At 41.5% G+C, this 128,631-nt stretch overlaps 4 protein-coding genes across 7 annotated transcripts; all 4 read left to right on the plus strand.

Annotated features, from left to right (window-relative positions):
- Positions 1-2,698: 2,698 nt before the first annotated feature.
- si:dkeyp-117b11.1 (SH2 domain-containing protein 6) lies at positions 2,699-17,906 on the plus strand. The gene is made up of 18 exons (XM_036526266.1): positions 2,699-2,709; positions 4,419-4,453; positions 5,006-5,043; positions 7,084-7,177; positions 7,301-7,380; positions 7,622-7,679; positions 9,666-9,785; positions 10,318-10,346; positions 12,816-12,891; positions 13,224-13,332; positions 13,422-13,491; positions 13,760-13,790; positions 14,068-14,173; positions 14,871-14,908; positions 15,839-15,867; positions 16,013-16,096; positions 16,603-16,761; positions 17,659-17,906. Exons 1-18 carry the CDS (start codon positions 2,699-2,701, stop codon positions 17,773-17,775), a joined length of 1,284 nt encoding a protein of 427 aa, XP_036382159.1. The 3' UTR covers positions 17,776-17,906.
- A 4,022-nt stretch (positions 17,907-21,928) lies between these two features.
- On the plus strand, positions 21,929-69,311 carry cltcl1 (clathrin, heavy chain-like 1). 4 transcript variants are annotated; one of them, XM_036528118.1, is made up of 34 exons: positions 21,929-22,163; positions 30,650-30,857; positions 34,068-34,070; positions 36,889-37,157; positions 37,793-37,954; positions 38,464-38,577; positions 44,958-45,131; positions 45,478-45,675; positions 45,946-46,146; positions 46,606-46,758; positions 47,009-47,131; positions 48,366-48,503; positions 49,929-50,093; positions 50,396-50,576; positions 51,224-51,387; positions 52,024-52,149; positions 53,735-53,877; positions 54,512-54,746; positions 55,251-55,373; positions 56,364-56,509; positions 56,810-56,993; positions 58,185-58,377; positions 58,766-58,923; positions 60,208-60,372; positions 60,582-60,689; positions 60,917-61,084; positions 61,569-61,718; positions 62,015-62,146; positions 62,365-62,475; positions 62,794-62,964; positions 63,368-63,589; positions 64,942-64,968; positions 67,026-67,101; positions 67,676-69,311. In XM_036528118.1, exons 1-34 carry the CDS (start codon positions 22,122-22,124, stop codon positions 67,789-67,791), a joined length of 5,049 nt encoding a protein of 1,682 aa, XP_036384011.1. In that variant the 5' UTR covers positions 21,929-22,121; the 3' UTR covers positions 67,792-69,311. The 4 variants fall into 4 exon arrangements, with proteins under 4 accessions (XP_036384011.1, XP_036384013.1, XP_036384012.1 ...); XM_036528120.1 differs by lacking the exon at positions 64,942-64,968; XM_036528119.1 differs by lacking the exon at positions 34,068-34,070.
- Positions 69,312-70,944: 1,633 nt separating this feature from the next.
- si:dkey-178e17.1 (tricarboxylate transport protein B, mitochondrial) lies at positions 70,945-95,890 on the plus strand. Its single transcript, XM_036527599.1, has 9 exons — positions 70,945-71,269; positions 84,352-84,459; positions 86,014-86,113; positions 91,325-91,463; positions 91,783-91,867; positions 93,321-93,425; positions 94,051-94,166; positions 94,482-94,555; positions 94,938-95,890. The coding sequence occupies exons 1-9, from the start codon at positions 71,158-71,160 to the stop codon at positions 95,050-95,052; spliced, it is 954 nt and encodes a 317-aa protein (XP_036383492.1). The 5' UTR covers positions 70,945-71,157; the 3' UTR covers positions 95,053-95,890.
- A 5,075-nt stretch (positions 95,891-100,965) lies between these two features.
- Positions 100,966-126,407, plus strand: si:dkey-178e17.3 (somatomedin-B and thrombospondin type-1 domain-containing protein). The gene is made up of 5 exons (XM_036527710.1): positions 100,966-101,610; positions 117,878-118,060; positions 118,773-118,863; positions 124,531-124,689; positions 125,967-126,407. The coding sequence occupies exons 1-5, from the start codon at positions 101,361-101,363 to the stop codon at positions 126,070-126,072; spliced, it is 789 nt and encodes a 262-aa protein (XP_036383603.1). The 5' UTR covers positions 100,966-101,360; the 3' UTR covers positions 126,073-126,407.
- The last annotated feature ends 2,224 nt before the right edge of the window (positions 126,408-128,631 follow it).

Consider the following 128,631-nt stretch of genomic DNA (forward strand, 5'->3'; position numbering starts at 1 on the left):
ATGGACCATGTGAGCTCGTTTGCATTCATTTCCCTGTGGTCTCTGGGTAAAGTGGCTGAGGTCAGCTTCCTGCTCTGTCTGTCTGTGACGCCATTGCGTGCTCTTAATCTATTGTCCCTGAAACAACAAGCTCATTGTCATGACGCTGTCCCTTCTGCTCAGCCCCTCGTCTTTTTTTCTGCTCTCCTTACAAGCTGCGGCGAACAGTTCTTTCATTCCTTTCACCAGTATCATTAATATTGCTTTCATTTGTCAAACTTACAGACACGGGCAGTACAGTTTAATGGTTTTGTTCCAGCCTGGTAAAGGTTATAATCAAAACAGTCTTATCAGTTTGACGCTTAAGTAGCAGGAGGAAGAAGGGTGCACTCAAGAGTAGTTGGTATTATGGACTCACACTAGTGACATTGTTTAAGCTAACAAATGTATGTAAGTTTTGCATAATTCCCTTAATGGTTTCCCAAATATAATTCAGAAATCACCAGGGAATTATTTTACCATCGATGCTGTCCTCCTAACACTAAAGAATATAGGAGCAACCACTGATGCACCTTACAGAAAATATGTAAAAATATTTCCATAAAATATTATTTTTACATACCATTGTGTAAAACTGCAGCACAAAATAGGCCTAATTCACCAATTAGTGTGTTTGTGTTGACAGACCTTGAGAGGTCAATGGCATTTTCAGCATGTATTTTTTAGTGTTGCATGTTTTGAATGAAGCTCATGCAGGCTAGAAGCTGCCATTAAATCACCAGCATAGAGTCTTAAACAAGTCTAAAGCAGTGTAGCTCTAGAAATATTTTAAGCTTACCATTTTAAGAAAAAAGCACCAAAGCGGCCATACACTCCTGTCGCACATGATCTGAAAAGTGAGAGTCACATTCTTTGACTACCTTTCCATTATTTTATAATATGGACCCTTACCATACCGTGCCATTTCCACTTACTGTACTGCAGATGAATCCAGTTGTGAGTCTTACTTAATATCTAAACCCAATGCTAGCACCTTTTAAAAAACCTTTTATCATAACAGAAGCCTTTTGGATTACACCGCAAAGCAATACCGTGTCTAAAATCACCAATCTAACTAAAAATATTACTCATTTTGAGATGAATAAATATTATTAATTATGAATCACTTAATTAAGAACCAGATTAACATGCATTGTGTCAATATATAAAGATTTTTTTTGTTACCACTGACCAATTTATGCAGAACAAGAAGCAATGTTTTCCATGCTGTAACTACAGTTTACTGATGACTGTAGATATCCAACTATGGAGGAGGTAAATCTTGCCGCTTGTATACTCAAGTGCAATTCAATGTTGAGTGTACTCATGTCTTTGAATAGTTGTGCATGACTGCAAGGCATCTGTGATGAGCGTACTCATGTCTTTGAATAGTTGTGCATCACGGCCAAGGATTTTTGATCATCTTTCTTACAAGACACCTACCGTTGTTTTAGTAATAATGTTCCTTTTTTTCTAATTTCAGAATTAAACTTGCTTTTTTATGTTTAAAAAAATTATGTGCAGTGTTAGGTCATCCTATTTTGTATTGGTGATTGTTAAATGGCTAATCCAGCTACAAATTGTTTTCCAGATTTTAAGAGTAGTGGGGATATTATGCGGATTACCCTTTCAAACTTTAATATCTACAGTAGGCCTGTTTGTTACAACCCGCATCTTTTCGCATAATTTAACCCATTGTTTCAATATGAGCAAACCATATTTGGCAGTGACGGAAGTCACAACCCAAGAGAGTTTCGGTTAGCACAACCATTACATAATAAATTTCAAGTTCCAAAAACATTTGAGATATAAAAATTAAGTTTCATTGAAAAACCATAATGATTGCAACTTTTTACATTTGTAAACAAAGGTACATTACTAAAAACGAAATGGTAACTATCAGAACCGAAACTCTGTGTCTTCCCGTCATTGCAAAAAATTATCCACCCTACTGGAGTAATCTTCTTGAAACCTTCTGATGAAGCATGAATAAACATAATCTTTATTGATTAAACTTTAAACAATAATATAAACCTACTACTGTAAACAATTTTATACGTGAGAACGACCGCTCAGGTTTTTGTCAGAGGAGGTAAATTCGCTCGGACAGGCAACACAATAAACCCCTTTAACTGTCATGCCGCTCTCTGTCGAACTACTATGCAAATTCTTAGTAGGGAACGACAAGTGAATGGGCACCTGTAGCCTACTCTCAATCCAACTGCGTTCCATCCTCGTCGTGTGCAAATGACGGCTACCATTGAAACCAGCAGCAAAGGAGTTTCCTGATGTATTGAGTGGAATCGCATTTCCATCGGGATCATGGTAACGTAGCTACATTTTACGTTTTTTTTCCAGTGTTGACTTGGCAGTGGATTACAGCGATAGGCTACTCAACAAATTTATAGAGCGCTTTGGTTGTAAATCTGTTATTATTTAAATACCTTTATGCAATAATCACCAACTAATGTTAAAGCTGATGTCTTGACCGCTGCTTCAATTCTGCATATAGACTCTGTCATTTTGATAGAAAGAAGTATGTTATGCAGTTTTACTTATTTTCCCGGCAGCCCTAATATTACTATGATTATTATGACGATGGTTATTATTATTACCGACATATTGCTGTGGACTCTGAGTCCTTTATGCCTTTGGACAAATATAAGTAAATATAGCCGTGATGTGGCTGAGGTAGGCTAAAGGTGACTTGGCTTTTTTCATCAATGGAATTCACGCTGTCAACGTAAACTACGTTTTTGTAGAATGACGAGATACGGAGAGCTATGGTATACCTGAGCGTAAAAGATGCATTAATATCTTACTACAATCACACCGAAAGTGATTTTTTTGTTTCAAAGCTGTAGCTGATCGTAATGTAACGGTAACATAATATTTTTATGGTTTGCATGGCATACTGGGGCTACCATTTATTTTTATGATTTCTTTTTACGTTCTTTACATAGGGATTTTTCAGCAAGGCAGCAAGGTCTGGACACCTGCAAACATCCCCGTTAGCATCAGATAAAGCTGGACATTTTAACATAGCTATTTCCTTTTCCTTTAGCAACTGGTAGCCCCGCCCCAGAAAAACACTTTCATTATTCCATTTTATCACATTACATTTTTATTGGTCTTCCATTTGTGACCGATCAGACTCTATTCCAACACGTGTTGGAATTTCCTACCAAAGCGAGAGTAAGCGGCTGCAAAACAAATTTATCTGACATGTTAGCCAAATAAAGGTTTTGGACTATTTCTGAAAGGTAAACATTTTTACATGCCTGTACAACGTATCTGCCCAGACTCACAGACCCTCACAATCTCAATTAAGACAGAAAAATTGAAATTGCGGTGTGTACGTGAGGCACCGGACCATCATATTTTACCTACTTTCAATGGTTTGAATTCCAGTGATCTAACAATTCTTTGCAAGAAAGTTGTAGTTTAAAGTCAGAGTAAACAAAGTAGGTCATACCTACACAAAAACAACTTTCATCTGGAGGCAAATTTAACTTGGAATCATTTTGGTACTTCTGTGCTTCCAAATGCAAATTTTAGTTTTGTAGTTGTATCTTATACAAGGGCTTATAGAACACCGTTCAATCCTTCACAAAGTTAGGCTTCAGTGAAGGCCAAGAAATACATACACTCATTAACAGAATGAGCTGCTTTGATGTGCAAGCATTAACAGAATGAATCAAATCGCACAGTCTGTGGTGCTCCCCCAGCCACCCCTCCCCCAGCTTGTTTCCTGGATCTTTAATGATTTACATGAACCCTGAGCTCATCTGGTTACCTTGCAAACTTCCTCCTTTGCAGTTTACCTGCATTTCGACTGCAGGCAACTTATAAACATCCCTCAGACGAAATGAAAAGTTCTGGCAATGTTTGTGCAAAAGTGGCCTACAGAACTCGGGTATTGCAGGCAAATTACAGACAGCGGTTTCTTAGGATTTGTCTGCCATCTTAGCAATAAATGGGAGGCCAAAACATTAGATCCTTTAGTTCATTCAATTAACTAGACACAGAAAAACTGCCAACATACATACTCCTGCCAGTGTACTATCTGTGCATTGTATGGGTATGGCTGAAAAATACTTTAGGATTGTAGTGTTTGTGGTGGTGTCTAGCTTTCACAATATTTCCCTCTATTTCTTTTCAGAGTTTCTTTGGAAAGTTAAAGAACCTGTAAGTGTCTATTATCCTATTGCTCAGCTTTATATTCCTCACTCTCAGTTAAAGTCTAAAGTGATAAATGCAAGCAAATATCCTTTCAGCAAGTAAGCATTGTTGCATAATTAAATAAATAAAATAATCGATGAAGGAGAACAGCTGACAATATCCTCTTGTGAAAGGGTTCATGTTGTGCATTTCACCCTTGTCCCTTTGTGTCCATTTAGGCATAGTGGTCCTCCTGCTCCTCCCAAAAGGATAGGTAAGCCCTGAGGAATTTTGAAACATAAAAGGGTAGATAAAGGGAGACACATCAGGCCATGAGCCACTTAAAAAAACCTGTGAGAATGGGCTTAAGACCTGAAATGAATTATCATGTAATAGTGTATTTTGTAATGTATGGCAAAGAACTGGATGAAGTGTGCCTTACATGCCTGGGAAAGCCCTGTGATGTTTGTGAAGGCACAGCCTGAGATTGCTTTCCGAATATGGATATAGGTGTTTCTTTACACTGCTTGTCCTCTTCAGTGAAACATTGGACCCCATCGGTGCATAGTAGCACAATGAGAATACCCTGACCCATATGTAATAGGTTTCAGTTATTAGCACAAATGTTTCTGGACTTTTAAGTAAAGATGTACATATACTTGAACACACAAAAGAATCCCTCTTTGTTATTTCTAGTAGTATATATGTGTCCAATGACAACGGCAATGATTTGTGTCAACTGGAGCTGTCTTGTTACTGTAGACTGAAACCATCTGCTTCATTGTTGCGGCCGTGCATTGATTCTCCCCTGCTACTTGTCTTTCAGATAACAGTCCTGCTTACGGTTGGCCGGAGGATGAGTTTGTAAGTGCACCCAAAACCTCCAAACACCACACCCTGTGTTACGTTTAGAACTGCAATCAAACACAGATGAATAGTGCAATATTGATATTTTGGCTGACATTGTGTGACAGGGATGTGAGGATGTAGACTGACATTAAGGCAGAGCACAAAACTTACTTAATTTACAAAACTCTCAAACTCTGGCAGGTAAAAAGTTCTTTATGCTAATTTTGGTAGTACTGGTAATATCAGAACACTCAACAGGACAGAATTATGAGAAAAGTCAAGATTAACTGAATTTGTGGATGAGGCTCCCACACATAGATAGTACTTTAGCGGCAATATTATGTAGACATGCTTATGCAAACTGTCAAAGCAGCTGTTTTGCTTTGTGTTTAATGTTTTTTTTTGCAACTATTGATAAAAAATATATCAGTAATCATATGGTCATGGACAGGGTGCACTGACAACATGGGAAGATTGGTAATAACATGTCTCTTATGTCAAAACGTGACACAGGCTGATAACAGGAACAAGCTGTAGTTCCTTAGCAAAGTGGATTTGGAGATCATGTCCACATAATAGCAAATGATCTGGAAATCCATCTGCAGTAAGTAGCAGGTTGTAGTATTTTGTGGTCTGAACAAACCAGAATAATGACAGACAACCAGACTAATGATCCGGACAAAACTGGTTGCATAATGCTATCTTGGCCGCTAGTTAGCTAGATATGCAGTCTGAGACACTTTCTGAATGCTCTGGAATGTTGTATCAGTTCACTCTATCTGCTAGGCATTTGTAACATTTTAAATTTAAAGCGGATTTATACCGTCTTATTACAATCCTCAGTGTACATAAGACTGAAATATATTCGTTATAGACAAATTAGCACAGCTCTGTGGCAGGGTCGACTGCTTTGCAAGAGTAGTGGGCCATGTAGCCGTACGCTATATATATATATATATATATATATATATATGTATATATGAACACTATACTGAGGATCAGAACGGGATAACAGTTAGGCTCAAATTGGCTGGGAATGGAAGAAGCAGAGAGAGGCCTGAGTCTGCCTCTAGTCTGTCTCTCTTAACGTAGGCATACCAGTTTTGAACCAGATATAGATCTGGATCATCATTAAAACTGAGCAAAGATTTCAAAAACCTCAAAATTAGCATGAAGAACTGTGAAATATTAACATTAACACATTAATATGAAAACTGTTATGGAAAATAGAAAATAATAAACTCATATGAATGGTGATTTTTCTGGCTGTGGCTCATTCCTGTCTGTTTTGTGCCTGTGTTTCATTAGTTAAACAATTATTTAACTAATAAATATAAATTAAATAAATATAAATATACATTATTTATTTAATTATTGATTGATGGTCACTACCTGTAGGCCAACAGACAGAATAACTAAACTGAATCAAATAATTTTAAAAATCAAATGTTTTGTCACGAAAATGTCTTTTGAAGTTGAGGAAGTTTACCATATGGAAAGTGAAGGGATGTGCTTTAGAAACTGACACAGTCATCCCCGTACTGGCTCTTGGTCATGCTCGTGACAGTTTTCGCAATCTCTCTCCTCAGGTTGCTCTCGTTTGGTTCACACGCAGGTGAATTTAGCTATTGAGTTTACACTTCCCTTTATCATAGTGAAATGCACTCACAGTGCCACTTCCCTGTCAGTGACAGAGGAGCTCTGTGCCTGCTGAAACAGAACTTTCTCACAGGACTGCTGGAATTTGTGGGGATGTTACTGCTTTGCAAGGCCACAAGGACACATTTAGTGCAACTGTTCTGTCTGTGATTACAGACTCTCATGTGTCAGTTTAATGTTTGCCAACTGTAAGCATTCGACAGTTCAACCTTGTGAATGTTTGTGTGCGTGTGTGTGCTTGTGTACGTGTGTATGGCACATGTGTGTTTGTGTGTGTTTGTGGTCATATACGTGTATATGGCACATGTGTGTTTATGTGTTTCTGTGTGTGTGTGTGTGTGTGTGTGTGTGTGTGTGTGTGTGTGTGCATGCATATGTGTGTGATGTGCCTGGCAGGATGAGGAGGATGGGGACACCTATGAGGCCCCTCCCTGTGAGCCACCGCCCATGAAAGTCCCCCCCAGACAAGTGGAGGAGAATGTGTACTTGGGTGAGGAGAGTACCCCTGCTCCCATCACATGTCAATAAATAGCAATAATTACCAGGCACCCATCTTATATATTACATTTCCATAACACTGCCGTGACATTTAAATGATGTTTTTGTGCTGCAGAGAGAAGTCCGGCCCCTGATCCCAGCAGGCAGGCTCCCCCGCCACGGCCGGCTAAAATGACACCCATAGGCAAAGTTCAGGTAAACTGTGTGTCTGCGTGTCTGTCCAGTTCTGTAGGTATGTCCAAAATCTCCGGTTCTGTACGTATGTCTAAAAGCTATACTAGACATTAACTGGACTATAACAGGTGTGACTGTTTTACAGTGTATGTGCAAGTGACTTGTATTTCCATGTGTGTGTCTGTGTGCATATACAAAGGACTACACTATTACGCAGAGTATTATACGGGGTCACAGACTCAAAATTGTCTCTTTCCTACAGAAGCAAGAGAGACATCAGGACTCAGAGGAAACCTACATTGACCCCAATGCAAAAAAGCGTAAGACACCATTTGTCGTCTATCCCCTTCCCACCAAGTCATTGGGAATACATGGTCACAGTACAATCGTTCCCTTTAGCAGTGCCTAAGAGTTCTTCTCAGAGCTGTAGACCTTCGTTAACTGAGAAGGGTACCTGAAATTTTATTTGTTAACAGTTTATTAGTCAGTACTGTAATGTAAAGAGGTCTGTCACCTCAGTTCTAATGATTTATAAGACATATTCCTTCTCCGTGGTTTATTATGCTGTAGCAAAGGTATGCTATATCCAATAAAAACCTGAAAACAGTGGATCCCCGGTACGGAGAAACCTTAAATCTGAGCAGAGTCACAGTGAACTACTTTTCAATATTATTCAATCTAGTTCCTGGTATTTGAAACAATAGTGAGATTGTGATCACTTTTTGGCTCTGGTTTTAGATTTCTAAGTGTCGAGATAAGGTGGAGCTAGTCCAGAATAATATACCTTGGGGAATTTGGGGGAACAAGAGCGGAACCACCTGCTGTAGAGGAGCCTGGTGATGGGACAGTGAGACTTCACAAACCTCATAATAGTTTCAGCTACACTGACTTGTTTGGACCATCAAAAAGACTGTGCTCTTCACAGCAATACAATATGATTGGTTAAAATCAGAGAGTTTCTGATAACACACTATATCCCCACCCATCCTGAAGCCTCACTCTTCACCCACTGTCAATCCAGGGTCAGGATGTTTTATTCCATAAACTGTTTGTCATATATAGTAACAGTGTGAAAGACTGGTGATTGAAAGGATGCCTATAGCAGGTGCTGGCATGAAGATAAACTAGAACCAATCTCTAGTGACATTATGAGAACTGGAGAGTACATACAGTGATGTTTGAAAGTTTGTGAACCCTACAGGGGATGGTTATTATTTTAATATATGATAAAAAACATTTTTTAAACCTCAATTCTTCATGAACGTATACCAAATAAAAGGCACTCACAAAGGAATATGATATATTTCCATTGATTATTTAACAAAACTGGTTTCTTTAACAAAATCTCAGCTATCTTTGTGTGCAAAAACATGTGAACCCCTTCAATCAATAACTTGTGGCACCTCCTTTAGCAGCAATGACTCAAAGTAGAAGTCTCCTATAGCCATTGATAGCCATATTGATAACCATATCTGGCATTGTCTTTGAGGGATTCTTGGCCACTCCTCCTTACAGAACTTCTAGGTAGAGTCACTGTTGTGTTAAATGCTCTCCATTTGTATATTATTTGTCTCATAACGGACTGGTAGAGCCCAGGTGTTCCATATGATTTTATAACCTTCCCCAGACTCATGCACACTCACTCCTCTTTTCCTGAGGTAATTACAGATTTTTTATTTCAGTTACGAAATGACTGACACTGATTAAATAAGGATGTCATGGTAAAAATGTAAATTTCTGTAATTACACATAGAGTTCACAAACTTTCAAGGATCACTGTACTTCTGTCAAACCTCCTTCTGTGATTTATGCATAGTGATTCAGAACAAAGTTTATGCAAGCCTCTTCTGTACTGCAGACAATAGGATGTTGTCGCAGATTGTCCATAAATCCTCTGTCTTTTCACCAATAAATGCTAGGACATTCTTACACCAGAAGGTGTCCCAAACATGGGTTATTTACAATAACCCAGCACTTCCTGACATCCAGTGAGATTGCCTGTTTGTAAGTACCACATATGCAATACACATTAGCCCTGAAATCAAAGAATTTCTTCCTTACCCAAAGCCACATCCATCTCTTAACTTTTTATTGTCACCGTCAAACCCACAGGTTGACACACAAGGGTGATCACAGTACCCTTGCACCACCTACTGGTGGTGGAGGCACCTAAGGACAGTGTGAATAAGCTGAATCGCACCACAAGAGGATGCCACAGTTATTTCTGTATGGATGAAAGGGTAGGGATGAAATGAAAGTAGCAGTAATTTGCTACTCTCCTGTGCCTTTCTTGTACCTCTGTTCAGCCCCTCAGATCAACCGGGAAGAGAAACCAGGGAAGAAGTTGGCTGTCAAGAAGACACCTCCTTCAAGACCCGCCCCTGCCCCTGTCCCCCCTCCTGCTGCTGCCTCCCACCTTGAAGAGGGTAGGAATCAAGGTCATGGGCCATAGTTAATACAATAGATAATAGACAATAATAGATAATAGACCATAGCCAATAGATAATTCCTACTCCGTACCACTACATTCTGGCTAATAAATGGAAGTTACATTGCTGAGCATGTGCAGTAAATTGCATTTTTTACAGGAAAGGCTTAATTAAATATAACATTGACTCTCTGTTGTCTTTTTACAATTTTCCCTCTTGCTACTCCACTCCTCAGCCTCACGCTCATCATAATTCTTGTTTTTGTGTCTTAATGATGACATTTTCATGACTGTTGTAAATGCAGGTTGCCAAAAACCAGATTGTTGTGTAGGCCTTTCTTCATTTCAGTTAAAATACAAATTATTCTTGCTATTGAAAATAAACTGTACTTTTATGGAGTGGTAGTGTACCATACTGGACAGGTTTGCATAGCTTTGGTGAATATTCTGCAGTGTCAATGGATAACAAGTAAAATTTGTCATGCTAGCCTGTGTAAGTCTGTTAAGCAAACAAATCACATGCTTTTCAGATGTGTACCTGAACCCAAATGAAGGACAGGTGAGTACAGCAAAAAATGGAAAATCTGATTAATAGCTTCTTTACTTCTTTCACACAGTGTTGCAGGGGCAAACATTCATTGTGAATCTTCTCTGCTGGTTAAATTAAATGTAGTATTTCTTAACAAAAAGCAAAATCAACATGTGCTATCACAGGTTTTGCATTTAAATATTTTACTTTTTAATATTCCTGTGAAATCTGATACCCTGGAAATAGTTGGCCAACACAAGTTCCCCACAGCAGTATAATGACTTTGGAGTTCATTTTTAGATTTGTATATTAATCAGAGGTGAACATGAATGGAATCAGAGATGAATCAGAGGTGTCCCAAATGGAATATTTGTTCTGCACCATTCACATTAATGTAGGAAAAAATGATGACAAATACACGTGATGGCAACATCACGTAATGTACAATGTGCAGTATATGAAGAAATCATTAATAATGCACATGAAATTCTGGACTCAGACTCCAAATCATGTCTGTGTGGTTTTTGTGCTGCAGGGAGACCAGGCCCGGCCCAAACCAATTTGGCGCCCTAGGCGAAAATTTAGGTGGCGCCCCCCTTGCATCGGAGTAAATTCGACTGCTGGTGTACATACTCACAAGAAACTGAATAGCTTTGTCTTTGACATTCTTTTATTTGCGATTGCAAAATCAAAACACTTGGAACAAATTAGAAAGAAATACAATAGAAATATGAAATGAATTTTTGAAATACAATATGAATAGCTTAAATAAAGTATAAGATTTAAATAGCCACAAAATAAAAAAAGTGTAAACCAGTGGGATAAAATAAATTATAAATACAATATAAATAAGGCACTGCACACAATAAGATGTTAAAAAAAAACCCAGTATTGCCAAAAAAAAAAAAATTACAAGAATATCAATAAAAGGGGAGAAAGGAGGCTCTTATAAAGACATCTACTGGTGCTTTTTGGTACTGCATCAAAACTATACAACCACCTACTCAACCTCATATCACCTGCTGCTACAGCTTAACTCTCCTGCTCTTTCTTACAGCAAAGTCATCTATAACATCATCGTATGATAGCTTACTTGAGACCACATGATTTATACTAATGATGGCAAGTCCACTTAGACGTTCCTGCATCATTGTAGCTCTCAAATAGGTTTTTATCAGTTTAAGCTTTGAGAAGCTTCTTTCTGCAATAGCCACTGTGACAGGAAGAGTGGCAAAGATTCTCAGAGCAACCCACATGTTGGGGTAAATTTCTGCCAGCTTCTTCTCATGCAGGAAGGTCAAGAGTTCCATGTTTGTCACATTCTTTGATGGCAATGGTGGAAAATTCTGCATTTCCTTTGCAAGTTCTGTGCCATCAATGTCCGGCTGGCTGATACTGTAGATGACCCAAGATTTGCAGGGGTGGGACTGAGAAACAACTCAACTTCAGATGCTCAACAGCGCATCTGAAGAGAGAAGAGGAATATATTACACCAATCTAATAATAAATATGATATGATACATAATATGATTTTAAGAATAAACTGAAATATGACAAATTAAAAATCTAACGGATATGTGCATGATGACTACGCTGTACATGTTTAATACTTTTCTGATATGCAAATGATATAAGATTCAATTTTTGTCATTACAAGGAAATGCTGATTAGCAGAATGCAAAGAAGTAGTAAACTGCACTATAATATAGAATGTAGGAATGCTAAGGTATGCTATAACAGGAATGATGTGCACTGTGCAGGCTTAAAACTATAGGAAAAGGAATAACACGTTAGCTTTTTGATTAAGGCTAATATTGCAAGCTAAGAAAATGTGAGCTAACCAGTTTTCAATAAAAATGTAAACAAGTTTTATTTTAATTTTAACTCTTGCTGACCCTATAATATTTACATATTTGGAAGCTGGGTGGGAGTGCCATTTTTCATAACAGCTTTGGTCCTTCGTAACATGCCATTAGCCTAACTGAAGTTAAAACAGTTCACGCTAGCTATTTATTGATTAGCAAACCATGTTTGGTTAACAACGTGTCGTTGTTCTCCTACGTACAAATAATGTCATGACATCACCTTTATTGTAACATTACCTCTGTCTTTCTCTCTTTTTTCCTCCTCTTCTTTTCTTTTTTTCCTCCCCTGGGCACCAGACAGTTTGGGACGTTTTGACATATTGTTGTTGTCCTGTCGTCGTTGTCTTGTTGTCAAGCTTGCTTTTGGGGTCACGTCAATGCGTGCCCCCTCCCCCCTCCGCCAGCAGGTAGAGTCTAATTAGTCCGGGGGGAAGGGGGAGCATCTCAGGAAAGTAAAGTGTGATCATCATTTTTATTTTTATTTTTATTCATATTTAATAGGGTTTGCTATGCAGTTAGATATTTTTGGCTCATTATCTTCCTATTAAGATATATAATACCAACTAGTTTTAAGAAGAGTAATTTTTTTTTTCTCCCCCGTTTTTGGCGCCCCCTGGATGGTCGGCGCCCTTAGCATTTGCCTATACTGCCTATGCCGCGGGCCGCCCCTGAGGGAGACAATGATGACCTCTATTTGGAGCCTAATGCAGGTCAGTCTTTTAGATGCAGTTGCCGGTCCTCCATAGAGACCAATTGCATAGTTCACTTATTTGTATTGCATGGGAGTCAAGAGCATACAGGGGACGTGGATCTGCATCCTTTCATGTTCTTTTAAAGAAAGCACAGATGTAGTTAAATGTGGTCCTGCATGAATGTAAAAGCAGAGCAATTATACTGTATCTTAAAACTCATGTTGCATGCTGTTGTACAGACTTCTCTCTACGTGTACATGAGTGAATTGCCCAGGCTTTGTTCGGCAATGCCAATTGACAGGAGCTACCTTGAGAGAGCTACTGTAATAAAGTTTTTCGGTGTCCTCAAGCCTGCCCTCCCCCTCCTCGGGTTGCCGGGAGAATGCCTCCACCTCCCAAGGTCATGTCTCGCGAAGCCCTGCCTCCCAAGACTGGGCCACGCAAAGCCCCGCCCCCAATGTAAGTCATTTCCATACCCATCACATGTGACGTATCAGGTCAGCATTCAGACAGTGTTTCTGTAACATCTCTCTCTCCCTGCTCCCTAGGAAGAAGCCCCCAGTGCCTGGAGCCCAGCCTATAAGTCCTCCCACCACCATGCCCCCACAGCTTCTACCTGTATTTTCAACATTCAATTATTTCCCTGTTCATTTAGCTAAAATCATTTTATTACCTGTTTTATATTGCTTGACATTTATTACAACAAAACCCTAATGTGAAAAGTAGAACGTATATTATGTGTTGGCACCAGTAGTTTAATATTAATAGAGTGACCTTTTTGAAATACATTTTTTGTGAGGGATTGTGTCTGCCTGTGTTTGTGTGTGTGTTTGTGTTTGTCATTTTGAAGTCATTTCAAACAGTCAAACAGTCTCTGTTTTTACAGAGCGCATACTTGCCAGGTGATAGTAAAACCGGTAAGTCTATCAAATTTCTACTTCTTTCTTTCTGCCATATTTGCTCACAGTAAAAACAGCCCAGATCCTAACCTTGCCCATCTGTCTCACTGTCTTTCACAGTTATAAGCCACAATCAAATTCCAGTTGTCTGACACTAAATGTTAATTAAGAGTGACAGTATTGGTTCCAGCAAACGGCATCTGTGTGAATTTTTTTTTGAAGTGTGAAACTTTGGTCCCTACCAGTTTGGGTTCATTTCAGTATTTTTCCCTATTTTTGTCCCACCTCTTCCTAGCTCCACCTCCTGAAGTCAGACGTCCCCCCTTTCCAGCAAAGCTACCCCCACCCACTCCTGGCATGAAACCCCCCCTTCCATCATCACTAAAAGAGTCTAAACCCAGGTGAGAGGGAATAATTCTGTGTCTCCAGGTGTTCCTAAAACATTCTGGGGACTGTTCTTCAAATATGAATGTAATTTGAAGTTGACGACTTCAATATTTTACTGATGAAAAGTTTGATAATAAAACATGACATCTCTAGGACCCTAATTTTGTGAATCTTGAAAACAAGAACAGATGCTTAATTTGAATGTTGTTGTTCTATTGAAACAAGTACATTAATACTTCATGAATGAGACCATTTACAGTTCTTGTTTAATATGGTTTTGTGTTAACTACATACATTTTGTTATCTACGGGGGTAGCAATACAGGCATATGCCATCATTATTTTACACTGAGAATACATGTTTAGAACATTTGATGACAGCTAGATACTTACTGATTCATTGATTCAACTATCATACACTTAATTTATACCATTAATAAAATGCTTTCATGCTTAAGGCAGCCGACATTTCTAGGGACATGTGGAATATAAGCTGTTTGTTTACTGGAAAAGAAATGTGTACACTGTAGCATATATAGTCACAGTGAGTATGTAAGAGTATGAAATTTGACCTTTGAAATTCCATACCTAGTAACCATCAAGGGTCAACACTCTGGGAAGTAGACACAGCTACAGCATTGTATTTCAACATGTCGATTTTTGCACTTGAAGGTGTCTGTGCGTTTTTGTGAATTTTTTGTCTTTGTTGTAGCCCACCTCCTCCTCCACAAGTGGACAGCACTGTAGGAGGTAAGGGCATGCTGGGAAATGTGGCTCCAGAACTCACAGAAGGAATCACCAGAGCAGTGTGCTATGAATTTGAACACATTTAATGATTGCTTTTTTATCGCTAAGCATTTACTCTGTGATGGCCCTTTCTCTGCAGCTGTTCCTTGTTCCTTGCTTATTTTACACCCATCCAAACAGTTAGGCAATAGGAATGAAGTACTATACAAGGGCACAATATACAGTACATGTCTAAATCAAAGGATGTTTCCTGGTCGCAATTGTGTCTTTTGTCTTTTTTTTGCAAGTGTTTTAGTATATTTAAAATGCACGCTGAATTGAAGCTTGAAAAAAGAATCGTTCAGCTGGAGGAGATATTCCACAGGTGACTAACTAAAAATGGCCACGTGACTCAACTGGTGAAAGCACTTCATGTTTCAAGTGAAAGCTGAGTCCTATGGTCTGGGATCAACCCCAGCTGTGTCATTAGCGGTCCATGACCAGGAACCCATAGTGGCACAATGAATCAACTTTGTTCTGCAGGACATATAGGGGTGGGGGTTTGGCTAGGGGTTTATTCATCTCACTGCTAATTAGCAACCCCCGCTGGTTAGTCAGGGTGTCTGTGGACTGCCTGTATAAAGACACGCATACAGTGTCGTCCTCTTACTCATGTCTGCACTAGCTTGGCATGGGGCTGCAGTGTGTGAAAAAGTGGTGCTTGGCATCATGTGTTTCAGAGGAGAGCTCGCATTTGTCTGTGCCTTCTCGTATAGTCAAGCAGCGGGTTGCAGCAGTGGGTGGCTTCATGACACAATTTGGTCACTACAAATTTGAAGAAATATTGGGTAAACGTATTGGGCATTCCGAATTTAACAAAAGAATTGAGTAAATGAAATGAAATAGTGAATACTGACAGAAGACTGTCCACCAACCAAATGTCTCCTTTTTCAGGTCCAAAATCCACTCAGTCAGGAACAGAGGTAAGTGTCTTTTGATTGACAAAGTGAACCCCTTCTCTAAGAACTCTAAGTGTTGTGATTATGACTTTGAGTGTTGTGATTATAACTTTGAGTGACTTTTGAGTGTGTAAGTGATGCTGCTGGTCTCATGGCTGTTGATCCACAGGAGTCCCGGCTGCAGGATAAAGAGTGGTTTGCTGGGAACTGTGACCGCAGGTCAGCAGAGGCAGTGCTGTACAAGGTCAACAAGGTGAGATGCTGCTTCATTCAGGACCTTCGCTTGATGGATCAAATAACCTGTTATTTTAGGTATAAATTCAACAACGATTTTACAACATACTTGCAGGGCATACATACAGGGCAAATCGGCAGCAAGGTTTCCATACCTTACTGAATGGTCATGTGCTTTTTAAAAACACTCTAGCCAATAGGGTAAAAGTTTTTAATATGTTCTGGAGAATGAATGCCTTGGGTGTTTGGATAAGGTTGCTGTTTTGGATTTAGGGATGCATTTACTCTTTGATCAATAGTCTTTGACATTGGTTCAGTCTTGGAGTTAAACAAGGATCACATCATTCCGCCTCCAGAAATCACTGAAACTGAAGAAAAATCATAAAAGAGTGAAAAAGGTAATATTTGCTGAAGTTCAGTCCCCCAAGGAAAAGCCAAGATGCCACAGCATTAGGTTGAATTCCTTCCTTTCGAAGTAATTAACCTGCTGGGCACCCCTGGGGTACATGCTGGTATTCTGTACAGGACGGGGCCTTCCTGGTTCGACGCAGCTCGGCCCAGAATGCACGGCAGCCCTACACCCTGGTAGTGCTGTACAGGCAGAAGGTCTACAACATCCCAGTGCGCTTCCTGGAAGACACAGGGGGATACGCCCTGGGCAAGGAGGGAAAGAGGAATGAGGAGGTGAGAGAGCAAGAAAGAAAGGTGGGGGGGGAGGTGTGGTAGAGGGGGAGATGGGGGCAAAGGTAGAAAAAGACATGATAAAGGGAGAGGAAGGTTGATGAGTGACAGAATGACAGAGTAGGATGGAGGGAGGGAGGGACAGAGAAGGTGGGAGAGGACAGACATTGTGAAAGGGGGCTTACTTCAGAAGAGAGAGGTGGGTGGGGGCTTTGCAAAGAAAGAATAGGAAGCAAGAAAGAGAGAAGGAGAAACAGATCAATTCCAGCAGACTGCTTCTTAATAGTCAGTGGTACAGATGGCCCACACAGTTGGCCAGCACTAGCTGTCCTGGCTACCCACAACAAGAGGTAGCGTGGGTGGCAGTGGTGATAATCTTCTGCAAAGCTGATACACAATATTGCATGAGTAAGGAGTGATTTGGTTCAAACAGCCAAGGTTAGAGAACAGTTAGGTATGGATTGGACATTTGACTTTGAAATAATTTGCATGCAATTCCAGAATTGTGTGTTAAATAAGTAAATTTTGAAATTAGGAGTTTTTATGCAGCAGATCTGCTTTGTTCATTGACCTAGATGAATTTATTAAATTATTTCATGACTGATGTAATTAACTGCCATCCTTTTTATAGTACTACATTGAATTATTACTCCTGGTATTTGAGATCCCTGTGCTCTGTGATGAAATGGTACCTAAAAAGTTCTACTCAACTCAGTCCTACTGATCCTGTATTCAGTTATGAGTGTGCAGTTAAGTGATAAATCACAGAGTGCACAACTGATCACAACTGCACAGCACTGATCAGAAATCAGTTTTGCTGAGGAGTTTGCAATGCAGTGGTTTGTATATTCCTGCCTAACGCATGTCTTGTTTCCCCATCCTGCTATCTGTGTGCTTCAGTTCTTCAGCAGCCTCCAGGAGATAATCTCTCATCACAAGAATAATCCTATCCTCCTGATTGACAGCAAGAGCCAGGCGAAGCACACCACGTATCTCACTCACCCTGCCCGCCCCTGACACCCCAACACAACTGTTACACACAGCGACCCCGATGCCTCCAGTGTGTTTAGACCTACCTTTATGAGTCGATGTACACAACAGCTGTTCCTCAGTCATGGTGGTTGTATATTTACAATGCCCCTAACACCTTCAGCACAGAGACTTAAGATTTACAACACGTTGAATATTTTTACATGTTCTTACCGTTTAGACTAAGCAGCCAAAATTCTAATGCTTCATTCTCATTGGGTACATTCACTGGTTGTTCAAAATGGATATTCAAAATGATAGTTTGCACTTTTTTCACCTGCACTGAATTTCTGTAGGTATACCTGACCTTTTCGGCAACATCAGAGGTCAGCAGCCCCTCTCTCTGCTCCTGCGTGGCAGCTGTTACTGCAGTGTGACACACAAGTGTTTGCACATTCATATTATTTACAGCCGGCCATGTGAAAACCACCTTGGAAACTAAGGAAACATGATTACTGAGGGACATGAAGTGATTGTGCTTCTGTTCTTCTAGATCATTTTGCATACACTTCTGATGGGTACTTTGTCTTTGTTAATTACAGCTGCCATATCCAAATTCTACATGATCCTAGCAATAATAGTTGGCAGCGATGAAATTACAGGTAATTAGCGCTGTAGCATAGTTAGTCATTGAGGTGCACTTCAGTGTAGGGATTGCCATGGAATTCGCAAACTCGGCAATTTGTCTCTGTCCAACTGAAATAGTAAAAGATAAGTCCATGGCCTACAGGATTGCTTGACAGTGGAGGCAAATGTGAACCAAGTGGAAAAAGGGTAGTAATGCATGATACCAGAGCGTATGCTGAGAGAAACCAGTCCCGGCTGAAGTAAGAACAGGAAGTAACGTAGAAACACAGCTGAGGCATAACTGTAAACTACAATTTCTGTCAGCTGTTTCTGAATTTATATTTTAATATTATTATTTTAAATAATACAATGTATATATGACTGTATGTTTTATGGGTTATTAAAGTTTTGGATATTTACTACACAGCTATATATTATACTGTGACTAAGCAGTACATGTGCCACCTGTCTAGCTGCTATGATAGTTGCAAACAATAAAATACTGAAATACTTGAAATACTGCTAGCGACTAATGATCATTTGTTTTGTGGTGAGGCAGGATTCTGAGAAAGTGTCAGGATCCAGGAGTGTAAGTGCTTGGCATCTTATGTCCAGCAAAATGAACTGCATCAATATAGGCAATGATAACAAAGTGCAAATGTGTGATAACGAAGTGCAAAAGTGTGAAAGCAGCAAGAGCACACAACCATAGATGCAAATCATGCACCACGCGATTGTAATGGATTGTAATGGCTTTCCATTCAGATGTACATATAACAGCCGTTGATGTTGATGTTGATGATGTAGAAGGAAAATGTTCATGTATTTTACTGCTCTAGGTAAATGTCAAACGTGTGAAGAGAAGGTTAAGTATTTTCCCTGTTTGCTGGAACCACAACACAACACTGATTCATTCCTCCCCTAAGAACAGACCACTAGATCACATTCCATGTTTTCCTTTTCAGGGGTGTGCAATGGTGCTAAAATTAAGTACCATAAAGGCCAAGGCAGAAAAGCTATGCAGAAGTTTAGGCAAAATAAAGGATACCTCTGAATGCAAGCCATATCTCCACCCCCTCTCCATATATATAAGTGAAAAATTCAGACCGGGTGTTACCTATTAAATATGAAAGACATTCAAATCTTCATTATCGAGGACTAGACAGAATAATACACAAGCCAAAAAATAAATAAATAAAAAAAAATAATCCACAGTATTACACTTCATTTGTGCTGTTTCTTTGTTTCTCTTATTTTACTTGATTTATTATTGCTACAGTGACTATGCCTGATGAAGAGCAACTTTTGGCTACACTTCCACATGTGGAAACTGGTGTCAAGTTTAATATATTCAGTTCAATACCACCACTCACAATAATGCTGTTTTTTATGCTCAGAAGTCAACTCCTCATGAACCATCGGCTAATTAACACAAAATTTGATATGCACAATCCTTCTACTAAGCTCTATCTAAGTTCTAAGGAGAACTTCCTACGTGAAAAAGTATAGTTGTTACAAGCCAATCAAATGGTGACATTTGAAAATAAATATGTCTTACATTTTGTGTGCACTCATTTGTCAAACTGATGTCCTTGAACAGGGCACATGGCCACAGCTAACCAACTGCATTGTAGCTATTGCTGTATGGACCCTGGTATTGCCGCTTACAGCTTTATTTATGATTATGTACTGCAAAGTAACAAATAACATGAATATCTGGTAAGAAAAAATAAACATGTTTAAGGTATAGACTGTCAATGGCTGGAATAAATAGACCCCCTTAAATCGGGCTGAGCCTCTTTATCATGCAACACTGCAGTCAATAGGCTGTGCGGGTGATCGCATGAGTCATCACATCACACAGCGAGGCTGCATTCCCAGTTGAAAGAACTTTGTCGACGATGCCACAAACTGCCGGGATTCTGTTTTGATTTGACACTAGAGGGCGCTAAATTATCAAACTGCCTTAAAGCTTTCGAAGCAACCACAGCTTTTTTTAAACAAAAAAGCAAGTTTGTAATAGGGTTTAGTTAGCTATTCTTACATCAGTATTTTGCGGCACCAGCCGCGCAGAGCAATAAACTTTGGGCTGTAATATCCACACCCCCAATTTCACCATCTATATGGAAAGGGCCACTGTCTTGCATGTTACCTAAAACACAAACATGTCCACAACAAACAATATGAGCAGCATTTCAGAACTGTTATGGTGGAGACAGGTTTTCCATATTTTCTGTGTTGTTATACATTAAGCTTCATGTTCCCCACTTTAAGTCACAAATAACTTCACTGAACCATTCTAAATTCTTGTTACCATGTCTTTGCGGCCATATGCTAAATTAATTCATTGTTAATTGCGTTTTTAATTGCGCAGAGGGCAAATTCTTGTGATTTAAAAGAATGCAATAAATTCGACGTACTGCGCATTTGTGTTTTGTATGAAAAATTTAGTTAGCCTATTTACACACAGTTTACATGTAAATGATAATTGCTGCCCATTCTGAGTACATGTAAAAGCAGGCTTATACGGTATGAAGAGGACACCTGTTCCTTCACCACGCCCCTTCAAATAATGATGTATTATTTATTCGAAATAAAATCATGGAACAAATACATGTTGGCCCCCATCACACCCATGACTTGTTATATTCAGATTCTCTTGCGTCTCCTTCAACAATTTGCAATTTGCAGACCCGTATTGTTGTTGAACCTACAGTAACAATGTCAACAACGTTTTGACATCATTTCTACCCTTTGACAAGGTTGTTAAACATTCAAATATAATGCATGCCAATACGCTTACCTCAGTGTTTCCAGCAAGTAACACCCGAAGGCCAAATAGAGGAATAGGGTAAAGCTTTGAAATTATTCTGTACTTACGATTAGACAACGGACCAACAAGGGCAAGGGCGTTATATGTAAGCCCACTGATAATAAAATGTTAATGTTGTAATTTATACTAAAGCAGTTTAAACTTCTCAGTGAATTTTGATTATTTATTAACATTAGCCTTCGAGAACTCGGTTGTTAGGGATAGTTATATAGCCAAAGGTATGCTCAGAAATAGCATTAATACAGTGAAAGCTGGGGTACGCTGGTTTAAAAAACAAACTTTGCAAGTGAGCCACATGAAAACAAGTGGCTCTTAACCACTAACCGTTGGTTGGAAATCACCGCTTTACTGATTCCATTTTTGGCGAAAACAAATGAAGTAGGTTAGCCAGTGTTCAACTGATGGTGGGATGGCAAAGCCACATTCCAGTCGTCTCCGCACTGAGTTAACACATATCGGAAGAGGAGGGGGTATATCACGTGCCCAGTTTTCGGTGTTGAAAAAAGGGGGAAGGGTTGCGGAAGGGTACACTGAGGACATCCAAAATACATATATTTTTCAGCCTTTATTATGAACCATTTTGGTTTGTCGCTGGAATTGGTAGGAAACAGTTTAATCTTTTCTTACAACACAAAGCTGTCGTAACAGTCCGACCACACGGGTAAAGCTCTGGGCTTGATGCTCAGCATCTTAACACCGTGGACTACTTTGTTTCGCGGAAGCTTAACATGCTGTGCAGAGTTGCTCTAAGGGTGGGACTGAATGAGCCGAGTGAATCAGATTGATACAGACAGAAGCAGGATAGATTTATAAATTTGTACAATATTTTAAGTAGAGGGCTTTTTGTACTTATACGACTAGAGAATATTCTTTATTCCTCGTGTCCCCCCTCCCCTTTTCCTTTTTTTTCTTCTTCTAAGAGACCGCAAGAAGAATGGCTCAGATACTACCAATACGATTTCAAGAACATCTGCAGGTAAGGCAAAAACAATTAGCCAGCTAAAACATTAGGAATATTTCGCATAGAGCAATGCACGTCCAGAACTGCTTAAACGACCATCACGTCATATTAAATGAAGATTTAAATCCCCATGCTGGGGGCTCGCAGTAGCCATGGGCCTAGCCTCTGTTGTGGTGATGATGACTTGTAAAATTTGAACAGTTATTAGCTAATGGTGTACTGCGGACCTGAAGACCGCCTGTGTTAAAGTTAGCTACGGTGATCGAGAAAAATGTTATATTGTGTCTCAAATAATACGCGCCCGTTTGATGTAATGTTATTAGCTAGATAACCTTTCATAAGTGAACAGCGAAGACGTTAAGCGGCTAGCCTGCGAGCTACATAGTTGCATTGATGCATGCATGATACTTTGTATATTACTTTGTGATAATAGCTATTAGCTAGCTAGCTAGCCGGGTGGTGTGACGGTGTTGCCTTTCTTGCTAATTTAGGGATTTCTCCCTTTCATTTGTGGTGATAATCAGTTATTTTGAGCGATTTTTTTACGCAAAAAGACGCATAAATCTGGATGGTGTATTTGACGTGTTTATTAAGTTTATGGAAACATAGTCCTGCCACTTTTATTTTGTCATAATTGGTGTTGGTAATAAATTTCAACCAATCTCAACGAACCCTTCTAACGTTAGTTATTTCAGCTGTGCTTGGTGTGGTTGTACAGTATTAGATCTTTCCCGAAATCTACTGGCTAATTCTAAGAACAGTCGTTCATATTAACGGCAATAATCGGAATTTCCTCATTCTTTATCCCTAAACTAATTATTTTCAAAAGCGATAGATTTTTCCTTCTCAGAGCTGAGGTGGACATTGGCGAGTGCAGTAGTATTGCACATTTTTGGGTGAACAATTTAAAAAAAGGTTAGCTAACGGCAAGGGACAACCTAACGCTGGAACATTGTACAGATATTAATACTTTTAGAAAACTAATATTACACATAATCACACCGGTTTATGGGTTAATCCAGTCTAACCATAAAGCAGAAGGCCAGTCTTGCCTACAGAGTTGCTGAGCTTTTAAATCAGTATTTATATGGTTAATTGTATTTTTTACTAAGTAAATGTTATGACAAAAAACAATGTGACTGTAACTTATTAATTGTGTTAGGTGTTGCTGTGGCTGCCCTAAACTAGACTCGGTATCTGTTGTGCCTCACACTCTCATTGGACTCTCCCAAAGCAAAGACATTAACTGAATTTAACTTCTAGATAGCAAAAAGGGAGGGCTAAGGACATCTACCAACGCAAGTGCAGTGAGTTGTTGCCTGTTTTTGTTGGGCTTCTTATTGCACTAGGGCCCCAAGTTACTGTAGAATTCATCACAGTGGCAAATGCGCTTATCTGCCTGCAGATGTATGTGAACAGCTCAGGCCAGCAGATGTTTGTGCAAATGTTCTCACTGAAGCGCTTCTGTATGGAAAGACAAGAAAATATGCTATGACAGAGTCATACAGACTTAAAAATATTAGTGAGCATTGGTGGCCTTTCTGTTTTGAACTTTGACTTAACCCATATTATCATTGGCTCTATGAAAAAAGCAATCCCATTTTACAATACTTTTCCTGCATTTTTGTATGGATTGGATGATGGTGTTGTTGAAACTACTTGGAGGAGCAAATTATTTAGACATGGTTGTAAACCAGGCAAGGCTGTTATGACAGATTTGCCCATTTCATTTTGTATTGAGAAATTTCACAGTCCTGACTTCCTGTGCCTTCTCTCACTGATTTTTTTCCCCAGTTTTAAGGGTCAGAGGAACTTTTTTTTTGACAAAGTCTCAAGCTTGAGTCAATTGAGGCCTTTCTCTCTCTAAGCGGTCGGTTACTGTAGTAACGGAAGAGTTGTGGAATGGCCTGAGACGTCTTTTCACTGAGGAGGAGTAAGGCATTCTCATGTCTCCAGCTATCCCCTGCCAAGGGATGGGCAATGCTTCCTGAATGCTTGAAATTCAGGCAGCGGAACTTGTGTATACTACTGCCACTTGTACAGCGACGATTATAGAATTCTGATTTCGTAACGATTGGGCAAAAGCAGAACTGCCCTCAACTCTCTGGCTTTTTATTTGTCATGATGGCCGATTCAGCACATTTTAGTGTTACCAATCTCTGTTAGCTCTCTGGGGAAAAAAAACAACACCAACAACTTGTTTACTTTATGAAATCATCATGTTATTCTGTCAGACTGAATCCAAGAGAACAGAAGCCGATATCCACCTCTGCAGAATGAAAAAGAGTGATGGCCAAATTACAGTGCACTACCCCTGCACTCTTGAACTGCTGCGCTTTTGCCAATTTAGTTTAGTTTATCTGCACATTCTTTAACGTAATTATCAAAACAACCCCTTTTGTAGCCCTAAGTATACACTTGTTACTTGGAGCAGAGGGGTTGTATTTGATTTTCCTGCCTCTGGATTTAAGTTACACCTGTCTGCAAATGGGCATTTTGAAAGGAATTAAAAAGGAAAAGGGGTGAGTTGTCAGGAATCGAGGAGAGGGGAGGTTGTCCCTGTTGACACAGTATGCTCATTACCAGTTTATTACAGGCATCAATCATGTTCACAAAGATGTGTTTTGTCAGTATTGCCGAGCTTAATTCACTTGTAAGGCTTGCGTTAGATTTGGACTGTAGCCACTATGACTGTTGTCTGTATATAGAAAGATGTGATCAGCTTTCTTTTTTGGAAGTTTGATGACATAATGTGTGGGGAGCGTTCTCCCTATGGCTGTGATACTGTACCACAGAGCAAAGGCTGACTATCTGAAATCATAGAGATTTGCAAAACATCAGAGCATGAAGTAAATACACTTACTGTCACTTTCCCTCAGAAAGTTGCCAGTTGTACTAGTTTGTGTGTAAGGCCTTAGAAGATGTACAGTTGTACAAGTGATGTACAAAATAAGTCATTTGTAGTTTGCTGAAATGAGCAAAACTCTTGCATAAAAATTGAAAAGTGCATATCCCTGGCTTAAATTTACTACTTGAAGCGAAGGTCAGTGTGTATTATGATTAGGATTAATCCAAGCTGATCTTTCAGAGATAAGTGGAAAATTCTAAACAGTGTTTCTAAGGGACAGAACGTTCCCTTAATGAGACCTACACCTTTCTTGACAGATTGATTTGCTTTCTTTTTTATATACTCCAGATTAATTTGGGATACACTTTATTTCAAATTTGTCATTTGATTTATTGAGAGGTAAATTACTTGATAGCTAAGCAATTATTGCTCATTGAAAAGTATGAATTCCAAATAAGGGCTTGTAGCGCGTATCATGCCTCTTTTTGAGGCAAGTTACTTAAAGATTTGTTCTATGGTAATGGAAGAAAAGCACATTATACACATGGCTGTTTATTGTTAGGTTTTAGTAAAAAAAAGTTAATTCCACAATTACTTTAAATGCACTCTATGTCAAGATTTATTTTCACAATATAGTGAAACATTACTTGAGTGGATGATATTGTAGATGCCAGATGTTGACTGGTCAACTTGTTACCCAAGTTGAAAAATGTAACTACTTTAACATTTACTTAGCGATTAGCAGTTGAATTGCAACAAAACACTCCTGCCTGTTTGTACACGTTTATAGACACTTGTGGACGGTAGATTGTGGCAAAAGGTATTGGATTTGCTGAGCTCACTGTGTGGTTACACTGACAGCCAGACAAGTGCAAGAGACCTGTGATCCTGGGATTCGGTCTCATTTTTGTGGCTTTGTCCCAGCCGCAGAAAGCGTAGCCCAGCATTATGGGAGAGCCGTAGGAAAAGGAGCATGACACGCGGCTTCACTCTGCAGCTCTGCAGCTTTGCTCTTCAGCTGTAAAGGTTTCAGCTGGGAAAGCTGCCGGTAACCAAAACGCTGTCCTGTCCTGCACTTTTTTTTTCCCAGTGAGCAGGCAGAATTGCAGCATTTGGCGCTGCCGATAGGTCAGCAGCCTTTCTGCAGGTGAACTGTACGTTGCCCCAAATATCCTAAACATGAACCTTTTGGCAGAGCCTGAAGCGGAGCATTGTCCAGCCTCTGGCTTTTAGCTGGCCGTGGCGAAAAATTCAGAGAATTTGCAAACTAAGGATTTCAGGCCTCAAGTTGTTTTTGCTCTTTTCTTTTGCAGGGTTGTTACTGCTTTTCATTACCAGCCAGTACATTTCGATCTCCATATTGTGGCAATTTCAGCATTCCCTGCAGTAAATTTGTTTTCAGCATTGTGTGTGTTCCTGTACGTCTGAATAATGTTTAAATCTGTTTAGTGTAATGCTCTTCATTCTCTGTTGAGACTAAGTATTGCTAATCTCTGCATTGCTTTCACTGTACATAGTTGATGGTGACACAGTTAATTGAGTAAATGGATTACCAGACATAATCCGGCCCACAAGTAAACCGGCATCAACCAATGACATTTGTTATTTATGGTCACATGATTCTCTGGGCGCATGAATGTAGATCCTGCCTATCATTGTAAATCATTAATCATCTTTATTGATTTATTGTTTCAAATCTGTCAGGTGTCATTGATTAGAGTTTTGTGTAGTTATGATGATTACAATGATGCAGTTATATATGATAGCTCATCATTTTTGGTAGGTATTATTATTACTGGAGGAGTTTTTTGAACCTGTACTGAATTAAAAAAAATAAGTTATTGTTTTCACATCTGTAGGGTTTATATTTTGCAAGAATAGTTGTTGGCAGTACTTTTCTGAAGTGAAAACAGGGCTGCTATCACTTGACAGGTTGTAGATGTTGACCTGAACATGATGCTGTCAGAGCCATGATTAAAGATAATACTCTTGATCCACTGGATACTCATTGATGGCTTGTTGTATCCATATTTCAGTGTCTGCCTCCTTTTTGTATTTAAGTCTTTGCCAACCTCTGATGGACCGAAACAGAATCTTTTGGACAGATTCAAACCTGATTCTTAATCTGCCATGGCACTGCTCCGGTTCTGAGATGTCAGCTGACCCTGGCCTGTCCGCATGTCTGTTTGGGCCGCCACGTTGTACAAGTACGCTGGACAGGACCTTTGAGCAAGCTGCAGATTGTTTTTCCGTGCTGAGCACAACACACAACACGCAACACGCAACACTTCGCAGCTGAATAAGAAATCTCTCAGGCGGGCACGATGTCACCGAGCCGTTTGTCAGAGGAAATGGTAGCAGCAGCCCGTGCATCTGCCGACCGCAGCCGGGAGGCCGCTGTCATCTCGGGAGACGCGAGCCGAGCCAGGCCCACTTAACCCACCAAATCTCATTAGGGGAGGAGAGAAAGTCCAATTGAATTCATCAAGATTACAAGCCAAACAAAGCGCGCCTTGTACAGTGCCGCAACAACAGACGGCGCGACCCTTGCGCAACACAGGCCTGGCTCATAGACCGTCTTCTCCCGCTGAGTGTCGTTTAGCTGTTTCATTGAGATGAAACCAGAGGCACTTCCCCTGGAATGGCTGGGGGCCGGGAAGGGTAGGGGTTGAGGGGGGGAATGTTTCATCATTACAATTTAGTGTTTTACTTCAGCCTGGGCAAACGCATTGTCAGCTGTGTATTTGTTGATGTTGGCATGCGTGTCCTATTCGGGGAGGCTCCCAATGTTGGAGCCCCTCTGTACAGCAGGGTTCATTGTACTGAATGTGAAGGTATGAGAAGAAATTGCCACCCACAGTTCAAGCCTGTGTTTCTCAGATCCCGTATGCAGGCGGTAATCTGTACTTCTTATGCATCGAATTAATAAACATGCAAGTTACTTTAAGACATGATGGCACACAGAATGGGTGGCTTGATTTCTTTTACTCAGACTGTATTGTCATTATTGCCTAATGGTGCATGAGGGAGCTGCATTAGGGCGTAATGGAAGCTGTAATTTGATTTTCGCGACCGTTTTACCGATTTGCTTGGGGACATTATTTTACCGAGGGCCACTTTCCAGAATGTGTCGTACAAAATCATCCGCTTCAGCTTGTCAGCCTTACTTACCGTCATAGCCGTGCGGTCATTTGAAAAGGTCATTAGTTACAAGCCGGATCAAAAAAGGACGGCAGGAATATTGGTATCTCAGCCTCCGCTACAGCTGATCTCTCATGACTCAGCCAGCCTCCATTCTGGGCGCTCCAGGCCTCCCGGTAATGAGGTTTGCGGGAAGAGTGGTCATCGCTCACCTGGTAATGGATTAAACAGGAAATGGAAGGCGCCACTGCCCTCTCCTCGGGTAGCTTAACCTCATCACACGGTGAGCGGCTTTCCGAGTGCCAGACGGGCAAATCAAAATGCCCCCGGGGACAAAGCGTCGTGAGCGGTAAACCCGAGGGGTATGTGTCTCCCCTTTCCCTCATCTTTCCCCCTACAATGGGACCGTTTGGGGGAGGGGTAAAGACTGAGGCGTTACGAGGGTCTGCCACTTCACCCAGGTACACAGAGGGTTTACCTCAGATTGTGCCAGTACCAATTTATAAGACTGAGGCGTTACGAGGGTCTGCCACTTCACCCAGGTACACAGAGGGTTTACCTCAGATTGTGCCAGTACCAATTTATAAGACTGAGGCGTTACGAGGGTCTGCCACTTCACCCAGGTACACAGAGGGTTTACCTCAGATTGTGCCAGTACCAATTTATAAGACTTTACGCTTTCTGGGATATAAACCTTGGATAACGGCACTTTGTAACAGAAATGTCTGTGTGTCTTTTTCCCTGAAGTCTGCACGCTTGGGGTGAAGCTTTAAACCTTCATTGTAAACAGGTTTGCGGTGCGTGTAAAGAGGGCCAAGGCAGGAATGCTGGAGTGGTGTGGTCACTTCCTGTGACTCAGCACCCAACACACACACACACACACACACACACACACACACACCCAACAGCTGCATTCCAGGAACTGTGCGCTGGTGGCACTATATCGAGCTTCCACTCTGCGAGAGAACAGCGGGCAGAGATGATGCAACACGTGCGTTCCTCATATCCCTTACGGGCTGGTGCGCTTATCAGGAAAAAATGGCTGCATTTATGCAGAAGAGTTGCCTCTCGGCACAGGGCCGTGTTCCGAGGGCGAGCTCAGTAATGCCAAATAATGCGCGGTTCAGCCGCTGAGACATTAGGCTGCAGGGGGAGTGATTCCAGGTTGCGGCCGGCATTATCGGACGCTGCTCGCATTTTATGTGGCACTAAAGTCCAGATTTCCCACTAAACTCAGCCTGATGGATCAGATACCACAATTCGGCTTGTTTGTGTGTGCTCAACAACGACGGAAATATGCTTATAGGGAAAATCCTTCCAGGTTGAAATTAGGAAAACTGTAAACTGTATAGGATGTAATTGCTTAATGTTTTTGTTAATTATTTTTTTTACATGAAATTTGTTCTTTTATGAAAAGCTTTCCCGGGTGGGAGGGATAAAATGAAGGCTTGCTAAGTGATTTTTGAGGTTTGCCTCATAGGTAGTGTGTTTCTTTTGATTTTTTTTGTGTTCACACTCTGATGCTGTTGTTGTTCCTATGGTGTGTGAGAGCACTGCTTTCTTTTTATATAAATGAAACTGAGCACTCTAGGGAAAATCTCTGTTGATCCTTTGAACACAAAATGTCCTGGGAATATCAAACAGACAGACTGTTCTTTTAATAGATGGCTAATCCTGTTGTGGTTTAGTTTTCTCTCTCAAAATAAATAAATGTTGTGTTTTTCCTGCAAATTCATGGGAGACTTTTGGCATGTCTACTCTGTTCAGGTAGAATCCTCAGCATACTTAAACACACAGGGATATTTTTAAATTACTTTTATTCACCTTTTTGCATAGTTTAAATGGTGGGCATTTAAAAAAATGCCGTGTCTGACTGCAGGGATTGTTGGCTCTTTGTAGGAATCTGTGAGTATCCCCTTTCTTTCCTGTGATTTTGATCTCCACATTAGTTCAAAGCATCCTTGGCTTCCCAGAATTTTCTAGATTGTGGCTCTACCTCTCCAGACTTGGAGAGAGAAATGCTTACTGTACTGTCAGTAAGCTGGATGTTGCAGTAAAACCCCCCTGCTTCAGAACGTTACATATGTCAGCATTTAGAAACAGGGAATGAATGGCTGAGCATGGGACTTTTTCCAAAGCCATTTTAGCAATGTGTACCCAGCAGCATCCAGGTCTCAGTCCTTGTAGTCTGACCTTAAAGAGGACAGTGGACCTCGCAAAAAAAAAAAAAAACCCTTTCCAACATTCCAGAGACACCACAGCAGATGTGCAGACTGCGCTTTGGGATTTTAACACTCTGCACGACGTGCAAACGGCCCATATTATCGGCAGCATTGCACAACAGTCCCGGGGTGCATCTGAATTCTTTCTAATTACCGTAAAAGCCCATTGTGTAATTCACAACTGTCAATGAGTCCCCCCCCCCACCCGTTGTGAGACAGCAGAAATGGAATTGAAGCGACTCTTCCAAAGTATTTTTTTCACATCGCTCTCTGTGTCATGTCAATCTCAGCTGCAGAACCTGGGGGTGAACCCGGCCAACATCGGCTTCAGCTACCTGACCATGGAGTCGGACAAGTTCATCTGCATCCGGGAGAAAGTGGGCGACCAGAACCAGGTGGTGATCATCGACATGAACGACCCCAACAACCCCATCCGCCGGCCAATCTCTGCCGACAGCGCCATCATGAACCCCGCTAGCAAGGTGATCGCCCTGAAAGGTGCGTCTCTGCCTCCCCTCGTCCCACTCCCCTGTTCTCGCCCCTCCTCCCTCCCCCTCTCCCTCACCTCACAGTGTCAGATTGGTCACCCTGTAGAATGTCACATATATGCAGGACTGCTCTGTAAGCCTCTCCAGCTGTGCAAGATATGGCGGGGGCATGCAAACATGCTGGTGAAATAAGCATCTCATTGGTTTTATTTCCCTAAAATGCATAAAATGATTGTGATTTTTAGATGTGCATTATATAAATTAACACTGACCCCTGACAATAAAATGTTGCAATTCCAAGACCCATTTTCCAGAGTAAGGCTGGACCCTCATGAGTAATCAGCCATTCAGCGCAAGAGTGCTGACTAATCACCACCCATCAGGAAAAAAAAAAAAATCACGCCAGTAAAACTCTCCCTCACTGCTAGTGGAATGACAGCTGTGACATCAGCCAGCACAAGAGAGAATTATTTTCACTGACCATCAGGTCTTTTCAAACCCCTTTCAGACAGTCTGACAAATTGTGATCCTTAAGGATACTTGAAGTTTTATGTGGTTTACTCCAAAAGTAGATTGTTTAGATCACAATAAAACATTCATTTTATATGACCAAAACCTCTTTAAATGGTTGCTTTGTGCTGTGAGTGGTGCCCTACAGCATCCAAGGACCAAAAGGTAATGGTAAAAAATACTTACTCCACCATGATTGGAAGTGTTGTCAAGGGGGTTGTGCTGTGGTGGTTTCACAAATAGAAATTATTTGGCTGTTATTAGGTGTGGTGTCTCTTCTACCTCTAAATGTAGCCATGCGGTAAAAAATATGAATGAGTGAAATGAAATTCCAAAACCAAACTAATGATGAATTCAAAACGAAATGGTGTGTAGTAAGTAGATGGCTAGCCAGATTGGAACAACAAACAGTTCAGAATAACTAATAGTAAATAAACCTTTCTTCAGTGTACACTGCTTAGACATCTTCCACGATGAGATATGCTTTCCTCTCTCTATGGACAATTCAAATTACTATGGCAGCTGGTGTGTTTGTGACTAAAGTTGTTATAGTATGAAATGTTTGCACTTAGCACTTAGTAGTTTTCCTCACACAATATTTTTTACACACCAGCTTGCTCATTAACTGTAGAGGAAATCATATGTTCAGTTTCGTGCTCTGTCTTTGTTTTGGCATTGCGAATCAATGGCTTGCAGTGAGTCCAGGACCTTTGCACAATACTGTTGTCTTTTATTATAAAGCAATAAGACCCTTATGCTCTTACTTTAATATGCCTGGGAGTAAGAAAACTGTGGATGTGTGTTTTAGTTTGTCAGCTAATCGGCAAGAATTCAAACATTGTAATCCCTTGTTATTCAGAAGGTGTATGTTTTTGAAATTTCTAGAATGTGCGTGTAATGCTGAAATACTACTAAATGCTTTTTACTGGACTGCCCTTAAATAGCAACACAATATTGACGATATATCCACATAAAGTGCTGCCCATGATCCTGACTGCTGCCTGTTCACTGAAATTATGGAGAAACGCAGGGTGAGCTGCGTGCTACTTAATGCAATGTACTGCGGACAGGAATTGGGAGTGCTGCCCAGCGCAAATGCATAAAATTGCAAATCCTGAAAACCACAAACAACAAGGGATTACTGAACTGATATGAGTAAATGATTCTGGTTGTCATGGCAGAATATTAGAATAATCAACTGTTATAAGGATTGGCAGCTCTTGTCCTGGAGGAATACAGGGCCTTATGTTTCTCCTCATCTCCATGGTAATCCTCGTTATTGGGGCAGGAAGTCAACTCATGGTGCACCAGGTGTATGCATATTGCTCATTGGAAAGTAGCCCATAAATCTGCAGTGTTTTGATCCTTCAAGACTGCCCATCCCAGCTCTGCGTTTAGTCTAAACCTTTGTCTCAAAGTTTGACCCTGGCATTTGTAATTAGCTGTTGTGTCAAAGCTTTGATTTAATTGGACCCCCTGGCCTGTGCCTCTAGCTGAAGCAAGGAAATTTAGATGAAGCAGCAGATTGATTTTCCTCAAAACGCCAAACCCGCAGAGCCCCTGTCCTCGCTGACCTCCCTTCCTCTCCTGCTGGTCCCCTCTCTGAGCTGCCCCCACCGCTCAGTCAGAGGCCACAGCAGCTGTCCCTCCTCAAACGTGTTCCCGTTCGGGGAACCTTGTCGCAACGCAAAACGTTTTAATCATGTAATGTCTGCACGGCGCTCACAGTTCCAGATGCACCTCAGGTCTGCCGTTGCCTGTGTTGAACCTTGCTTTGGTTGCCGTTTTGAATACAGCTCATCCCAGAGGGAGACCGCTACAGCTTCTTCACAAATCTTCACAGCCTAAAGCGAAACAGCACTTTTTAAATGTATACAAAGTATGTTTTCAGTTAATCAATGAAGTTTTAATCATCGTAATTTATCACCATTGCTTTCATGGTCTTTTAACAAGTTTAGCTTGCTTTAGTCTCAGTGATTAAGCGTATCATTTGAAAAGACCCATGCAGTCTGCTGTTGTGGAGTACTGAAATGGAGCTGTAGCATACAGCTTTTTAAGATTGTGGTACATTTTAATTTGCCATGCCTAAGATTTGTTGAATTTTGGTTTATTTAATATTTTTTGACTAATACAACTCTTCATTTTATGCTGAAAGTTTTCCTCGTTGTAATAAAAACTGAACAGGTGCTGTCAAGGTTCTGAGAATGCAATCCCTTTGTGGTCATGTATGTAACAGCGGGTGTTGCTCTTCACCAGTGAGGGAGTAAGGCATACTACTTTTTCTAGGGCCTGCTTTGGTCACAGTCAAAAAAAATGTATGCAATTCATGTTAAATTTAGGAATGTTGCAGTGATATAATTACTAATATTAAGCAAAGTACTAGGCTTGAAGTTATGATGAAAAATAAAGGCAGTTCTAATTGAATCATTCCAAACCAAATGCATATTGTCAGTGGTGGGTCGCACAGTGGCTGATCACTGCACAAATGTGCTAGGTGGATTGCGCTATATGATAGAAGAGCCCAGTGAACAACAGGCATGCCCCCAGCTGCGGTGGCAGGCTATACATTGAGAGACAAAATGGCCTCTCCACTCCTCTCCCTTCACTCTGTCCCAGTGTACCTCACTTACGATGATGCTGATTTACAACCTCTGTTTTTGCTCCTCTCTCTGACTCTTGACTTCTCTCCCTGCCTTCTTGTCTTTAAAAGACGGTGAGTTCCACTATGTCCCATGGGTTTTGTTTCAATGTTGTGTACATGGTGGTGTCCTCTCATAAAAGCAGGTCTCCTTTAAGATGGAAGTATTTGGCCTTAATGATCAGAAATCAGAGAAATTTCGTGTTAAGCGATTTATGCGTTTCAACATGTATTTAGAAGAAACTGTGGGAACGCACTGCGTTTTGACAGCCACAAAATAAGGCTTGAATCTGGAGAATTGTTCATTTTCACATAAAATTAGGTGACGTTGCACAAAATCTGTAAATTGGTGTAGCAACTCGTTTCCTCTGGAAGGGCATGTGTTGGAAGGGTATCAAGTTAGTCTCTGAACTGATGCTTTAAAATTTTAAAATTTAATTTTGTAAAGTCTGAAAAACTGCTGACTTCAGTTCAGTAACTTTGGTCCATGTCTTTCAATAGAAACATCTCATTTGGTCTTAAACTAGAGGGTTGGTTATGTAAACCAATCCTTTCCATGAGAGCAGCTTAGATCCTGTGTTGTGCTTAAAGTCAGTGTTGTTGGTAACAACTGCAGAGTCAGACAAAACCACAGCACCTGACTGAAGTCTTGACTATATGACTGTCTCAGTCAGTTCAGAGCCTTATTAACTTAATGCCATACCAATATACAGCATTTGCATTACATACTTTTATGAGAACCCTGCGTGTGTTAGCATGATATGTTGTTTGCTGATAATGGCTGTGTGTGGAATGCACATCAGATAATCATGACTGCCAGAATATGAGAAGTGTGTGTAGAAGGCCATCTGCCGACATCCCTAGGCCTGACGCTGGCATACAAGGTATGCCACCCATCCCAACGACCCGTTTATATTCATCTCGGTGTTCCTGGAAATATAAATGTGATCCCTGGCATCCCAAGCCACTACACCTGATATTTAAGTGTCAGTTTTGATTGGTGTGCATTTGTTGCAGATATGGACAGATATGGGCTTTATTTTTTTATTGGTTTTCAAACAGCGTCCTACACACTGCAATGCTGCAGCAATATGTGTGACTGTTGTGGGCCCTTTATGTCACACCAAATAAAGATTGGTTCAGTCTATTCAGGTAAATTAAGTAGGAATAATACACTGTGTAACCCTTTAAACACTTGTTATAGAAGAGCTGTGTATGGGTTAATCAGCCAACTACAGCAGTGGCTTGAGTGGGGAAATAAATCACAGTTGCACTGCATTCTTCAAAGAATAGTGTCCCTTCACTGTGAACAGAGCATTGTGAATGGTTTCATGGTGCTTCATCCCAAATATTTCAAAAGACGGTAGTAATGCATTATAATGGCATTGTTGGCACCTTAAGTGAATTCATTCGACTGCTTGACATGCTTTCAAAATCTATCCCACATTCCTTTCCTTTAGAATTATATGCAGTGATGATGTATCATTTTGGTGCGGGGGATGGTAAATTTTAAGGGCTTGATTGAGACATTAAATCTAAGCCTTATCTGAAGGCTCCAAAGCCCCCAATATTTGTGTGCCTGCTCACTCTACAAGTATGTACTTGTCTTCATTTAAATGTTCACGCGGCAGTTATTTTCTTAATGTTAGTGGAAGAACTACGTTTGACCGCACACTCTGAACTGGGCATCACAGTAGCCGCCAGTGGCACGGTGGAGCTAGCGTCAGGCCACCCGTGTGTCTGTGGTTCTGTAGCCGCGACTGTTTCTCACTCAGCAGTTCAGGACTGAGGTGCGATTCGGCGCCCGTCACCGCGCATCTTCACGTGTGGGTCACCTCATCGAGTCGGTGTGTGTCTGTTCTCCGCCTTTGTTGTCATTGTTGATCTCTTCGCCGCAGCATGCTTCATACGTCGGCGTTTCGTGCAAATGGAAGCGACGCGCCGCTCGGCCCGCGTCTCCCTCCCCATCACGGCCCGACTCGGCCCGGCATCGCATTTTGCACGAACGCTTCAACCATGACGTGGTCACTCTTCACAGGAGTTTGAATGTCACTTCCCCAGTGCGCATTGGTGTGCTGTTCTGAATAGCAGCGGGCTGCTAGTGGCAGTTCTGTTCGTGAAATGTGTAACACCGCACAGCAGAAATACCAAAAACGCTACGTTGAGTGCGGCGATGACGATCATTCATAAGTACCTTCAAAGTATTCAGGTCTCCCTTGACTTTAGCCTAATCTGTGTTAGCAGCTTTACAATAATGGTGCTTTGAAGTAATGCACAAGAAACACGCTGACCTCAGGGACTGAAATTCAAAGCCTCAAAGCACCGTTGGAGCACGCCCTTACTGGCGCCCTCTGTTCAGACCACTGGGGTCTCAGAACTGGGAACAGATCGGGCGTCTGATTAGTTATTTCAGGGGGATAGAAATCTCAGACAGATTTTTATCAAAGCCAACATTCCCATTTTGTTCACTTAGCTCCATTGCAGCCGTCCTCTCATGTATTCCCCATAGTCTTTGCAGTTTTCTTTTGCCACTGGCTCATGCAAATGTGGTAAACCTGGAACAAATAGCTTCTCAAAAGAGGCTAGAAAGTGTAAAGCTTAATAAAAATCAGTCTCCCCTTGGGGCCAAGTGTTAGAAAACAGTCATCAAGAAGCACCATTATTTCACTGAAACATTTTATTTCCATGAATAATTTATTATATTAAGACTGTGTGAGAAATGGAAATTGTAGATGTGCTTCTGTAAAGATTTCCCGCAGATAAGCGATAAGTATTATAGTAGTTTAATGGCTGAGTCAGGAATTGGTAGAAGGGTGAGGTGTAGTAGTGAAGAAAACGAGTTTGGAAGCACTTGTTTGAACCTAAGCCGTACGCCCCCCCCCCCCCCCCCCAGCTGCCAAGACCCTGCAGATCTTCAACATTGAGATGAAGAGCAAGATGAAGGCTCACACCATGACGGAGGAGGTGATGTTCTGGAAGTGGATCTCAGTCAACACAGTGGCGCTGGTGACGGAGACGGCGGTCTACCACTGGAGCATGGAGGGCGACTCGCAGCCGCTGAAGATGTTTGACCGCCACGCCAGCCTGGCCGGCTGCCAGATCATCAACTACAGGACGGACGAGCAGCAGAAATGGCTCCTCCTCATAGGCATCTCTGCTCAGGTAACTGACCTCACACAGGTGACTTGCACAAGGGTAACTGTCCATAGGCCTAACTGCCTGCATGCTTAGCTGACCATATGACTGACTGACCACACAGGTGACTGACAGCGCGGTTAACTACCCCTGCATTAATATTGACTGTAAAAGCTTGTAGACAAGTGAGACAGCCAATTATTATTACTTTGCAGCCTGGCACAGTTTCTTGTCCCTGTGGGCTAATCAAGTTACCATTAATGTCAGGCTTTGGTTATCTTGTCAGATAACTTCATATCACTTCAGGTCATTGATGCATTTTATTAAATTGAGAGCCTTTCCATTTATTGTTTACTTAAGATGCACTGAATCTCTAAAAACTGAGCAAACAAACACTACCTTTGAACAGGTGGCATTCCACTCTTCAACTGACAGTGATTGCACAGTAAATTAAGTACATTAGGTAACCACATAGCCTCAGGTTATGGAGCAGCGTTATGAAATTTTCACCAAATCGGAGAGAGCCTCTGCCAAACTACCCCGTTAACTGCAGTGACATATCCGAATGGGTTAGATGCTGAAAGCCCTATCTCAGTTCAGGAAATCAGCCTGTGGTCCTCTTATTGAGGAAATTCTTTTGACTCGTCCTCTTCCCTGTCCAGCAAAACCGCGTTGTCGGGGCCATGCAGCTGTACTCCGTGGACAGGAAAGTGTCACAGCCCATCGAGGGCCATGCCGCTGCTTTTGCCGAGTTCAAGGTGGAGGGCAATGCCAAGCCTTCCACCCTCTTCTGCTTCGCCGTGAGGAGCCAGGCCGGAGGCAAGGTGAGGGACGTGCCGTTGTGGCTGTTAAAAAGACTGTATGTTTCACTTCGGTAGATATTTCATACCCCAGTTCTGTGTAATGGTTCCAGATGAAGACTTTGAGGAATAAGCATTACCTTACGGTGTCAGTTCTATGTTCGTCGTCATTTGGCTGCATGGTTTGATAATGCCAATTCCAAACAAATCGGTGATGATTCTCAGTAGTACTAGGACCTTGACCTATCATATTGTATGACATCTATCCTGTTTATTTTGTTACTTGTCAGGAGTCATTACTGTACTCCTGTTGGCGCTGTTGCGAGTGCTTCCTCACCCCTGTTCTCCTTTGCAATACTGATCTCTGATCAGCATACTGAGCGTCACGCTGCTTGCTCGATTGCTGGGTGTTGATCAGAGATCAGCGGTGCTAAGAGCAACAGGGAGGAGGGGGAGCCATCTGGAATGTTGCTACGCGTTATCTGCTCTCCGTCCAGTCTCTCACGCCACTGTTTGTGTTCACCTTCCTCCAGCTGCACATAATAGAAGTGGGTCAGCCGGCAGCTGGGAATCAGCCCTTTGCCAAGAAAGCAGTGGATGTCTTCTTTCCTCCTGAGGCCCAGACAGACTTCCCCGTGGCCATGCAGGTACACTCCAGGGATTGCGTCGCTGTCTGACTACGATAAGACCAAATCTCAGTATGCATCTGACAGTATCTGCTGCAGTCCAGCTGAATCTGCCAGCAGAGTGAGAAGGCATATGAAGGTGTCCCTACGCTGAGTGCTGAGACGGAATGAACAAAATATAACAGGGTAAACTCCGTTTACAGTAAGCATTTCCTAAGCTGTTGCCAAAAAGGACAAGTGAAATCAGCACAGTAGTAAATACATTTTAGGCAGATGAACTGGGTTATGTTATGTGGACATGTTATGTGTAAATAAATAGCCATGTTCATAATTACCTATGTTTGCTGTTAGGGCTGGGTGATACAGCCGTTGCGATATATCGAATAGCTATTTTTAGTGCAATAACAGCTATCCCTGGTATGTGGCGTTAGGTTTTTTCCCCCATATTTTTTTCCCTTTAGTTGTACCTAATGCTTCCGGGGGAAAAAACGCCACTTGTATCCATTCAGTGTTGATATCACAGCAATAGCACTATGCTAGTTCCATGTGGTACATAGAAACACATGGCTACAATATGAAAACATATGCTATGTGTTTTGCAAAGCTAATAGGTAAGTTAACCAACATACAGATACAGCGGGAAGAAACCTAACGCCACATACCGGGGATAGCTTTTATTGTGCTGAAAATAGCTATTTGATATATCGCGACGGCTATATCGCCCAGCCCTATTTGCTGTGTGGCAAAAAATATTTTTAAAAATTGGCTGTACATCTATATTTCCATGAGGTCCATTGAACACTGAAAACACTGAGTCTTTGACTTGGTGGGTGGTGACTGGTTTCATATTGTTTCAAGTTCAGGAGGCATTACATGAAAATGAAATGAAGGTAGAAATAATTTTGTCCTCCAGACAGACTCTCACATATGGCTGTTGTTAGCTCTAAGGGGCCGTTAAGCAGTTGCCAGTTATCAGTTGTGCTGCAGTCTGCGTGTTACAGCTGGGGTGGGGTTTTTTATCAAGTCTGACGACTTGAAGGCTTAGGATGGTTCAGCAGGCGGTCAGTGAGCACAAACGGAATAGAAGCCAACAGTAATCCCACAGGAGGCTGAAATTTCACGTGTCTGTTTACCAAGTTCAGACTCCTGTAGAATGCAGCATTACAGTATGTGATCTGTTCTTCTGTCTCTCATGAATCTGAATTTGTCCTTTTGAAAGGAATCTTCCCTCTCACCACTGGTCCTTGTTCGTGTGTCATAGCCCTTTTATACTCTGAAAACCTACATTCTCTGATGTATTAGTCATGTTACCAAGTGGAGGAGAATGCTTTTGATGATATGCAGTCTGTAATTTTTGCTTTGCTTTTCTGAAGCAGTGGGTAGGAGTCATGAAGACCTTATGACTGTATTTTGGGCAGTGTTGCGAAAGCTACAACTGGTCTTCCTGACCACAGATCAGGCTATATTCCTTTTAGTGACTGAGGGGGAAAAAATGCCATAGAAACGCAGACAAAAGTCCTACATTGTCACGGTCTGCATCACCAGTTGCAGTCGAGCATTTTGAACTCAGACATACCCTTTTATCCACTTCAGAGTTGGAGCCAATTCTGGCTTGTACAGCAAGATTGCACTTTGTATTACCTGTGACTAGGGCTGTAACTCATGATGTCACACTGAACGATGGCGTCTGTCCAGATCAACAGGACTGCCTGAACTCGGCCTGCAGGTGGAGGCCGGAGTTGTCCTGTAGAAATGACCCTGTACCCCTTCTGCCGTGCCTCGGGTTGTTTGCTGTGATCAGCGGTGGCAGCATGTGCGCTCCTCTCTTCCCTGTGCGTTCAGCTCCTCAGTTTAGAGTGTCGATGCCAATCAACCGTGTTGCTCATCGGCTCCTGCAGCTCTCTCGTAAGTAGGCCAACAACAGTCAGGCTTCTGGATTGTATTTTGCGGGTGTAGTTTGCAGAATGAATTGAGCGGCACGACCGAGACGCTGTTGAATGTTGAATCTGTCGAATTTACTAAGGTTGTTTTTTTTTTTTTTGATGCAGCTGTACTGTACTGTACTGTAAAGGACATTAAATAATCGCAGCTAATATGAGGTACGTGTTAAGGAGTGGTATTAATGTGGCACATGGGTAGGACCAGAGTTCACAATGATCAGTGATTTCCCCTCTTTTTAGAGGTGGTTGTTCAGTTGGCTGACAGGTCTTGAGTATAGCAGTTGTTTCCTGTCTGTTCTCATCTATCTCAGTGGCAAGATGTGAATCAAACCCACTGACTGCTTGCTCCCCTCCCCCCCACCTCAGAGATAAAATCGCACTGTTTCTCAACCAGGTTCTGCGAGCACACTGTGCATGCTGGTTTTTGTTCCATGTTCTCATAATTAATTAGGTTTGATTAGGTAGCCCATTGCGGACTGATCTGGATTTGACATAGCAAAATGGTAATATGCTTTAAGGACTTGAAGAGGGCGGTGTGTTGTCAGAGCCGTGTTTGTCCTGGTAGAAAGCTGTGGTGTGTTGGGTTTATGCCTTGCACCAATGGACGTATTTCTCACGTGTTCCATAAAAAAAAAAAAAAAAAATGTCGCTATGTTTTCCAGTGTTGTGGATGGACACAGTGCAGGGTACAATCATACTTCCTTTGATAAATAAATAAATATAGTGTTACTAGTGCATTTGTTTCTTGTCCCCAAATCACTGCCTGTGTAATTTGTAACTGCATGGGAGATATTGTCCGAGGTTGAGCTCTGGGCAGAGAGGCCCAGCCTGCCTTGCCCAGAAAAAGAATGTTGGGAAAATAAGTTCTGCAGTCAGCTGTAAATCACAGCCATAAGCCAAGTCACACAGATAAGGTGCTGAATATGTGGGTAAACAGGAGTTCACAGGGTTCCCACAGAAAAATGCTCACATATGTAAGTATCTGATTTAATGCCTGCATTACACTGAATGTTTAGGAATTTGTAATGTCAGACTTATCTTTCAAATCTGAAAATGTCATCTGATGAGTTAGGACCTCTTATTAAATAAATTCACATGGTATTTACAGGTAAGATTTCTTAAGCTTTGTTGGGTATAGTGGAGTTCTCTGACAGTAAATGTTTTCACCAGTGTTTGAAGTCCCACAGCTTATGTGATTTTTTTTTTTTTTTACTTTTGTCATCCCTGTGTTTAGTATTTACCTAGTTCACGAATATGAATTTCCCGCATTACATTACATTATGTTATGTTTGTTGAGCAGACACTGTTCTCCCGAGTGACTTGCTTGGCGTGTAATTGTTACATGTTATCCGCTTACACGGCTGGATCATTGCTGAGGCAATGTGGGTTAAATACCCTGCCCAAGGGTACAGCAGCAATGGCCCATATGGTAATTGAGGCTTTGGGTTATAGGCCCTGCTCCCCACTACTACACCACACTGCCACCCACTGGCACTTCTGACAACAGGGTTGCGTTATTTTCGACCCAAAATTCTAAACTCTCTGGCCAGGATTGCAATGTGCAATAGTCCCTTATGTATGAGGATGCTGTGAAGCTTCTGGTGGTATGGCTGTTGATGTTGGTGCTAATTGTTTAGCTATTGAAAGGTCACATTTGTTACATTAGTCCTCTGTTTTGTGTAGAATCGGAAGACAGTTGTATCTACATAAACCCTTGTATTGTAAACCCTTAGCAATGCCACGACATTATATATTTCCCTGTGTGACCCTATGATTTTTCAGCATTGCACAGTGAGAATGAAGGCCTTTATTAGCTTTCTACTGTATGTGCCCTGTGAAAATTATGTTGATGGATGTTGTTCAGCCCATATTTACTGACACAAAGCTGATCCGCTTTATTCATGTTTATCATTTCATCAACTAGTGATGCGTATTGTCTCTTTCTTCTGACTTAAGTTCATCCAATGCGGCCCAGGTCATATCCAAAAGGACACAATATCTGCACTTTCTAGAGGTCCCAAACTCTCTAAAAACACTGCAGAATAGTCAAATACTTCTGTATCTCCCTTTGACAGTGAGCTTGTCGAAGAGAGCCGCACTTCATAATTTCCCTTGTCGAATTGTCTGTTCATCGTACCCTTGAAATACCAAGTCTTGTTTATAAGATAGATTGCGTTGTCAGCCATGCCACTCAAACACTTTCATGGCTTTGGTTGGTATGTTGATTTGATTTTTAATTTTTTTTTGCTTATCCAATTGCTTATCAATCCTGTGTTGCTCTTGGTCAAGCTATTAAATGCCACTCCAGTGTCAAGATGACTTGCAGAACTAGTGTTGTTCACTCACTGCAGTCACACAACAGCTCAGGTTGATGCAACCTACTGTGCTCTAGGGCACTTTTACACTCCGACAGGTCCACCAAAACGTCATCCAGAGAAGCACCCATACAGCAAAGTGTTGAATTGCTGTGTTATGCATTGCTAAGATGAATATTTTCAGTTCTGACTGTCATGTATTTTTTGCTCTTATTTCCTATTTATATAAAATGTTCTCCCTGCAAGAGGTTGAAAAACTGGTCGATATGGATGATCTTTGACAGCATCTTTGACATGTGTGAGCGCGCGCGTGTATGTCTGTGTGCGTGTAAAGTCTGTAATTGCACACCAGAGAAAATGAGGAATAAAAAGGATATTGAACGCAGGTGTTTCCACACAGATGGGGTTGGAGTTAACATGTATGAAAATATATATATAATGCATAAAATAGCAATATAAGTTGTGAGTAACCATTTTCATCAAGAACAGTAATGTGAAAAAAGTCATATGGTGATGAGTCATCCTCCACCCAGTTCTCAACAAGTAGACAAGTGCATGTGTGGGGCACACCAAAAGAAACCTACAGGCCTGAGTACTTGTTTCCCATTATGGAGAGTTCTGGCGGCTCTGCTGTGGTGTGGCATGAATTTTATAATAATGGAATTTCTTGTGGGAGAGTAGTGTGGCATCCCTTTAATAGAGCTCCAGACACTTAATGCTGAATGTATGCTTAGGTGCATTGAAACTGTTCTTGTAGCCTGTGATGTCCCAATGCCATGCTTAGATGTTGGTCAATTAAATTAATATTTTCTGATCAATTCCTTGCTACTGCACATTATTGGCATTTTGATTATTTGACTGATAGTTTATGTCTCTCCTCCACCAATCTGTAGGCTAAAATTTCTCAGGTTATCCTTGTTTGAATGAGAGTAAAATGAAACCTACCCCAGTTGCTCCAAAACTGGCTATGTTTAAGTCAATCCCCTATAAATTGGTAAGCATACTTGCAGTGGGGGTGAAACAAAGTAGTTCCAAGGATGAAAACTTATCTGGGGAAATACTCAACTGTAGTTGATGGTGAATTTTCGTAATAAGTTTAGCTACATAAATATGAATACATTTATTTGTTTAAATACTTACATGTCATGTGTAAATAGTTGTGCTAGCTAAAAAGGGTAAAGCTGGAAAAGTTTTAATTAACTTACATTGCTGAACTATTTACTGCCATAGTTGTTGTTTTAAATGAAGACAGTGGAATGTATTAGAAGCACCATGGCAGTATGTCTGTGTTAGCTTGCTGGTAATGTATATAAGGTTACTTTAAAAGCTGATGAAGTTAAAATTGATAAATTGTAGTAGGCAGCAGTGCTAGCCCTTAGTCACACCTGGGTTCCCCACCACTGCATTAAATGATGGATCTGAATATTACTGTGCACAACAGTATGCGTATAATAGAGGATCAGCTCTGAGTCAGCACATTTGTGACTTCAGCCCAGTGTATTCAGACTAGGCAAAACCTTCCAAGATTTCCTGTGTTATTCAGGTATCTGGTGTAGCTGCTGAAAAGAGATTTTCACTTTGAAACAGAATAATAACTGGCAGCAGAAATTATGTGGCAGAATAAAAAGGAACAGCTGTTAAGGCAGGCAGGAAGAGCATGCAGTTTTGACTTGGAACATGCAGGTACCCCCTGGGGACAAGTAGATGTGTAACGTAACTGTAAGTAGTTGGCTGCCTCTGGTCTACTCCCAGTCACTCCTGGCCATGCCAGACCTTACTTTTGAAACCGATATATCACAGTGGTATGCATAACTCTTGAGTTGAGATCTTAACCTGAGGATTATGTACCAAGCAAGCTGTAACAGATATTTCAGGGTTAGATTTGGCCTAAGTGTACCCTGACAGCACATGAAATGAGCCAGGCTGTCTATTAGTAAAAAGGTCCCTGTTAGCTATACAAGTCAGAAACTGTTCAGTGGATGCACGTATCTGGTTTTTAATGGAAATCGTACCTTGAAAGCACTGATAGTGATAGTTAATCGATCGAAAACATGCCAGTATACCAGCTACCATAGCTAATGTGTGCCATTTTCAGATATGTTACTGAAGGCTGGCTGCCTATTTCATCCAATTCCTTCCTTTTTAGATCGGTACCAAGCATGGCGTCATCTACCTGATCACAAAGTACGGCTACATACATATGTACGACCTGGAGTCGGGAGTGTGCATCTACATGAACCGCATCAGCGCTGAGACCATCTTCGTTACCGCATCTCACGAGCCCACCTCTGGCATCATTGGAGTCAACAAGAAAGGACAGGTAGGTCAAGTTGTTTTGCCCGTTGAAATCTGCAGCACTCCATCTATGAGCCAGTGACCTGCAGCAAGCAAAGTCAGGGCCAATCAGATGCAGCCTTGTAGTGCTGACAGCATTTAGTCATCAGACACTCATCACCACTCTCTCTGTATGGGTATTTCTTCTTAAACTGAGGATAGATACACCAACAACGATTATTACCGTAGAGACTAAAGTTGACATTTCTTTCTGAAATGCAATAACACATACGTTTTGTCCAAAACAAGCCAAGGGTACTTTGCGGTAAGCCTCAGCAGGAGTGTACTGTGAAGCCATGACAGAGGCGTGTGTCTCTGGCGGTGTTCTGCAGGTGCTGTCGGTGTGTGTGGAGGAGGAAAACATCGTGAACTACGCCACCAATGTGCTGCAGAACCCAGACCTGGGCCTACGCATGGCGGTCCGCAGCAACCTGGCCGGCGCGGAGGAGCTCTTCGCCCGCAAGTTCAACACACTCTTCGCCCAGGGCAGCTACTCAGAGGCCGCCAAAGTGGCTGCGTCTGCACCCAAGGTCAGGCCCCAAGGAGAACAATTCAGCTTATTCCTTTTATTTATTATAAATACACCTTTCTTTCAGCACAGCCTAGCCAGGCCTGTTGATGGACTGTGTGAGTGGTTCCCTTTACCGCCTGCGATGTGTCTGATTTATGAACCTTGTTACTCAAGCCTGCACGTCCCTTGCACTTGTGCATTCTGATGGCCGTCGGCCGAAACTCGAGCCGCTCCCCTCACCCAACCGGTGTGTGCCTGTCTCTCTCTCTACCCCCCCCCGTTATAACAGGGCATTCTGCGTACGGCTGACACCATCAGGAAGTTCCAGAGCGTCCCGGCGCAGCCTGGCCAGGCCTCCCCGTTGCTGCAGTATTTCGGCATCCTGCTGGACCAGGGCCAGCTCAACAAGTTCGAGTCTCTGGAGCTGTGCAGGCCGGTGCTGCAGCAAGGCCGCAAGCAGCTGCTGGAGAAGTGGCTGAAGGAGGACAAGGTACAAACTGCTCTGTGCTCCTCCCGCGAGAGAGAGAGGGGGTGCCGGAGGAAGGCTTTACAGCTGTGCAAATTACTGACGCAGTCTCAACACAATGTAGTTTTAACTTACAGAAGAAATACAGTAGAAAAAATGTGGCCCCCCCACCACCTTTTGAAGGGAGTTAAAATAGTCATTGACAAAAATATCTACAGGTTTGGAGATCATTCTGGTCTAGAAGTTTCTGTTGAAGTCATTTGGATAAAACAGAAGGTGGAAGATGGCTCTGTGGCAATTGCTTCAGATCTCTGGTTTTGGGGGGAGGTCTGTGGAATATTTCCTTCTAATTGTATCCATTCCCGACCCCAGATCCACTTTAACGAAGGTTTCTGGGTGTTCATGATTGCCATCATTGATGTTTATGTTGACCTTTGATGATCCTGAGTGGCTGTGTGCTGAAGCTCTGGCTCTGCTCCACAGCTGGAGTGTTCAGAGGAGCTGGGAGATCTGGTGAAGAGCGCCGACCCCACGCTGGCCCTCAGCGTCTACCTCCGTGCCAACGTCCCCAACAAGGTCATCCAGTGCTTCGCAGAGACCGGCCAGTTCCAGAAGATAGTGCTCTATGCTAAAAAGGTAGCGGATCTTACCCAAAAAACAGCATGTCGGGCTTAGCACATCGGTGTCATTATCCCTAGCATTTCATATCAGTCTCTTTTCATTGTGAAATGCGCTGCTTATAGCAGTGGGCTTTTTTAAGGACAATATAAGCATAACCTTCATTCTGCAGCATTCTGTGAGCAGGAGGGGAGGGTGAAGAAGAAGTCAGCCGTGTGTCTGCAGTTGGTTGCTACATTCCTGAAGTGCAGGAACCTCTCCCCTCCAGGTTGGCTACACTCCAGACTGGGTCTTCTTGCTTAGGAATGTCATGCGCGTGAGTCCCGAGCAAGGCCTGCAGTTCGCTCAGATGCTGGTTCAAGATGAGGAGCCCCTGGCCAACATCAACCAGGTACGGATCATCACCAGCTCCTGTGAGACCCCGACAGTACCCCGTGCTCCAGTGTGGCAGATCTGAGGACAGAGATACAGATATGCTGAGACCATGCCTCCTTCGTTTTCCTCAGAACAGCAGCTGTATTTAGGAACGACCTTAGGACTACACATGCACATTAGAGAAATGGCAAGATGTAATGTTTATACTTGAGGTTTTGAGGTTTTATTTTCTTGTTGACTCCTTATGGTTTTTTGCTTTTTGTGTACTGTACCTCACTTGTAAGTTGTTTTGGATAAAATCATCTGCCAAATGAATAAATGTAAATGTGTCAGAAGTATGACTACTTCTGTCTTTGCTTGTATGGGCATGCTTGTTTTGCTGTTTGGAGGTGCCGACCCTTTATTAAGTGGTAATCTCCGAGTTTTAGTCGGAGCACTGCGCTGACCCAAATTATGATTAGTATCTTTAAATAGCGATATAACCCACGTATTGATTTCAGCATAAATCCCTGGATACAAATAATGCAAATCGCAATTTGAAACAAGTTGTTGGCCATCAGGAAGTACTACAGGTTGAAAGCCAGGGAAGTTGGTCCACGGATGCTGTCCCAATCAGCATTGGTGGCTCATTGACCACTAGAGGGCAAAGGTGAGAAATGAGCAGGCCCTCATTGTAGAGCCCCATAGTGGATAGACCAATGATGGTTAGAGGTTGAGCATTGAAGAGCAGGACCCAGCCTATAGAGGGAGCAGAGAAAGCCTAGACATGTTTGGGTGGAACGCTTGAGGATCAGGTACACCAGTACCAGGCCTTTGAGGTAGATGCGGGCTATGCGGCACTCGGTAGATGGAAATGAGTGGTGCCATGAGAGCTGATGGAAAGTGGAAGAGCGATCAGGAAGCAGGGTCTCTATAGAGTGCAAGAGGTCGAGTGGTGCTGGCTGTGAGGTACCGAGTGAGGTCTAGCTTCAGAATGGGTCTGTGTGTGGAGGGCTAATTGAAACATAAGAAAGGTCACTGCTTTTTCAGTTGTTTTCTCACAGAGGTGCTGTAATGAAAGCCCTGAGGAAATTGTCTATTTTCGTGTGTCTTATGATGTCGGCTTCAGAACAACGAAAGGAAGTTTGGATTAAACTGTTTTTTCCCGCCAAGATTTCCCTCCATTGTGCCTGGATTAAACCGCAGGGCCGTGGAAGTGTAAAGTGTAACCACAATGTGGGCTCTCGCTGCGTTTGTGTGCCCTGCCGCAGATTGTGGACGTGTTCATGGAGAGCAGCCTGATCCAGCAGTGCACCTCCTTCCTGCTCGATGCCTTGAAGAACAACCGCCCGGCCGAGGGCCACCTGCAGACTCGCCTGCTGGAGATGAACCTCATCCATGCCCCTCAGGTAAGGCCCTCCTTAGCCTTAAATTCATATCCCCATCCACACAGCACTGATGTATTTAGTCTTTACATGTTATGAGGCAGCACACTGCAGTTTGCCACTACACTGGTCTGGTTGTCATACAAGCATGTGTGAAAATGACTTTTTGTTATCTGACCTATCATCGAATGATTGACCTGATCATAGGACATCTCCTCTAGCCCTTTACATCCATTCATGCTCAAATTGAAATTGGTATTCATTTTCAAGCAGCAGTCTTAAAGAACAGTGCACTGATACATTCAATTCAAAAGGAGGTTAGTTTTTTAGTTTGTGTTTTACAAATGCATTTTTGACACTAGGTAACTATTATATTTTTGATGGCAGTGAAAATCTCTGAAAAAGTAATAAGCAGAAATTTGGCTTTGAGAACAATCATAAATTAGACTGCTAACTTGCTAATTTTATTAGGTTGGCCAATTGACAACAATAAGATGACTGCAGATGTCTAGTTGGCTAGTTACATATATGGGATATTAATAAGCTTCATAAGCCTCACTTTGCCCAAATAGTTTCACAGAGTTAATGCGCTAAATTTGGCACCATTCATCTTGGCTGTCCTGTGCCTAAAAATACGAGCATGTTCTAACCTTACAATGATACAGAGCTACTGAGTCAGTGTTTGGAATCCATGTCTTGATTGATTCATATGTTACAAAGGATATTGTGCTCTTTTCTTAAAAAAAATAAATGCCACTGGATTTTAGAGACCCTTATTTCTAACACAAATCTGAGGTAATTTCAAAAGATGCTACAAACACCTGCAGATAAATTTTAAAGATAAAGTTGGCAGCTTGTTGCAAGAGAACTCCAGCCAAAGTAAGTGTCATTATATTAGCAAGTACGTGCATGTACAGGTGAGAGAACAAGCAAAAAGTGGGCTTGTTCTTTCAGCAAGTCATCCTTGGCTGATATTTGAGAACATGATCTCTAGTTTTATTTGAGTTTGTTCTGAATATATCCGGTTTCACTCAGTTTTGAAACAATAAAATCTCCAGTGTGCACAAAGTGTAAATTGATTCTTGCAGGTAGCTTTTTCACATGATCTTTGGTGTCAAAGTATCAGAGCGTTACCCCCTGGAAAAGCAGTTTTTTATGACAGTTTTTTTCTTTCACTTTAATAAGTGCTGGCTGGAAGTAAGAGTATCTTATGTCATCATCCAGAGACATTCTAGGGTTTTAAATTGTAAGTGAAGTGAACTTTAAGAAAGCGGTTTTACGGTCAAAATGTTTAGTGTTTACAGTCACAAAGCAGAAAAAACACCACTGAAAAACACCACTGAAATCAATCTGATTGAAAGTTGAGCTGATCCCTCTAATTTGGAGTCCTTTTACCCATGCTGCTTCAGTTGAGCTGTTGGAACTTAATTTGATTTGTCTGTTGGGAAGGTTGCGGATGCTATCCTTGGGAACCAGATGTTCACCCACTACGACCGTGCCCACATTGCCCAGCTGTGCGAGAAGGCGGGGCTCCTACAGCGTGCCCTGGAACACTACACCGACCTGTATGACATCAAGCGTGCCGTGGTGCACACCCACCTGCTTAACCCCGAGGTGAGACTCAGACAGACGCATGCCGGCCAGTCAGTGCAGTCTGTACGTCTCTACTCTGTGTGTCAGTGTGTCTAGGCTTGTGTGCATTTCATCTGTGTGTGCTGATGTGTGTTTGCGTGTGCTCATCTATGGCCCGTGTGTGTCTGTGTGGGTCTTACCTGTGTGTAGTTAGGTGCATGCATGTGTCTCAAACCCATCTGTCTGTCTAATATGTAGGTATCTAACATATGCAAATCTCATTTATAAGCATGTGTGCATGTGTGACGCTGCGTCTCACGCCTGCGGCTGTGGTGTCTCTGCAGTGGCTGGTGAACTTCTTTGGCTCGCTGTCAGTGGAGGACTCAGTGGAGTGCCTGCGGGCCATGCTGTCGGCCAACATACGGCAGAACTTGCAGCTGTGCGTGCAGGTGGCATCAAAGTACCACGAGCAGTTGGGAACACAGGCTCTGGTGGAGCTCTTCGAGTCCTTCAAGAGCTACGAAGGTGGGTGCAGGCAGCCATGTTTTTACGGATATCCTTAACAATAATCTTAATATTCTTAATATCCAAGGGAGTGAGTGTCCAAGGAATGAGCTAGCTAATGCTTACTGTTTTCAGAGTATTGTTGTGTGACCTTGTAGTAACCCAAGGGGACATGTAACATTACTTGTGAACTAGTGACTTCTCCATTTCACCTCTGTATGATGGCTTACCCTCTACAACATGTGGAGGCATGGTCACTGCTACCAGAAGTCACTAAGGCAACTCCCACCCCTCCACCCAAAGACGACTCGCTTACCTTTCAACTCATGATATAGAGTAGAACAGTAAGGTAAAAAAATCTGCATTTATAGGTGATGAGGGCAAACATACTTCTCAAATAAGATCATCATTCAGGTAACCCACTTCCCAGTTTGAGTGCAAACCAGATTACCAGATTTTACTAGATTTTGCCAGCATTTGCTGCAGAGGAGTTTTCTGGACCAATAAAGCTTGCCATGTCATCGGTGCATTAGGCAAGCCTTTCAGTATTTGACTCTGCAACAGACTGTAGAAGGTAACTGAAGCGAGGAAAGCAAGCTCAATGAGGCTGTTGTGTGTATTGTGCAGGATTTGTCCATTTTGAACCTCCTACCCTCTTTCCATCCCAGGACTTTTTTACTTCCTCGGCTCCATCGTGAATTTCAGCCAAGACCCCGACGTCCACTTCAAATACATCCAGGCCGCCTGCAAAACAGGGCAGATTAAGGAGGTGGAGAGAATCTGCCGCGAGAGCAACTGTTACGATCCAGACCGCGTCAAGAACTTCCTCAAGGTAACCGCGCACTTGTGACAGACCGTGGCTGTGTAAGAGCCCGCGGGGTGTTTTCAATAGATGCAGCTTTACTGTAGACTGCCATGTCGATCCTTGACTCGCCAAAATCTCGTCTAGACACCAGAATGGGAGTGCTGGGTTTGCGGGCTCTTAATGTACGTCGTCTGTCACTGACCCAGTAATGTAATGTTGAGTAATCTCTTGCGTAAGAGAATGAGTGAGGGTGTCTCTTTTAGTTCAGCTGTTGAGGTCAGCTATTAGAGTAGCCCTCGGTAGGTTTGCCGCAGACCGCAGAGCTGCGCCATCCCTCCATGTAAGGCTGTGGGAAACGCTCCGTCAGAAGAAGATCCACAGGGCGTTTTGATTGCGTGCCCACTGCCAGTGGCAAAGGATCGTGGGAAACAGCAAAGGACCGCATCACAGAGATCCAAGTTGGCAAGGCCCGCTCCCGCTGCCTTTTCCAAGCGAACGGTCCGGGCTCCTCTGCGGACAAGCACGCGCCAGATTCTTGAGCCTGACATTTTGGTCTGAGCGCCATTTGTGTGACACGTTTGACGGATCTTGCTGACATTTAATTTAGCCAACGTCAACCCCTTTTTTTAGAGTGAATAGCAGCTCCTCTTTTTGCTGTTTCAGGAGGCCAAGTTGACTGACCAGCTGCCTTTGATCATCGTTTGCGACCGCTTCGATTTTGTCCACGACCTTGTGCTGTACCTGTACCGCAACAGCTTACAGAAGTACATTGAGATTTACGTGCAGAAGGTAAGGTGCATGCCGCTTCATCTTTTTATGTTCCAGACTGTTGGATGAAAGCGAATGTGAGATGCAACAGATTGCCATGTTTGTCAGTCCCATGTAATGACTTTTGGGGATGTATTTATAGATGTCAGCATGTTCCCTTTCCAGGAAGTCTCCTGCAGCAGGCACAGGAAGTTGAGGGGTGCTGGAGATGCTGGTTTTTGTTCCCTGTAGCCCTTAATCATGTTATTACTGCAGTTATTAGCCCTAATTAGAACAGCATGTGCTCAAGGACCTCAGAAATAGAAGGGTGTCCTGGAAAAACTCACAACCAACATAATATTATTTATATTTAACCATGTATTGTCGCTGTGGAACGTGACATTCATGAGTCATCTGTTGATAGTTGTTCTTTCATGTAGAAGACAGCCCTGTAAACACAGTGCTCCACCCTCTCTGCCACTGGAGTAGTTTTCTGCAAATCTTCATTTTTCAATACTGCTGGTTTATCAGATTTTACTAGGACTTCAGTCTTACTCTTCAGTCCATGATTCAGGGAGGCTGTAGGGTTGGGCATGCTTGTAGCAGTGCTGTTAACCTCAGCTGTTGGGAAATACTGACCTCTGCTGGTAAAACAATGCAAAGGCAAGATGAATCAGCCCTGAATCAGCCCAGTCCAGACCGAATGCAAGCAAGGTGAACGTAGGCCAATTTTGAAAATAAGTTGTGGTAGGTGTTGACACCTGTACCACAGCTGGTAGAGCATTCAGTTTAGGTGTTAACATAAACACAGTGTGTATTTGTCTTTACCGCCTGACTGACCAATCAGACGCTGTCAAAAACCAAATTTATCATCCAGGTTGCTGCTGTCACACCATGATGGTGGGACTGCCACTTTTGATTCTGTGATAAATTTCTGGTTTGCTATTGCAAATTATGCTGGGTGTTGCTAAAACGTCACTGTTTCAATTTTTGCAGTTTCTCACAAAATGGTCAGGTTTTTTGGACCCAAAATTGTTATGCAAATCACAGGCAACAGCAGTTTGAGCTCTTTGGTTTCCATGGCTACAGAAGATACATGTTCTACTGTTCTACTGACAGCTTGTCAATTGCACAAGTGAAACAAAACAATGTAGCTAATATGTTCATTATTGTCTTTATGGGAACTCATGCATACCTAAATTACATGCTGTAAATCACCCTTTATGAGAGTGTCTGCGAAATGACGGATTAGATAAGGATAATAAAACAGTGACAGCTGTTAATTGTATGGAACTAAATTGTTGTATTGGACCTGGATGGCAAGGCATGTGTTACAGACAGACTGGGCTTTTGCAGCACTTACATGTAGGATGTATATAATTTCTCCCAGTCTGTTTGACTGTGGAGGCAATAGCTCCCGGCTTAGGCAGGCTTGTTTAATGCTGGTTTGTTTTAGGTTTGGATTTGTGAATACCTCTATGAAAACATATCTCCACTTTTTTGTCACATATTAGAAATGCATTGTACAGGTTTGGTGCTGCAAGGCAGCTGGTCCTCCTTAGTGCTGTGAATTGTGGCCACTAACTTGGTCACTAGAGGGCGCTCACGCAGACATGTGCGTCCGCAGGTGAACCCCAGCCGCCTGCCCGTGGTCATCGGGGGCCTGCTGGATGTGGACTGCTCCGAGGACGTCATCAAGAACCTGATCATGGTGGTGCGGGGGCAGTTCTCCACAGACGAGCTGGTGGCAGAGGTGGAGAAGAGGAACAGGTAAACGTCTCGCTTTTCATGGGGGTGATTCAGGTCATGGGGAACTAGCTCTGTTCAGTCTCAAAAAAAAATATGTAAACAAGTGGCTTCCTGTGCTTTAATCACTGAAGGTCCCTGTAGCCAAGCTGTTCTAAGGCCTTTTCCTGGATGGCTATGATCAGGCAGGTTTAACTTTTTACCAGACGCCTTGAATCAGGACTTTATAATCTTAGTTTAACCAGTTTAAAGGAATTACTAAACAAGAAGGTTTAATGGAAGTTCTACAGGATTCGAGCTCTCCAGGACCATGCTAAAACCTAAAAACTACTGATACATGATAAAAACTAAAACTACCGGTCATATTTTCAGGGAGAGAACTCACATTCACCCTCTAGGCCACACGACAAATACAGCCTTAGTGCTAGCTGTTATACAAACTTGTATTATTGACATTTCGAAAGTTGCCATCCAAAAAACAAAGCTTTCAGTTGTATGACATAAACCAGTGCACACTGCAAAGCACAGCTGGTGGGAATTTCACCTCTTGAGCGGTTCCCTGTAATCCCTGAACTGGTTCCCAGCTATCTGCAGTACATGTGTACTTTTCTGGCATTCGGACCGTGTCCCCCTGTGTGTGGAACCCCCCCCCCCTCAGGCTGAAGCTACTGCTGCCGTGGCTGGAGTCCAGAATCCACGAGGGCTGCGAGGAGCCGGCCACCCACAACGCCCTCGCCAAGATCTACATCGACAGCAACAACAACCCCGAGCGCTTCCTGCGGGAGAACCCCTTCTACGACAGCGCCGTGGTGGGCAGGTACTGCGAGAAGCGGGACCCCCACCTGGCCTGCGTGGCCTACGAGAGGGGACAGTGCGACCTGGAGCTCATCAAGGTCAGCCTTGTCCCCCTCCACTCTTTAAAAATCTGCCTTTAGTGCGGTCTTTTGGTATGTTGGACACAGAAGAATGAACCTGTTATTTTTCATTATCTATTCAGTGCTTTTAGATTGTCCAGTGCTATTTGATCACTCCCCTTTGACTATGTTGGAGCCAGTTCAGGCCACTGACCTAAAGAAATCCAATGTCCTCCACTAATGCATACTGGGCTTAAAACCTCAGAATCTTTTCAATTACTATTGCAGAACAGCCATTAATGTAAATATTTCCCTTTTGATTCACACAGTCGACTGATTTAACACCAATGCCTGAATTACTCTACAGGATAAATGGTGAAACCTTGTAACATTAGACATGTTTGACATGTTATGAATTTGCTATGTAACTCCAGGGTCAGAGTCCTTTGAATCCAGGTGTAAGTTGGAACTGAAAAGTTATTTGATGTTTTTTTCCTTTTTCCTCAATACTCAGTCAACACTTGCCTTTTGTGTTCACCATAGGTGTGCAATGAGAACTCCCTCTTCAAGAGTGAGGCTCGTTACCTGGTGCGCCGGAAAGATCCAGAGCTGTGGGCGAACGTTCTGGAGGAGAATAACCCATACAGACGACAACTGATTGACCAGGTAAAACCTCTGATGATGAAAGAACACTGTATAAGTTGATTTTGTATATATATTGTGACAGACTTTTTCTTCGAGTCTGTGACTAAATTATCAACTAAATTAATCCTCCATTTGGCATGAATCCAGCTCAGATCTATAGCACATACAATTCTTTAGACTGATGGTTCTAAAATGCCCCTCTGGTAGTGAATATAACTGTGACAATCCAGAGAGGACCCAGCACAGCTGTCATTGAGGCCTTAGCCTGGTCTAACTCCCTTCTGAAAGGAATTTAAAGGGTAGGGAACCACAAGCCAGAGATTAAATGAAAGCCCCCCCACCACCACTAGTGGAAGGTTGCCAGGTTCTGTAGAGAGATGGTGCTCCACTTATAGTGAGCTCCTCAGCTGGGCAGAGTCCCATGCTTATGGAACCAGTTTCCTTTCTCTCTGACCTTTATGTGTGAACCTGGTAACCTTGAAGGCTAAGGCCCTCCAGCATCATGAGTTGAAGGACATTGCCCATTACCTTTTGTGCACAGAATGATCACAATGAATGAAGTCACAAACCAGTATAGGTCTTTATTTCACAAAAGTAAAATATTGTAAAATAAGTAAAATATAAAATGTTATTGCTCCTGAAACTGAAGCTGACATTAGCAAATTATTACCCATTGCATGTGATTTTGAAAGAGTTTATTTTTTTATTACTCATGTTTTCAACTAGAATAGTCAGGGACTTCATGATCACCCTGTATTTAGAATGGCAAAATGATGGGGCTCCAATGCCAAGACTACTTAAGAGAGAATAAAGGGAAACATGTCCTGCTTTCAGTTCTCCTGCACATCCTGTAGAGTTGCCATATATGCTGGAATTAAAGGAATGACGTATTGTTGTGGTCTTGTGCTCAGAGACTGTCATTTTTATGGTACATCTCTGTGTGCCAGCAGAACGGGTGGGTGTATTTCATGGTCGTCCTCTGCCTGTCTAACCTAACCCACCCCCCCTCAGGTAGTGCAGACTGCCCTCTCAGAGACCCAGGATCCGGAGGAGGTCTCCGTGACAGTCAAGGCCTTCATGACCGCCGACCTGCCCAACGAGCTCATCGAGCTGCTGGAGAAGATTGTCCTGGACAACTCTGTGTTCAGCGAGCACCGGTCAGCTATCTCCCCACGGTGTTCTTAAAGAGATGCTGCCTTATCAATGGTTTGGGGGGGGGGTGTCATGTGATCTGCACTCCTTAGGGCATGTACTTCTCTAAGGCCCAGGCACTGTGTGTGTGGTGCTAACTGGCGATCAAAAGGATGACTTCCTCAAGTAGCTGTCTCACTAGTGGCAGATTCGTAGTTTAAGGTCTTTGACAGTTAAAGTAAACTCCATAGATGGGCAGATTCTCCTATGTGCATTATTTAGGTGTTTGTTTATTTATTCATTTATTTATTTGCATTGATGGACAGGAACCTCCAGAACCTGCTGATCCTCACGGCCATTAAAGCGGACCGCACCCGCGTGATGGAGTACATCAACCGGCTGGACAACTACGACGCCCCAGACATCGCCAACATCGCCATTAGCAATGAGCTCTTCGAGGAGGCATTTGCCATCTTCCGAAAGTTTGACGTCAACACCTCAGCCATTCAGGTAAAAGAACAGATTATGCCCTTCCGCAGTGAGCTGAAGCACAAGACAGGGTACGCATCGTGGAACAGAATGGCTGTGTTCTGTTCTTTCTCACACTGTAACTACACGCTTGAAAGCTGTAGCTGAGTACCTCATGGGTTTCTTAGCTGTATCTGTACATATCTGGCCCAAGTGGATGGTCAAAATGGCTGCTTTAATGTTCGACCACAGGACTCTGTGGCTGTGCTTGGATGGTCAACAGCTCTGTCCTGCGGATTTATTTAATTTGGTTCTTGAATTTTTGCTTCACGTGAATCAAGTATTTATTTTAATGAGACCGAGGTCTCTTTTGTGATGATAGCATGGGATTATTACCATTTCAAAAGCAGAGGTAGAACTGTGATAGCACGGTCTCATTTCTCTTGCAGTGAAGTGGGCTCTTGGGGATACAATGTTATATTATACTTTTCAGTTCAGGGCCTGCTCAGAATGAAGATGCATGACAGTTGTAGCACTTCATTATCCAGTACAGTACAAACTCAGTCATAAGATCTATATGGAGGCTCATAGACTTTACACAATGGTTATTGCTGTGATTCACAAACAAAACTCACAATGCATCAGATGCCCAACCAATACATGGGAGTGTGATTCTGATACTGTCCACAATTTGATGTAAGAGGATGTGGTAAACAGACAGACATTGTCTGTTTAAGTTTTAGGAGTAATGCTATAGAGTAAGGGATATTTTGTGTGAATAGTTTGAATTATTTAATTACTAAGAGCGTGGCACAGCCCATTACTTCAAATGAATGTATTAACTAGCGAATGTTAGCATGGTAGCTAAATTGCAGCGTATAACAAGCTAGCTAAGGGCACCATGACTTAAACCCTGGTATTTTGTTAGCTTGCTAGCTGCTCCATAAGATTTAGTGCCCATATTAACAAGCTAACGTGTTCATTTGTATTGTACTGTACTATAAAAACCACCTATTTTAAAAATATACATATCTCTGGTGTTGAGTTGTTTGCAGTTTTATTGTTTTAACAGACGGTTTATATTCATTTTAGTGGACTTGCAAGAATCCAGTCAGAACCATTCAGTTTTAATGATTTCTACAGAATAGTGTATTTCCATGTCTGTATAATTTTGGATTAACTGAAGAGACAATGTTGTCTGAGCTTTTATTGTATGTTTTTTTTTTTTTCCAGGTCTTGATCGAGCACATCGGGAACCTGGACCGGGCCTACGAGTTTGCAGAGCGCTGCAACGAGCCGGCCGTGTGGAGCCAGCTGGCTCGGGCGCAGCTGCAGAAAGAGCTGGTGAAAGAGGCCATCGACTCCTACATCAAGGCGGACGACCCCTCGGCCTACATGGAGGTGGTCAATGCGGCCAGCAAAAACAGTAAGAAAACAGGCCTGTAGAATGGCAGACCATATTGAGAGATTTACAACTCAAAATGACTCTGTAGTCTTTAGCTTTATTTTTGTTTTTCCTTTTTAAGTTATTTAAATGTAATTCATACTGAGAAGTGATGATAAGCTAATTAGCCAGAGTGTCAGCATGTTAAGTTTAATGAATACTTCAGCTGTGCTGGAGGTTTAGGATTAGTATTACTGCTCTTAACCTGATGTGAGCTAAAAGATAGGAGTGTGGGCCAGAACCCAGCACTGCTAACCACTGTTTGTCCATTTCACTTTCAGGGCCCTGCAGTTATGTGTAACCTCTTTTCGGCCTGGCCCTGATAGCCTCTCATTCTCCATGATGGCCTGTTATTGTCTCTAATTGTCAGATAACTGGGAGGATCTGGTGAAGTTCCTGCAGATGGCCCGGAAGAAGGCCCGGGAGTCTTATGTGGAGACAGAGTTGATATTCGCTCTGGCCAAAACCAATCGCCTGTCAGAGCTGGAGGAATTTGTGAGCGGCCCCAACAATGCTCACATTCAGCAGGTAAGGACCACCTCTGCAGGTCCTCATCCCAGCATCGAGTGAGTGAGGAAGCCTTCTGTCTCATTACAAACTGCTGTCTTCAGGCAATGGCTGATCTGATGCTGATCAGTGCTCTGTGTGAAATATATTTAGTGTTGAGCACTAATTAGAAATCAGTGTTGCTCTGTATGTTGGGAAGTGAAGGAACAGTTTGTAATTCAGCACCTATGGGAAGAACGCACAGTGCGCCACCTTGTGGCATACAGGATCACTGTCTTCTTGCTGTGTATTTATGTGGCGCATAAATTGAGGCTTTAATATTTAGTTCTGTTAGTAGACCAGGAGTGTTTGCCACAGCTGAAATTCTACGGTTTGCTACAGTATGATACAGTTCCCATTGCAATCTGAAACTGAACCCAGCATGAATGACTTGGATGGTGTGTGTTGGATGCCTGTGAACGAGGGGAATTGCTCTTGTGAACACCTTAGGAATTGAAGTGTATTTCAAGCATGCTGGAGTTTTCACTGAGTCTCTCTAGATTTCACTAGATTTTAGATCACGTGGACTGCCAGCTACCTGTGAAAAATAAACAATATCGTAATGTGCTAATAAGAAACCACTGTTTTCTGTAACCCATTTCTTGTAGGTCTACAGCAAAGATGTGGTCAAGATACAGCTGCAGACAATACGAATGTCAAGCCAAAAAGCTATTGAGCTATAGCAAGAGAATAGAGGTTCATTTAATCCACATGCAGGCACATGCTGTGATGAACGACAAAAGCTTGAGAGACAGGAAGAAAAAGCCATGCAGCTTGATAGAAAGAGTCTGTGCTGAAGTTATGTTTAGTATTCCGCAACTTCACAGAGTAGCATCATTGGCCAATGGGTGGTACCGTGCGGCTCGTACGAGTGTGGTGTGGTATGGCGTGTGGTGACGCACTTTACAACAATGACTGATTTCAGACCTTGTGTGGTGTGTCACCCCAGACTCCACCAATTCTGCGGTGGCTGACTCACAACAAGAGTCAGGTTTACTCACAGCGCACTCACTAGGGGTTTTTGCAAATTGTAATATGTATACTACGAGTTACTGTACAGCATCGTGTTATGATAGGTGCTTGTATGGGTAGTGCAAACAAATGAGGCATTTACCCACCACAACTGAATGGGGTTTGTTGCTATCCTTGTTGAATCTGAAGGTGAAGGCCCTCACGGTATGGGACGGGTGAAGTTTGTTTCCACGGTGCGGCGGCTTCACCGTACCCGCACAACAAGCTTCTCACCTGAGTGCTCCTTCCCCGCAGGTGGGCGACCGCTGCTACGACGAGGGAATGTACGACGCGGCCAAGCTGCTGTACAACAATGTGTCCAACTTCGCCCGCCTGGCGTCCACGCTGGTGCACCTCGGCGAGTACCAGGCCGCTGTGGACAGCGCCCGCAAGGCCAACAGCACCCGCACCTGGAAAGAGGTACATGCCAGTTCCCTTCCCATGCCCTGTTCCAGCGAGCCTCCTGGTCATTTTCCCCTGCCAGAGGCCAGAGACAAAAAGGCTCAGTTCATTTATTCCCCAAATTCCATTGTGGACTCAGGCACCCCTCTCTTTGCCTGTCTGTCCCTCCATCAGTACAGTCAGGAATCCCTCTCCTGACCTCTCCTCTCCTGTCTGTCCTGTCCCAGGTGTGCTTTGCCTGTGTGGACGGAACAGAGTTCCGGCTGGCCCAGATCTGCGGCCTTCACATCGTCATACATGCCGATGAACTGGAGGAGCTCATCAGCTACTACCAGGTACTGAGACATGCATTCACATGGTTTACAGTGCAACCAAGGAGTTGCACATGCTCAGGTTGGAACAAATCATCTTCATGAGTTCATGAATTCCCTTAATGAAAACCGCAGACTACAATGAGAGCAGCAGCACGACTAATTCAGCAGGTGCTTATTGCCAGTGTGTGCCGACCCAAGCCTGCAGTGTGAGCCCGTATGAATGAGTGCTGTGCCGTGTCGCACATCAGGACCGGGGATACTTCGAGGAGCTGATCGCTCTGCTGGAGGCGGCGCTGGGGCTGGAGCGTGCTCACATGGGCATGTTCACGGAGCTGGCCATCCTCTACTCCAAATTCAAGCCCCAGAAGATGAGGGAGCACCTGGAGCTCTTCTGGTCTAGAGTCAACATCCCCAAGGTGAGTGCTGGCTCTGCCAGCGTCAGCCCTCATTTAGGGCCCAGTTCATCTACACAGACTGGAGAATCAACCACTGCAAATTTTTTGAAGAGGTATTTAAGACAGTACTTAACTTCCATATTATCTCCTAGACCATCAGGTATATTTTACAAAAGGAATTGGTAGGTAACAGATGCAACAGAGTGTAAGTATATTGTAAATGCAGTACATTGCAGTACAATGCAACAATATTTTGAGGGAAATGAAATGCATTTGCACATATAGAAGCAGGTCAGAGTTAGTCGTGCCAGGTGCAGTATGCAGAGAAACTGTAGGTGGTGTGCTCCTATCAGTGGTGACATAACATAAGTTTAGTGTCAGCTACTAGGTAGCATCTGAGGAGTCACCAGGAAGCAGCAAAGGGGCTGGGGTAGGTTCAGTGGCGGATGTTTCCTTTGGAAAGACGCAAGCGTTTGGGAATTGACAAACCCCTGCCATTTTCCAGGTGCTCCGTGCAGCGGAACAAGCACACCTGTGGGCGGAACTGGTCTTCCTCTACGACAAATACGAAGAGTACGACAATGCGGTCATCACCATGATGAACCACCCCACTGACGCCTGGAAGGAGGGGCAGTTCAAGGACATTATTGCCAAGGTGCGGCATCTCATTTGCCAGCAGGAGCACTTCCATGTTTGCCTTAGCCAGTGTGTGAGGTTGCTTCCTGGAAGACTGGGGGGAAAGGCTTGGGAAATGTCTGGCCAGTGTACATTTCAGTGTAGCATTTTCACTGGGGTTCAAGTTAAACACACAGCATGAAGTAAATGTATGCCTGTACACACAGTGCACTCTTGTACTCTGTGTTACGGCTTATTCTGTAAATGTCATCTCTACTGGTCTGTTTGTTAATTTGTAAATTGTGAACTGAGTTTTGATGCTTTATTTGTAACCAGGTGGCCAATGTGGAGCTGTATTACAAAGCCCTGCAGTTCTATCTGGACTACAAACCTCTCCTGATCAATGATCTCCTGACTGTCCTTTCCCCCCGTTTGGACCATACCAGAGCAGTTTCCTTCTTCTCCAAGGTAGGAGAGCGACAGTTCTCTCACCCTGTGTACGTCTGTGTTTATTCACCTTTGAGTCCTAACTGTAAGTGACATCATTGTCATTGTTACCGAAGAGATATGGAGACCAGTGGTACACAAGTATTGAGTCCTTGCTGGTAACTTAGTAGACTAGGTTGTTTCCTCTAGGTGGTTACTGTAAGGTTATTAATGGCCTGGTGGTGTTTCGGCTCATGCAGATGAACCAGCTGCAGCTTGTGAAACCTTACCTGCGATCAGTACAGAGCCACAACAACAAAGGAGTCAACGAGGCCTTAAACAACCTGCTGACTGAGGAGGAAGATTTCCAGGTGGGTCAATGTTCTTTCGGTGTCACTGTTCGTAAAGTCGACATAATGAACCTATGTAAAGGTCCTATTCGCTTTAAGGTGCTTCGTAACAGATGTCTGGCTGGCACCAGGTAAGTGCCAGGAAGTGCCAATATTTCTTTATTCCACATTGCAGTAAACCCAGATCCATTGGAAGATAAAAGCACTGAATTATTCTAAATCTCATTATGTAAAATGGTATGTATTGCAATCAAATAATTAGCAGGTCTTTGCTACCAGTTCTCATGTTGTCCCCATTCCTGCTGAGTGTGCGCTGAATGTGGTTTGCTGTTCTCACAGGGATTAAGAGCGTCCATCGATGCGTACGATAACTTCGATAACATCAGTTTGGCCCAAAGGCTAGAGAAGCATGAGCTGATCGAGTTCCGCCGCATCGCTGCGTACCTGTACAAAGGCAACAACCGCTGGAAGCAAAGCGTGGAGCTGTGCAAGAAGGACCGCTTGTACAAGGTCAGGGGCCAGGGGGTGCTGTTCTGCCAGCTTAGTTATCGTGCAGCACTGTAGTTCAGTGCAGAGTCTATACCTAGGAGAGCAAAGTATCTCTGAGGATAAGTTGAAAGCTGAAATAAGTGTACATTTTTTAGCGTTTTTCATCCTCATGAATAGTCTTAGGCCAGTCTGTTACCTGACATCTTATTCTGCATTAAATTAGGGTTTTATGCCCCATTTCTCTAGTGTTTTTGTTACTGTTCCTCACCTCCTCACATACGTGTGTTGTTTTTCTGATCTTTTGTAATTATATGAGGAATTTTGAGTGCATTGCAGTGGATGTTGCTGTGATGGCAGTTGCCCATGTTGGCTTGAAAGCCCTGTGCTCACTGTGTTTCGCTGTGCCTGCGGCATGTGCTTCCAGGACGCCATGCTGTACGCAGCGGAGTCAAAGGACGCGGAGCTGGCCGAGAAGCTCCTGCAGTGGTTCCTGGAGGAGGGCAAGAAGGAGTGCTTCGCAGCGTGCCTGTTCGCCTCCTACGACCTGCTCCACCCAGACGTTGTGCTGGAGCTGGCCTGGAGGCACAACATCATGGACTTCGCCATGCCTTACTTCATCCAGGTCATGAGGGAGTACCTGACCAAAGTGAGTCCGTCCGTTATGCGGCACATTCACATTACTGCAGTACTTTCCGGATAAGTCCCATGTGCTAGACTCTTTCCATTTGCATTACTACAGCACAGCTGATAGCTCCAGTGTGGTAGCCTCTTCCCTCAGGCATATTCACAGTACTGCCATACATATCAGCTGAGCCCTGTGTGCTGGCCCCGTCCTCTCACTTGAGTCATGTTCTAGTAATCCCTATAGAAACATGCTGGTGTACTTGCAGCAACTTCCTTTTTATTGTAGACGTCATACACCAGACTTTACAGTAGTCAAGCCTTTTTAATGACTGAAATCAGGTCATTGTCATGACAAAATATATTTTAAATTTAAAGCTTCCACTTTGAAAAGATTTTATAATGTGGTTAAAGTGTGGTTCTGCCCGTCGTGTGTGAGGTGACACGAGTGGAGGAATGCAGAGCTGGAACTCTTCCTGTTTGTTAAACCTGACTTGTTTTTCACAGATCTCTTACTTTCTGTAGATTCTGAGTTACAGTTTGGTCTCAGAACCAGATGGGTGACTTTAGACTCCAGCCAGTACGTATTGAAAATGCTTGGGTGTTAGCGGCCTTTCAAACAAGTAGCTGAAAGCTGTTTGTCTGCAATAAAAAGATACCACAGCCATGGTTTTCGCAAGGGATACCTACTTAAATCTCAACAGCTAATTTTGTAATCTTCACAAGTCAGCCTGGTAGCAGAATTTGATAAAGTACTGGATAATTGATAATACTAGTATGGAATAATAAAAACAAACATTATGGAAAGAGTGTGATTTTTGTGATAATTAATAGAGGTAGCATGTTCAAATGTAAATTAAAAAGCCATTGTTTCATTGCACACGTGGTCATATCCTAAAGACAAATGTTGTTTCGATTATTAATGTCTGCTGAAAGGGGACTTCACACCTCAGATGTTAAGATTTCAGCCCTCCCCCTCTACCATACCATACCCTCTACCATACCAAGTTGCATTTGTGTGCAATATTCATATACTCATACATAAACAGAGGTTGCAGCTGTTTGTTTCAAAACAGGTCGGACTTTAATTTTGCAGAAACAGGTTAAGGGGTCATATTGTCAATATAGGCTAGCAAGTTAGAATTATACACTTTCAAATTACGTGAATCTGAAGGGGGAGATGGCTTGCATTGTGCAGAGGCAAGCGGACCTATATCTCAGACTCATAATGCTTAAAAGAGTACATGCCACCTTTGCCCACAGCCCATCAAGGGGGAGTCTGATCAATATGCTTCCTGTGTCCTTGATTTAAGATGTTACATTACATTACATTGTAATGTAAAAGATGTTCGGTTTCAACTCTGGATTTTCTTACAGGTTGATGAGATTGCGGAGAAGGTGACGGTCTCTGTCTTTATTTTTTTATCTCCTTATTTCTGTTGTAACATAGACCTAGGTTTCTGATGTAGGAACCTAGCTGTAGTCCCCAGCCTTAGAGAATGCCTAACTGTCTGATATCCTCGTCTAACTCATCTGTTGCTAGCCCACTCGCTCCTAGTTTGAACGCATTTAAAAACCCTGATGTGATAATCCTATGCATCTACTAAAGAGCATTTACACTAACCCTGGTGTCAGCAGCGCTCTGTAAGGGCAGGTGCGATGGCAGAGAGGATCAGTTCCTGGTCGCAGACTGCCACAGCTCAATGTTCTGGGCAATTCTGAATTGCTTGGGCTGTGGAGCTCAATTTTCCAGTGGGTGATTTCTGCTGCTGCAGTTAAGGAGCGCATTTGAAATGGAGATCATATTAAATTAACCTTTCTGCCCCCGCAAATCCTTCACCGGATTGCTAGGTAGTCCTGAAATGTCTATATAACAGTAAGCAAGCCGGATTGTGATTTTTGCAAGATCGGGGGCGGGAGAAGTGTTAATATTTACCACTGAGTAAAGAGATGGCATAATTGCTACCCTTGCAGGCCAATAAAGCACTCCCAGGATTCTGTCTATTTATATTAGTTAGGAGAAATACCCCTGACTCATTTCACATTTTTAAATTTTATATTCGCTTCTGAGCTTTTCCTTGCAATAATAACTAAATAACTGTTATGCTACTTAGGAATGTATCATTTCTCCAATCAATAAGATCAATCCTGATTTCACTAAACTACTTCTGGTCCTCACTGAAATTCTAATCGCTCTCAACATAAGCACCCTTCATTACTAAAATGTCATTTTTAAATGACGCGAAACTACTGTATTAGGTTAACATGAAGAAAGTGCGTCTTGGATGACGCCAGTTGAATACATCAGAAACCTTGAATATTTACATTTACGTTGCAGTGTTTCCTTGAGGCAGTACTTTTTTTGATGCAGCTTAAGCAAACCATTGCCTGCAAATATTCATGGCCATTTATATGTGTGAGAAAGAACTGACTTGAATTAAATGGCAAAAGGAAAAGCTAGCGCTGGTGTTTTTTTCTTGAATGTAAACGTTCATTTAGTGAAACATGAAAGCATGCTTGTTTTTCCTGGTATGCAGTGGAGTAGCCCGTCATGTTTAAACGTGGTTAAAACACATTGTTTACAAAAATTGCCTTGTGATTCCGTTTGAATTAGCCTGAGATGGAGATACAGTGAGAGAATGCCAGATCAGTTGCTATGTACAACAGAAGCATGCTTGAGTTTTTTTTTTTTTTTTCCTTTTTTCCCCCACCTCAAGGTGCAGTTATGTTTGTTAAACGCGATCTGAGTTCCAGTACAGCCTGAATTGCCAACAGACACTACCCAACAGCATCTTGGCATGGACTGTGTCGAAGTCTTTAATATGCAAAACGACCACAAAAATAAATATAATGATTTGAATGTGAAAGCTACAGAATGAAACATGCATTTTTCCTGCATATACAGTGTCAAATTCCAATGGATGTTGCTTGTTCACATTAAAAGCAAGTGCAGTTTTCACAAGGCTTGCATGGCATCTGCTCCAAGGCGTCCTCACTGTTAAAATAGTACCTGTAATGTCAGAGGTGTACTGTACATGTTTCTCTCTTCTTTAGATAATAATGCACTTGGGTTCTAACAAATTTCTTTAGTTTTCATAGCCTTTGGCAATGTTGGGATCATAACATTAATACCATATAAAAGCCTGAACAGTGGAAAGTCCCTTTAGCTGAGGAGACTTTAGAATATGGTGCTGTTTTAAAGGGGTGGAGACTGGTGAAGAAATCTGGCATGATGCAGAGTGGCAGTGATGTTTTCCTCTCCAGTCACTGGGCGCGCGTGCTTCTGATTGGACCAGGCACTCGGTGCTAGGGACTGATTGGCTCAGAAGCTTTGCACTGCAGTGTTCATCCAAGGGAAAAAGTCATGGCCAGTTTTGTGGATTGCTGTCATTAATCCAAGCCTGAGCAGAACAATGTATATATCAGTTCACACCAATTAAAGATTTACTTTGTTTTTGCAGGTGGACAAACTGGAAGCTTCAGAAAGCCAAAGGAAAACCGAGGAAGAAGTGACAGAACCGACTCCAATTGTGTTTGGTACGTTTCTCCCATCCGCTTGATTCAAACAGACTAGATTTATTTTTTTTGCCCGTCTGCAAATCAGATGAAACTAGACCAAACCTAATCTCCTCAGCCTCACAATTTAGTGAATTCAATTCCTCCACTCCGATCTGACAACATTAGTGGATTTTAGCGGGCCGGAGAACTTGAAGGAAAGTGTAACTGATTCCTTAAGGAGGTATTACAGCAATATCAAAGGTATCCTTGGGCACTTACAAAGCAGCCTCAGTACAAGTTTTTTTTTTCCACTGGTAATCTGCCCACAGAAATATAAGGAGGCTACAAGCTTGAATAGGGTGGATCAAGGTTTTGAATATCCAGCTTTTTAACCTGTCACACTTATCTACAAGACAGACACCTTTCTTGGCAGATTAATTCTGCACCCCACTATACCATTTTCTTGTCTCATTAAGTGTGTGCGTGTGTGTGTCTGTGTGTGTGTGTGTGTGCGCGCGTGTGTGTGTGTGTGTGTGTGTGTGTGTGTGTGTGTGTGTGTGTGTGTGTGTGTGTGTGTGTGTGTGTCTGTCTGTCTGTCTGTCTCCCTCTGCAGGTCAGCAGCTGATGCTGACAGCAGGCCCTGCAGCAGTACCCCCCCAGCCCGGCTACCCTGGGTACGGCTACGCTGCACCGGGCTACACCCAGCCCCCCTATGGATTCAACATGTAGATACACCCCCCCTCTCCCCCGCCCACCCCCAGCAGAGCCCCTGTCTCCCCCTCCACAACTTCTCGTCCTCCTCTGTCCGAGGGAACCGTGTGACTTTGAGGCACATTCAGTCTTTGGTTCTGGCTGAACACCGACCCTGCACAGCATGAAGACGACTCTTAGCTCCTAGCGAAAAACAGCCTGTTACTCGCCATATTTATTACTCTTCAGCCATGTATCCTGTTACCGTTACATTTCATCTTTGAAAGGATAGTGCAGCTTTTTATCATTGTATTTTAGGTCTGAACTTACAGCACTGATTCTGAACTGACACTGTTGGGGGAGAAACAGGTACAAAGGAATTCAGCAATGAGCCTCTTTGCTCCCATAGTACTGTAAAGACCTGACACACCCAGGTGTCAAATAGGGAGGTTTAGGTCAATGTTCGTCTCAAGCCTGTTGATGTGCATCTTAATGGTTCTGTGCATCTGGATGGCTCTCTGCCATTTCAAAGCCGCTTTTCTCGCCGTGCTGTGCAGAAACATAACACTAAAGGCATACTGTATGCACTGTACATGGCTTCTTTAACATGGTGGAATTGGTAGACAATGCCCCTTGTGGATTAGTATTGTACATTGCTGGAAAGGTTTACATTGGTCTCTGCCTCCCTATAGTTTTACTGAAGTTAGTCAAAAAGGGTATTTTGATTGCTTTAAGTGTTTGACCACAATTAAAAGGTACATAATTTCATGTTAGGGGTCCATAGATTGACACAACATGGAATCAAGAAATACTGTGTACCAGTGTCTGTGCATGTGCTGCGAAACTAATGTGTAATGCTATAACAATGCAAAACGGAGCACAATTTTTGATGTTATATAAAATATTACTAATGTTATGTAAAGACCCTTAATCGTGTATTGTGAAGCCTTCACAGTCTTGCTTCTGAAATCAACATACAAAAGGTGAAGAGTAATTTTCAATATTACAGATGCTTTGAAAAAAAAACACACAAGGGGGATATAAATGCATATATCTCTGTGCCACTTTTTCAAAATAGTATAATCATTTTAATGTACTGAAAATAATGTATAATTTATGGTAATGAAATGTTGCTATTCCTAATTAATCAAAGTCCAATATAATGTAAAACCATATGTACTGTCTATAGTGTATTGTTGTAGTCCTAAGCATAATAATTTTTTAAAAAAAACTGTATACAAAGAGCCGAAATACAAAAAAAGGAGTCTTCAGCACGTGTGCTTGCAGCAAAGATGATTATTATTTTTTAAGTAGCAGCCATGACAATGGTATGGAGCCCCCAAGTATCAATGTCCGATGCTCTTGTCACCACGTGTCTGGTGAGAAGCTTTTCTGACTGGACGTTTGAGGGAGGGTCCTGAGCTCCGGTCAGTGTCATGTTGTATAAATGTTGTCTGGATTTGGGTTCCGTAAGAAAGCAAAATCTGAGCTGTAAAGCATTCCCCTCCCAAACTGCACAGGTCATGCCCTCAGAAGGATAAATAAATAAAGTTTACACACATCGTCTTGGTCTGGTATCTCCTCCTCTACACACCCTTCCACCCTTTACTTCTTTTCTTGGGTTTAAGGAGAATTTTAAACAGCATGCAACTATACAGTAAAAGGTAAAATGTTTTGTCTTCAGCAAATGCATTGATTGACCCAAACAATGGATTTAAACAAATAGACTAGTGTGCATACAGTGCAAAGGGAAAACCAACTTGCTCATATTCAAACCTCAAGGAGTAGGCATGCCTTTTATTGCTGCCAAACAAATGGGGTACAACACTTGCTTATTCACAATATAGACTTATTTTTGTGTTGCTTAAAATTACTAATGAACACCTGGGCAGCATGTGTTTTAGCAGTTAAATGCCTGGGTTATGGATGTAAACGTTTAGTTTCACTACATGGATAATGCCCTGCAGTTGTACACTAACCTTTCCATAATGTTATCATAAATAGTTTTGCATTATAAAAGAATGTAGTGTCTAATGGGAAATAGTTACTGTGTATTACCATTGTTTCGATTGATTATTTTATCACCCATTAAGTGTCTAGACACGGAAATAAATGTTCTCCCTTAACGCCTAATTGATCATCCTAAAATCAGATCAAATGTATGTTTAAAATGGACCATTTGCTGATAGCATAGTGATACACCAGCCACTTGCACTTGCTGATCACCCTGGCCAATTGCACTGTGGTTAATTATCATTGTGAACACTGTTTTGCTTCTGATCTATACCAATGCTTCTAAACATGAGAATCACTCCCGAACAGACGCCGTTATCATCGAAGGAGAAAATGGCAGCCTGCTTTACCAGTCTAACAGAGAAGGAACGTTTTTAATAATGCGATGCTGCAGTTTCGTCCAGCTTTTCTCAATTCGATACCGCAATCACAATAGTTTTTCCATTGAAAAACGTTTTATGCATGACTAGGCCGACACATTCATGTGATTATAGGTTTACAATCACCACTGTGGGCGATCTTGTTCATTGTCCTCCACACCCATCCTGCGTTTCTACACCAGGGCATACATTGTGATGACAATGCGAAGTAAGATGGGTGTGGTCAATTTATAATTTCTGTGTTTGTTCTTGGACACGTAGGGAGTCCTTTAATCTCAGGAGAAATTACATTTAAATTACATTACAATTAAATGTAGGCCTTCGCCAGTTTCGATGTTTCAGCATTTCACGTTATATGACCTACGGACGGTTCAGAGATACGTGATCGGTATTTTTTTTATGATAACCTTAAACCAATTAATTAGAAGAGCTCTCTAGTCCATGTTATACATGGAAATCTAAAAGCGGCGCGTCTTAGTGCCTTTAACCTATGCAACGGATCGAAATCATAGATTTAAAATGATTTTAAAATACTTTAAAAGTCTGATGGGCGCAATTTACAGTGAGCCAGTCCCAGAGTAACGTTTAGACATAATTGCACGTAGGGGTTTTCTTACCAGGTCAGTGGTTTTTAACCGAGAATGTACCGTTCCACCTTAAAACGAGAGTTCCATTCGTCATGCATATGACGCCTTTGTGAAAAGAAAAAAACCGCCCCGCCCGTTTCCGAAGAAAGACTGACCCACCTCACCACCCAACAGGATAGCTATTACACTATATATGCTGTCAACAGTGCAAAAACACTGAGTCTTCTGAAGGCACGTCTGATGTGTCTGCCCATCCCAAATGATTTACGTATACTTAGTTTCATACTGTAGCTAGCTACCTTTGTAGCTCATGTGCTTAGCGCTGCATCACATTAACTGGAAAGTAATTTAGGAAAGGAAAAACAACATAAACAAGCACGTAGTTTAATATCTGCTAGTTCAAATTTTCAGTTTAGTTTACAAATATGTACGGAAACAACAAATTTGTCAGCCCTTTCCACAGACCTCGGTGTTTGGCAGCCGCTGCTCCAGCCGGCAAAGCGAAATTAACGCACCCTGGCAAAGCGATTTTAGCAGGTAAGTTTATCAAGCCTTTCTTCTAGCAAAACATTAAAGACGTTAAAAATCGCGCTGTCACACGAGATGACGCTTGCCAGTTGTTTTGCAGCCGACTTCCTGGATATGTATTTTTCCTCTGGAATTATGCGTTGAGCATGTCACCGAGAGTACATTAATGGATAGAGAAGTGCAACATTGTTTCCGAACATTCTACTTTCTTAGAGGGTGTTCAGTTGCTGTGTCTGTCATTTGACGTGCTGATCCGCGATGTGACACCGCTACATTGTATTGTGCATGAATGAACGCTGACATGTAATGACTAGATTCAAACGCGGAATGAAATGCATTTTCTTACTGTTAGACATTGTTGGAGTGGCTATTTATAAAGGAACATGTTATGACCATGGGATAGTGTTAACGAAGCATTTTGTTTCAGCAGTACCATGGCAGAACAACTAGTACTGCGGGTTTACTTTACTGTATTCTACAACAGCGTGCAACGGTCTGTCATGGTTTTGCTACCCCAGGGGTAGTAGTGTGTATTGAAATTGTAATTAAACAGTACTTTGAAATATAAGATTTTGTATGCTTGCATGCATCTTGTGATTGCAAGACTCCTCAAAATTAATTGCATTAAGTTCAGTTCCTGGACTCAAGTCACACTCAAGTGTGTTCTAGGCACTTACAATAGATTTTTTTCCCAAATAGTTTCTGAATTTTTTGCACCATATACACCTTTGTCAAAGAGATGGCATTAGGAACCTCCAGGGAAAACAAACACCAAAACACAGATCAGTTTGTGAAAGTATGATAGAATCCTGGTTACTATACTATACTTACTATACTACTATACTTTCAGTTATGCTTTCCACTGGTCACTGATAGATTTAATGTTTTTAATTATTACTCAGGCATGACAATGTTAGGAAGCTGATTGAAAAAGGACCTCCCTCGTTTTGAGGGTATTGTATGAGGAAATGGCATTGTGGCATGTGTTCTTAAGAATAAGGAAGTCCCACGCATGAAGTTATCAAGGGTTTAAAAGCTACTTCAGTACATACCTTCAGCAGCACCAAAACGAGTAGGACAAGGTCTTTGCCAAACCCTGTTCCTGCTTGCTGCTGCTGTTGCTGCCTCTCTTGTTTGGTTCTGAGAGGGGTGTGATGGGGTCCAAGGTTGACACTCCTTCATTCTATTAGTCAAGCTGCAAGTCATTTGTTCTCATTCCATCCATGGGACATGGGCAGCCCATTGATATTTTCTCCTTTTAAAATGCGTACTCTGATATCAGGGGTTTGGTCTGTGGCTGAGCTTTGCAAATACAGTCGCAGCACGAGGGAGCTTTTGACCCTTTTTACAGGTAGAGGAGCTAAGGCATGTAAGGAAGTAATGCCCACTATGGTACAGAATCAATTAAATAAAGTAAAGCCTTAATTGACCACCACAGTCATAAATATCATCTTTTTTTTTAAATTGCAGACAGCATTCATAACTCTTTATAACCATCTCTCCAGTCTTTCCCCAATGTGTGGCAGGCATATGTTAAAAGTTAGAATGTGGGGACATAGACTAAGGCATCTATACAATTTAACCACCACATACATTCCCCTTGAGCTGTGAATGTTAACTGTTGTTACTTTCTAAATAACACTACAAGTTAAGCGGTTGCTGAAATTAACTGCAACTTTGAGTAAGAAATAAAAGAAGTATAGCTTAATTTCATTGTTCAAAATGATGGACAACATTCATGCTGGTTGGGTTGAATAGAGTATGAGTATTTATGGTCCTGAATAGCAGGTAAAGGCTGTGAGGTGAACAGCAACATTTAACCGTTGCCGTCTCTTAACTGCACAGCACCTTTCAACCACAAAAGTGGTGCTTGCTTTGCTTCAGAGAAAATAGAATCTTGTGGCAATAGAATACATGTATATACTGTATGTGTGTGTGTGTTTGTGTGTGGTGTGTGAACTTGCTTGTGTGTGCATATGGCTACTGGATCAACCTAAAAGTCCCTTAGGTTGTCGTTGTTGAAAAGAAATCTTGTAAGACCAGCGGTGCCATTTTACCCAGTTCTTGGTTTTCAAGTTTGTCAAGTAGTTTCCCAACGATAAAATTAACACGTTAAACCAGGAAGTTATGGTCACAAAAATACATTCTTTGCCTAATCCCATTAAGCATAAATTACTGTACATGTGGATGCATATATGTGTTTGGTTTGAGAGTTACCTTGTGCTACCAGAGCTGCAAACATAAGAGTGAATGGCCTCCCTCACTGCTACTGCTGAAGAACAGTGTAATAAAAGCATGCTGATCTACACGGTGAACAAAAGCAGAAACAAAATAGTGATTAGTTGAGTGGTGTAGCTTGGCAGCAGGAGCTTAGGTATTTTAACAGATCTCAGATCTGTTTGATAGATTTATCATGGTGTCTGTCTCCTTAACACAAGAGGAAGGAGAGGCATTTTCTTTCAGGGGGGAAGGGAGGCAGGTACAGAGTATAAATCCTTGAGCTGCGATAGTGTAGCCACAATGACACAGCATAATCCAATGCGTTTGAGGGCTGCGTGGTTACTTAGAACATAAGAGATTTGCTTTTTTTTCTGACCATCAGTGAATGCTTTGCATGTAGCTGTGACTTTGAATACAGCTGAGTGTGGATTACTGTTGCTGTCCTTGTATCTTATTCTCTTCTCATATGGCAGAGGAGTGATCACAGCAAAATATTGGCCCATGGGTCAATTTTATATACCCTTTATTATGCACACACCCTGCTTTTGACCTGGCTATTGAAACTAGGGAGGCCTCTAATCACAAAGCATTAGTAGAACGATAATCATTTAACTCAATTAAATTAACTCAATTAAATTTGCTCTGTGATTTTTCACCTCTTATAATCTCATGATATTTCTGTATAAGTATGGAGAGGGATTAAATACCAACTGGACCTTCATCTAACTGACCTCCTCCATCGCCCTGGTGGTCGTGAGTCATGATGAGCTCGAAGTGAGTGAAATAGTTACGTGGGTTGAGTTGATTTGGTTTTTCAAATGGACCAAATATGAGCTCCATATGCAGAGATCAGACCTGTTCTCCCTGACCGCCATGGGTTTGACAAACATGTGCGAACATGTGTGGAGCACCTCCAACAGCTAGAGTGTAGACTGAAGAAGCTTAGGCACAGTCCTGCAGACTTCTGCCCACTTTCTCTCTCTCTCTCTCTTTCTCTCTCTCTCTCACACACACACACACACACACACACACACACTCACACACATTGATGGAAGCTCTCTCCCTTGTCTTCAGCCCTTTTTGCAAGACTGAGCACAAAGCCAAGGCCCCTTACAGAACAAAAAGAAAGGGGGGCATTGATGTAATCAGGACATTGGAAATCTATATGAATTACAATTAAAATAACCCCCCCTTCCTTGCCTCTGTGTCCCTCCACATCCCTTTACTGGTCCAGTGAGGCCGACGGAGCTCTCACCCCAATGGTCAGGTCAGCTATAGATCCCACAGCAGAGGCTGGAGGTACAGCAGTATTATGTAAACATTGGAACGGATCCCTTGATGGAGATATTCTCTGCACCAGAAAGTCGTGGCAGAACTAGCATCCTTATTCATTCTTTAACAAAATCTGCCATTGATAATGAAGTGTCATTCTGCGTTCTTTTCTATGGAGAAGCTCACGTGAAGCTGGTTTAAAGCACTCGATAAAGTGGCACTCAAGGCAGAAGAGGGCAGTATAATGGATGCTGCAAGTCCTTTATGTAAGCATGATAAAAGTGTTCTTGAAAAACCTCAGGGACAGATTTTTCTTTTATGCATCAAGAGTTGTTCTTGGCCCCTCAATCTACCTGAGAGCCAATCGTAATAAAGCAACACACAGCTGCCAAAAGAATGATGTTTTGCCCATGGGGCATGCATTTTCATGGCTTCCTGGCTGCATGTTTGTGTTTCCCACTGGCCGTGGCTTTTTTTCTCTGATCCCCGCGCTCCATCTGGAGAAAGAGGTCCTGCTCTCACCCTCAGGTGAGCAATCAGAGAGATTTTCAGAAAGCCTGTCTCAAGAAAGAGTCTGTGGGCTTGTCAAGAGTGCAGCCACTGCAAACTCACACTTAGCCAGAGACCCCTAAGTCCCCTAACCCCTCCCCTTTTATATATAAAAAACAGAGGTTATTGGTCTGTCATATGTAGTTGCCTTGAGGTGCGTCCTTTCAGGAGGGAATCAAAAGCAAATGTATCATGTCCATCATTCACTGAAGCGCAACCAAAGGGCACTGCTGATGTTCACTCACCATAAATTCATATAGATGGTAAATTATCACACTTCATTGTCAGTTTCATTGTTATGAAGAGTTTGCTAGCTGAAGGGGTATTTATGCTCTGAAGGGAAGAGAACTGTGCAAATTTAAAACACTAGCAAAGAAATAATTGGTCCACTTCATGGTTTGTGATTATCTAGAAATAATTACTTAATAATGACCTTCATATGATCAGATTTGCTCTGGTATTGATGTTAGATTAGTTACATTAATATTACAGGAAGAATTTGTAGTAGTGTACTGATCAAATTGATACTTCACTATCTAAAATGTAGATTTACCATTTGACATTAAAATAGAAATGTGATTTTCAATTATATTGACACATTATTCTGTACAGCTTGATCTTCAATGAGGTAATTCAGCTTTGGATCAAGCTCAAGGGTGCACCAGCAGTATCCTGTTTGAGATTTGGTATTGCAACCCTCTAGCTGGATAAGTCCTCCTTATCTAACTACTGCATGACCCAGCCACCCCTTGCCTGAATGTAATCTTTTTTTAAAATTCTCATAAAATAGATAGCACTCTTTTGGCAAGTAGCATACTTTAATCGAAGCGATCAATATGGCAAATTATATGACTGAATTTCCAGCATGTCACTGAAGGCTGTCCAGTTTTGTTGTCCTATCATATCAATGCAGTTCTAACCTTTAAAATGGTGACTTGGGTCTTATTACATGCTTGATGTTGACAAGGGGCACAGGACCTTTCCAGAGGCATTCACCTCCAAGTGGATTAAGCAGCTGGCTGTCTGCCACCTGTCTTGCATTCACAGTGGAGTACCTACTGCCAGTCCACTGGGTCTAATGTACAGTGAATCTGTGAGGGTGTGAAAGTCTAGACACGTCTTTAACATGATACTATACAAATAGTAGGCTTTCATTTGGCAACATTAACCCAACTACATCTGTTACACATTAGTTGAAGTCATATTTGAGAATGCAGTTTACTTTTGCTCTGACCATCTTTTTACTGTAATTGTACGAAAATATAATTCTGCCAAAAAACAGGAAACTCTTGTACAGTTTTGGAAAGATGCATGTAATGTGTTAGTAGCCCACAGATGACAGATTGGAAATGATTTGCTGAAACAGACATTGATGTTTTTATTATTAGATGTTAGAGCAACATTGGGAAATCACCATCTCATCAGGCAAAACTTAAAAGGCAAGCGTGTAGATTAATTATTCTTTTCATCTTCCTTAAAAACCAAGCAATAATTTTAGGCATCTGTTTAATATTATGTTTGATCTTAATTAGTTCCCAGGCAAAAGTAAAAAAAAAAATGAAGCCATTGCCTATTGGACAAACAGTTAGCCAAAGAACAAGTGTGAACCTCCTTATGAATTCCATTTGAAGCTGTGGAATTTCATGCCCATTTTAGACAGGTTTGTTCAGCAGTCTGCCAGTGTCGGGTTTGGTGTCTCCCAGGCAAATGGTAAACAGGCACTGGGTGGGTGCAGCCTTGGACCCAGAGGCTTCCTTGATTCCGAGGCTTTGTTTTAAACCTTGTTGCATGAGAAATTTCCCTCTACTGCAGCGCTTTGCATCCGCTTCCCAGTGGCATTTCTTTCAGCAGGTGGCTTGCATTTCAAATTATTCTCTTCCCCTTGGCCATTATTTGAATTGTTCTTAGGTACAGTCAGCAGCTATATAAAGGACAAGTACATCTCCTGGTCAGCTGAGTTGTTTGTGTGTTGTTTTTTCTGTATTCACTGGATATATTTCAATGGCATCATCTGTGCTGGAATTGGCACCGGTCCACCATTTACAAGATTAGGGTCCAGATGTCAGTTCGCCTTGGATGCCAGGCTTCTCTTTGATTATGAGTTGTGGCGAGGCACGCTAATGAAATCAACAGGAGCGTATGGTGCAGCATGTCAGTTTTCGCATCGCAGTAACCTCAGCTTGTAAAAGGCTGAAGTGGAGTGGGAACCAGGATGTGTCTGTGTGGATGCTAGAGGTCGATCAGTGCTGCCTCTCCAAAACCCAGCCCCATGGGTGCAGATGTTTGATGACTCCTGGCAATCAGGGATCAGAGCCCCAGGATGTGCCACACTGCTTCTTCTTCCTGCGGGGTTCTAGGATGCACATTGGTTCATTGTGAAGCCTCTGGACAGGGACGAGCCACCCGGCCAATCTGTCACTCTCTCTCCCCCCGAGGGGTTGATTGAGTCGTAAATCAGAGCAGGGGGGCAGAGCCTCAGTAGGAGGGTTAAACACTCAGAGATGTGGGCTCAGGTGGTGATGACAGGCCAAGCGATGAGATCCGAGCCCACAGGTGCCCGTAAAGTCGCTTATTTACAATAAAGCCAACAGGTGGCGGTGCTGCCGAGTGCTTTGATGCTAAAGAAGCCCCACCCTCCCATACCCCAGCCAGATTGGCTGAGGGCGTGAGGGGGATTGCATGTCTTCAGCATGTGCCACAGCTCCCAGACAGGGCTTCTGGGGTAGTCCTGCTGGGGGTCATGACCCCGACATGCTCCACACCGCAGTGCTCTGCAGGCGATGAGCGCAGAGAAGGGAACCTCACACTGGTGTTCTCCTCACAGCCCCACCGAAGCCAACGCTCAGTGACAGCAACACTGGAACACCTGTATTATGTGGCGTTATGTATAGTCAATCCTACCTGCTGTCAGTCACAGTTTTTCTGTAAGATGCATCAGTGCTCAATGGAAGAACAGTGCTGGGATCTAAAATTCAACCTCCACAGTAGGCTGTCATTCTTTCCATGGCTCTTTCATTCCAGTTCTGTAAAAACATGAGGATTGAAATTGTGTCTTTGGGAGAAATGTGGCAGTGGCCACTAGAATTATAGTCCCACAAAGGCTGAGGCTGACAACTACCAACACAGCCAAAGAACTCCTGCTGATTATTAAGGCTTCACATTCTAAGTTATATATGCACATATATATACACTATACTGTGTATGTTAGTGCTCAAATATGAAATCATAAATATGTAAAGTGTTTTGTAATTCTCAAAATGTAACTCAAAACTTGATTACAATGTATTAACAAGATATCCATTTCTGTGCCATGCCACTTAATTTTGACAGTCTTTGTTGCTCCATTCAGTTCATCATCATGTTGCTTTTGCAAAGGTTAAGAGTTTAAACAATTGTTTTTTTCCCAGTGGTACCCATTCAGTGTACATCAATAAAAATATAGTTGTGATTTTCAAGAACAAATGCTATTCCTACTTAGTATACTAGCTCTAACTTAATCCTTTCATGGAAGATTGGTGTAGAAGATAGTAAAATTAACTGATTTAAATCTGATGGAAATAATTAACAGTAGGCAGTTCATGCTACCATGCCACAATACATTTTGACATTCATCATTCATACAATACATACATCATTCAAAGACATGGTAAGTGGTTGTGGACATTGTACAGTCTGGGGTAACCTTAGTCCCCCCTGTGCAACATTAGGAGCAATTCACAGTACTCCCCTGCCCAATGGGTATAAATAGCCCTCTGTTGACTGTTGTCTCATAGTGAGTTACATAGAAGGCGGGGTGTGTTTCTAGGTCGAAGTTTACAGCTGGGATGACATCAGCTTTTTCAGAATGCCTTGTGCCATCTGCTCCTGCCCTAGCCAGGGAAAGCAGAGAAATGATTTTAGTACCAGGTACTGTTTTCAGTACCAGGTTCTGGTTCCAGTACCAGGCCCTTGTAAAACAGGAACAATGCTATCTATCTTTCATTTGCTAGTGTCACTGTCCAAAAGCAAACTCCTCTCATGTTGTGCTTCAGATGAGAAAGCACAACCCTTCTATTGTTCTAAGTGCTACAATGGAAGTGGCCTTCTGGTGTGTATGCGGGTCGTCTGAATGTCAGTAGAGAAAGGAATATGGATGTTCTGTAGTGTTTATCCATTTTGGGGCTCATGAAACCTCACTCTCTCACCATGAGTTCTTGTCAAATGCATTCCTGAAATTGGACTGTAAAAGTGGGCACAAAGGAAACTGATACGATTTGTAGTTCGCAAATAGTTTCGATCATAAATTCATCAAATCAATCAATCAATCAGCTCCTATGGAGATCAGAAAGGGACAATGCCGGGTGCCTTAGTGACGTCACATTATTTCCGTTCATCAGTACATCACTGTGAGCAGACAGCGCTGATTATTAAGTGCTTTCTTGGCCTGAGCTCGGTGGCTGGTGATTAAGGTCAGAAATGAGTTTTGTAGCGAAGGACAGCTGGAGAGGTCTTAAATGATGCAAGCAGACGGGTGAGGTGGCTCGGCTCGGAGAGGTCCAAAAAAGCCAGATGTGTCAGGCACCGGACGCCAGCTTCGCGCAGGAGCTCGTAAATTCAGGGAATGAGATTGCGAGAGAGGACGAGGGAGAGCGCGAGTCCACACTTTGATGGATGTCGCATGCTCTTAATGGAACAGTGGTACAGCAGTGAAACGAGGTGCAGCAGGCAGGGCTCACCCCTCCTCTGTACGTTTCACTGATTTTTACAGAGCCAGTGCAGGCTTAGGACTGTGACCGTGTTGGTGCACGCGCACGCGCAAGATCAGAGAACACATGCCACCGAGGCAGTCACGGCACGTTAACGCAGATTTAAAGCTTGTAATCATGATTTTAAAAAAGGCTGCTTCGTCACTGTGATTACAGTGGCCATAAGTGCTCAGTGGAAGCATTTCATTCACATACCTCCCAAAGAAGGGGGCCTTTGTGTAACGCAAGCAGACTCACTGAACCCTGACTAGCATTAAATAACTGAAGATTAGAGCCATTAGAGCCAATCAGACAAGCTGACCTTTCAAAAAGCATTTGTGTCTGTTTGTCCATGTGAGCCGTACATTGGAACTATGGCCTTGCTTTCCACTGTCTGTATTATTCTGCTGTTCTGTCCCATTGTAGAAATAAGCAGGAGCAGCAATATACCAAACATTGTTAATCATAGTTCCATTGTACTGTGCCTGAGCAATAACCAAGATGCCTCCTGTTGTTATTTATATGAGAATAATCTCTTTAATTTCATTTGGTCTATGGATTGGTTATCCTTCAATTACTGGCATATGTTGACTGAGCTTACCATTAAAGAGTCATGAATATGCATAGTCATGAACTGGGTCAAGACTGGGTCGTTTTCACACTGCACATTTGCTTCACATGGACCTTTTGAGTGGTCTGTTGTCTTCTGGAGCACATGTGAAAAACAACTGATTTTCCCTTCAAAGGAAAAGAAGAGGTTATAAATTGGTAACAGACATTTTCAGTTTTTGTTTGAATACAAGTTAGACATTTGCAAAATACTGTATGTTAATTTAAATCCTGTATTTGGGAGCAACAGATTACAGAGAGAACACAAGTATTTGCTCTTATTTCACTGTATCCTGCCAGTTACTTACACAGCAAATTATAACTGTATGGTTTTGTATCCAGGTTTGTTTTGAAAATACACATATACATGTCAGTCCAAATGGACTAAATATTTAGAATATGACATGTGTATGACATGTAAGCAGAATATTAATGGAAAGTGTCACATTCAGAGCATCACCTTATTCAGAATATTTTGCTCTGAATTAGTTGCTTAAATGATTGTCTGTATATCCAAAATTGTAAGTATTCTGGAATATTATGCTGCTTGTGAACATGGCTGCTGTTTCATCCCATCAGTTTCATTCTCATGTCTGACACTTTCTTCTTTTGTGAAACCTGGGTCCCTACATGTCCAGCAAATGGTGTCCCAGGTTTCATTCATTGTGACAAGCTGTGTGTAAACATTGACATGAAGTTCCATGGTAGTCTGAAGAAAGTTATGTGATAGCAGGATTGGGTCTCTAGGCCTCCATTAGCTGCTCTGATTGGGCCTTCGGGATCAGGCTGCGGGGGAAGGGGGCAGTAGTGAGATAATGGACAGCTGGAGGAGGTGCTGTTATTGCATATATAATGGAATTTCCTCCCCCTGGGTGCATGCGCTTGATTCATTTAATTAACTGATTCATTTAAATAGACAGCTTCATGTTTGCAGTGGACTCATCTGTATCAGAGAATAACCCCCTGTCATTAAATTTAATCAATTGCACTTATGTTAAAGACTCTTTTGGAAATAAAGCCAAGACTTGGGTGGTCCTGTCTTATGTGGGTGTATGTTCTGTACATATTAAGGCCATGGCTGGTGTTTTGACTAGTAATTGACCTGGGCGATTGACTGGTCATACAAACAGAAGTGAGCACGGTTATCCTGTGAAAGTGTAGCTGGAAAGCTGTCATTGAAGCGCTTGTTGGCCACAATTTACCTTAGAGAAATTGCTTGAATGGTGACTGACATAAAACATATTTTCTGAAATTGGGAAGACTACTATTATGTGAGAAATAACCATTTTTGCTATTTCATGCTAGCTTAGTCAAGACGTCTTAGTTGTTGGGAGGTTCAGACTCATTTATTTGACCTTTTCTACCACCTGCCCATTGCTTTCCAGTTTGTTGTGCTTCTGTTTGTTTTCCTGGAAGGTCTCTGAGGATGGAGCAGGTAAACACTCATGTGCTGCCCCTCTACCACCGTCTTGTTGCCACTATTTTGCCTATCTTTTCTGCATCCTTTTGTTGTGGTTATGCTACAGGATGCTGTTCACCTGAAATGGCTGAATGTAGATTTTTTTCTTTGTCTGTTAGCAGTAACAGGAACAAAAAGCAAGAAAATCATGACTTCTTCCTCTCTCATGGAGCAAGAGAATCATGACTTCCTCCTCTATCATGAGTTAGTAAGCACCAGCACAAATTTGGCAAGTGACCTCATTTACAGATATAGGTAGGTTTGGGTGTTATAAAAAAAATTCAGCCAATGGGTCACAAAGCAATCTACACACAGTAAAAATTGAAAACACAGATTCCATGCCATGGGAGCTCGTGCAATTATATGTTTTGATGGATTGGAATAATGGGAAAAGAATCAGTACATCGATTGGGAAATGCATGAAATCAGTCACATGGAATATGACTGATGTCTACGCTGTGATTGATGGTGAACGCGTTACCTAACTGGTACACTAATCAACCTTGAGGAGATTTCCTGGCCAGTGATAAAAGTTACATGCCATGTTGTGATTAATGGACCTAAACATGTTCTGGGTTCAGCAGCACATGAGCAGTAAGTTAGGCTTGATCAGCTGCAGACTGTCACACTGATTGACATTAGAATGGCACACATACAGCTAAGGTGAGTTACCGGGAATACAGTGTGATTTTAGCTGGCTTAGCTTATCTATCGGTGTGACTTGGGGATAAAATGCAGTTTGGAGGCTACAAATATAAATCTCCCTCTTGTAAACAATGTTATATATTGTATATCTTATATTAAAGAGCAGCCAGGAGTGCGGCAGTTAGGGTTTTCACTTCACCAAATTCCAATTCCAAAATTTCAAAAAAGGAAACTGGTGAAGAAAGCGAAGCAGTGGCCCCCAGCAGGCAAAGCCCAGGCTGGATCACATTATATGTGTGAACCCATGGACTTAGTACAAAATAACGAAATGTGATAAAATTGAGTGTTGAGTTATGAGACAGAAACTGAACTGTTTCAGTTCCACAACTTGTAACAGTTCTACCTAGATTTGTGATGTAATAATGGAACTGAGTACATTTAATTCAATGTGTTACATACATAATTAAAACAACCTACTCTGGTAATGTACCAAGTACATAATGGTTAACAATATACATGCTTCATCTGAGCAACTATCCAAGTCCTGACAGACATGGGCAAGTTACTTCTTGCACTGTGGAATAATGGCAGTAGTGTAAATGATTTTGGTTCCCAGGTAATAATAAGCTTAACAATAAAAGCTTTTCCATAGCACTAATTTAAAATGTTTATGTTACTTACATAACATTTGTTCTCAGGGATTCATTTGTTAATATTTTTAGTAAGGGTTCTCTCTTAAACCATTGTATTTCAGAGTTACTTGGCCAGAGTTAATCAATATCAACTTACTTAACCATTCTCTGTGCAACTTCTGCTGAATCAGCTGGCTGTAACAACTAATCATTATCCATATTAATAATTGTTCACCCACCGGCTTGCTAAATATAGAAACAAAGATATTGATGTAACCCCTTTGTCTTTTAAATCACAACAAATAAAATGAAAATATTTAATGATGTGTTGGTGTCACATGTTAGTGATGATTTTTTTCATTTGCTAGTGTCACTTTGTGGGTAGCAACGGTCACTAGAATGAATTTCCCCACACTTACAGAAACACATATCCTATTTGTCAAAAACATATCTCTGTAAATCGGCTTTGCTTGCGGAGAAGTTGAGACATTGCACCAACATACACACTTTTATGTTCCAGTAGCACCAATTTTGTGTCTAATATCCAAGGGCATTTAGAAAAAAAAGGTTCCTTCACTTTTAATTTTCAGAATGCTTCTGCATGTAGTTCTGTAAATTATTTTTGAACGAAAAACTATTTAATTGAACTTTTGCATGTAAGGTGATTCAAGGGAGCAATATCTATACTCATTTGCCCCTGAAGTGCATATTACTGAGGATGAGTTAATACAGTACTGTAGTAGTGATAGTATTATTGGTATATGCAGTCTTAGGTTGGCTCTCATCAATCTATGGAATGTTTCACTAATTGTACTGTTCACTAGTTGTACCCATTCACCCCATTGTCATTTATGTTAGCACAGATGAATACTGTTTGATATTGAATATGACTGCTCCTCCGTGCATGTCAGCCAACAGGGAGTCGGATGTGTCTCTCAGAGGCTGTGATTGGCTGAAGGGTGCTGTCTGTTCGCTCTGCAGGTGGAATTGCTGGAGGGATCGAGATCTGCATCACCTTCCCCACAGAGTATGTGAAGACCCAGCTGCAGCTGGATGAAAAGGCCAACCCCCCACGTTACAAGGGTATTGGTGAGTGCCAGGTCTTTCCGTGGGATTTTGACGTGTCAGTCACTCCCATTGAACCATTACCTGCATGCTGTTGGTGAGAAGTGATACATCATGTTCACATTGCTGCAAATTCTTTAACGCCATTACCATATTTTATATATAATATCTGTATGTTTGTCTGATGTAACATAATGTGTTGCAGCCTGGTTAGATAATGATTTTATTGGAAAGTCATTCATTTAATATGCATTTATATTACAACACATCCAAGGTCATTGTGACAAGTGATCCTGACACTTAAACAGATGCGTAAAATTCATTAAATATCCTCTGTGGAGTCAACATTTTCTTCACAAGCCTCTGAAATAATATACTCATTTGAGAACCACGGAGTAATCTGATCTAAAATAATCTAAGTAAAATTACCAGTGTTTACTTTTATTGTACCCTAGATTAGCCTGGATTAGTCTTGTGTTGGATACACTCTGAACAGTCCTGGAGTTCTGTGGATTCTGTTTGCTTGGTAAAATCATGGAAATATGTCTTCCTTTGAGTGGACATACAGTCTCAGACCTCATCGTATTGTGCCACCTCTTAAATGCCCCTTTAGAAGTGGATACACCCATTAACCCCTGCTAAATATGTCCAGAACACATGTCCCTGGCTTATTTTGTACTAATTTATTTTGAACTCACAGGTGTATCAAGCATCTCTCCCATAGCATACTTGTTTGCCTTAGTATCAGGGCTTTTAGTTTCCTGGGAAACCTGCACTCTGGACTAATGCCCGCCAATGTGCATTCTCATGTTATGCCTGTGGGTTAATGAACTGCAATGCCAAAGTTCCTCTGTCCCTCCAAAGAGGCACACATCCTCTCTCTGGGAGTGATGCTCTGATGGAGGGGGGGAAGGTTTCCACATCACCAGTTCTGTGGAACGCACAGGTGCCTCATAGGGCCCAATTAGCTGTTTTTACATACTTGAGCCATTAATAATTCCAACAGGCTGTCACAACACTTGTTTGTTGACACAGAGATGGTGATGATCCATGCTGTAAACAAACCCAGCTCCTCTCGGTAGGAGGATTTCCTGGCCAGGCTTTGAAGAGCATTTTAATGAGACTCGTCCTGGTCTGTTCTCTGTCATACAGCTGCTACTTTCACTTAAGATAATTCCCTTGCGTATATCACTAATAATATAAAACTTTAAGAATAAAAATTTGAAAAAAGAGAAATAAAAAATGAGAGAAGCATAAGATAAGTGGGATAAATGGGAGTTAATTACTGTAACCAAAATTGGATCCAGTGTGCTTACTTAAAAATACTGTTGCATTCGTTTGTAGTCAATGGCATTTATGAGGTTTTCTTCACTGCTTCTGCTGTCACCACCCAACCTTTCTTCCTCTTTAATCACCATATTTGTTTTTTTCTGTTTTATCACATGTCAATATCTACCCACCCTTTCAGCTGCCTCATAAACAAACCCACAGACCCACACCAAAATGAAATGTGTTTGGATTGGGAGACATGTAACGCCGGTGCTTACCAGACTAACAGAATATCTCTGTCTCCTACAGCGGACTGTGTGAAGCAAACCGTGCAGAGCCATGGTGTGAAAGGATTGTATCGAGGTCTCAGCTCCCTGCTCTACGGCTCCATTCCCAAATCCGCTGTCAGGTGAGTGTGCTAGTGATGTCCTGGGGACCTCCGTGCTTCCTCTTTTAGGACCACAAAGTCCTCTCCCTCTCACTCCATATGAGCTGAAATTCTGAGATCATCAGATCTTCTCAAGATGAACAGGTTTTATCCTGGGCTGTTCACCTGTGTTCATGATGCTATGTCTGCAGATGAATACCATTTATTTGTCATGTAGGTTCCCCTCCTGGTAAAAAGCATTCTTCCAGTGTGTTTCAGTCTCACAGATGGGTGGTACAAACTCTCAAGGTGTTTGCTTAGCCCCCTTCCGTGTACCCCCTCAGGGGCCAGCATGACCGCTTGTCTGTTATCAATTGAAAACCGAAGGAAAATGAAGACCCAAAATGACCCAAAATGTGTCAAAAAATGTGTCAAAACATCTCAGAAAATGAATCGGGGTAACAATGGAACTTGGTACGTTTCTGAGGTTGACTACAGATTGTGTGGTAGATATATGAGATGGGGGTTACAAAACAGGACTTTGATCAGAAAATTGCAGGTCTGAATCCTAAAATGGGCTCTGCTAATGTAACCTTGCGCAAGGTACAGTTGCTTTAAAAATATGCAGCTGCATACATGGGTAATGCTTAAATTTAAGAGTCTACTAAGCAAATAAACATTGTTGTAAATTAATTTACCTCTACCCCTGCGACTGGTTAATGTTATGGAAATCCCCATAGGATGTCTTCCTGTCCGAGACAGTACTGTAAGAGCTAATTGTAATATATGTCAATCCTGTGCATAGCAAAGGTGGGTGTGGATGAAGGTTATCTGAGGCTAGATGACTGATCTTCTTCTTAACAATGTTTATCAGCATGGTTATAAATAATCCTATGGAGCCACGGCATCCTGATTCTAATTGACTGCGGCAGGTAGCAATTACCAGTTCTGTAATGCCTGAAGAATGAGGAATGGGGCATGGCCTGCTTTTGGCGAAATGGGCACGCGCTGTGTTTTTGTCTGATCCACTGTCAAATAGAGGAACACCATTCTTCCACAGGGCTTCCAGAAGAAGCCCTAATTGGTCCAAACTCGCTGGCGCTGCCTCTAAAACACAAGGGAAACATGCTGCCCTGTTGCTACCTCTGCGCTCTGTGTGACAGCCATGACATTACAGTCTGCACCGGCCTTTTAGAAGGGATTGACATTTTCACGCTGCATGCTTTGTTCCAGCCAACAAAGGCTTTTTAGAGACTGTCTGCAGCACTCTGGCACAAATGTCATGAAAGATTCCCCCGGTGCCCTCATGTGTGCCCGGCAGTGTTAGAGTGGCGAAGCTGTCTGTTTAAAAGTGGACAGACCCAGTGGTGTGGAGCAGAGCTGTCAGTGCCTTCCATGGCCTGTCTCTATAAACACTCCAGTGCCAAAGAGGCTGGGCTGCATTGGAATTTGCCAGAGGCTCAGACTTGGAGTTGGTGGGTGGGTTTGTTTTCGGCGCTGTGCGGAGAATAACAAACTATGGCTCGGCTCAGACAGACATGTGATTGCATCATGTTATTACAGAGTGAGGGATGTGGTGTTGGGATTGGGGGTTGTGGGGGGGTTGTTGGCGGTTACTGGAAAGGGAGTGGCACAGGAGAGAAGGACAGGGTGGGAAGTGAAAAGCAATGCATGACTGAAATGTCCAGGCGTGTACAAAAGAGCAGTCTGGCTGCACATCAATGTTTTACTGCTTTGCATGAATATTTCAGGTGGCAAAGGCACAGCACCAAGACAAAAAACTCCACTGCATTCAGATGAAGTTTCTCACAGAAGGCATAGGATTGACAGACCATGGTATCTACATAGGTCACACATGCCCATTTGTCTTCATTCAATAGCTAGTCAGTGTGTGCCACCTAAGATGAATCCATGGCTTTCTCGTGGGCTGCAGTTTGTATGTCCCATCTGATCAACTATTAAAAATGGATTTTTCCATGCATCCAAGTGGAGAAAAGGATGTACTCACTAAAAACAATTTGAGCCTCTAGCTAGATTCTCTGACCTGTATTTTAAGCTTATTCAGGCTTAGAGTGCTTACATTTTAGTATCTCCTGTGTGTGCAAGGAATGCACAGAGTCATCTATTTCAGCTCACAAAATGACACTTTCCTTGATTTTTGTCTGTGTAAATGCAAGCACTTGCTGTTTGGAGCAATCTGTGGTGACAGGGGAGAGACCCTCTGCTGTAGGAGCTGTCTCACATTGGACTGTATCTTGTGGTCGTACCTCCTGGTCATGCTATTTTAGTCAATATGATGGATGATGGAGCACCTTGAAACAGCTCCTGCCCCCTCTATGTGCTCAAAGTGCATCGACTCCTGGTTTTAATGTAATTTCCCAGGATGGAGTGATTTCAGGGAGCCAGCCTGTGGCTGACTATATATCAATATGCAACACATCCCTCTCAGCTCCTCAGCCTTATATTTCACAAGATGTTGGAATCAATTTTAGACCGAAAACTCCCATGATAATCTGTCAGGAAATTGTTGTGGGCTTGTCATTGACTTATTTATGATTTTTTTATATCACTTAGCCAGATTTGGTTTGCACTTGCAGTGGTCATCCATGTGTTACCGGACCGCAGCTCCACTGTCCTCTAAAATGGCTGCTGCGTTGTACTGCACTTATGATTCCACTTGAAAGTGGGCTTTCTATCCCCCCCTCCCAGCCACATCCAACCCCACTCGAAGAGGCACTTCCCTTATTAGCTGATGGGACCTGATATGTGGCTGGCTCCCATGGGAGGGTGACCTTGAGGGAATCACACTAATGCACTTAAATTCATTACACGTTGCCTACAAATGGCCAAAGTGGCTCTGACTCATCCAGGACCATGGCATTCTGCCGAGGTGTCCTCTGTGTGTTGTCAAAGATGAATGCGTCTTTGAAAATGGCCCTTTACTGCGTCATTCCTGGTGCTGCTGTAATTTTTTCACTGACGTTGCATCCTCACATACAGGCTTTCTAGACATGCTTGTGAAATCAAAATGATTTGAAACCTTTTTTCCTTTTCATAATACCTTCTCAATAATGTGAAAGGTTGAAAGCATTGAACATGAAAATATATATGCTTTTAACTCCAGCTGTAACTCTCCCACCGCTTTAGTGTCTTAGTGGAGCTTTGTACTACAGCCAGTAAAACAAGCCATTTGTAGTGTATTTGTAGTGAGCAGCTACAGCAATTTCGCTTTGTTGTGGATTATGTTTCACAAGAAGTTTGTGAGGTGAGGTTTGTTGAAGCATCCATCAGGGATCACAAAACCAAATGCAGCAATGCCTTTAGTCTGGCTCATCATGTTGAGTGTATATGTGCTGAGGCTATGGATGGAAAGACAGTCATGTCAATCTGTGGCAGGCTGTGAGGCGACTCTTGAACCCTGTGCGTGACCCAGGCTGCTGCTACTCCAGATGAGCAGCTCAGGGGTGGACAGCCCGTGAGCAGAGGTTAGCTTAGCGACTGTTTTTCACAGACAGACACTGACAGCATGATGCTCTGATCAAAACCAGAGAGAACCCTACGCTCAGAGGAGCTGAGCTGGAGGATTGCAGAACTAGAGGACCCAGGGTGAAAGAGTGCAGGAACTGCAAAGAGCCTCCTTTCACCATGAGACGATTTAAAAAAAAAGTGGCTCTTCCTTCATGCACACGTCTCCATATGTAAATGGGCGTTTTAAGAGTCGCACGTCAGTCAGAGTAGCAAGACGGGAAGCTAATGTGTTTATTTTGCAAGTGCAGCCGGGAGAGACGGCGCGGGTTGTTAAGCAGCTGTCAGTAAAATAAATGTGAGATGCGGGAGCGAGACGGGGAGCAGATGCTGAATGATAATGAGTCCAAGGAGAAATGGTCTTTCTCGCTGCTATAAGCAGGTAAAGACTTACACACACACACGATAACAACAACAGAATAAAGTGGAAGACGAAAGGCCTCACCCACTCAGCTTTGTTATCGTTCTAGTCACCGTCAGAATTCAATTCGAGCTATAAATAGACCATCGCTGTGCCTGAATGACTTCCTGGTGCGGCATCTTCAAACAGGTCGTAGTAATGAAAAATAAAAGACAAGCCCTGAAGACACGGTAGAAGAGCTCAAGACTTCTGTAACAAAAATTTCTGCACATTCATGCGCACTGAGGGGAAAATATTCCCTGTCTGCATTTTAAAGGGGAAGTCCGTGAAGATGCTGTTCCTTAACACTGAATTTAGTGCAGTTGAGTATCTGGTCATATTCTCTTCCCTGTCTTCTTTCATATTTTGAATTTCAAAATGAAGGATGTCAATTTGTCTATGTCGCCTTGAGATAAAGCCACTTGGATTAATTGATTATGAAATGATCATTTCTCATTACATGCTCTGCCTACTGTAAGGCCATATAGACAATTTGGGGTCATTGGGTCTGTGCAGGTCTTCCTTGATAAACTTTCCAAATGTCCACATGTCAGTCAATGGGAATTGTCAACTATAAATTAAACAAGAAATGTATGTAATACCAAAATGTTATAAGCTTAAATACCAATTAAATGTAAATGAACAGCATTTAGAATTGTGATCTTTTTCTTCCCCTAGGGGCATTCCCCTTTGATAAGGGAGCTAATTTTTTAGTTTGAAAAAGCAGATTTGTATTTCCTTTGGAAACTGCAGGAAGCTGCTATCTGCTGCCCTTGGACAAGTCATTGCCTCCACCTCTAGTTGGCTGATGAAAAATATTTGTTCATATTTAATGTGTTTCTATACGTGAATATTTTGTTGATGTAATTTAACACAGAATACCCTTTAAAGCTAACATACAGTAAGTGTACGTTGAGAATGCAATTCTTGAAAAAGAACCTGATCTCTATCTGGATTACATTTTTCATATAATGCAGTGGAAGATTGTACTTTTAAATGAAATAATTTGGTTGACATTTAAGGCTGGTGGTGTTTACAACCACACATTGCTAATTTGACAACCTGTTCCCTCATTGCATTATGACTGAAATAAAACTCATCAGCCAAGAAATAACCAAATTGTATGAGAAAAGCCTGTAAAAATGCCTTTAAAAAGTCCATTATCCAATCACGTTGGGAAATGTACAAGGGGTAAGTGAGGCAAATGTCTTACAACTATGAAAGCTTCAACAGTGACAGGCAATTATAATCGACTAACTTTGCTGGAGGCATGCTGTGTGCTGTGAAGTGATGCCAGTGCTGGGCCTTGTCCACTCGCTCTCCCACAGGTTTGGTGTATTCGAGTTTCTTAGCAACCAGATGAGGGATGAGACAGGCAAGCTGGACAGCAAGAGGGGACTGATCTGCGGGCTGGGCGCAGGTGTGGCCGAAGCCGTGCTGGTGGTATGTCCCATGGAAACAGTGAAGGTGAGTTGTTGTGTGGAAGGAGGGTACTGCCTATGATTATACTTGCAGAGCATCCAAGTCTGTCCCCTTACTTCCTTCTGCCCTTAACTGCACTGAAGTGCAGTCAGTCTTTTACAGGGAGGTAGGACAATGTGGGCTTTAGCTAGCACCTTGAGATAGCTCTGGAGATAGTACCTTATTGTTTTCCCTGTGACATTTAGAAGATAGGATTGGCTAAATGTGGCCTTTAAGTTTAGTTAAGGTTGATGTTTACTTTCCTTGTCATGTAATTGATTGTAGATGAATTGCCTGAAAATACTGAGGCTTTTTGTACTTCTAGGTTAAGTTCATCCATGACCAAAGCTCAGCTAATCCTAAATACAGAGGTTTCTTCCATGGGGTGAGGGAAATTGTACGACAGCAAGGTAAGGAGCACCTTTATCCTGTGCACACACTGTCCTCTGCTGGCTTTTGGAAGTACTGCATGATCCTTGTATTATCTTGTGTTGTACTAAATAGTACTCAGGACTTGCAAGTATTGCCATCTGCAGATCATATGGAATAGTGCAAAAAAAAAAGTATTTTACCCACTTAGATGTATTCATATATTGTTAAACTATTTATACAGCTTGATTTATAAAAATACAGCTTAAAATAAATAACTGATTTTAAAGAAATATAGTTCTATTCTGAATAATTTAAAAGATCCCTCTCAAAGACCTCAAGGGTACAGTGGCCTAAATAATATTTCATGTTCCTTAAAAAAAGCCTTTTTCCAATAAGCAAAGTGATTTACAGCTAATGGATCAGATTTGGTAGATTTGGTCATTTGACTGAGTGATTGCTTGATTGAATTTATTTGATAATTATTAAACCATTCAAGAGGATGCTCCTGACAGAAACATCTACAAGTACAAATCTAAAAACTATCAAGGATAACACAATAAAGCTTGAAAAATGTTTTTCAGTTGTGTTTTTTAAGTGGATGGTGGGTGGGGGTCAGGGGGTACAAAGGCACGGTACATGGCAAATAGGCATCCAAAGACAAATTATGTATGTCTACAGTAATATCATATATCAAACATGCAATCACAAAACAGATCATCATCATTGTTTTAGTGAAACCTGCCATATCATTACAGTACCATACAGAATTATAGAAGAAGGCACATTACCATATTTAATGCAAAAGTATAGAATTCAGCTAGTGCTTCGTGAATCCATACACCAGCTGATCCATCTTTTTAATGCAGACTTGAACCTACTCATAGCACTGATTGCTTTAGACTTGTTGGAAGATTCTATCCCATAGAAAGGCAGCTGAGCAAAGAAAAGCCTTCTTGTCCACATGAGACTGAAACTTGAAAGAGAAAAAAATCAGTTGTGCTCCCCCTTGTGGCATAAGCATGGGTATCTCTAACATAGTTGAAATATATTTGGGCACAGCACAATAAGAAATCTTGTGAACAAGATACATTTTTATCTGTATATTTGTAGTTTACCTTTCAAGGGCTTTGGGGCATTGGTAAACAAGCATACTTTGCATACTTTACCCCAAGTAGGGCATACAACAAGCATAATCAAATGACATTGTATTAAAACCCCAGCCAGTGTTTTTAAGGCTCCAGAGTCCAATAACTAGAACATTTTATCCAAAAAATGAATCCTATGATTACTTTTTGTGAACACTATCGTAATTGAGACCACATGTTCTGTCATGAGACAAGCAAAGACCTGTATCTGAAAAAAAAATCAATATAAAACCAAACACTAAACCTTCAGCACGCTAAACTTGCCATCTGTCCTGTTGATTCCCCCATCAGAGACTATTTAAAAAATCTATTTTTGTTGATGCCTTGCTGTGTCGGTCTCTTTCAGGACTTAGGGGAACATATCAGGGGTTAACCGCAACAATCCTGAAGCAGGGCTCCAACCAGGCTATCCGATTCTTTGTCATGACCTCACTGAGGAACTGGTACAAAGGTGTGTATGTGACATGCCCTGAATGAACTTGAAGGTAACGAGTCACTCTTATCTCCGAGATGAAAAAATAGCTCTAGTCATGTGCCATAAGGGTATGTATTTACCCTTTGTATCACTTTTTCACTAATACCTCAGACAACAGTAAGGAATTCCACAGAAACAATTATAACAATACAGTTATATCTGGTTTAATCCTAAAACCCAGATATATTTTTCTTGGATTCTTGGTCGTATAGCAAATATCAGGGATGTGCACCCTGATATTGTACTGACATAATCTTTGTCACCTATTTTTAATGCTAACTGCAATGAGATGTAACTTAATCATAACATAATCATTGTTAATGATACTGATTACTTTACTGAATGCAGATACACTGCAATAACAGGAAAGATCCGTCTGTGGTCACTCCATATTGTAGGATAGGTTGTCTTACCACTGTCATGTGCTACTAGTTTGTGTGAATGTGAAGGATCAAAAGCAGCAGAGGCTGTGATCTCCAAAGTCGACTTCATTTTCTAAAAAAGCAAAACTGACATTGCAGTGTCAAGATAATGCAACGGTAATATTGTGGGAGGGTCCTGCAGCGTTAGGGCTGACCTAGCCATGTGTTTCCTGCTCTAGGTGATAACCCCAACAAGGCCATGAACCCTGTGGTCACAGGGTTGTTTGGTGCCATTGCCGGGGCAGCCAGCGTGTTTGGGAACACCCCACTGGATGTGATTAAAACCAGGATGCAGGTAGGACACACTTTGGTTTCATCATGCACTGCAGTGATGGCCGTCACAGAGCATATTGTCACCTGTAGTTTGTAGGTGAGAGAGGATGCCATGGGCAATGGCTGTTTTGAACCAATCAAATCCTTCTCCTCAGCAACGCAAAAAGGCTGGCCCCAACCAGTGGGCCATGATGAGCACATACAGTACATCCTCCATTGCAGCCTCATGTGAACACTGAAATGATTATACAGTAAATACCTTGTAGTTACCTTACATGGATGGGTGTGTTTTTCCGCTGCTATTGCACCACAAAGATCCGTTATTTCTCTCCCGCAGGGTCTGGAGGCTCACAAATATAAAAACACTGTGGACTGTGCCATTCAAATCATGAGGCACGAGGGGCCTGCAGCGTAAGTGCATGAAAAACTCACTCACAGAGTGCCACTGTGCTAGATCTGCTTACTGAAATGTTTGTAATAGTATGGCTCTTTGTTCAGCTGCTATTTCTTTCATGCCTTAAGGCTAATATCTCCTGAAAGTGCCTTTTGAATACTGCAGAACGAAAGATATGTTCAAAAAGCTCACTACCAAAGGCGTAGTCCATTAGCTCCATAAATTTATGCCAGTGCTTATGAAGCATGTTTGTGACATATATGAAGTTGTTAGCTAGGATTAATAGGACTGATTTTACCATACTGAGAAAAAATTGCATCTGTCAAAGAAACACATAATCGATCATCCAATTCCATTGATTCTTTTAATTCACAGCCCTTTTTTTTCCTCCCCCAACAGGTTCTACAAGGGGACCATTCCACGTTTAGGACGTGTCTGCCTGGATGTTGCGATAGTTTTTATAATCTATGATGAGGTGGTAAAAGTACTGAACAAAGTTTGGAAGACCGAGTGAGGAGGAGGAACACAACTGGCCTAGCCAGCATGGCTTAGGGCTGGCCCTGTGACATCACTGTGTGACCGAAGATGGGGACAGTCTATAAAAAATGGGTGTGCCATAGGCGGTGCTTTAGTCCACTTGTAGCAACATTTTAACTAGTATGTACTATATCTAATTTTAGCAATGTCTGTTACTTACAGGTTTGATAGGGTGGAGGGATTTTATGGGCTGAAATGGATGTGTTGTTTAAAGTCCCCAGTGTCTTCATCATGGGTTCTACTAAGCCATGTGAAGCAGGGCAGCCAGTGACCTAGGCCATATCAGTGTTCTAGCCTAAATGCACTGTGGGTCCAAATGAGATTATGTGACCAAGGCTTTCATATTGCTTGACATGAGTTGCCAAGTGAAAGTTGTTTTTTTTTTTTTTTTTTTGTCTGCTGCCAAAATATGACCTGATCTCTACTTGTAGTTACCCAGTCATAACTACCGAGTCATTTGAATGCTGATTCTGTTGCTGCTGTTTGCCACATGGCCTTTGCCAAGTTGATTTGCACTCTGACTCTGAAGGGGTCCAGTCCAAAGAGTCATCTGTAACCTTTTATTTCCCCCCCAAAAAAACATTTTTATCAGGCACTGATCAACTGCTCCTGGTTCATTGAGTCCTACACTGAATCACAAGTTTAATTCAGCCACATATTGTGTAAAGGACACTTAGGAGGGTTCTTTACCAAAATGAAACCTAGAGAAAGAGTTTCATTGGTTACGCCTTCCATGTATATACTGGCCCAATTTAGAACCACCCCCTAGTTCCTCCCCCTTGACCCTTCTTGACCCCCCTCTCCAGAGATCTGGAAGCACCAGATAGATGTAAGCAATATGGCAGAAATCCACAAAGTCTTTCAGAGGGATGGGTGGCGCTATGTTGCTAATATTTATCTGATCATTTCAGATCTTTGAGGGGGAATCAACAAGGGCCAAAAGGAAGGGGCTAGGGGGTGGTTTTGGATTGGATTTGTTTTGGATTCATTAGCACGATAAGGACCATTGGCGGTTAGTGTGTCCATCATAATGCTTTCCCAAAAAACATTCGATTGATTTTAAGCTCCAATTAAATATACATTCTAAGAGGTATTTGTAAGGTAAACCACTGAATATTGTCCAGAGCACAGCTTCAGACCAATGTCACTTCAAGATCTCATATTGTCAGTTGAATGTGGACCTTGGGCAAATCTTTCATTTTGAACGAGTAGTCAATAGACAGCATTTTATGGTCTAATATTGATCCCCATTACCAGTGTGTTTGTTGGACTGGAATATTGTTTAGTGCCTCCAAGTGGAGACTGTTTACAGTTTACAGGAAATGTTGGGGGAGGGACGATGGGGGTGAAGGGTCATTCACCATTGCTGTGAAGGAGTAGATACTCTATGTATGGAACTCATCAGTTCTGAGTTCAAACACAGATTCTTAAAGTGTGTTTTGATATGAGTATTTTGACATGGAAACCAGCCATGTTTAAATACAAAATCTCTTTAATTATTGAACAGTAATTATCATAATAACCAAAAAGGTCCCCTTCAAGCTGGGTCTAAAACAGACTGAGGGGTATGATGGAACACACTTTATCCTTTTCTACTTATACAAGGCCTTCAGTTTTTTTATGAGAAACTAAAACACTGGAATTTAACATGTTTCTTCTTGCCTTTACTTTTTTATATTTTAGTTTTGCTTTGCATGGGTGTCTTCACATAATTTCTTGGATTCCTACTTAACTAAATAATGGTTTATCTCCCTGTTACGTATAGGGGCCTACAAATGTCTTAACCTAGGACAATGTACATTGCGGAGCATCATGATAATGATTCGACAGTGCCAAGACTATGCCAAAATAATGCTTAATTATAATTTCCAAAACATGGTTGATTGTCTGAACTGTATTCAGTGCCATAGTTATTATTTTATTATTTTATTTTAGAACAGGCTTTAAGACAAGCCTAGCTGCTCTTTTCCGATGTGAATTGTAATGTGTGTGTTTATTAATATGTGAAAGACAAGAAAATTGTATTGAGCAGAGCTGCAGGTTGTCTGAATAACTGTAAAGGATGCATTTTAATGACACAAACATTCAATGACACAAAATGTTGAAAAAACCACAATGATGCAACACACCTCAGTACAGAGGGGTCTTGTTTGTGTATTTTTCTCTCGGTTATATGCAATAATGCCACATAAATGTCTTGCTCTTATGTACATAAATGCTCTGTCATTGGTGTATGGATATTTATTTATTTTTATAATTACTTTTGATGTTAACGTTTTAGCAATGTCGCTGTAATTACACAGTAGTGACTTGAGAATGTTATGTGTTACTCAAGTTGTGTAGGCTCCATGGTGAGTGCTGGTGATGCAGTTTTGATGTGGTGAAAGCTATGCTGTTGTCTCCCACCACAGGTAGTCTCATTAACTTTGTGATTATAGGGAACAATACTAATCTTTTTATCAGCTCACTCTCTGGTGATTCACCTCTTTTGTGCTGTTAAATCAAACCTTTTGCCCCCATGATTACACGATTGTCTCCCGGAATTGTAACATAGGCTGCTGGTGTGCCTCCAATGGGAGGTTCCCATGCCTGCCGACAGAGCCAAGGTGCTTACCATTTTAAGTGTCCTATCTGCATGAGTTTTCCCTCTGATTCTTTCTCCCTTGATTTTGAGTTTGTTGCCCAAACTCATAGGCTGCATTCCAGACCACCCTCGCGGTTCCTGCTATCCTCTTACTGATCCTTGAACAGTGATCAGTAAGTGACAATTTGACATGCATGGAGCAGTAAGGATTTTAAGCCACCTACTCACTTGATCCAATACTAAATGACAGGGAGAAAGGCACAACAATCTATCTAAGATTCCTTCCTAATTTCTGTTTGTTCATCTAATCTGGATTTGACAAGGTGCTAGGTAGCTAGGTAGCTAGAGAACATATCACAACAGTGATATTTATTAGTAATACTAATAATGAAAGGTATAATTTTAAACGACTGAAGCAAGTGACAGGTTTTCCAGCTGTGACCTCACTGACATTAAAGGCGTTGGACAACATCCGGCCACACCATGGCCTAGTGGAACAAGGCCCTTGGGAAATGTCTAGCACCAGACCTGAGCTTTATAACACTTAAAACAGCCCTGTCTCTTTCCACTGAAAAAGACCCAGGAGTGCTCAGAATACTCAACCATGGCCCTAGGAGCCTATGACCTAGCTGTTTTTTCCCTTACTGTTTACAGTACACTTACTTTTTAACATGTGTAGAACTGTAGAATTATTGAATTGGCTGAGTCCAAATGATATTCATTTGAATTGGGGGTAAGCTCATGCAGAAGCAGAACTCTAAAGAAACTGTGCTATGTTGCCTAGTCCGTATTTTGCTTATTCCATGGAAGTAATATATGTATTGTACAAGTTTTATTATATTTTGTCATGTTGTGTGCACCTGACTGCATTTTTTAATGGGATAAAGTACATTTGTAATATGCCCAAATGCCTGACTGTGTTCTGTGTGTGGCATTGATGTTTTAATGCCTAGGATACATAATATGCATTCAGTTCTTTACCATCAACTTGAAGAGAGCTGAGCTGTAATTTTGCCTTAAAAATCCCCTTGTGTGTGTGTGTGTGTGTGTGTGTGTGTGTGTGTGTGTGTGTGTGTGTGTGTGTGCGTGTGTGCGTGTGCATGGCTCCCTACCTCCGTGTTGTGCTCTGTCACTTGACACGTTTGGTGTCTGTGAACACTGAATGTGCGTCACTCTCTTGGTTCAGATTGTATTTATGAATCTGTGTCATCGGGTCTTCTTAACTGAATAAATGAAGACAAATGAAAACTGTCCGAAAAGCCTTCTTCTTACTTTTTGCCCTGACTCTACCAGGTATGAGGTTCCATGGGTGGGGGTTGGGGGTACTGTGAGAGTACAAAGGAATATCATTGTTGCTAACCTGGCAGCTGGTAACTTTCCCATATTCACACACTCACAGTACTTTTTGGAAGAGGAATGTGATTGGTCAGATGGAGATAAGAATTGGATGGGGTGCCATGACTGCTTTCGATGCAAAAAAAAAAAAAGAATAGATATTTTTACAGAAACGCATTGAATCACACCAGTAAGAAAAGATTGATTAAGGTGAAAGCATCTCTCAAAATATAATGTTCCATTCTGAATTTTTTCCTGTCCTCCCATCTCCCTTCATCAGCACCAGTCTCTGATCAATGCTCAGCAAGAGATCAGAGATCAGTGTGTTGCTGAGGTGAGTAAGGAGAGTGGGAGAGGCTTGGAAATCAACCAAATAGTCAATAGCAGTGGCCCAGAACAATCCCTGGTAGCCCCCTGGAAACCATCCTCTGTGCCTTGATGTCTGATGGCTGAGCGAATGTGTAGAGTGAGGAGGGCAGCCACATTCTTTTCTCTGCAGCTTCTCTCTGCCTTTGGTCATCCTGAATGTTGAAATGGAAGATAAAGGTCTGAGTCCTTGGCTGGCTGTCCTCTGACACACAAAGTGGCCTGGTGGTGACTGATAAGTCCCTTTCTTCCTACTGTACAATGGACCTTTGTGTAAGGCCCTAAGCTGGGCCAACTCTGCTCTCTGCCTCAGTCTACCTGTGGCACTGGTATGACCCCTGACCCTGTGGTCTGTATCAAATCATCACAGCAGCACAGCTTTTGGCAGTAAGCTGATGCACAGACAGAATTCGTGATTTGCTTGTTAAGGTAAACAGAAAGTGAACATGCATTGCAAACCAGCAAGGACTATGCAGATCTAAATGCTCTTGTATTTGATGGTGTACCCTTTCCAAATCTATCCAGCATAAAAGTATGATTGACGTTGAAGACAATTGTTTGGGCATTTAATCTCTGTTGTTTTCCCTCAAAAGGCCCAACACCCCCCTGAACAGCTGTGCTGTCCTCGACCCCTGTGTCTTGCCCTGCCTTAGAATTAGTAAAGAATTTAAGAATATATTACTGCCTTCCAAATAGTGGTTACTGTTTACAGTTCTAAAAGCACATGAATCCCCTATCTCTAAATGCAGTTTTACACTACCCTAAACCATTCACTAACCTGGCTGGATACCAAATCACAATAGCTCAATGAGGGGAAAGTAATAGTACTGTTCAGCAGAGGCTGTGCTCTGGACCCTTTATTCTTCCATTAAGTAGTCAGATCATTTTTCTTTCTGTCAGAGAACTGGGGACACCTGTTTTAAGTGAAAAAGACCTCTTTCAGTGTGCTTTTTTACCGTTTTTATTGCACTGAAATACACAACAGCAATATTTTCACTGTAAAAGGATTTTTCTTCTTTGCAAAATTTTCCCTCCTGAAAGTCCATATAAGGCAACATTTTTACTTTTTTAGAATTTGTTAGAAATTACTGAATTATATCAGTTAGTAAATATGTTAGTAAAAATTTTACCAGTTTGACACCAAATATCTACAAATTATTTGAGGAATCGACATGGGCATGGGATTTTCTTTTTATTTTAGTAAGAATAATAGATGCGAGATTAAATTGTATTTTTTAAAGTGCTGTTTTATATATAAACATACAAAATTGATCTAGAGCTAAACAGAATTTAAAACCAAAGCAAATCCAATACCTTGTGGAAGCTGATCGTATTAATCGACGAGCTCTTTATTCAGTTCATTCATTTTATTAATATTATAAACATTCTTTTTGAAATATTTTATTGTATTGCAACAATTACAAAGTATAATATCGAAACCATAAACAAGTTCACGAAATCTGTTGTTTCATTATAAAGCACAGAAACACTCTTCTAAGAGTATACATGAAAGGTATCCAGAGCAGAAGGCATGGTCTATTACAATCACACTCGAATTTCTTCTCAGAAGGGCGGGGTTCACTCAGAACGCTAGAAGCAGGAGAAACTCGCACATAGAGAGAAATAAATGCCCAGGAGTTGTCTTTTGAGTCGGCGTCTGATAAATTTAAAGTAAATATCAAACGTAATGTGGAAAGAGACTTGTTAGTTTATCATATCAAGTTTCATTACATTGGATGTCACTCGCCCGCTTTTAAATAAAGTTGTTATATAATTTCGGTGAATATATAGCGGATGCCAAGTAAACGCAAATAAATGGTAGCTTAAACTAATGCACGATTTTGTATGGAAAAAAAAGACAATGGCACTACGTTTGGATCTAGTGCATTAATATAGTTGTGTATCTTTTTTATATTGTTTTTGGCACAGAAGTTGTGATAGGCGTAAGGAGGGAGGTGTGCTACCAAACTCGCAGGCTTCTTTCCATCGAATTTCAAAACATGGGAGCGCACGGACACGCTTTAGGATGCTACGGTGTAATTGTCTGTGGAGTTTTAGCGTTTCTTCCGGGGATATTTTTTCTGCAAGCAGAAGCCGGTTGTGCAGAGAGAGAAAACCCAAACTGTTGCACTGGACGAAACAATGAGTGCCATGAATTCACCCGGAGAAAAACGGTTTGCTACTGTGATACATACTGTCAAAAAACGGGGGACTGTTGCGAGGACTACCGGCGTGTTTGTCAGATATCAGGTGAGTTGTCACGTTTTTCATGTATTTATATGATTTTTACTGTCTGTGTTTTATGATGCAACCATTAAGTAAATAAAAAATAAACATCATATGCAAGACAGGTGTTTCATACCAGAACTTTACTGAGTTTTAGTTGTTGGTTAAACCATTAGTTTGTTTAACCCATGTTTAAATATCCTCATAGAATTGTCATACTTGGGTGAAAAAACACCTGGTGCAGTTCACCTGTGACGCGGTACCTTTCAAATGTACTTCTATGCATTAAAAATGAGCATTTAAGCAGTTGTCAGTCGTTCATGTCTCCACATTGTACAAACATCACCATGTACTGCTACTATCCAGAACTGATTCACGTAAGCGCAGCATAGTATTTACAATCTCTCATTCAAAATTGAAAAAAAAAAAAAAAAAAAATGTAAACCGAGAAGGATACTTTTGTTATGAGGGCGGTCACTGCTGCTAGTAATTGTAAAATTGTAGAATTGTAGAAATCCAATGATTTGTACTTGTGAGAGCTTTACAATGACACTTTACAATATCATTTTTCCAAGTTACCTTTCCATCTTACTCAGCATATCTGTAGCCTGACAGAGCAATCTGCTATGCTCGATTACTTCTGACCTCGCTATAGTAATGAAGATTTAAGGCACATGGTTGTCAAAATACCACAGTTGTATAGAACTGTACGAACGGTGTAGATGTGGAACAAGAGCGTCAGACAGACCTGTTTCAATTTAAATGTAAGTGCAACTTAAGTTACACTTTAAAGATTGTTTGCTTGGTTTGAAGAAAGGTTAGTTGTCAAGGAAGTGGTAAGCAGACAGTGAGACATACAGTGCATATTTGAGGTAACAGAGCAAATCCTGCATTCGAATACCAAGTTGAAGCGAACCTTTTAAGAACAACAAAAATGTATACTTCAAAAAGGTGAGTTATTTTAGGCCTTGGGTAGGTTCTGTGGAACCAAGAATGAAGCCCAAAGCCAACACAAAAGTTTCAGTTGTAGGTGAATGCATTTAAATTGTCTGGAACACCAAAAAATTCTCCCTTGTTCTCTTGTATTGCTAAATGTGTTTGTTTTCCCTGGAACAATAGCCTCTTGCTTTATGTGCCAAAAAATACAAAGTTATTGGTGTTAGAGCATTCCCAGGAGGTGGTGGGAGGCGTAGGGGCAGGGGTGAGGGAGGCGGTTGGTGGGGGTGTTCAGGAGTGAAGTGCTCATACTTTTTCCTAGTCCCTGAAAATACACATCCTTTCTAACTGTGACAGTTATTAGCTATCCAAACTGTAAGACTGCCCCATTTATATACACAGTGGAAGAAGATGGCATATATCCTTGGTGGGACGTTTACACATTGTAGCTTCCTTGTAAGGAAAACACATTGAATTCCTTCTAAGGAAAGTTTTCAGGATGATGCATCCTCTACTGTAATTGCCAAGACTGCATCAAGAACAGAGGGGTCTATATGCCATTACTTGTCTGTTTTGTACTTGAAATGAACTGCAGATAGATTTCAAAATGAACTTAATAGCCTGAAGTGTTTTTGTTTTGTTCTTATATGAAAAAGATGAGCAGTGAGAGTGATATATCTGTTATATTATTATTGTTGTATTGTTTGCTACTATTGGCATAAATGATACCAGTGTTAGGAAAAATTGATGAGACATCACAAAAACAATATGACTCTGATTTTAGCAGTATGTGTGTTACACAATATACTAGCAATATATTTCCTACACACAGAAATGATCAATAGCTTATGATGATGCCCTATACCCTGTGTAATGACTGTACTGTCGTAGTGGTGGAGCTCATTTTGTAATGCATTTTCTGTCAATGAAATATAACTACCTTAAAATTTTGCCTTTGAATTAACATAAAAATGTATATATAAAATACAAATATTACACTGTTGCAGGCTGGATAAACTATCTTAGTTATTTGCATAGCTAGGTCCCCTTTGAAAGGATCCTCCATTATTAATATCCGTAGCCTGTGAGAAGTTGTACCAACAGTTTCTTCCACTCTGTCTTCACACACACCAGACAGGTTATCAAACCAAGTGATGCTGACCAGTATTATCTTGTCATTATCCATTGTGTGTGTGGAGGGGTATCAGAAGGACACCACTGAAAAATGAGGAGCTGTTGAGTGTAGAGTGATAAGATTGTAAAATAAGTGTTTAGGGTAATATGTTTGTAACTAAAGAATTCAAATCTCAGGTGTGACACGTGCTTAACATAAATTGCATAAATGAAATATTTAGCTAATAGCTATATAAATGGTTATATGTGTAAAATACTGCAAGTAAGCCACCTTGGAGGAGGGTACTAAGGGTACTAAAATTAATAATGACGGCTTCAGTGCCCCACCATGGTCACCTACGCTGTGTCCCCATTACTGAGTCTGCAAGGTCTGGCATTGTATTCCTCCCCCATTATTAGTTATGCATGGTAGTCTCATGGCAGAGAATTTTGTGGAGCTCTTGACTCTTGCCCCTAGGGTATTTCCCCCACATCTCTTGGCAAAGTTGGAATACCAGCTCCTAATCATGCGTACCGCATTAGGAACTCCAACTGAACTGCTGGGTCCAGCTCAACAGTTTAGCCCAATGGCCCAGCAGTACCATGAGAAATTAAACTAAAGGTGAGAGAGGTAGCATCAGCAAGCCAGGCCAGAGCCAAGGGCATTTAAAGAGCTGTTTTTAAAGAGTTTACACTTTTTTCTTGTCACATAGAAAAATGATATGACATAGCCTGCACCTGTAAATGCAAAAGTTATTTGTTAAATAAAAAAAATGTTGGCTATATTGAAACTTAATGTGAGAACTTTGGCCAATTTGTGATCCTGTCAAACTGTAGGCATTTTGTAAGGCAGCTTTAACCTTTAAAGACATGAAGGAAACAGGCTTTTATCAGCTAAAAAGTGATATAAAAATATTAAAATTTAGAAAATCAGGTAAACTTGGCATTTTATTTTTAGGCTTCTATAACATGGAAACTTTTTCTCATACGCTCCTGTGGTTTCATTATCACTATATCTAAGCATTCATAATATCATTTTTATGTCTCCACAAGCACTTTTGGATATTAAATAATTACATGACTTTTGTGGTTTTACTCAGTATGTTCACATTCAAATCAATACTGTCTCTCAACTGAATGCAGGTACAAAATAACATTCATATGAGATGGGCAGTTGATTGTGGAGATGAGATGTGCACAAATACCATGTATCAAAAAAAGCTGTTCACCTAGGATGACCCTGTTTCACATTTTCTGCCTGTTTAATCACAGGCTTGACAGTGTTGTGTATTTGTATTTGTCACCTTTCCAATCCAATTAGTAATAGGAGATCAGATTATGAAGGCAGATATCACTGGGAAGTACAATTTGATCTAAATAAAATATAGCAGAACAAAATTTCAATGTATCTTTAATTCAGTTAAATGTCAGAATTGGTCAAGGGTCTGAATACTTTTGCAGGGCACTGTATGTATATTCTAGAGCATCACAATTTGCTTTAAAGGATGTGTTTGGTATTTGATAAGCATGTTTACTTAATCTTATCTGAAGTCTTCATTTCAATGTTACTTTTTTGGATTAAAGAGAATAGCATATCTGTGATTTTTTATTTATGTTTAACCATGTTAGATGGCATAACATACACTACACAACCAAGATAGTTGAGACAGCAAAGTTATATTTCAGCACAATTTCAAAAATAAAGTATGTCAAATGGAAGTCACAGAAAATATGCAAGCAGTTTGAAAAGGTTCACCTTAAAATCTCAGGAATACAACTATTGGTGAAAATCATATTCTTCTCCTTCTAACTGTTTCAGCACACTCTTTATGAGTAGTAACTACAGAAAACATCAGAAGCTATAGTACAATATTTATTGGGCTAAAAACATCATACAGGCTGTTAAAAAGTACAAAAAGCAAGTAAACCGAAAACATTCAAATAAAGTTTGGTGATCAGTTCTGTAAGATCTCAGCCATGTTTTCCCACTGTGTATCCAGCGCATGGCTATACACAGCAGTATATAAGGCTATAAAAGGAAGTTATGTGTACTCCCGATTTTACACACACCAAAGATAGTCAGGACAAAACGTGCACCATGGGTGACAAAGTATTCCAGCTTCTTCCCTGGAAATCCAGTTGTTTAAGTGCATGCAGAGTTCACATGATTTCGTTTGGGTTTCATGATTAACAGGTGCTCAGAGATATAAATAGAATGAGGTGGAATCTGGGAAAAGGCAAAATTCCAGAAACATGAAAGTGTTGTGATTGCTTTGAGATTCGGAGACTATTCTTCAACATGCCCATACTTTTTCTAAATATAATCTAGTCTGCTTCCAATTATGGATGATTTGTCATTTTCTGGCGTTTGGCTGTACAACAACAGAAGAAGTTTTGCTTGTGGCTTGGACAAGTGCCACTGTGTTTTATGTGAAGTACATTGTTTGGCTGTTTAAAAGCATGTCAACAGATCAGCCCATACACCAAAACAATTTAGTGCTAGTTCTTTCAGAATCACAAAGAGAGAATTAGATAATCCTTGTGTGTTTTTGGCTGATCAGAGAGATTAGCACAGTTGGCTACAGTTGTAGAGGCTCATCATCTCCATCACTCTCCTGCCTTTTTCAGAGCAATGACACAATTTGTTCCTAGCAAAGTAAAAGTGATAAAAAAAACTAATAAACTAATAAAAAAATTAAGCGCATTTACAGAAAGCAAATGCATACATAGATTGACTGACAGAAAAAGGGCATAGGTTTTCATTTTAATTGACAATTAATCAATGCAGTGATCCTAAGTGGTGACATATGTACCTGGAAGGACAAGATATCTCTAACTTCTCTAACTTCAACTTCATTGTCATGCTAGTGGATTTATTTACTTTCTTGGTCTGGCATTTTACTCATGAATTATTGGCCTAATAACTTACTTAGATTTTAAGTACCTCCCTAATTCAAGTAATTCACTCTTGTCTGGACAGGTATTTTTTTCAGAGCTAATGCAACAGCTAATCCAAAAAGGCTATAGGACACTGAAGGATCTGAAACTCTCCAGCCACTCTCAGCTGGACAATCCTGCCCTTCTGACTTGCCTCCTCAAAATTCCCTCCTCTGTAATGTCAGGAGGCTGATAAGCCCAGTGCGAAGGATGTACCACAAAGCATGGGAAGTCCAGCAACTCTAGGAAAAGAGTGTGGCATGCAAGAAACTTCATCTGAATGTTTACCTCACCATCTTTCTGTTACTACTGGACAGGCTTGGGTTGACACATACATGACACAGGGTGATCAAACTGTGATGCCAAAACACAAACTGCAATAACACAACCTAGAGGAGTGTTTATAGACATTTGAGTTATGGCAGGTTATCAGAATGTTGACAGCTGGTAACAGGAGAGATGCCTTCGCAAAATGCAGACTCGGGGAATGGAAGAAGGCCAAAAGGGCCTCTCAGGGAGGATAAGAGGTGCTCAAGAAGTGCTAGAAACAGTTGATCAATCAGCATCAATCAGACCTACGATGCTCGCCTTTGCATTTGTGATAAGGGGAGGAACGCATTACTGCTTTTATTGATTATCTTTTCAGTAAATATGGTACATTTTGTTTCTGCGGAAAAAAAAATATGTTCTAGGAAATGTGATATTTTGCTGGTTGTGATATTGTTTTTTGGATGTCTACTTTTTTGCTTGCTGTTTACATGTAATGCAGGGCTCAGTGTTCTGGCAGTACATGCTGTTTTAGTCATGCTCTCAAATCAAAGCAGAGTTAGCCAAACCACATAAATGAAATGAGACCCCCCCCCCCCCACTCGTGTTTTTGAAGCGTAGCCTTAGTAGATCCTATGATTATTGCAAAAGAGTTCTACCGACTGCCCTGTGTTTTTGTCTTTAAAATATGAGGTATAGGTGACCTGTAATGCTATCATCACTGCAGTGGTAAACTGTCCAGTCTATATGCAGCTGAGAGACACTGCTGTTCCTGCAGAATGTTAGAGATAAGAGTGTGAGTAATCCAAAAGTGTAGGCTCTTCTGGTTACATCGTCTTGGCGTGTTGACCCCTTTTTCCTGCTTTACACAAGCACCGCCCCTGCAAAACTGGTTTCTATCCAAAAGCCTCTTAATCTAGAGCTGATTAGGTTCCATGGACTATTACAGCTGCTAATCGAGTGGAGACTCAGAACAGCAGACTTTGTTTGCATTGAGTGCATTCAGCATTAACGTCTGGCTGCGCTAATTCCACAGGAAGGAGACATGCGTCTTTTCCTCTAGACCTAAACTTAGCGTCACCTGTGGGGCGTTGTGTAGTAATTTTGCTGATGATGCCAGTGGTAACCAACCATGCTTGGTTGGAAAAGGCAGAGATCAGTGGGAATGGTAGATAATGTCCAATGTGTAATTTGGAGTGTTGGTTGCATGCGAATGAGCGCACCAAATGCCACGCCCATGTGTCTGTGAATAATGAGGCGAGTGAAACAATGCCTTGCATTGCACTGCTGTGGCAGGGCCTGTGCTTTCTGTTGACTCACCACCTCTGTAAACTTGGCTTTGACCTCTGAACCTGCGTGGGATCAGCAGGGGAGGCCAGGCATGATAATGGAGATGGTATCTGTCAGCGATTCATTCATGTCCCTCAGGAATGGACTTGTCAGCAGGATAGACCAGCCTGAAGGAGTGTAGGCATTGTATTAGCAAAGGCAAAGGTAGGACACTGCGCAGGCCAAAGGGGAGGCATAGTGCTCTTTCTGTGACTGGTTTGTACTACATCAACACAGCTTGTGTGGGGTAGATGTGCTTGAAGCACTGTTGTCCTACATATGCTTTTCAACAGGGAATTATCATAAACCTACTTCCGTTGTTGCGTCTCCATAATAATCATGTTCAGAAAATAACTGAACAAGTAAGCTATCTAAAGGGAGAAAGATCAAGACAATTCACTAGATCCTCTTGGAGAAACAACATCAAAGATGCGTTCTAGCTTTACTGGAAAGCTTGAATTTTCAAATAAGGTTAAATTTGAGTATTTTAAGAAAGTGATATTACAAGAACATATGATTTTTTTAAAACTATTTTAGTCCTGTAGTGTACTGCTTTATCTAGGGTGAGTTTTTATTTTCTACAGACAACTTGTGCACATATGTCACAAAATATTTTAATGACTGGAAACACCTTGTCAACTGTAAAACTGGGGACTTTAGCCACTTCTTTATGAACAATTTATAAATGAACATATTCTAAACACAGCAGGATTTGTAATAGTTTAGTGCAACAAAACCATGTTGTGCTGAATAGTTTAACTGCTGTGAAGTTCTGTGAAGTGCTGTGACTTCTGTGAAGATAGTTAAGATATGGGTTCTAAACAAATTGCCAGATTCCTTTAGCTAGAAGAATGCTGAACATTTACAACCTTCATTCACGTCTTTGCTATCCTTGTGAAATGAGGTACATTGTTCTGTCAGTGGAAAGGCTTGGCAGGGTCATGGGAAATGGGGCACATTATGTTATTCTCCAATCACAGAAATTCACTAAATCAAAGAAAGCCCCTGCAGCACTGCATGTTGCTGAAACACCAGTTCTTTTTCTGAACAGCCAGATTACTGGGCAGCGGGCCATCAGAGCTTGTAGTAGAAGATTAGCAGAATCTTGATTTTCCAGAGTCAAGAATTATATATGGGTTTGAATGAATCATATGAATCATCATAACAATTTATATGTATGACGCATCTAAGCCTTGGCATGGTACTATTCAAGAGAGAATCTCGGTTGACGTGGTGTTTGGTTTTTCCCAGGGTTTGGTCAAATCCCCCACAAGATCCCAATCCAGAGTAAGTAAAGTTAATCTTGGGTCAACTAAGACATGTTGTAAAGGTCAACCTTACTTAGTTCTTCCTATTACATGTTTCAGGAATGCTTCATCCTCCGCACAGAAACTAGCTGCTGTAATGATAAACTGTTCAGCCTATCTACTGTGTGCTGCAACCCGCGTTAACTGCTGCTACATACCTGTCAAACAACCCATCTGAGAAATGGCTGTGCATTACTCCGTTCGGCTGTGAACGTGCAGACATGCTTTTTCAGGGTGGACCATGTTTCTGAGAAACACCAGATCCAGCAGTTCTGCTTATGAGGTATTTTTCATCTGCGTGAACAGTGCCAGGTTGCAGTGTTTTTCTCCCACTCTGACCCTGAGCGTTTTGCTTCAATTAAAAGCCGGGGAGAGACAATCCAGCTGCTGTGCACCGCTGAGACCTGTGAAGTAGAACGGCGGTGGCTGTTAACTCTCCCTGGCATCAGCATACTGGGACATCAAGGCCAGTGCCTTTACTCCTCTGACAGGGGTCTCCTGGGCATCTGCTCCTCATTAAGTGGGGTGTACGTCTCAAGAACGCCACTTCTAAGAGGATAAAGCCGGTTTCGTCCCATGTCCGTTTTTAGGTAATTGGTTAACTGGAGAGATTATTTACTGCAGCAGCCAGCCAGTGCAGTCTTATTTTAACAGAACTCATAGCAAAAATGTCAAATATCAAATAATTATTTTAATAATAAACTTCTTAAGAGATTGGTATATTCACAGAGCCATTATTTATGTAAAATGTGAAGTGAGCTATTTTGTGAGTTTTATAGCTGTCAGAGTTTCTACTAGTAATAATTAATTGCAACATCATTCATACTCTCAGTACCTTAGATTAATGCAAAAGTGGAACAAAGCTGTCTTTGCAAGAACAGCAATAACATACTCAATATCCAAACTAGATAAGTGCATTGGCACATGGTAATGTTGTCAGAAAGTTCAGAACTGTATCCACTAACACCGACAGTTCTGTACCCCATTGATGGTGGGGTCTGTTGGGAGAGTAGCCGTGGACTGGGGTTTGTCTGGAGCGGAGCAGAGGTAGCAGCTGCCAGGTGTTTGTGATACAGCAGCAAAAGCATTTGGGAACATTAGAGGTGTAGAGGTGCCCCGGGTTCCTGTCCAGACCTGAGGTTTCGGAAGCAACATGCTTGTTTGTAGGTCTCAGAGAGCTCAGACTACCCCAGTCAGACTCCCTGATTCTGTTTTGATTCTTAACCCTTAATCTCCTCTTTCCCTCTGTAGATCTGTTAGTATTAGTTCAGTGCTATGATGTGTAACCCTTTTGAAATCTTTTTTTTTTGATGCCGTGAATGATGCGTTTCATCCTGTCTCTGTAAAGAACTGAGAAGCAAGAGGTCTGGTGGAAGGCTCCTTTTGCTCTTTGGAAATGGTTGATCCCAGCTGGATATACACAGGGCTTGAGTAAACAGCAGTCCCTGGCAGGTGAAGACCAGCAGAACAGAGAGCATGCATACTGACAAAGCCACTTCCCCGTTACCACAACAAAAGCCAGAGCCCGTTTCATTAGCTGAACGGAGTGTCCTCTGAAACACTGGCTTGCACTTCAGTGGCCGACGTGTCTGAGTTCACCTGCTGTGCTGGCGGCTCTGTTGTGTAACCACGTGTGCTGTACACTCCATTAGTACCAGCAGGCCCTCAGGCCCGCCTGCACTTTACAGTTACAGACTGCTGCCCACTCTCTAGGGAAAGCCAGACATCTGGCCTGAAGCACTGGCATGAAGAAGGAAAGCAGCTAGTGTGGGGTGTCTGAATTTAGCTGCAAAAAGAAGCACTGGGGTCCATTCCCAGTTGAAGAAATTGGCGTCAAGGGAACAGCCTGTTCCTATTCAGGCGCAGGAATTGATTGGTACTGTTTCATACTGATAATTCAATCTGTGTATGGGAAGAACTGCAATAAGGAGTGACAAGGATGAGTGTTGGGTTGAGATGACCCTGAAGTTAGAGCGAATGAATTGCAAAAAAAAAAAAAAATAGAAAAATGAAATTAATCCAGACTATAATCTTTAAAATAACCTTGATAATGAATTTACTTAGACCCCCCAGAACTAACTCAACCCACTACCATCAACAGATGAACAGGGTGCCAAAAATCTCAAGATAACATCAGAATAAGACGCCATCTGTCGCCCAATTGTTGTTTGGTAAAAGCATTCACATTTGGCTTGGACCTTCATCGAAGGCTGCTGCACAGTGTGAATTCTCTGCTTCACTGAAGTTTGAGAACATATTTCTGAGGAGCAAACATAGAGGACTTCTCGGGTGTTAGGCCTGTGAGGTGTGAGGGGTGTGTGTGAACAGCTGCATCTGTAGTCTTTTCCATACAGAGCAGACCAATATGGTAAACTTATTATATTTAATAGTTATTTAGACATTTGTAATATGTGTATATCATTTTTTCATAATTTTTAGCAAGCCTTTTATAGCTATTGTTATAAAGATATAAAAAGTATGCTTCAACTTCTTGGCAGCCGTCATGGAAGACAATAAAACTGTCCTTTAGCCAAGCTGACAGGACAACATTATATTATATGTTATTATATTATTATATTATATTTTATTGTCAGTACTTGGGCACTGCAGTTGGATGAGTGGTCTTTCAGTGCTGTAATTTACTAGAGTAATGTTTTTACATCAAGGAAATTAGTTTTGCACGGACACTGAAAAGATTTCATCTCAGGTGAGCTGACAGACTGTCTTCAGTAGGTTCACAGAAATACTCAAGGAAGTTGTAATTAATGGTGGGTCCATTTTCACTCTATTAAGACGCAGTTTCATGTTCAGGCTTCAGTCATTTTCCACATAATTGCAATTCACTGGCCCTGGTTAACCTTAATTCCCATTTTATTCATCCTGTTAGTCCCACAATAAGGAATTCTGCTGCTTGTATTGTCTTACTTGCTATGTATTTCAGGTTCTTGTTGTTTACCAGGTCAATAATGGATTATTTTGTATTATTCACTTGTCAGAATATATATATTTTTAAACTGGTAGGTTTCCCTTCAGAGGAACATGTTAGCAATTAGTTAGTAGTATTGACAATGGTATAGTATGGACTTAATTAGCATAATATTTATCAATGAATGAGCGTAACATTTAGTATTTATGCAAAGAGTTTTGGTAATTAGCAAAATAATTACATCATCTTAACATTGTGCAGGAGACAGCCATAGAACATGTCATAGAATATATCAATATATCCATAGAATATGTCAATGGAACATCACTGAGACTCAGCACTGTCAAGGCTATATTTTACCAAAGGACAATTCTTGTCACATTGAAACATGGAATGGAAATTATAAATCAGAGATTTGTCTTACATTATCACCATACTTTTGTTGTGATAGAAAAATAGAATTGTGTCTAAAAATGGAATAGGTTGGTTGGTGCATTAATTTTACATTATGTATATGCAGTTCAAATATTAATTTTTTATCTCATTGTCATATTTTCAAAAGAACAAACACTGTAACCCTCACATATTCTCCTTACTTTGTGTCACATAAATCATCTGTATTTGTTACACTACATTGTCGCTCCACCAAGACTCTGATGGTTTGCTCTGACACGCTAAATGGTCTGTCATATGGGCCAGAGATTGCTGTGGCAGAGAAGTCGGGACCTCCGAAGTTAATTACCTTGTGACCCCCATCAGATTGGGCCCCTGACCTCCAGGGTTGAGGGGGTGAGGAATTAAAGAGCACTAACTAAAGCTGTCACAAATAAGGCCACCTTTTAGTTTTGCCACAGGAACAACTCCACTATTCAGCACTTCTTCGCTTGTCAGTTTGCAAAATAAAAGACTACTAATGCTGATGTGTTTTTAAAATGGTAAGAACAACAATCACTCTTACGCTGTAAAGAAATGACCACTCAAGCCTTATACAAACATTATGTCACTGCCTCATAAAACATTTGCCGCATTGAAAAGGATCTGGGAAAGGCAGGCATACATGGTGCTCTGCTGCCTGCAAATTTGCAGAACTAATCTGAAGGAATTTGGAAATTCCACAGTGGCTTTGTGTTTCAGAGTGTCACTGGGAATTGGTGAACAGGACCATGGGAATGGAGGGTGAGCGGCCACTTGAAAGAGGCAGATATTTTATGGAAATAGTTCCCTCAGATACAAATATTGTAGGAAAAAGTAGGCTTTTATTGGAAATTGTGTTTCGTTTCCTGGTATATAAACTTTAACAAGGTGGTTGGAATTTGCAGTTATTCCCAAGACAACAATTGCAGAGGTGAGATTTTTACTCGAATATCAAAAACGCTTTCAATGCTACGGCACAGATGGAAATTGATGGTCATGTTAGAGTAAAATGTACTGCTGTCATTGCGTTGTTGGCTCCATACAGGCTTGGCTCCAGGAGAAAATACAGAAGGTTGTGTGTGTGTGTGTGTGTGTGTGTGTGTGTGTGTGTGTGTGTGTGTGGGTGGGTGGATGGGGGGGGGCTACAAAAAGTGATTCACAGTTTCACATGTAATAAATACTTTGTAGACATTGGGATATAAGGAGACAACTGGGGGTGCACTGAGGTCTGGGGGTCACCCATCACCCCTAAGCATCCCCATAGCGCCGGGCCTGGATCCATAGCATAAAAAAATCTTTCTCTTCCTGAAAGATTTCTTCATGTTTTTGTGAGTATTTTCTAAATCTTCTTGAAAATGGGACATTGATATCTAATCATACAAAACTATTTTTAGAGGACTGGACACTTTAAATTTTGCTCACTGTGTGTCATGCGAACAATTTTAATTGCACTGTAAAATATATGGTACTGAAAATAATTTTTGTGTTGAAAAATAGTCACCGAAGATTTTCGACATCCTAAAATAAGATATCAAACCAGGCCATTAGGGCAAGAGATTTTACAGCGTTAGTGACAGGGATGGAAGTGAGAGATAGGAGGTGGTGGAGAGTGGCATAGCTGCTCTGGAGATTTACTGCTTCCTTGCAAGCAGCTTCCTCCACTTGTGAAGCTCAGCAATGCTTGGACACTTATGGGATGATGTAGTTTTCATTGACAATTTTCTTTTTTCCTCTCTCCCTACTATCCCTATCCATTTACAGACTTCCTTTGTTTTTTGGGGGGTGCTGTGAGGTCACAACAGCCCTGTAGAGGAGAGTTTCATTCATGTCCTACAAAGTTACATGGAGGTTGCCTTGGATTTTTCTGTAAAAATTATGTATCTTTCCTCACTATTATCATTTAAAATATATTACATGTGTGTTTAATGGATGATTAGTTAAAAGGTCCTGAATAGCTGAGTTTCCTGAGGTATGGTGTTTGTTTTTAAACACACCCTAAAAAACAAGCCTGGCAAAAGTGCTTCTCGGAAAATGAAAGGAGCTTCCAGGGACCTGCAATTTGTGCTGTTGGTTCCAGCTTTCATCAGACCTGCCACTGATTGCTCTCCACTTTAATGGCTTCTGTGCGTGGAGCACATCTTTAAAAGGGTGGTGGCTGTGCCTGGGGACCAGTAGCCCAGCCAGACTGTGGGCCATAAGGATTCCATGCGGTGCTTGCTAAATACTGCACTCAGGGTGGAGATCCCAAAACCCCCCCTACTCCCATCTGCCGTAGTCCCTGATGGATGGACAGGACCTGGTGATCTTGGAGCTGCCTTTTTTATAGTCATCCAGACTGTGATACATTTATCTGTGACCAAACTGGTCTTTGGACCTTGACATTCACGGAATTGTGAACATAATCCGGCTCAAATTGATAGGATGTGGATCAGGTGGCAAAAAGCCATTGAAAGGAGGTTTTCTATTTCGCAACTGTTGAAATGCATTTATCATTTTAGAGTCTTTTATGGGCCATTGCTGCATATAAAATGGTCTCTTAAAAGCCCCAAATACAGATGTTTCCCTAGGGAAATGTGTCAGAGGAGAGTACAGTTACACCACAGTAACGTGTGGCCTCTCGAGTTCTTTGGGCCCTAAGAGTCCTCTTGACAAACAGGCTCTGGCGTCAGACGCTCGATTGCTCCTTGTTGTGACTCCCAGCAGATGATGACTGTCGCAGCTGCATTCGGCCTGACTTCAAACGACCCGTGGAAAGAAAGGGCTTATCGATTCCTACAGGTGGCTGACACCCCACACAGGAGAGTTCCGCCTCTAAAGCTCAGAATCAACTGTGTGTCCACTGCCAAACAAAATATGGGAAAGCAGCTGTATTATTGAGATTAATCTGTCCAAACTCGCTTTGTAGACACCTCAAACCCCCCTATTAATGACTTGTTTTCGTAGTTGATAATCAGCATGTTGGTTGTGTGCTCATTTGCTGTGCTTCCTTCCTTCCTTCTGAGGGCAAAAATACTTCTCTGAAGTGTTAGGAAGAGACTGATTTAGGTACCTCAAAAGAAATGTGCAATATAGCGTAAATCTGTGGTACATAATATAGCAAGTAAAACATCTATAAGCCCTGGCAGAGAGAAATGAAAATAGTGAAATGGAAATGCAAATAGTGGTTGTGGAAGTGGATTGTTCTGTGTATTTGGTCTTCATATAATAATATATGAAACCCCATATTATGGGGTTTGGGGTGAAAGTTTAGAAATATCACAGATGGGTCCATTAGTGTGAGTTTTCACTGAGAGTAGTTCCTCAGTGTAGCCAAATGATTTAGTCTTGTGTGATTTGCGCATGTGTCAAAGCCAATATGCTTGCATCACGTACATCAGTGGACAGCAGTGTGGTTTGGCAGTAAGGAGCAGGGCTTGTAACCCAAATTGCCTGCTGGGGTACTGCTGTTGTACCCTTGAGCAAGGTACCTGTAACTTGTAAAATTGTCCTAGGGCTGAGCGATATGGCCTATAAATAATATTGCGATATTTTTAGGCTATATCGCGATACACAATGTATATCTCTAGGGCTGCCCCCTGAAAGTAGACAAGTCTAATTATCTGTCGGAGTTCTGTCAGTCAGATTCTTCAAGTAGAGCAGTGTTTTTTTTTTTTTGTCAGTCAGTGTGCATTACAATAACGGGATAAAACAGATAGAAGCTTACAAAATGCACAGGGATAACATTTCAATGAGGAATCATAAATAAGGGGAATCAGGGGTGCCAATGTTAATAGGTAGAAATGTATTTTTATGTGTAAGGAAAAGTAATATTGGTAAACAGACTTCAATTTGTAAGGAATTGTGTAGGAGTAGGATGAGTAATATAGATTTGCAGAGATGGGTGGGTGAAGGCTGGGTGTTTTTAATGCCTGAGAAGTGGGGGAGGAGTTTGCTTTGGTTAATAGTCAGCCTGCTCTTTACAGGAGTTTAGGAACAGCATAGCTGAAGGGCTTTCACGATAAAACTGTGGAGCCCTCCTCAATTTTTTTTTTTAAATGTTTCTAACAAGACACCTTTTTTGTTTGCTCTTGTCAAGTGTTGTGATCCAGCTGGTGCTTGGACAGAAAGCAATTGGGACTATGAAGAATGTATGACTTCATGGAAGTTGGTCATTGAAGTATAAATAAGACTCATACAATTCATCATAATAAGGATTTTGAGAGGTTTGTTCCATTCTTAAAGATCATCAAAAATCAGATTGGTTTTAAGGTAGAACATTATATTTTGTCAAATTTATTGTCGGTAATCATTCATCTGATTGGTCTGAAGATGTCTGATAATTATCAGAGACATGTTTATCAATGAGTAGGCTTCCTGGTTGTTTTATTCTCTGTTTTCACATTGCTTTAATTTAATTAATGAAAACTCCTTTATGCACATCAAATTCCATAAGTATTGGTGGACAACTACACTAATCATGTTTAATATGAGTTACCATCATCCACAGTAGTGGACAGTGAGAGTACATAAAAAACAATGGTGACAATACAGGAATAAACAATGTCTTGCATTGTAGTGTGTTTTGCACAACTCAAAGTTCGTAGTGGTTTAGCATGTATATTTTCCATCACAGGACTTGCATTATGCCATTTTGTGTATTGTGTGCATCTCACTGTGGTTGAAATTCATGGTAGGCATTTGCAGCTGAAACACAAAACATATGGTGTGAGATCAGTAGCCCTTGCAAATTATATTGGCCAAATTCAAAACAAAGCATTTTGAATTATCCACAGAATATGAGCCTTATAAAATTCTCAGTAGAAATTTGGAGTCTGTGTCATAAACAGAACAAATTAAGTGTAAAAGTGTGGATAAGTGTGAAAACATGATCCAGATCTCAAAGCACAGCCATTCAGTAGATACTAGATCATAAACCAGGGGCGTGGTTTTACAATAGCTATTTGAGCTCCTTAATGTTCCATTTGCCGTGGAGCACAGTCTCTTTCTCTCTCCCCCCCCGGGACAGCTCCGTCTCCCCATCCCCTTTCCTGATCTCCCTCCATGTCCCTCTGTTCCCCAGCAGCCATCGACTGTGTGGTTGGCCCCTGGGGGTCGTGGACTCAGTGCAGCTCTCCGTGTGGAGTTGGCAGCAAAGAGAGGACCCGGCAGGTGACTGTGCCCCCCAGGAATGGAGGGGCGCCCTGTCCTGACCTCAAGCAGCGCAGGGGCTGCTTCGGACACAGTCCCATCTGCAGCTCTGCCAAAGGTAGTGGAATCCAGGGGCAAAAACTGTCTGCATGTGAAGAGCAAGCCAATATTACATTTCTCCCTCCTGAAAATGTTTTCTTTGAATATTCTAAGTATGGCAGCTATTTCATGTAAACATCTTCAAGCTTTCTGGAGTCCCTTTGTCCTCATTTTTTTGTCCATACCCTTGATGACCGTAAGAACACAGCTGCAAATTTCAAAGACAACATCTGCAGCAGCTGCACTATCTCACTCCTCTGTGCCAAGTCCCTGAGTAGGGTTAGTTTACTCTGTGAGAAAACGCTTGACTTTTTAAGGCTTGCTCTTCTTGTGTATGCCTTTAATGCACCTTGCTCAGCTGAAATGGATCAAAATGTCTTCAGTCTGTTCCAATGACCATTGTAAGTTGTTCTGCATCACCTTGGTTGTGTCTGGGAGAAGTGTTTTATTCATTTTAAATGTGAAAGAGAAGTATACTCAAATCATGCTCAGGTTCAGTTTTTTTTCCCCAAGAACATCCTGTTTATTTTGTGGTGTGTTCCAGGAGCATTGTTTGTAACTTATTAGATCGAATGTGTTGTCTGGGCCTCGCTCCTTGTTCCTCTTAGCAAAAATAGTACCCTCAATACACCTGGATCAGTCTGGACTGAGTCATATGATGTAGTTGAACTGTCTCAGGGTTTTCCTTCTGCAAAGCACAGAGATTAATCATGTGTCACTCTCACTTTTAGAGGTGGCAAAAATCCTGCCCGATTCATTCAAGAGGAACTTCAAGGACCCCTGGAGACGACCACACATGCTCATGAAGGAGGAAAAGGCCAGGTAGGATCTATGAAGGGAACTCCAGACAAACCACCAGAAGTTATGCCCGAGTGGTCTTATTGGATCTGGATCTTAACATATGTATTTTTATGTACCTGTGAAGTGAGAAACTCATTATATTGCTTGATAGAGGATACACTGACCTTTATGAATTGGTCTTGTGGAATGCCAGGATGAAATTTCAGTTATGTCTGAATCGTATGGCAATCTGATATGTAAATTTATTTTCAGGCCACCTATGGCCTACTCATTGTTGTTGTGATTATCCTTTTACATTATCATACCAATGCTTATAACCTGTTATTTAAAAATGTCTAATTTGTTGGGAATTAAATCAATATGTTCTGTTAATTCCGGTTTAAATATCCGTTTTCATTAATAATCAAATGGTTTCTTTAGTGTAACCATCGACTCTAAATCAGAAATAATGAAAAACAGCCAATGATTACCTGATGCGCAAACTCTTGTGAATGTTTTGACTGGAAACTGGGCCTGTGTCGTCCTTGAATTGTTCATAACCACATGATGACCCTGCCTAAAAAAAAACACATTCTAATCTGTTGGCATGAAATGCATTGCTTGACACTGTGTGACTTTGATCTGGCCCGGTTATTTCAATGCAGATCCTCGCTGATCCTATTGTGTTTAGAGTGGAGAATCATGCACAAGGCAGTGATCCAGACCACATCCAATCTGAGCCATTAATCATACAGATTGAAGTTAACATTCGATATTCTTGTTTTGACTGACCATGAAGTATTTGAGCGCCTGGTGGTATTATTCTCCCTCCACAGTGGCTTAGTCATCTACAGTTGAATGACACATGAATGCAATCCATTAGCTGGGCCCTGAGAATTACCTAATTCTCCATGCATCTGCTGCACTCTGTTTCCAGAGCTTTATTCTATGAAGAAAGGACTTGTACCTCAGGACTAATTCAAAGAAAGTAAATCTGTTGTAGATGCTAAAATGGCATGCAAAATCTACAAGACTTGTTCATTGTTTGATGTAGAAGGTGACACAATACAATTGAAGTTACAATGAGCTTTATACAATACAGTACAGTAACACAAGCATTAAAAAATGTTATTCAGCTTGTACTGTATAAACAAAAATAATGATAAGACAGTTGTGGGAGGTGCTTTAGCCTTGTGTTTATGGCAAACTGTCCGAAATAAAAAATAACAACAGGGAGAGTTACATTAAATCCTCTTCTTGTAAACATTTAAATTTTTGACTTAATAAAGTGTATAATAGTGTAAGGAAATGTGTAATATAAAACATGCTAGTTGGTTTAGAGTTCTCTTGTCCTGCTTATAAATACTGTAATTTAATGGCAAGTGTAAAAAGTGTTTCAATCTTTCTGTGTGTAGGGGCCACCTAAGAGGAGGATTTTTATCAAAGAACAAAATTAAGCTCTGCTTGAACAGCTAACTTTTAATTAAAATGTAAGAAGAGACTAAAAGCTGTAAATCAGAAACTCCACACCTTATCCGAGCTCAAATTACAGATCTTGTATCACAACCCCCTCCCATCCGAAAGCAGCCTTTTGTAAAAAGTTGTTTCACTCACTTCAATCACTTCATGTATAGGCTTCAGGGATTTAGCAGCATGGGAGACAGAGTCACAGGTGGAGCTGAATTCAAGTGCAGTCTTATGAGAGACAAAACAGAGAGTTCAATCAGTGTAATGGGTATTACTCTTGGCGACACGGTATCCTTCAGACATTTTAAGTTTGGATAACACCAACTGTCCCTGGCATGCCTTTCTTTTGGATAATAATGGATAAATAATGTTGTTTTCCCTAACCTTGGAAAATGTTTTCCATTCTCAAAAACTACTTGTGAGGCTCTGCAAATGTTTAGTCTAGATATTTTAAGCTTTGAATTACCTTGCTATGTCAGAGTAAGATAAACTGGCTTACATTTGTGTTCTCTCTGACCTTTACTTTGAAAGCAAATGAAGAATAAAAATCTTTAGATGCTTTGCCTTTTAGACACTTGAAGGTGTCACATTTTATTTATTATGTCAAAAAGTCACACTATTTAGCACAAGTCATCATGCTTTGAGCAGACTGATCCTGATTTTAGATTGGCTATGAGATGCATGCAGCACACTTCAACAGCATGTAAAACAGCAACTGTATAAGAAACTTTACACTTAAGGAAATTCTGGCATTCTTTATGCTCCCCATGAGGGAGTTTTCATGTGTTCTGACAGTGATGACATGTTCTTGGTTACTTATGACAGCATTCACTTTTAATTACAGTGTAGTGACAGAAACTGGAGTACCCTAGACTGTTTAGACTCTCATTTTATGTGAGAAGTCTTTTTGAAAGAAACATTTATTCATTTGTTGAAAAGACTAAATAGAATGTTGGAAGTCTTACTAATAGCAGGTGCTGAATTTCACTCAAGTCCTGTAGCATTCAATGGAAGCAAATCATTTAATCAAGGCATACATCAAATAGCTCTGCAAATTGAGTTGGGGTCAGACAAGGTCAAAATGAAAAGAAGTGAAGAAATTGACAATGACACAGAACAGAAGTATGCTACTCTTGGCCTTGAGAGTGGGAATTGCAATGTTTGTTATTGTGTCTCAATCTTCATTACTTGACTGAAGTCTTTAATTAGATAGGAAGTCAAATCATCCCTAATTACATGCCTAAATTAATTGCTCATGCCTGAAAAAACATGAGCATTCCAGCATTTGTAAACTGCACCGCTCAAAATAAAGACTCTTGCCAGGAATGCATACATGTTGAAATCCTCACAGTCAGCACTTCTTAAAGTTTACACGTTTTTGTAGCCAAAGTGCCCTTCCAGTATTGGGAATACATGAAGTATATGGCAGGTTTGACCTAGGAAATGCAAAATAGCCTTTGAAATGGCTTGAAAAAATGTTTCTACTGACGCTGATGGGCCAAATGTATATCCATGGTTTCAGATGATCAAATAAAATATTCTCCATGTCATTTCAGTTTACGTTTATGGCAAACTGTTTAGCAGCTGACTTTTTAGATAACCAGAGGTAGTAAATATTACTGGTGTTTGCTTATCTATCAGTTACCTTCATGGCATCATGTCCTAAGCACGTACCTTCAGTATACCATTCTGAATATACTTAATGCCTATCAACAACAACTTTACCTCATCAGAGTAAAATAATCTAGCTCTCTTGTTTGAGTTTGAAGCCATTTGCTTGAAGCTCTGCTATATACACCAGACCCCAGGTGGGAAAATAAAGAACCCCTAGCCCTGGACTGAGGACTAGGCCAGGGTAGAGATCCTAGACAACATGATTTCTAGTCTTGCTGCAGGGCACTGGTGTCATTAAAATTCATTAGTACATACATGCTATGGTTTTTATGCAGTGTATACACTCCAGCAAACATTAGCAGATACTCATATTCAAAACATCTATGAAAAGCACTTTTCTGTTTGTCATGGATTCTTTTGAAAGATGTTGCCATATCCATGGGCATGTTTTTTTGCGCCGTTCAATTCAGGAGCTTAGATCCTGAGTAGATTATGTAAGATTTATAAAAATATAAAAATAGGTTAGTTCTACAGATAATAAGCTTGCAGCTAAGTATATCAATACTGTTTAGTTATGTTAATAATTGTGAACATTCTGAAAAGCTTTAAGAATGAGAAAATATCATAGAGAATAAAAGGGCAACACACAAACTGATTACTTTAAAAGTTAACAAAGTACAGAACTAGGGAGCTTTAAGGTTCTCTTGTTCAGTACTTTTTAAGACCACTTAATTAAATGGGTAGTTCCCATAAATGAACCACAGCGTTGTGTATATTAAAAGATTAGAAGACAAGAGCTCAGTTTTTACGTGTGGTTTTTACAACACTTTTTACTAGTTTTACTGTTTTTCCAGGGAGGTTTTAAAAGGGCAGATGACCTCCTCCAAAATGACTAACAGAACACAATGTGCTTTGTGGCACAGGGCTGATTGTGAAGTGAAATAGATTACTGAAGTTTTACATCTGTGTCTGGGGCTTAATCTCAGTGACTGCCTGTGTGTTTTGGCAAGGTAAAGGGACAATGTTTCAAAATGCTGAAGACGGGCCATGCCAACATAATCTCACTGGTCACAGATGTGAAACAAGTCTCTTGTAGTTTTGCTGCACATCAGGTTCATGACATTTAAAATCATACATATTGGTCACTGGACAGATTTCTATCTGTAGGTACTAAAAATTGGGTATTAAGTATTGGCATGGTTGCACTTCTCATATTCTTCAGAAGTACTGCTCTCCAATGCACATCGGTGTGTTTTTAGTGGTTGATGTACAATGCAGAATTTTAGTGAGTGAGCTACACAGTTTACATATTTGAAGTATTACCTCATTATTGAACCAGGCTTAACAACTACATATTACTAAATCCCCGAAACATCCAATGGCCACAAATGGAAACAATTTATGCCAAAAGATAATTACATTTGATTGAATCAATGTGATATGATTTGATTTTACAATTTGATATGCAATGTAATGCTCCCCAGGTATCCGCTTAAATGTTTTTATTATTAAATCAATTGAACAATTTAATTTTATTAGATCAAAAAATATAAATGCAGGTTTTCAGACTAAACCAATGGGATACTCAGAGTGTATATTGCCCTGAGCTGGGGTCCTGTGCTGATTTGAGAGGATTGGCAATTGGTCCCAGAGGGCCAAGGGCCAAGGACGGGCCCTCTGTGACAGGGGGAAGACCGTTGCTGTTCTGTGTACCACAACTGGCTGAAACCATTACTAGTGTCATGTAGTCCCTCATAAGATTCTACCCATACAAACCAAACAAACTAGAACAGAAGTTCCTCTGGCCAGGGCACTGTGTGCACAGAGGGATCCCCTGAATGTCAGTGTCAGGAACATCCCTGGAGCAATGTTGCCTTTACCACCAGGAAACCTGCAATTAGAGTCTGAGAGGCGGTCATGATTAAAGTGAACAGACACAGTCCTTGTGTAATGAGTAGCTGAATAAGATCAGACACTGCCGTCAAGGCTGAAGGGCTGATAAAAAGGCATATGGGGAGTGAAGTGTGATGAAGAACAGTGGAACAGCCCTCTTGTGTTTTGACTTTGTTGCACTTCTTTGTCCATGTTTTGGTTCATTAGTACCAGTGCTGTGTGCCTATGTTAACTGTGTGTGTTTTGACTGAGCCTTGTTTTTTGATGGTGAGTTAACTATAGTGAGATATACATTACTAGTCAATAGTTTGCACACACCTACTTATAGACAGGTTTTTCTTTATTTTTACTATTTTCAACATTTTAGAATAAAAAACATAGATAATAGACATAGAAACTATGAAATAACATGAATGGAATAGGAAGTGACAAAAAAGTGTTAAAGAAGTCACAAGTCTCTTATATTTTAGATTCTTCAAAGTAGCCAAAAATGTTTTAAAATTAAACTTCAATACTTATATTTGTCTAAGAAACAAATTTAAAGCATTTAAGCAGAATTCATTAGATCAAAATGTCTTTGAACACATCTTTCCCATCATCTTAATCGGGTGTGTCCAAACTTTTGACTGATACTGTACGTGAATGTTTTTGGACCATTGATTGGCCACTCTGTCGGTGTGGTCCACGCAGGGCAGAGTTTCCATCTGAGTGACCCGAGTCTATCCATCCTCTCAGCTACTGTGTGCAGCTGCGGGTGAAACAGGCTAGTGCCGCCTGCAGGCTGCACCTCTGGAGTGCCCAGCTGGTGAGGGAGAGATCTGTCTGCACAGAGTGCCAGAGCGATGCCATGGGTAGCAGGGACCGCTGTGGAGGAGAAGGCCTAGAGGGAATAAGGTAAGATGACTGCAGCCGTTGCCCCTTCCACTACCAGCCTACCTAGATATACGCTGTAGAGACTGAGTTTGAGCGGTGAGCTCCCTGTTGTTTTGTGGTGGTCATTCAGATGATTTGTTTTTTCTTCAAGAATAATGGGTAAGTATCCACCATGTATTTGTACGGCTAATGCCCTTATCCTTCTAATTGAATTCATTATAATTGAAGGCTAGAACACACAGTACTATTTTAGCTCTGATATTTTCAATTAAAAGTTTGCTTAAAGTTTGGTATGATTCTTATTGAAATGTGCCATTCAGCAATTTTCTAGCAACGTTTTTCCTTGCAAGAAGCAGTGAGAGAGCTGTGATTGAAGACAGGCACAGTGGTAACATGATATGAATCTCAAGGCAGAAATATTGTTGGAAAGAAGCAAGAGGATGAGAAGCTTATTGTGCTTTCATGAGAACACAAGATTTTGTTTGGTCATCTACATATGCTCTACTATAACAAAATGAAGCACAGTGAAGTGGAGAAAAATATCTTGTCAACTGGATAGAGACAGTTGGCGATTTTTTATCCTGAAGTTATTTTATGTACTTCAAAACATCTGAGAAACTTAACGCTAAAATAGAAAGCTTGGTAATGTTTAGAAACAGTCATACTTGTAATTTAAAGTGCTGACAGATACTATGACTCCACAATTTCAAAGCTAACGTGGTTAGTCAGGCCTGGCCCCAAGTGATTTCACAGCAGCCAGCTCAGTTCACTTGCAGTATGCTGAGTTTTGATTTTCATAAATCTCAGTGTATTCTAGTTGCATTTCCCAAAGGTTTACATTTTACACATTGTGTAACTGGTCACACATCCATGTTACAAGCGTGTTTTACTTGAAATGTGTCACCACAAAACTGGGTGTTTTGTGTGAGTTTTTGTGACACTTGAGAGCTTTACTGAAGGATGCCCCATTCGTCATTTGAGGTCTGATTTTATAGTTTTATAGCCTCTTAGCTGAATTCTTGATATGCAACAGTACATCAAAACCCAACGTGGCTCATTTGGTATGGTTTACACTTTACTGTCGAAGGTCCATCTTCAGGCTATACTGCCTAGTTTCGAAAATTCCTGTGTACCAGACATCAAACCCAGGGCGTTAACTGTAATTGCAGGGGTGTCACTGGTGATGGATCCCTGTTCATTTGTCTTTTTGACCCATACTGACAAAAACCTCTCTGATTTGCCTTGACTCGACCCGACACATCTGCCTCATTGCTGGACCTGTCCGATTTGCATTCCAGGACTTTTTGGACAGCGGCATCGGTGCCCGGCTGCCATGGCTCATGGGTTCGCGAGTCCTCCTCTGAAAATTGCCGGTGTCCACTGCACTCCCTGCTCTTTGTGTAGCCACCCTCCTGCACTAGGCGTGCTCGCACAGACTCCGGACTGACAGAGGGAACACCTGCCAGCCATCATGGACTCCGCTGCCATAAGAGATAGGAGGATGTGCAGGGAGAACGGCAGTTTCTTGCTACCTTCCTTTTGTTAAGCCTCACCTCATACACCACTTTTCTTATAAGCACACCAACATATATTCAGCCACAGAAATATGTACCCTTTCCTTCCAAAGCACAAAAGTGTCTATTAGTCTTTACCTCTGAGACTTTGCTATCTACCTCCATAAATGCAGTTGCATTTAAACATGCATATATGTATAATATATAAATGTTACTTTGCTTTATATATTTTCTACTTTTGTTTTCATGGATTTGTTTTATTGCTCCAATGGCAACTTGTTCAGATGGTGTCATTTCTTTGACATTATTTGCCTTCTTGTCCAAATTACACAGAGCTCAGCTACAAAGCATCCCATGCAAGCCAGAACTGGAGTTCAGCAATAACACGTGAACCTTAGGAGATGAAATGCTAATGGAAGATCTAGGCACAGTTCACTGAAATTCCAGTATGTCTGCATAATTTAACTGCATGACCACGATAATGTCTGTCTATTATCATCAGGAGGTATGCAGACTAAAGCATCATGAATGTTGCAATGAACCAGAGCCCCAGCATTAGCACTGACGCAACTGGATGTGTAATTAGTTTTGTTGTTGGCCCTGTTCCAGTGCGTTGATTATAAGATGTCTCCCTCCCTGACTCACAAATACCAGGGTGCTCAACTCCCCTTCACCTTGTTTGGGGCCCAGAGTTCTGGTCACTGAAGGCTGCTATGTTTGCCTTCACTGGGTCAGTTTCTAGGCTTGATCAGACCAAAGTACCACACACTCAGGCTGGCAATCAGTTAACAATCTGCTCCAGGTTCTGTTGAAGCTGTCAGTGTAGTTATTGTAGGCTTTGTCTTTTTATTCCCAAAACAAATTATTATGCTGGCTGTAAGTGTGTATGTAAAATGGGAAAATGCGCAAGTCAGTTTATATTATAATGAAAAGTAATACTGCATTGAATTTATTACTGATTCAAATGAGTGCCAAGCTGATTGAATCTCTGGGGACCAGAAAATAGCCTGAGTTTTTTTTTTCGAAACATAATTTCTGTCCTCACTGAAATCTCCACCTGTTAAAAGATGTTATTTTTTCCAGAACAAAGAACACAAATGGTGACCAATGAGTGCCAAGCATAGCTCTGCTACAAGGCGGCTCTTTGCTCGCCATTCCTGGAAAAAAAAGCATCATGGTGCACTTTTGAACTGGGCTGGCCTTCTCTACTGGGAATTCCCAATTCTGATGCTTCAACTTCAAACAGGTGTTGCAGATCAGGGGCCAGTACATCAAGGAATTGTCCAGATTCCAGGTCAACAGTTCTGGTCTCTCTGTTGACTAAGCCCCTCAGAGCTGTCTTCAAGTTCTGTTTATTTTCAGGTACTGTGGAATTGCAGCAGTAGGTAGTAGCTCATGTCCTGATTTTGTTGAGAAACATTCATTCATCATTTATTGTTTCCTTGTGTCTCTCAGCTAGTTGTTATTATACTTTTGTTATTGCTATGTTATCTATTAGCATGTTTGTTAATGTTTTTCATCATTTCTGCTATTGTTAACCTGCTTTGGTTAGCATTGGTTGGCCTGCTTTGGTTAAATCTGACTATTCATTCCACAAGTACTGGGACAAAACCAAAACTGAAATAATCCATAGTCATCACAAATGTCATATCACAACTGCTGGAAAAGTCTCCCCTTTATTGACAATGTCTATTTTTCACAAACAGTGCTCCACAATGAAGTAGGTGCCAACTGGAGTATACATGCTACTCCACTGTTGGCATTTGAGCAACTGGCAGGCATCTGTTGAACTGTAGAGGGCCTGAGAACAGTAAGACAAGGAAGCCCTGGTCAAACTACCCATCCATATCCCCATCAGAACAAAGCCAATTTGTTATACTACTGTATGGTCATGGTCGTCAGCAAACGAAAGACTCAAGTATGAACTGTCTTAAAATCTCCTCAGGAGACAAAGCTGTGCTCATGCAGTATATTTAGGACAGTTTGTATTACCAATATACATACTTACACATACAACAACATACTTATATACATATACTCCACCATCTGTGTTCCTTAGTATCTTAGATTTGTGTACTTGTGTCATTTGACAGCTTTTGTGATTTTTGTTTTTTTTTTTGTAGGAACTGTCCCAAATTATTGCCAGTGCCACTAGCTCAGAAACCATGTTCTGGCGTGAAGATTCCACAGAGTAAGAATTGAACTCAGGGAAATATCATTATGTAGTGAGTAATAAAAACAAATGAACAGGTATCTTAAATAAAGAAATAGATGTGGAATTTTCAGGGAAGTAATAATCTGATATTGGCATAGAAAGTAGATTATGCAGGTTATGACCATGATCTCTTTAAAGGTGAATTACAGTGTAGTACTCTCCCTCCATATATACATTGAATTCTAAATGCCAGCGTCTTATGAACAACTTTCATCAATTTGTCTTTTTCAGATG

Source organism: Megalops cyprinoides, chromosome 4 (genome assembly GCF_013368585.1).
Source record: "Megalops cyprinoides isolate fMegCyp1 chromosome 4, fMegCyp1.pri, whole genome shotgun sequence".
NCBI lineage: Eukaryota > Metazoa > Chordata > Actinopteri > Elopiformes > Megalopidae > Megalops > Megalops cyprinoides.

What these genes read in the sequence shown, in the direction of transcription:
- si:dkeyp-117b11.1 (XM_036526266.1), top strand. An exon ending in CACCCATAGGCAAAGTTCAG is followed by an intron (nt 7,381 to 7,621) that starts GTAAACTGTGTG and finishes TCTTTCCTACAG; the next exon opens with AAGCAAGAGAGACATCAGGA. An exon ending in TGCTGTACAAGGTCAACAAG is followed by an intron (nt 16,097 to 16,602) that starts GTGAGATGCTGC and finishes TATTCTGTACAG; the next exon opens with GACGGGGCCTTCCTGGTTCG.
- cltcl1 (XM_036528118.1), top strand. Translation starts at nt 22,122, where the DNA reads ATGGCTCAGATACTACCAATACGATTTCAAGAACATCTGCAG. An exon ending in GAGGTGGAGAAGAGGAACAG is followed by an intron (nt 53,878 to 54,511) that starts GTAAACGTCTCG and finishes CCCCCCCCTCAG; the next exon opens with GCTGAAGCTACTGCTGCCGT. An exon ending in CAATGCGGCCAGCAAAAACA is followed by an intron (nt 58,378 to 58,765) that starts GTAAGAAAACAG and finishes TCTAATTGTCAG; the next exon opens with ATAACTGGGAGGATCTGGTG.
- si:dkey-178e17.3 (XM_036527710.1), top strand. Translation starts at nt 101,361, where the DNA reads ATGGGAGCGCACGGACACGCTTTAGGATGCTACGGTGTAATTGTCTGT. An exon ending in GCGTGTTTGTCAGATATCAG is followed by an intron (nt 101,611 to 117,877) that starts GTGAGTTGTCAC and finishes GTTCCCCAGCAG; the next exon opens with CCATCGACTGTGTGGTTGGC. An exon ending in GAAGGCCTAGAGGGAATAAG is followed by an intron (nt 124,690 to 125,966) that starts GTAAGATGACTG and finishes TTTGCATTCCAG; the next exon opens with GACTTTTTGGACAGCGGCAT.
- si:dkey-178e17.1 (XM_036527599.1), top strand. Translation starts at nt 71,158, where the DNA reads ATGTACGGAAACAACAAATTTGTCAGCCCTTTCCACAGACCTCGGTGT. An exon ending in ATTCCCAAATCCGCTGTCAG is followed by an intron (nt 86,114 to 91,324) that starts GTGAGTGTGCTA and finishes GCTCTCCCACAG; the next exon opens with GTTTGGTGTATTCGAGTTTC. An exon ending in AGGCACGAGGGGCCTGCAGC is followed by an intron (nt 94,556 to 94,937) that starts GTAAGTGCATGA and finishes CTCCCCCAACAG; the next exon opens with GTTCTACAAGGGGACCATTC.